This window comes from Rhinoraja longicauda, chromosome 3 (assembly GCF_053455715.1).
Source record: "Rhinoraja longicauda isolate Sanriku21f chromosome 3, sRhiLon1.1, whole genome shotgun sequence".
NCBI lineage: Eukaryota > Metazoa > Chordata > Chondrichthyes > Rajiformes > Arhynchobatidae > Rhinoraja > Rhinoraja longicauda.
In genome coordinates, this window is record NC_135955.1 from 98,933,141 (window position 1) to 99,077,319 (window position 144,179).

The 144,179-nt window shown below is 43.9% G+C and overlaps 2 protein-coding genes across 2 annotated transcripts; one reads left to right on the top strand and one right to left on the bottom strand.

Annotated features, from left to right (window-relative positions):
* Positions 1–52,527: 52,527 nt before the first annotated feature.
* tent2 (terminal nucleotidyltransferase 2) lies at positions 52,528–109,806 on the bottom strand. The gene is given in 17 exon segments (XM_078396739.1): positions 52,528–54,159; positions 58,685–58,764; positions 63,166–63,257; positions 71,634–71,770; positions 73,535–73,578; positions 75,839–75,967; positions 78,693–78,769; positions 80,764–80,830; positions 81,370–81,433; positions 81,540–81,631; positions 86,248–86,362; positions 90,839–91,031; positions 92,576–92,692; positions 94,338–94,395; positions 94,398–94,456; positions 100,114–100,245; positions 109,734–109,806. Coding segments are annotated over 16 exon segments (1,500 nt in total). The 5' UTR covers positions 100,209–100,245; positions 109,734–109,806; the 3' UTR covers positions 52,528–54,078.
* Positions 108,289–111,706, top strand: LOC144592283 (uncharacterized). Its single transcript, XM_078396811.1, has 2 exons — positions 108,289–108,304; positions 109,700–111,706. The coding sequence occupies exons 1-2, from the start codon at positions 108,289–108,291 to the stop codon at positions 110,746–110,748; spliced, it is 1,065 nt and encodes a 354-aa protein (XP_078252937.1). The 3' UTR covers positions 110,749–111,706.
* Positions 111,707–144,179: the final 32,473 nt, after the last annotated feature.

A 144,179-nucleotide genomic window follows, 5' to 3' on the forward strand; every position in this document is an offset into this window, starting at 1 on the left:
AGGGATGACGGTGAGTAAGGTGGGCCTAAAATTGTCACGCTACCGTGTACCGTTTTGGCTGTAGTTCAGGAACAAACAAACAAACAAATAAGAGTTTTAGTACATAGAATGGGCAAAATGCAGCCAGGTGGGACTAGTGTAGTAGGGACATGATGGCCGGTATGGGCAGATTGGGCTGAAGGGCCTGTTTCCATGCTGTATCTCTATGACTCTATGACACTAGGGACAATTTAGAATTTTACCAAAGCCAATTAACCTACACTTTTGTGGAGTGTTGGAGGAAACCGGAGCATCCGGAGAAAACCCACTCGGTCACGGGGAGAACATATAAAATCTGTACAGACAGCACCCGTAGTCAGGATCGAACCCGGGCCTCTGGAGCTGTAAGGCAGCAACTCTACCGCAGCGCCACCGTGCTGTACAGCTCCCTGAGGATTCCACAACTAAAATCAAACCGCAAATGGTTGTATTTAGGGTGGCAGTGTACATACCACCCACCTCAACAGCATTAAATGAATCTTCCAGCTCTGTCAAAAATTCTTCAATCCTGCTCGCCTTTACTTGAGCTGACTTCACAAAGTCGTCCAACTTTTCCTGCAAAAAAAAACATGAAATGAGTTATTACAAAACAATTGTTTGAAGAATCTCTTATGCAATGAAACATGCCACTGGTCACAGTTGTTTAGTTTTAGAGATGCAGGGCTGAAACAGGCGCTTCGGTCCACCGAGTCGGCACCAACCAACTATCACCTGTGCACTTGTTCTATCCTACACGAGAGAGGCAATTAATGGAAGACAATTCACCTACTAACCTGTACGTCTTTGGAGTGTGGGAGGAAACCAGAGAACCCGGGGAAAACTTACATGATTAACATAGACCTAGTATGAACGGATGATTGCTGGTAGGCCGAAGGGCCCGTTTCCACGTTGTATCTCCAAATTAAACTAAACTTTTAGTTTTAGAGATACAGCATGGAAACAGGCCCTTCGGCCCACCGAGTCCGCGCTGACCAGCGATCCCCATACTACACAGGGACAATTTATAATTCTACCAAAGCAAATTAACCTACACACCCGTACTTTTTGGAATATGGGAGGAAACCGGAGCACCCGGAGAAAATCCATGCAGGTCACGGGAAGAACATACAAGCTCCGTACAGACAGCACCCGTAGTCAGGATCGAACCCGGGTCTCTGAAGCTGCAAGGCAGCAATTCTACGCTGCGCCACCGTGCCACCCATTTATTGTTTTGCACGAAGATTTTTCCCTTAAGGGGGTGGAGAGTGGGAAAAAAAAATTTTTCTCTCAAGTTTCATTCCCTTCTGCAAAAGTAAGCCTACATTTTAGATTTTTAGATTTAGAGATACAGCGCAGAAACAGGCCCTTCGGCCCACCGGGTCCGTGCCGCCCAGCGATCCCCTCACATTAACACTATCCTACACCCACTAGGGACAATGTTTATATTTGCCCAGCCAATTAACCTACAAACCTGTACGTCTATGGAGTGTGGGAGGAAACCGAAGCTCTCGGAGAAAACCCCACGCAGGTCACGGGGAGAACGTACAAACTCCGTACAGTACAGCACCCTTAGTCAGGATCAAACCTGAGTCTCCGGCGCTGCATTCGCTGTAAGGCAGCAACTCTACCGCTGCGCCACCGTACAAACATTGAAAGAAACACTGATTGCATCTTTATACAGTTATGTCGATGAGTTACACCAGCTCTTTTTTTTCTGTAAACCTTCATCTGCAGTTCCTTGATTCTACCATGACAACACTGTTTGTAAATCAAGACCTTATCAAACTGCCCCTAGTCCCACCTGAGGTTATCTCTCACCCCTCGAGATTAAATCCCTTGAGGTGGACAATAGGGTGGCACAGTAGTGCACCTGGCAGAGCCACAGCACTAGAGAGATGACTTTGATCTTGGCCTCAGATGCTGTCCGTGTGGACTTCCTCCCTGTGACCCTGTGGGCTTCCTCTGGGTGCTCTGGTTTCCTCCCACATCCCAAAGACCAGTGGGTTTGTAGGTGAATTGTCTTCTGTAAATTGTTCCGTGTGTGCAGGGAGTGGATGAGGTGGTGGGATAACGTAGAACTAGTGTGAACGGGTGAACGGATGGTCGGCGTGGACTCGGTAGGCCGAACGACCTGTTTCCTTGCTGTATCTCTAAACGAAACCTAAACATTGCTCGAATGCCCCGATCTACCGCAGCAAAAAGATTCATCATCGGCTATCAGCTGCCACCAACAAACCAGCAATGTCTCTGGCCCTCCACACAGAACTACGTTCCTTACCTGCGCCTGCCACAACTCTGTACACTTTTATATACTTTAAATGACCAGTGAAAGACCTGGATAGAGTGGATGTGGAGAGGATGTTTCCACTAGTGGGAGAGTTTAGGACCCGAGGTCATAGCCTCAGAATTAAAGGACGTTCCTTCAGGAAGGAGATGAGGAGAAATTTCTTTAGTCAGAGGGTGGTGAATTTGTGGAATTCATTGCCACAGAAGGCCAAGTCAGTGGATATTTTTTAAGGCAGAGATAGATTCTTGATTAGTACGGGTGTCAGGGGTTATGGGGAGAAGGCAGGAGAATGGGGTTAAGAGAGATAGATCAGCCATGATTAAATAGAAACATAGAAACATAGAAAATAGGTGCAGGAGGAGGCCATTCAGCCCTTCGAGCCAGCACCACCATTCATTGTCTACAATCATCTACAATCAATAACCCGTGGCTGCCTTCTCCCCATATCCCTTGATTCCACTAGCCCCTAGAGCTCTAACTAACTCTCTCTTAAATCCATCCAGTGATTTGGCTTCCACTGCCCTCTGTGGCAGAGAATTCCACAAATTCACAATTCTCTGGGTGAAAAAGTTTCTTCTCACCTCAGTTTTAAATGGTCTCCCCTTTATTCTAAGATTGTGGCCCCTGGTTCTGGACTCGCCCAACATTGGGAACATTTTTCCTGCATCTAGCTTGTCCAGTCCTTTTATAATTCTATATGTTTCTATAAGGTCCCCTCTCATCCTTCTAAACTCCAGCGAATACAAGCCTAGTCTTTTCAATCTTTCCTCATATGACAGTCCCGCCATCCCAGGGATCAATCTCGTGAACCTACGCTGCACTGCCTCAATTACAAGGATGTCCTTCCTCAAATTAGGAGACTAAAACTGTACACAATGCTCAATGGCGGAGTAGACATGATGGACCGAATGGTCTAATTCTGCTCCTATCACTGATGAACTTATAAAGTATGTAGCAACACAGAAGTGTATAGCATCAGAGAACTCCTCAACCAACAGAGGTTCTGATGACTAATCATTCTCGAGTAAAAACCGCAACTAAACCTCAACCCTTCTTCCCTGTTCTTCAAAATCATTCCCCCGTTATTAAATCAGGAAGAATTTAACATCCAGCAATAATTTAATCTGCAAAAGGACACAAAGTGCTGGAGTAACCCAGCAGGTCAGGTCAGGCAGGATCTCTGGAAAACATGGACCGGTGATATTTCAGGTCGAGACCCTTATTCACCTTTGTGTATTAACCAGCATCTGCAGTTCTTTATTTCTACAATAATTGAATCTGGATACTTAAAATCACTGTGTCAATATATTATTATTTTTTCTCCAGTGGTCCATTTTCTGTTCTTCATTGAAAGATTATATATTATTGAAAGGAAACTGTAACTGGGTAATACCAGCTGTATCTGTACACTGTGGACTGCCCGATTGTAATCACGTATTGTCTTTCCGCTGACCGGATAGCACGCAATTAAAGCTTTTCACTGTACCTCGGTACACGTGACAGTAAACTAAACTGAACTAAACTAAACCAAACTATCAAACCTTCATCATCACCTCTTCCCCAGATAACCCCTGCTTTCCCTCCTTCCCCACTTTCCCTCCTTCCTCCGCTCTCCCTCCTTCCTCCGCTCCCCCACCCTAGCTCTCCCCCACCCTAGCTCTCCCCCACCCTAGCTCTCCCCCACCCTAGCTCTCCTACTAGTCCCACTGTTCACATTCTTGTACCCCTTTCGTTATCACCTCTTCCAACAATGGGCCATTATGGGCTCCACCCTTCCTTGGTCATTTATCGCCAGGCATAATTTGTTCTGGCCTTTTCCTACCTCCAGTTCCCACTCCCCACTTCTTTCAGTCTGAAGAAGGGTCTCGACCCAAAACGTCATCCATTCCCTCTCTCCACAAATGCTGCCTGTCCTGCTTAGTTACTCCAGCATTTTGTGTCAGTGCAAACCAGCATCTGCAGTTTCTTTCTACACAATACTTTACCCCAACCTTATCTGGTTCCATGTCACAGGTAGAGACTTAACGCAAATAATGCCGTAGGTGGCTCGGTAGTGCAGCAGTAGAGATGTGGCCTTACAACGCCAGAGACCCGGGTTCGATCCTGACTACGGGTGCTGTCCGTACGAATTTTGTACGTTCTCCCCATGACCTGCGTGGGTTTTCTCCGAGATCTTCGGTTTCATCCCACACTACAAAGACGTTCAGGTTTGTAGGTTAACTGGCTTGGGGTAAATGTGAATTGTCCCGAGTGTGTGTAGGACAGTGTTAATGTGTGGGGATCGCTGGGCGGCGCGGACTTGGTGGGCCGAAGAGCCTGGTTCCGTGCTGTATCTCTGAACTAAACTAAAATGCAGAACATATGAGAATTTACGGGCAATGCTTCTCGACAGCTACTGCATTTACAGCTGTTAGCTGGTCTCATTAAATCACATTACTCCCTGAATTAATAAGGCTGACAGATAAAACATGACACAGGCAATAACTAATATTCCAGAAAATAACCAGCTGCTACAAATATGGTCGCAAGCAATCGTCCTTTATCATTTGACATCCGGCAATAACTTACTCTGGATACTTGAAATAATTTTAAGGATAGTTTTTAAGGATAATAACTCTTAAGGATAGTGGAGTCAGGGGGTATGGGGAGAAGGCAGGAACGGGGTACTGATTGAGAATGATCAGCCATGATCACATTGAATGGCGGTGCTGGCTCGAAAGGCCGAATGGCCTCCTCCTGCACCTATTGTCTATTGTCTATTGTCTAATTTACTGTGTCAATATATTGTGAGTTTGTCTCCAGTCAGACATTTTCTGTTCTTTATTGATAGATAACTATATATTTTTAGTTTAGAGATACAGCGTAGAAACAGGCCCTTTGGCCCACCGAATCCACACCATTTGCCGTCCCCTTGAATTAATAAACAATATTCCTAGGATATCTTTGTAAAATTGTTTATTGGAATAATCTACTATACTTACTGTGGACCTATCACCTTGTTAAACAAAAATACTCCACATGTAGTACAAAGAAGTAAGGCACCTCACATTTTATGTGGAGATAACTTTCTTGAAAAACAGCCTGTATCTCAAAACCGCGTAAATTAAATATATTTGTACATATATTCGGCTCGAAGGGCCGAATGGCCTACTCATGCACCTATTGTCTATTGTACGTTAATTGCCTTGGTGTAAATGTAAATTGTCCCTAGTGTGTGTAGGATAGTGTTGGTGTGTAGGGATCGCTGGTTGGCACAGACCTAGTGGGCTGAAGGGCCTGTTTCCGCGCTGTATCTCTAAACTAAACTAAAACAAGTATATAGACACAAAATGCTGGAGTAACTCAGCAGGACAGGCAGCATCTCTAGAGAGAAGGAATGGCCGTTGTTTCGGGTTGAGACCTTTCTCCAGACTCTTATGATCTTATAGAGGATGTGCAAAATCATGAGAGGAATAGATCGGGTAGATGTACAGAGTCTCTTGCCCAGAGTAGGGGAATCGAGGACCAGAGGACATAGGTTCAAGGTGAAGGGGAAAAGTTTTTCACACAAAGGGTGGTGGTATGGAACAAGCTGCCAGAGAAGGTAGTTGAGGCTGGGACCATCCCATCATTTAAGAACCAGTTAGACAGGTACATGGATGGGGCAGTTATGGAGGGATACGGACCAAGCGCAGGCAGGTGGAACTAGTGTAGCTGGGACATGTTGGCTGGTATGGGCATGTTGGGCCGAAGGGCCTGTTTCCACACTGTATCACTCTATGACTCTATGACACAAAACGTCACATATCCATGTTCTCCACAGATGCTACCTGACCCGCTGAGTTAATCCAGCACATTGTGTCATTTTTTTGTAAACCAGCTTCTGCAGTTCTTTGAATCCACCTCTCACAAATTGCGTGGTACAGATTATTATACACTTTTCTGGACTAATCTTACTGCAATAGATTTTGGGCAGAAGGGAGGTGACTTCACGATTGTTTGACCTCATTGATTGTTTGATCCTAAATTATTAGTCACAGAGTCATAGAGTTATACAGAGTGGAAACAGGCCCTTCGGCCCGACTTGCCCACGCCAACAAACATGTCCCATCTACACTCGTCCCACCTAGCAAATTGTGGATGCAGCCCAGACCATCACACAAACCATCCTCCCTTCCGTTGACTCCATTTATACCTCAAGCTGCCTCAGCAAGGCCACTAGCATAATCAAGGATGAGTCGCACCCTGGCCACTCCCTCTTCTCCCCAAGTAAGCATGCAGGTACAGCAGGCAGCGAAGAAAGCTAATGGCATGTTGGCCTTCATTGCGAGAGGATTTGAGTTCAGGAGCAAGGAGGTCCTACTGCAGTTGTACAGGGCCCTGGTGAGACCACATCTGGAGTATTGTGTGGAGTTTTGGTCTCCTAATTTGAGGAAGGACATTATTGCTATTGAGGGAGTGCAGCGTAGGTTCACCAGGTCAATTCCCAGGATGGCGGGACTGACATACGATGAAAGAATGGGTCGACTGGGCTTCTGTTCACTGGAATTTAGAAGGATGAGAGGGGATCTTATAGAAACATATAAAGTTCTTAAAGGATTGGACAGGGTAGATGCAGGAAAAAGGTTCCCGATGTTGGGTGAGTACAGAACCAGGGGTCACAGTTTAAGAATAAGGGGTAGGCCATTTAGGACTGAGATGAGGAAAAACTTTTTCACTTAGAGAGTTGTGAATCTGTGGAATTCTCTGCCACAGAAAGCAGTGGAGGCCAATTCACTAGATGTTTTCAAGAGAGAGTTTGATTTAGGTCTTAGGGCTAAAGGAATCAAGGAATATGGGGAAAAAGCAGGGATGGGGTACTGATATTGGATGATCAGCCATAATATTAAATGGCGGTGCTGGCTCGAATGGCTGAATGGCTTACTCCTGCACCTATTTTCTATGTTTCTATATTTCTATGTTTCTCTCCCATCAGGCAGTGCTGAACTACTATCTATCTTATTGGTGACCCTCAGACTATCCTTGTTCAGGCTTTGCTGGCTTTACCTTGCACTAAACATTATTCCCTTTTTATGTATCTATACACTGTAAATGGCCTTATTGTAATTTTGTGTTTGTCTTTCCGCTGACTGGATAGACAATAGGCAATAGACAATAGACAATAGGTGCAGGAGGAGGCCATTTGGCCCTTCGAGCCAGCACCGCCATTCAATGTGATCATGGCTGATCATTCTCAATCAGTACCCCGTTCCTGCCTTCTCCCCATACCCCCTGACTCCACTATCCTTAAGAGCTCTATCCAGCTCTCTCTTGAATGCATTCAGAGAATTGGCTTCCACTGCCTTTGAGGCAGAGAATTCCACAGATTCACAACTCTCTGACTGAAAAAGTTTTTCCTCATCTCAGTTCTAAATGGCCTACCCCTTATTCTTAAACTGTGGCCCCTTGTTCTGGACTCCCCCAACATTGGGAACATGTTTCCTGCCCCTAACGTGTCCAACCCCTTAATAATCTTATACGTTCCGATAAGATCTCCTCTCATCCTTCTAAATTCCAGTGTATACAAGCCTAGTCGCTCCAGTCTTTCAACATATGACAGTCCCGCCATTCCGGGAATTAACCTAGTAAACCCACGCTGCACGCTGCGTGGGTAGCAGGCAACAAAGGCTTTTCACTGTACCTCGGTATATGTGACAATAAACTAAACTGACCTGAACACATGCCTGCGTTTGGCCCATATCCATTTAACCTGTCCTATCCATGTACCTGTCTAAATGTGTCAAACATTATGACAGTCCCTGCCTCAACTACCTCCTCTGGCACTCGTTTCATACACCCACCCACCCTTTGTGTGAAAAAGGTGCCCTACTCAGGTTCCTTTTAAATCCCCCCCCCCCTCCCACACCTTAAACCTGTATCCTCCACAAGAGGTCTTTTTATTCCTTATTGATCACCATTCAACCACGGTGCTTCCCCTTTTCCATTATAGATGAGGCTCTCACTAGGGTCTCTTCTACATCCCGCAGCTCCGCTCTTGCTCCCCCTCCCCCCACTCGTGACAAGGACAGATTCCCCCTCGTTCTTATCTTCCACCCCACCAGCCAGCATATCCAACAAATCATCCGCCAACATTTCCGTCACCTACAACGGGACCCCACCATTGGCCATATCTTCCCATCCCCTCCCTTTTCTGCGTTCCGCAGAGACCGTTCCCTCCGTAACTCCCTGGTCCACTCATCCCTTCCTACCCAAACCACCCCATCCCCGGGCACTTTCCCCTGCAACCGCACGAGATGCAACACCTGTCCCTTTACCTCCCCCCTCAACTCCATCCAAGGACCCAAACAGTCTTTCCAGGTGAGACAGAGGTTCACCTGCACGAGCAACCTCATCTATTGCATCCACTGCTCCAGATGTCAACTTATTTACATCGGCGAAGCCAAACGCAGGCTCGGCGATCACTTCGCTCAACTCCTGCACTCGGTCCACGTTAACCAATCTGATCTCCCGGTGGCCGAGCACTTCAACTCCCCCTCCCATTCCCAGTCTGACCTTTCTGTCATGGGCCTCCTCCAGTGCCACAGTGAGGCACACCAGACATTGGAGGAACAGCACCTCATATTTCGCCTGGGCAGCTTGCAGCCCAGTGGTATGAACATCGACTTCTCCAACTTTAGATAGTTCCTCTGTCCCTCTCCTCCCCTCCCCCTCCCAGATCTCCCTCTATCTTCCTGTCTCCACCTATATCCTTCCTTTGTCCCGCCCCCCTGACATCAGTCTGAAGAAGGGTCTCAACCCGAAACGTCACCCATTCCATCTCTCCTGAGATGCTGCCTGACCTGCTGAGTTACTCCAGCATTTTGTGAATAAATACCTTCGATTTATACCAGCATCTGCAGTTATTTTCTTATACCATTCAATCAATGCTCCTTCCAACAAGACATTTAAAATATCAATGTGGACATACCTCGAAGTCCTTTGATGGAGTTGAGGGGGGAGGTAAAGGGACAGGTGTTGCATCTCGTGCGGTTGCAAGGGAAAGTGCCCGGGGTTAGGGTGGTTTGGGTAGGAAGGGACGAGTGGACCAGGGAGTTGCGGAGGGAACGGTCTCTGCGGAATGCAGAGAGGGGAGGGGATGGGAAGATATGGCCAGTGGTGGGGTCCTGTTGTAGGTGACGGAAATGTTGGTGGATGATATGTTGGATCCGCTGGCTGGTGGGGTGGAAGGTGACCTTTGATGGAGTTGAGGGGGGAGGTAAAGGGACAATGTTAGGAGCAAGACTATGCGAGGAATTATCTGACATTAAATAATTTTGTTTAGTTTACATCATAGTTATTAAATAATTGCAGAGATTTGTGGACATGGCCCAGATCATCACGCAAACCAACCTACCTTCCGTTGACTCCATCTACACTTCACGCTGCCTCTGCAAGACCGGCAGCATAATCAAGGACCAGTCTCACCCCGGTCACTTCCTCTCCTCCCCTCTCCCATCAGGCAAGAGGTACAAAAGTTTGAAGACGCACACCACCAGATTCAGGGTCAATTTCTTCCCAGCCAGTATCAGGCAACTGAACAGTCCTCTCATCATCTAGAGTGTGGTCTGACCTACCATCTACCTCATTAGAGACCTTTGAACTATCTTTTATCCGACTTTACCAGACTTTATCTTGCACTGAATATGTCAACTGTGGGCAGCTTCACTAAAATAATGTATAGTGCTTTCTTTGACTGGCGAGCATGCAAACAAAAGCTTTTCATTGTATTTAGGTACACGTGACAATAATAAAAAGCATTAAACTAAATGAATGATCTTTTTGTTCATTTGATACGGTGTGGCACAGGTTTGTTTAACCGACCAAAAAGTATTTTTTTGCACCAGAAGGCTGCAATTTGGAACAAATGCTTCAGTGTGAGAAGATGACCTAAAAGTAAGTTTTATTTAACAAATAGAACCAGAGGGCATAGGTTTTAAGGTGAGGAGAGGAAAAGATTTAATAAGAACCTGAGGGGTCATTTTTTCACACAAAGGAAGGTGCGTGTATGGAACATATAGTATAAGAAAATAACTGCAGGTGCTGGTACAAATCGAAGGTATTTATTCACAAAATGCTGGAGTAACTCAGCAGGTCGGGCAGCATCTCAGGAGAGAAGGAATGGGTGATGTTTTGGGTCGAGACCCTTCTTCAGACTGATGTCAGGGGGGCGGGACAAACGAAGGATATAGGTGGAATAAGAAAATAACTGCAGATGCTGGTACAAATCGATTTATTCACAAAATGCTGGAGTAACTCAGCAGGTCGGGCAGCATCTCGGGAGAGAAGGAATGGGTGACGTTTCGGGTCGAGACCCTTCTTCAGTCTGAAGAAGGGTCTCGACCCGAAACGTCACACATTGGGCTGAAGTGCCTGTTCCCGCACCGTAAAACTCTATGACTCATTGACTCTATAAAAGGTGAAGTTACTTACTTTTACTTTCACCACAGCGGTATCTATTGCTATGACATGATGATCCTGATGTTCCCCGAACAGCTTATCGATCGCATATATAGGAAAGCCACAGGTAACGCAGAAAGTGTCTGCTGGTTTTGGTGCTTTCGGTGTGATGAGCTCTTTAACATCTTCTCCCTTTGTCGTTTGGACACTCAGCTCTTCAGTTGCCTTTTGATTAATTTCCTCCACTTCCTTGTCTACAGTTTCCAGATCTTCGAGGCACGTGTGGCCATTCTCACCCTCGATAATTTTCACATCTGCCAGTAAAATAAAATCCGTGGGTTCTTCCTCTGTTTCTTTCGCCGATAAATTCGCCTGGTCTTCATGAAGATGTGCTTCAGTGCTATCATCTGCTTGATCTTGGATGATTTCTTGATGGCGATGGTCTTGTGGAGGCTTCACGCCAAGATCTTCTATTTTGCTGATCGTTCCATGGGAATCCTTTTGCTCAGTTGGAATATCTTCAAAAATCTGCCCTGAATCTTGTTCGTAGGTTAAAACATCAGGAAGCATTTTGTGTGTAGGCATCTCAGTTGTCTCACATTGGCTCTGTGGCAGCTTCACCCAGTCGTCAGCGAGGCATCTTCTCTCCTGCAATTCTCCGGCAAGATCGGGGGTCGTTTGATAATCATTGACTTCTGATGGGGTCACATCGTCCTCTCCTTGGGAATCTCCTTCATCTGCAGGCTTTCCTTGGCTTTCCGTTTGAAGGCCGGCCTTTTCCTTTGACGTGCTTTCAACTGTCCCTAAATCTAGCCTTCCCTTTTCGTCTCTCGCTCCAGTTATTCCAGTCGACTCTGTAAGCAGTTGCTCGCCTTCAAGGCCGACACTTTTATAGACCTCTTCATCCATCCCCACCGTGGGGACAGTGTCCCCGTATCCTTCAGTCAACATTTGTGGAGCTAGATCTTCAGTCTCCAACGTGGCCCCATCTTCACTTATTTGATGGTGTGCCTTATGTTCAATATTTGCGGTCTCTCCAAGCCCTTCCTGGTCAGCTTCCTGCTCCAACTCAGCAGGAGCAAGTCCATCTTCGTCTTCAGTCCTGTCTTCACCTCCTCCTAGTTCCTCCTTCGATATCGCAAGTTCAGTAAGTTCATAGACAGGTGTTTTTCCCTTGGATGTACATTCAGGTGTATCTTTACTTTCTAGCGTGGCCATGGTATTAACATCCTCTAATCCCGGTTCACTGAAGGGGTCTCCATACTCTTCAAATGAATGGTTCGTGTTGGGAAGATGCCCTGAATCTGAACGCTCTTCAACATCTGAGGACATTGACATGATGTCCTCTGCGTGGAAGGGTTTCTCAGGAGGTGAAATGTGACTAGACGGTGCTTCTTCACGTGACATCTCCTTGAAATCCTCTTCCTTAAGCTCAATTGGAGCCTCGGCTTCCTCTGACACTTCCTCACATGGTGTGGACGAAGGCTTGGGCAGAACCTCCTGGGCTCCTCGTTCCTCCTCGGGCTCTTCCTCCTCTGCTTTTTGTACCTCCGCTGCTTTCTCAGAATCTGGAACCCCGGCCTCATCCGTGACCATCGCAGGAAACTGGCCTTCCCATTCGGAAAACAGCGTACGTCCTTGTACGACCTTTGGCGACAGTCCTTCCTGGCGTGCATAGGTCCACTCTGTGGCCACCACCACCCGGCTGGTGGACTCCAGCATGTCGTCCTTCAGCACGTATTTCTCGAAGTACAAGCCGTCGCCCTCGTCTGTGTCGGACGACTGGCAGGGGAAGGACAAGTCCGGGTCGCTGCCGTCCTCGTCCGACTGCCCGTCGTCTTGCCCTCTCTGCCCCTTCGCCTCCTCGTACAGATCTTTGTAATAGAAGGCCAGTGCGGGCGGTTCCTCCAGAAGGGCAATCTCAAGCAGTTTGGTGGAGACCGGGAAGTTGTGGGATCGCGGAAGGATCCCTTCAGTTGTGTCGAACAGCAAAGAGCCAGTCTCCTTCTGATAAAAGGCACCGGCATTATCATTGATGTCTTCTTGCCCACTTTCATTGCATGGCTTGGACGTGCGTGCCCGTACAGACAAGTCCACCCTTCCATGATGTCCCGCTCCATCCAGAAGGCAACTTCCAGGGTCTCCATGCACTTGGAACTCGTCAAAGTCAAAAAGCATCGCGTCCTCGGTGCTCGGCCCGTTATCTCGATCCGCCGAGGACAGACTTTCCAGCCCCGGGTCCATCATCTCCAGCGACCTCTTCTCCTCTGTCGCGACCATCTCGATGGGCACTCGCTCGTCCACCAAGGTGTATTTTTCAAAATAGTCGACGTCCTTGCCTGTGCCCTTGGTGGAGGCCGTGGGGGAGTGCTCAGCCGAGGTGGAATTGGGCGCCGCCTCTGTGGATGGATTGGACGTCTGGGTTGGTGGGGGATTGGACTCCATCCCATGGGAGGGATTGGAGCCACTTGCTTGGGAAGGATCGGATCCAAACTCATGGGAGGTATTCGACCCATTCCCATTCCCATTCCCATCGGAAGGATTTGACCCGACCAAATTGGAAGTAGACCCAGTTGCCTGAAAATGGTCAGAATGTACCGCAGACGGAGGTTTGGATGTCCCGGTGGTGAAAGGATTGGGCTCCCATGAACTATGTTGCAACGCACCCAGTAATCTCAGTGAGTTTCCATCTGTAAAGTCTTGCCTTGTGATAACGGGATTGGTTTGCAAGTATGTCAGGTGGCCCTGCATGGTGCTACGTGCCTCTTGTTCCAATGAACGAAAGCTCACTGGAGCAATGATCTTCAGCATTTCCGGGCCATCCGCCACAAAGTTGAGAGCCGCTCTCTGAATCTCCCTGTCTTTCTCGCGGGGTGATTTCCCCGCTCCATCTTCCTGCCCGACCAAAAACGAGTGGCTGTCTTCCTCCGTGCCGTGAAAGGATCCGTTTAGCTTCACGTCCAGCGCTTCCAAAAGGTCCGGATTTGCCCTCGGGTAAAACAGTTTGTCACTTATCTCAGCTTCTTGCCTTTCTGCATCTACAAATCTCCCAAGACCAGCAGTGAAAGATGAATTTTGCAAATCTACACCTGGATCTCCCACATCCCCATCTTTGATTACTGGAACAAAATCGTCCACGTCTTCACAACTTACTCCCACTTCTGCACTCACCAAAAACTCTGTACGCCCTGAACGGTTGGTGGAAGAAGCCCCTTGGTGTTTGACTTCTGGATGTGCCATTGGATGAGTCTGACCATCTTGTGCCACAACTTCTTGCTCTTGTGGAAAGTGATGTGGTTCTGTTTCCTTCAATGTTAGTCCAGTCGGACTTTCGTTTAAATGAGGTCCATGCCCCAATGCAGCAGAGGATGCCTCGATGCTAGAAGCTGGACCTTTACCTTCTGGGATGGACGTTTCATGACACGAGGATGGAGTGTTATCTGAACCAGTAACGTCGCTCTTTCGCAACTCGCCCTTGCCTGTACAAATGGTCCCATTTGCTGTAACCGCCTTGCTTGGTGACAAAAGGTACTCTGTGCCTTCACAAGTCTCCTTTGAACGTGAAACTCTCATAGGCTTCGGACCGATTTCTGGAGGCAGTCTTGAAGCGTTCCTTTCATGCAATGCTGAACTAGGACCTCTGTCTGAGAAACGTTTCGTAGCTTCGGATTCACCCGGCTTCCTTGAGGGTTTTGCTGGAGGTATATTGAGGTGTTGTTCAGGTGTTGTTGAAAATAAATTGTTGAAACGACTAAGATCAGGACTCTGTTCATTCGGACTCACGGTGTCAAGAAGATAACGTTTCTTTCGACAATGTACTGGAGGAGCATGTGGTGGTACATAATCATCTTCCACAGACACAGGTAGATGAGGCGCCACATTTCCACCCTGGTCGGATTTCCCTGCTACTTTCGATGGTGTCGGTCTATGTTCCAAAGGTGACTGAGACCGTCCTTGTGTTTCCTTCCAATCCTTCAACAGTCTTGAATTTGTCATGTCGTCCATTGCAGCTCCTGATATCACAGCTGGTCCAGCTTTGCCTGCCTGACCCCTTGCAACACACGCATTATTTCTGGGCGTCTTCAGAGCATCTCCGGGCCGCGGGTCTGTTGGCTCAACACGGCGTTTCCCAGACCTACCCTTCCTATTGCTCCGATGTCCATTCGCGGCCGAAGACCGAGGCAAAGCATCCGTCAGAAAGATGACTTTTCCCGGAGGGAAGGCGAGAGAGGTGCTTTCCACGCTGTTGGCATCGGACACGGTGCTCTCTGACGCCCATGGGGTGGAGCACCGACTACTAGAGACAGTCTCCCATATAATCCCACTGTCCTCACCCTGAACCGTCAGCATAGTGAAGGAGGAGCTGGACATGATGCAATTCACTATAGGTTTCACTGACTTGTCTTCAGTGACATCCTTCAGGCTATCGGAGAAGAAGCAAAAAGCAAAGTTGTAAGGCAGACTTGCAATGTACATTCCCAAACCATTTCACATTCAGAAATATCCGTTTAAGACTGGATGGACTCGGCTTGTACTCGCTGGAATTTAGAAGATTGAGGGGGGATCTTATAGAAACTTACAAAATTCTTAAGGGGTTGGACAGGCTAGATGCAGGAAGATTGTTCCCGATGTTGGGGAAGTCCAGAACAAGAGGTCACAGTTTAAGGATAAGGGGGAAGTCCTTTAGGACCGAGATGAGAAAGTTTTTTTTCACACAGAGAGTGGTGAATCTGTAGAATTCTCTGCCACAGAAGGTAGTTGAGGCCAGTTCATTGGCTATATTTAAGAGGGAGTTAGATGTGGCCCTTGTGGCTAAAGGGATCAGGGGGTATGGAGAGAAGGCAGGTACGGGATACTGAGTTGGATGATCAGCCATGGTCATATTGAATGGCGGTGCAGGCTCGAAGGGCCGAATGGCCTACTCCTGCACCTATTTTCTATGTTTCTATGTAAATGGATCAACATTCATTCCTCCATTTGTGATCCTTTGATATATGCATTTTCACAAACATAATTGACCCTTTGGGATCCACGTCTATAGAGAAGACACGGAGAGAGACAACGGAGAGATGGAGAGAGACACACGGAGAGATGGAGAGAGAGAGGGGCAGAGAGAGGGAGAGAGGCAGAGAGAGGAAGAGCGACAGAGGCAGAGAGAGGAAGAGAAAGAGAGGCAGAGAGAGGAACGGAAAGAGAGGCAGAGGAAGAGAGAGGGAGAGAGGCAGAGAGAGGAAGAGCGAGAGAGGCGAAGAGAGAGGGAGAGAGGCAGAGAGAGAGGCAGAGAGGGGAAAAGCGAGAGAGGCGGAGAGAAAGGGAGGCAGAGAGAGGCGAAGAGAGAGGGAGAGAGGCAGAGAGAGAGGCAGAGAGGGGAAAAGCGAGAGAGGCGGAGAGAAAGGGAGGCAGAGAGAGGGAGAGAGGGGAGAGAGGGGAGGGGGAGGGAGAGGGGGAGGGAGAGAGGGGAGAGGGGAAGGGGAGGGGGAGGGAGAGGGGGGAGGGAGAGAGGGGAGAGGGGGGAGGGGGAGGGAGAGAGGGAGAGGGAGGGGGGAGGGAGAGAAGGGGAGGGGGAGGGGGAGGGGGAGGGGGAGGGGGAGGGGGAGGGGGAGGGGGAGGGGGAGGGGGAGGGGGAGGGGGAGGGGGAGGGGGAGGGGGAGGGGGAGGGGGAGGGGGAGGGGGAGGGGGAGGGGGAGGGGGAGGGGGAGGGGGAGGGGGAGGGGGAGGGGGAGGGGGAGGGAGATGGGGAGGGGAAGGGGAGGGGGGAGGGGGAGGGAGGGGGGGAGGGAGAGGGATGAAGAGAGAGGGGGAGAGGGGGGAGGGGAAGGGGAGGTGGAGGGGGAGGGGGAGGGGGAGGGGGGGGAGGGGGGGAGGGAGAAGCATCAGAACCTTTGTCCCCAGGGTGGATATGTCCAACACTGGAAGGCTATAAGGTGAGAGGGGGAAAGTTTAATGGAGATGTGCACAGCATTATCGGGGTGGTGGTGAAGGCAGATACGATAGTGGTGCTGATGAGGCTTTTAACTGGGCACATGGAAATGCAGGAATGGAGGGATATGAATGATGTGCAGGCAGGTGAGATCGGTTTAACTAGGCACCCTGTTTGGCACAAACATGGTGAGATGAAGAACATATTCTTTTGCTGTTCTCTGATCCATGTTAAAACTAGTCACTGCAATAATTGTGCACCATTGTCCGTTTTAAGAACATACAATGCAATGCATTTTTGCCTAGTTATCAGTTTGCAAAATTTTGCTCATTGAAACATTTTCCAAGAATGCATCCCCCTCACAAGTTGAGGAATAGTTGTACAAATTTCCCGCTGTGGCACACTGATATACTGCTTGGCAGCATCCCGGAAGAATAAAATACTTTTACCCAGAGTGGGGAAATCAAGAAGTCCAGAGGACATCGATTTGTCAGAGGGGAACCGTTTAATAAAAATCAGAGTGGCAATTTTTTCACACAGAGGGAGGTGAGTAAATGGAACGAGCTGCCAGAGGAGATAGTTTTTGCAGGTACCAAAACAATAGACAATAGGTGCAGGAGGAGGCCATTCGGCCCTTCGAGCCAGCACCACCATTCAATGTGATCATGGCTGATCATTCTCAATCAGTACCCCGTTCCTGCCTTCTCCCCATACCCCCTGACTCCGCTTTCCTTAAGAGCTCTATCTAGCTCTCTCTTCAATGCATCCAGAGAATTGGCCTCCACTGCCTTCTGAGGCAGTGAATTCCACAGATTTACAACTCTCTGACTGAAAAAGTTTTTCCGTTCTAAATGGCCTACCCCTTATTCTTAAACTGTGACCCCCGGTTCTGGACTCCCCCCAACATTGGGAACATGTTTCCTGCCTCTCACGTGTCCAACCCCTTAATAATTTCATATGTTTCGATAAGATCCTCTCTCATCCTTCTAAATTCCAGTGTATACAAGCCTAGCCGCTCCAGTCTTTCAACATATGACAGTCCCGCCGTTCCGGGAATTAACCTAGTAAACCTACGCTGCACGCCCTCAATAGCAAGAATATCCTTCCTCAAATTTGCAGACCAAAACTGCACACAGTACTCCAGGTGCGGTCTCACTAGGGCCCTGTACAACTGCAGAAGGACCTCTTTGCTCCTATACTCAACTCCTCTTGTTATGAAGGCCAACATGCCATTGGCTTTCTTCACTGCCTGCTGTACCTGCATGCTTCCTTTCAGTGACTGATGCACTAGGACACCCAGGTCTCGTTGCAAAACAACATTTAAAGAAATAGGGACAGGTACATGGATAGGAAAGGTTTAGAGGGATATTTGCCAGGCGCAGGCAGGTGGGTCTAGTGTAGATGGGGCAGCTTGGTCGCCAGGGGCGGCTTGGGCCGAAGGGCCTGTTTCCGTACTGCATGACTCTAGGACTCCATAGTGATTTGGAAACTTAAAGCTATTAGGCCTGTGGGCAGAAGGGCCTGTTCCTGTGCTCTACTGTTCTATGGTCTGAAGGATAGGTAATCAAAAGCCTTTATCTACCCCAGCTAGGTGTTGCAGTGTGTGAACTGCTGGTGGTCTGCTGGAGCAGCAACATCTCGACTGTTGACAGGAAGAGACTGGATAAACTGATCAGGAAGGCCAGCTCTGTCCTGGGTTGCCCCCTCGACTCAGTGCAGGCGGTGGGAGAGAGGAGGATGATGGCAAAGCTAACATCGCTGCTGGACAACGACTCCCACCCCATGCAGGACACTGTCTATAGAAACATATAAAATTCTTAAGGGGTTGGAGAGGCTAGATGCAGGAAGATTGTTCCCGATGTTGGGGGAGTCCAGAACCAGGGGTCACAGCTTAAGGATAAGGGGGAAGTCTTTTAGGACCGAGATGAGAAAACATTTCTTCACACAGAGAGTGGTGAGTCTGTGGAATTCTCTGCCACAGAAGGTAGTTGAGGCCAGTTCATTGGCTATATTTAAGAGGGAGTTAGATGTGGCCCTTTTTGCTAAAGGGATCAGGGGGTATGGAGAGAAGGCAGGTACAGGCTACTGAGCTGGATGATCAGCCATGATCATATTGAATGGCGGTGCAGGCTCGATGGGCCGAATGGCCTACTCCTGCACCTATTTTCTATGTTTCTATGTTTCTATGTCACTGCACTGAGTAGCTCCTTCAGTGACAGACTCCTTCACCCCAAGTGTGTGAAGGAGAGACATCGAAGGTCCTTCCTTCCTGCTGCCGTCAGACTGCACAACCAGCGCTGCTCCCATCAGACCAGTAAATAAAGATAATTACCGTTATTTTTTTTTTAATGAATACTTATTTATTTTTGCTATCCACTTTGCTGCTGTAAATCTGCAAATTTCCCCGTTGTGGGACGAATAAAGGATTATTATTATTATTATTATGATTATGATTATTAATATTTTTATTATGATGATGATGATGATGATGATGATGATGATGATGATGATGATGATGATGATGATGATTATTATTATTATTATTATTATTATTATTATTATTATTATTATTATTATTATTATTATTATTATTATTATAATAATGTCAGCAAATGTTGAAGAAAACCTGAGCATATATCGGCATGTATCGGCGAGACCAAGAGCACACCTGACGATCATTTCGCTGAACACCTCCATTCAGTCTGCCTAGGCCAACGCGATCTCCCGGTTGCCAAACACTTTAACGGCCCCTCCCATTCCCACACTGATCTTTATCTCCTGGGCCTCCTCCATTTAGAAGGATGAGAGGAGATCTTATCGAAACGTACAAGATTATTAAGGGGTTGGACACGTTGGAGGCAGGAAACATGTTCCAATGTTGGGGGAGTCCAGAACAAGGGGCCACAGTTTAAGAATAAGGGGTAGGCCATTTAGAACTGAGATGAGGAAAAACGTTTTCAGTCAGAGAGTTGTGAATCTGTGGAATTCTCTGCCTCAGAAGGCAGTGGAGGCCAATTCTCTGAATGCATTCAAGAGAGAGCTTGATGGAGCTCTTAAGGATAGCGGAGACAGGGGGTATGGGGAGAAGGCAGGAACGGGGTACTGATTGAGAATGATCAGCCATGATCATATTGAATGGCGGTGCTGGCTCGAAGGGCCGAATGGCCTCCTCCTGCACCTATTGTCTATTGTCTATTGTCAGAGTGAGACCACACACAAATTGGAGGAACAGCACCTCATATTTTGCTTTGGCAGCTTATTACAACCCAGTGGTATTAATATTGATTTCCCTAATCTCCAGTAACCCCTGTAGTCCTTTACACCAAAGATAGACTTAAAAAGCTGGAGTAACTCAGCATTGCTGGAAAGAAGGAATGGGTGACTTTTTGGATCGAGACCCTTCTTCAGTCTGAAGAAGGGTCTCGACCCGAAACATCACCCATTCCTACCCAGAGATGCTGCATGTCCCGCTGAGTTACTCCGGCATCTTGTGTCTATTACCATTGAAAAACAAGGAACAAAGAACTGCAGCTGCTGGTGAATGCACAAAAGGGACATGAAATGCTGGAGTAACTCAGCAGGTCAGGCAGCATCACTGGATAGGTGACGTTTCGGGTTCGGACCCTTTTTCAGACTCTGGGTGTGGAACTGGGCCTGGAATCCAGGTGAGGTGACGGCTCTGGCCGGCTGGTGGTCGGGGGAGAGGCGGGGATGGAGTGGGCCCCAGGGCTGTAAGCGGCTTGGGGAGACGAGGGTGGTGTGGGCGGCTGTTTGCAGGCCCGTCCACCATAACAAAATCCATTATAAAGGAGTCCATCAGCACACGGGTTTGCTGCCTCTAACACCACCAGTGGCAGTGCATTCCAGGTACCTGCCACCCACTATGTCAAAAATAATTTTAAAAAAACATATTGCCCCACGCATCACACTGGAATTTAGAAGGATGAGAGGAGATCTTATCGAAACGTATAAGGTTATTAAGGGGTTGGACACGTTAGAGGCACGTTGTCTATTGTCTATCACCTTTAAACTGGCGCAGCGATAGAGTTGCTGCCTAACAGCGAATGCAGCGCCGGAGACCCAGGTTCGATCCCGACTACGGGTGCTGTCTGTACGGAGTTCGTACATTCCCCCCGTGACCTGCGTGGGTTTTCTCTGAGATCTTCGGTTTCCTCCCACACTCCAAAGACGTACAGGTATGTAGGTTAATTGGCTTGGTAAATGTAAAAAAAAAATCCCTAGTGGGTACAGGATAGTTGGTGTTAATGTGCGGGGATCGCTGGTCGGCATGGACCCGGTGGGCCGAAAGGGCCTGTTTCCACACTGTATAAACTAAAAACTACCCTATTTAATCTACTTAGAATTCTTAGTTTAGTTTAGTTTAGAGATGCAGCGCGGAAACAAGCCCTTCGACCCACCGAGTCCGTGCCGACCAGCGATCCCTGCACGTCAACACTATACTGTACGTCCTTGTAGTGTGGAAAAAAACCCGAAGATCTCGGAGTAAACCCACGCGGTCACGGGGAGAACGTACAAACTCCGTGCAGACATCACCGGTAGTCGGGATCGAACCTGCATCTCGGGCGCTGAAAGCGTGGTAAATCAGCAGCTCTACTGCTGCGCCACCGTGCCACACTTTGTGTTTCAATGGGGTCATTCTCATTCTTTAAATTCTAAAGAATAGAGGCTTAGTGTGCCCAATCTCTCCTCAAATGACAGGCCCACCATCCCTGGAACGAGTCAGGTGAATCTTCTCTGCATACCCTCCGTGGCAACTATATTCATCGTGGGTAAGGAGACCAACATTTTATACACTATCTCATGTATGGCCATACAAACAGTGTGCCTGTTCCTTTCAATTTAGTTTCGTTCTGTTTCAGGTTATTTTATTGTCACGTGTACTGAGGTACAGTGAAAAGCTTTTGTTGCATGCAAGCGAATCAGTAGAAAGACAATACATGATTACAGTCCACAGCGTACAGATACATGATAAAGCAATAACATTCAAGAGAGAGCTAGATAGAGCTCTTAAGGATAGCGGAGTCAGGAGGTATGGGGAGAAGGCAGGAACGGGGTACTGATTGAGAATGATCAGCCATGATCACATTGAATGGCTCGAAGGGCTGAATGGCCTACTCCTGCACCTATTGTCTATTGTCGATTGTCTAATAACGTTTAGCGCAAGATAAAGTCAGCAAAGTCCAATCAACGATAAAGTTCGATCAAGGGTCACCAATGATGTAGATAGTTCAGCACTGCCCTCTGGTTGTGGTAGGATGATTCATTTGACTGATAACAGGTGGGATGAAACTGTCCCAGAATCTGGAGGCGTGCGTTTTCACACTTCTGTACCTTTTGCCCGATGGGAGAGGGGGAGAAGAGGGAGCGGCCAGAGTGTGACACATCCTTGATTATGCTGCTGGCCTTGCCGACGCAGCGCGAGGTGTTAATGGAGTCAATAGCAGGGAGGTTGTATGTACTCCCCGTGACGGCGTGGGTTTTCTCCGGGTGCTCCGGTTTCATCCCACACTCCAAAGACGTTCAGGTTTGTAGGTTCATTTGCTTCGACCAAATTCTAAATTGTCCGTAGTGAGTGTACGATAATGCTTGTGTACGGGGTGATCACTGGTCGACGTGGACTCGGTGAGTTGAAGGGCCTGTTTCCACACTGTATCTCTGAAGTCTAAAAGTTTAAATTCACCCTGCCTTTTCTCCTATTTTATCATTTAAGAACTAACCTATTTACCTTAATATCTCCCAACATAGGTAGATATTATAACTTGTTTGGTAACACCCCTGTGAAATGCCTCGGTATATTTTCTGTGTAAATTCAAATTGTTGTTGTTACCTCTTTACTTCAACTTTGCATTTAGTTAACACCTTTGCATCTTTAACACATTCCAGTTCTTGCAAAAGGTCTGTCATAGCCTTGCCTGCGAGATACTTTCTATTTTCCAGATTTCTAGTATCTGCAATATTTTGCCTTTGACCCAGTGTCCTGGTTGCTTTGTAAACTCATACTATTTAAACACAGTAATCCCCTTAGTTCTCAAGAAACTTCCCCTCAGCAAGTTCGAAACCAGCTGTAGAGTGCATGTGCCCTTTCGTCTAATTTCAGATGCTCGTTTAACTCAAGTCAAGTCTAAGTTTATTGTCATATCATAGAGTCACGCAGAGTGGAAACTCTTTAACACAACTTACCCACACCGACCAAAATGCCCCATTTACACTAGTCCCACCTGCCTGCTTTTGGCCCATATCCCTCTAAACATATACTACATTTTCTTAAACTTCTTAAGTTTCTTAGACTTTGCTATAGTAGTCTCAACTACCTCCTCCGGCAGCTCGTTCCACACACCCACCACCCTTTGTGTGAAAAAGTTATCCATCAGGTTCTTATTAAATCTCCCCTCCCCCCTCCCCCCCCTCCCCCCCCTCCCTCTCTCCCCCTCCCCTCTCCCTCCCCCCTTCCTCCTCCCCCCTCCCTCCTCCCCCCTCCCCCCTCCTCCTCCTCCCCCCCGCCCACCCCCTTAAACAGATGTCCTACTCTGGGCAAGAGGCTCTGTGTGTCTATCCAATCTATTCCCCATGATTTCATACTATGATATCACCCCTCATCCTCCTGCGCTCCAAGGAACACAGTTCTAGCCTTCTCAAACTCTCCCTACAGCTCAGGCCCTTTAGCCCTGTGGACACATACAGTGCCCTCCATAATGTTTGGGACAAAGACCCATCATTTATTTATTTTGCAATAGAAAAAATCACGTGATTAAAGTGCACATTGTCAGATTTTAGTAAAGGCCATTTTTATACATTTTGGTTTCACCGTGTAGAAATTACAGCAGTGTTTATACATAGTCCCTCCATTTCAGGGCACCATAATGTTTGGGACACAGCAATGTCATGCAAATAAAAGTAGTCGTGTTTAGTATTCTGTTGCATATCCTTTGCATGCAATGACTGCTTGAAGTCTGTGATTTATGGACATCACCAGTTGCTGGGTGTCTTCTGTGGTGATGCTCTGCCAGGCCTGTATTGCAGTCATCTTTAGCTTATGCTAGTCCCTCTTCAGTTTTCCCTTCAGCATTTAAAGGCATGCTCAATCGGGTTCAGATCGGGTGATTGACTTGGCCACTCAAGAATTGACCATTTTTTAGCTTTGAAAAACTCCTTTGTTGCTTTAGCAATATATTTGGAATCGTTGTCTTGCTGTCAATGAACCGTCAGCCAATGAGTTTTGAGGCATTTGTGTGAACTTGAGCAGTTAGGATGTGTCTCTACACTCCAGAATTCATTATGCTACTACCATCAGCAGTTTATCCACTTTCCGCCTTGGCGAAAGTAAGAAAGATTTTTTGTGCTTTAAATCGATTTGTGTGGTTGTCCATTTGTTACAAGGTCAGAACTTTAAGAGGGTGGTGAACACAGCCTAGTCCATCACAGGCTAGACACTCCCTTCCATCCAGTCCAAGAGTCAAGAGTTATTGTCATATGTCCCGAAACAGAACAATAACATTCTTACTTGCAGCAGTACAACAGACGTATAAACATGTTACTCAGTAGATACCATAATAAACACAAAGTTCAATAAATTATTTTTTTAAACGATATAGTGCAAAAACAAACCCGAAGTCCCGAGTTCAATGAAGGCAGTTCATAGTGTGGAGTTTTGTTAAGAGTTTGTTGTGTTCAATAGTCTGATGGTTGTTTGGAAGAAGCTGTTCCTGAACCTGGGTGTTAGTTCTCAGGTAGTATAAGAAAATAACTGCAGATGCTGGTACAAATCGATTTATTCACAAAATGCTGGAGTAACTCAGCAGGTCAGGCAGCATCTCGGGAGAGAAGGAATGGGTGACGTTTCGGGTCGAGACCCTGCTGAGTAACTCAGCAGGTCAGGCAGCATCTCGGGAGAGAAGGAATGGGTGACGTTTCGGGTCGAGACCCTGCTGAGTAACTCAGCAGGTCAGGCAGCATCTCGGGAGAGAAGGAATGGGTGACATTTCGGGTCGAGACCCTTCTTCAGTCTGAAGAAGGGTCTCGACCCGAAACGTCACCCATTCCTTCTCTCCCGAGATGCTGCCTGACCTGCTGAGTTACTCCAGCATTTTGTGAATAAATGTTAGTTCTCAGGCTCCTGTACCACCTTCCTGATGGCGAGAATGAAATGAGAGTGTGGCCAGGGTGGTGTGGGTGTCTGATGATGCCGGCTGCCTTTTTGAGGCAGCCCCTCCTAAAGATTCCTTCAATGGCGGGAAGATCAGTACCCACGACGGACTGGACAGTGTTCACCACTATTTTGTAATCTTCTTTGTCCCTGGACATTCAAGATGCCAAACCAGGCTGTGATCCAACCAATCAATGCACTCTGTACTGTATACTGCAGAGGTTCAAGAGAGTATTTTTCGGCATACCGAATCTCCCCAATCTTCGAAAGAGGTAGAGGCGTTGATGGGCATTCTTTATCAATGTGCTGGGCGCAGGGCAGATTTTAGATTTTTTTTTTAGATTTAGAGATACAGCGCAGAAACAGGCCCTTCGGCCCACCGGGTCCACGCCGCCCAGCAATCCCTGCACATTAACACTATCCTACACCCACTAGGGACAATTTATATATTTTTACATTTGCCCAGTCAATTAACCTACATACCTGCACATCTTTGGAGTGTGGGAGGAAACCGAAGATCTCGGAGAAAACCCACGCAGGTCTCGGGGAGAACGTACAAACTCCGTACAGACAGCACCCGTAGTTGGGATCGAACCTGAGTCTCCGGCGCTGCATTGGCTGTAAGGCAGCAACTCTACCGCTGCGCCACCGTGCCGCCTCTTCAGTGTATTGTAGCCAGAAGGTTGGAAATATCATTAATGCCATTCTATTTCCTATTTTTTACCCTCTGGGAGGAGATGCAGGAGCTGAACAGTCCAGGCACTCAGATTTGAGGAGGCAAACTTCTCAACGTTACCTATTCTTTTTCTCCAGAGATGCTGCCTGACCCACTGTTATATCAGCATTTTGTGTCAACCAACCTCAACCAATCATCTCTTTTACACCCCCTTCCCAGAGCTGCGTGCACTCTTACTTCTACCGAATTCAATTATCTTTGCACCATTCTGCTGTTTTGCATTCATCATTGTATTTATTGTTGTATTTATCATTATCACATATTCAGTGCATTACGAGCTTCATGCGAACAAGGAATTTCATTGCACCCTGGTGTATATCGTAATGAACTAATCTGACTATATACACATACATACACTGACACAAGAGATGGACACAAAATGCTGGAGTAAAACAATCAGTGGGTCAGGCAGGTGACTTTTCGGGGTGGAAAAGTTCAGTCTGAAGGATAGTTCCGCACGAAATGATCCTCGAGGTGCTGCCTATCCCGCTGAGTTACTCCAGCATTTTGTGTCCATCTTCGGCATCTGCAGTTCCTTCCTAAACTGACACAAGAGACGTTGCTGGCGCTGGATCAAAAATATATATATGCTTCCTTGTACTGTTGTATTTATAACTAACGTAGCCTAAAGCTGAGGATAAAGGGAGGGTATACAAGTATACAATAGACTTTTAAGTTGTTGCTAAACTTAGACTGTGTACTACTGCTGTGTGAAATAGCAAGAGAGAATTCACCAAAAGCATATGTGACCTCGAATGAAAGTTGAGAGGGAGGCAACACGTCAACATTGAAATGTTCAGTGCGCTGATGGGACCTGAATCAAAGCCATAACCATCCACATGAAGCTCTGGCTGAAGAGCGTTATTGTTTTTGACAAGTTTCTCTGACGAATGTTATGTAGGATACCAGATGCAGGATAATTTGCAAAAGGCCGGCACGGGTCAGAGAGCGTTTTCAAGAATAATCAAAATCAAGACAGACAAAAGGCAATTTACCATGAAAACAGAAATCGGGACAGATTTAGTCGTAGATCACACATACAGTGCCCTCCATAATGTTTGGGACAAAGACCCATCATTTATTTACTTGCCTCTGTGCTCCACAATTTGAGATTTGTAATAGGAAAAAATCACGTGTACAATAAAGTGCACATTGTCAGATTTTAGTAAAGGCCATTTTTATACATTTTGGTTTCACCATGTAGAAATTACAGCTGTTTATACATAGTCCCCCCATTTCAATAGACAATAGACAATAAGTGCAGGAGGAGGCCATTCGGCCCTTCGAGCCAGCACCGCCATTCAATGTGATCATGGCTGATCATTCTCAATCAGTACCCCGTTCCTGCCTTCTCCCCATACTCCCTGACTCCGCTATCCTTAAGAGCTCTATCTTGCTCTCTCTTGAATGCATTCAGAGAATTGGCCTCCACTGCCTTCTGAGGCAGAGAATTCCACTTGTGATTCACAACTCTGACTGAAAACGTTTTTCCTCATCTCAGTTCTAAATGGCCTACCCCTTATTCTTAAACTGTGGCCCCTTGTTCTGGACTCCCCCAACATTGGGAACATGTTTCCTGCCTCTAACGTGTCCAACCCCTTAATAATCTTATACATTTCGATAAGATCTCCTCTCATCCTTCTAAATTCCAGTGTATACAAGCCTAGTCGCTCCAGTCTTTCAGGGCACCATTATGTTTGGGACACATGGCTTCACAGGTGTTTGTAATTGCTCAGGTGTGTTTAAATGCATCCTTAATGCAGGTATAAGAGAGCTCTCAGCACCTAGTCTTTCCTCCAGTCTTTCCATCACCTTTGGAAACTTTTATTGATGTTTATCAACATGAGGAACAAAGTTGTGCCAATGAAAGTCAAAGAAGCCATTATGAGACTGAGAAACAAGAATAAAACTGTTAGAGACATCAGCCAAACCTTAGGCTTACCAAAATCAACTGTTTGGAACATCATTGATAAGAAAAAGAGAATGAGTGAGCTTACTAATCGCAAAGGGACTGGCAGGCCAAGACCTCCACAGCTGAATTCTCTCTATAATAAAGAAAAATCCCAAAACACCTGTCCGACAGATCAGAAACACTCTTCAGGAATCAGGTGTGGATTTTCCAATGACCACTGTCTACAGAAGACTTCATGAACCAAAATACAGAGGCTAAACTGCAAAATGCTGCAAAGGTTTGCCAATAAGTACTTAAAAGAGCAACCACAGTTCTGGAAAAAAGGTCTTGTGGACAGATGAGATAAAGATTAACCTATATCAGAGTGATGGCAAGACCAAAGTATGAAGGAGAGAAGGAACTGCCCAAGATCCAAAGCATACCACCTCATCTGTGAAACGCGGTGGTGGGGGTGTTATGGCCTGGGCATGTATGACTGCTGAAGATACTGGCTCACTTATCTTCATTGATGATACAACTGCTGATGGTAGTAGCATAATGAATCCTGAAGTGTATAAACACATCCTATCTGCTCAAGTTCACACAAATGCCTCAAAACTCATTGGCCGGCAGTTCATTCTACAGCAAGACAATGATCCCAAACATACTGCTAAAGCAACACTGGAGTTTTTCAAAGCTAAAAAATGGTCAATTCTTGAATGGCCAAGTCAATCAACCGATCTGAACACAATTGAGCATGCCTTTTATATGCTGAAGGGAAAACTGAAGGGGACTAGCCCCCAAATCAAGCATAAGCTAAAGATGGCTGCAATACTGACCTGGCAGAGCATCACCAGAGAAGACACCCAGTAACTGGTGATGTCCATGAATCGCAGACTGCAAGCATTCATTGCATGCAAAGGATATGCGACAAAATAAACATGACTACTTTCATTTACATGACATTGCTGTGTCCCAAACATTATGGTGCCTGAAATGGGGGAACTATGTATAAACACTGCTGTAATTTCTACATGGTGAAACCAAAATGTATAAAAATGACCTTTATTAAATTTTGACAATGTACACTTTAACCACGTGATTTTTTTCTATTGCAAATCTCAAATTGTGGAGTACACAGGCAAATAAATAAATGAAGGGTCTTTGTCCCAAACATTTTGGAGGGCACTGTATTACAGCCTGGAGATACACTGTGAAACATGTTTTGGAGGAAGCAAAAAAATGTTATGAAGTAGTCATAACGGTGGGTGACACGGTGGCGCAGCGGTAGAGTTACTGCCTTACAGCGCTTGCAACGCCAGAGACCCGGGTTTGATCCCGACTACGGGTGCTGTCTGTACAGAGTTTGTACGTTCTCCCCGTGATCGCGTGGGTTTTCTCTGAGATCTTCGGTTTCCTCCCACACTCCAAAGACGTACATGTTTGGAGGTTAATTGGCTTGGTACAAGTGTGATTTGTCCCTAGTGTGTGTAGGATAGTGTTAATGTGCGGGGATCGCTGGTCAGCGCGGACCCGGTGGGCCTGTTTCTGCACTGTATCTCTAAACTAAACTAGTCAACCAGCAATAATTGGCCAACGGACATCTGAAATATGTAGCCATCAACAGGGCTCTATTTTGTGAAACGTTCTTGAGTATGTGAATTTTGTTATGGCTTCCTATCACATTTACCTTGGTCTTTCCTGGTTTTATCAGCCTTTAAAATGTTATTAAATGAAAAGACACCTGAATGGGACAGAAATGCTAAAATGTCATTCAACAGCTTCAATGTTGATGTACCACCATCTTATTTTTGGCTCCAGACGGGCTGTGGGCCGCTGCAGGCCTGGCTGGCTCGTCGCTGAACTGGGAACGCGCCTGGAGAGGGAAGCCACCAAGACCAGTCCCTGCTCTCGCCCTTGCCCGAGGACCAGAGAACCGTATGGGGGGGGGGGGGGGGGGGGGGGGTGTGGAGGAAGTTGGCGACGGCCGCGGATGCTAGAACAAAAGGCCGGTCAGTCTTTAGTCTAATGAAGGGGCTCGACCCAAAACGTCACCTTTTCCTTTTCTCCAGAGACAATAGACAATAGACAATAAGTGCAGGAGGCGCCCATTTGGCCCTTCGAGCCAGCACCACCATTCAATGTGATCATGGCTGATCATTCTCAATCAGTACCCCGTTCCTGCCTTCTCCCAATTCCCCCTGATTCCGCGATCCTTAAGAGCTCTATCTAGCTCTCTCTTGAATGTATTCAGAGAATTGGCCTCCACTGCCTTCTGAGGCAGAGAATTCCACAGATTCACAACTCTCTGACTGAAAAAGATTTTCCTCATCTCCGTTCTAAATGGCCTACCCCTTATTCTTAAACTGTGGCCCCTGGTTCTGGACTCCCCCAACATTGGGAACATGTTTCCTGCCTCTAACGTGTCCAACCCCTTAATAATCTTATATGTTTCGATAAGATCCCCTCTCATCCTTCTAAATTCTAATGTATACAAGCCTAGTCGCTCCAGTCTTTCAACATACCACAGTCCCGCCATTCCGGGAATTAATCTAGTAAACCTACGCTGCACGCCCTCAATAGCAAGAATATCCTTCCTCAAATTTGGAGACCAAAACTGCACACGGTACTCCAGGTGCGGTCTCACTAGGGCCCTGTACAACTGCAGAAGGACCTCTTTGCTCCTATACTCAACTCCTCTTGTTATGAAGGCCAACATTACATTGGCTTTCTTCACTGCCTGCTGTACCTGCATGCTTCCTTTCAGTGACTGATGCCTGGCCCGCTGAGTTACCCCAGCATTTATTGTTTATATCTGTGGGCGGTAAGGAGATCCAGGGGATCTTACCTTCCGTGCCCTCAAGGTTTGGCTGCGGGAGGTGCTCACGGGGCACAAAGGATGAAGGCTGCCGGGAAGGAGAGGGATGATGGTTCGCTGGACGATTTGGATGGAGCTGACAGCTGCAACGGGCCTTTATGACCATAGAAACATAGAAGCAGAGAAAAAAGGTGCAGGAGGAGGCCACTTGGCCCTTCGAGCCAGCACCGCCATTCATTATGATCATGGCTGATCATCCACAATCAATAACCCGTGCCTGCCTTCTCCCCATATCCCTTGATTCCACTAGCCCCTAGAGATCTATCTAACTCTCTTTTAAATTCATCCAGTGAATTGGCCTCCACTGCCTTCTGTGGCAGAGAATTCCACAAATTTACAACTCTCTGGGTGAAAAAGTTCCTTCTCACCTCTGTTAAAAATGGTCTCCCTTTTATTCTTAGACTGTGGCCCCTGCTTCTGGACTCCCCCAACATTGGGAACATGTTTCCTGCAGCCGGGACTTTGAAAATGGTGCCAAAACCTGGCGACTCTTGCATATGGACTTAGTGGGCTGTTTCTATGCATTCTGTACTTAATCTGGGATTGTACTCATGCACAATAATAATTTTACTGAACTGTATGCAAAAAAAGAATTACACTGTACAATTAATACATGTGATAATAAAAAAACATTGAACATTAGTCAGAGGGTAGTTAATCTGTAGAACTCATTGCCACAGAGGGCTGTGGAGGCCAAGTCAGTGGATATTTTTAAGGCAGAGATAGACAAATTCTTGATTAGGATGGATGTCAAGGGTTATGGGGAGAAGGCAGGAGAATGGGATTAGGAGGCAGAGATCAGCCATGATTGAATGGCGGAGTAGACTCAATGGGCCGAAAGGCCTAATTCTACTTCGATAACTTGTGAATTGAGTGTATGGTGGACATCGGTAGAGGGGAAAGCAGAGATTCAATTATTCTTGATGTGCCTTCTGCAAGAACCACTTGGTACACAGATAGCTTGATATCAAGATTCAATGCAAGGGCTGCTGAGTTTACAGTTCAGACGTTGGCAGGGTCTTGTGGCAGTGAAACGTAAACAGAATATGCCCGACCCAATGAATCCTGACGATGCATCATCACAGTCTTTCTCTTGTTGAATCAAACACTTTCTGTTTTTAGCATACATTTCCAATCTCCATAAGGTCAGAGCTCCAAATACTGTCAACATAGAAAATATAGAAAATAGGTGCAGGAGTAGGCCATTCGGCCCTTCGAGCCTGCACCGCCATTCAATATGATCATGGCTGATCATCCAGCTCAGTATCCTGTACCTGCCTTCTCTCCATACCCCCTGATCCCTTTAGCCACAAGGGCCACATCTAACTCCCTCTTAAATATAGCCAATGAACTGGCCTCAACTTTAACTGTGAAATATAATTTCTCAACCAGGTATATGAATGGAACAGATAAAATGCTGGAGTAACTCAGCAGGTCAGGCAGCATCTCTGGAGAACGTGGACAGGCGATGTTTCAGGTCGGGACCCTTCTTCAGAAGAAGGCTTCCAACCTGAAATGTCACCTATCCATGTTCCCCAGAGATGCCACTGCCTGACCTGCTGAGTTACTCCGGCACTTTCTTGGTATAAACCTGCAGTTTCTTGTCATAGGACATGTGGATGGGTCGGGTTTAGAGAGCTAAGGGCCAAGTACAGATAAATGGGTCTATCTCAATATGCCAACTTGGTCAGCATGGACAAGACCGGCCAGAAAGTTCATTCCCACACTGTACATCTCTGTGATTTTCACTTGTCCACACAAAGGGTGGTGGGTGTATGGAACGAGCTGCCGGAGGACATAGTTGAGGCAGGGACTATCCCAACCTTTAAGAAGCAATTAGACAGGTACATGGATAGGGCAGGTTTAGAGGGATCTGGGCCAAACGCAGGCAGGTGGGACTAGTGTAGATGGGGCATGTTGGCAAGTTGGGCCAAAGGGCCTGTTTCCAAGTTGTATGACTATAACCGTTGGCATTGATCTTATTGTTCTTACGTCCCATTCCCCTCCCCCCACCTCCACTCCTCCCCCCACCTCCACTCCTCCCCCCCCCCCCCCCCCCCCCCCCTCCCCCAAAGCACTTAATTTTAAAGTAAAATCATGAAAAGTAGCTCTGTATTAAAAGTATTCCCTTCCATTGACTCCATTTGTATCTCGTGCTGTCTCAGAAAGGCTACCAGCATAATCTAGGACGAGTCGCACCCTGGCCACTTTCTCTTCTCCCCTCTCCCATCAGGCAAAAGGTACAGGTATGAAAACACACACCTCCAGATTCAGGAACAATTTCTTTTCGGCTGTTAACAGACAACTGATCCATCATACCGCAACCATCCTGAACAACTATTTGCCTCATCGGAGACCCTCGGACTACCTTTGATCGGACTTTACTATCTTGCACTAAACATTATTCATGTTATTCCTATTATCCTGTATCTGTACACTGTGAATGGCACGATTGTAATCATGTATTGTCTTTGTTCACGAGATTGATCCCTGGGATGGCGGGACTGTCAGATGAGGAAAGATTGAAAAGACTAGGCTTGTATTCACTGGAGCTTGGAAGGATGAGAGGGGATCTTATAGAGACATATAAAGTTATAAAAGGACTGGACAAGCTAGATGCAAGACAAATGTTCCCAATGTTGGGCGTGTCCAGAATCAGGGGACACAGTCTTAGAATAAAGGGGGGGCCATTTAAAACTGAGGTGAGAAGGAACTTTTTCACCCAGAGAGTTGTGAATTTGTGGAATTCTCTGCCACAGAGGGCAGTGGAGGCCAAATCACTGGATGAATTGAAGAGAGAGTTAGATAGAGCTCTGGGGGCTAGTGGTATCAAGGGATATGGGGAGAAGTTGGGCATAGGTTACTGATTGTGGATGATCAGCCATGATCACAATGAATGGCGGTGCTGGCTCAAAGGGCCGAATGGCCTCCTCCTGCACCTATTTTCTATGTTTCTATGTTTCCGCTGACTGGTGAGCACACAACAAACGCTTTTCACTGTACAAGTGACAATAAACTAAACTAAACTAGTATATATTACAACTTTGACTCCAAATACAACAAATATCAATTTGAGAGAACCTTCAACAAAGACTTCTAAAGCATCATACGACCAGTTGCTATTCTGATTTAGTCAGCTCGTCACTAAGAGATCCTTATACAGTATTACCTTGTCCTTCAGCTAACTCGACTCCCCACCAGAAAGATAAATTACCGCATGGAACAGGAAGGGGAGAGGGAGGTGGTAATATTTTAAATTATGTTCTTGCCTGGGAAACACAGCCGTGCGACAGACATTCAATTTCATGCAAAATTATTTTGGTTTCAGCAGACAGCGGGTAGGAGGGGCAGAGAGAGACGATGGTATCTGGTGTCCAAGTCACTTTAAATAGCCCGCACTGCAAACACCGCCAGTGCCAAACTGCAGGCGAAACGAAGTCGGAGCTCCCCAGAATCACATTTAGTCAGTGCCCTGTGAATTATTGCACGGGGGCTCGCCACTCTGACAGCTTAGTCTAAACACCCTCCCACGGTTAACATTGTCCGTCCCCCGTCCCCCCACCCTCAGCCTGCCCTCTCCCAATTCCCATTTGTCACCTTTCTCCAAGCTCTTCCTCCTCCTCTGCATCCACCACCCCGCCTTCACACACTTCCTCCTCCAACGAGGACATTTCTGCCCTCAGGGTATCGGCCTCTGCAGGGGTGCAGGCTCCCAGGCTTTCCATGTTCTCCTCCCTCCCCTCTTCTCTCACGCCGCCACTTCAACAGGGAGCGAGTCTCGAAGCCCGGTCATGATGACAGGTCCCAGCTTCCCTGACTCAGGCTAATCTTTAAATAGCAATGTCACTCGCCAATAAGGACTTCCTTTTTCCTCCTGAAACCACCATCCCCTGGGTCCTAAAGCCCACACCAACGCATCTGTCCAAGACAATTGACTGCATCTTATCCACCAGGAGAGAGCATTGTACGTCATTGATGTGAACTAGTTGGTGTGCCCACAATACTAAAGTAAACGAAAAGTATTTAAGATAGTCTCAAAATGCTGCAGTAACTCAGCAGGTCAGGCAGCATCTCTGGAGAAGAGGGCTAGGTGACGTTTCGGGTTGGAAACCTTCTTCAGACTTCATTTAAGTACTTAATTGGCTCTAAAGCACTTTTGGTCCCCTTAAAGTATCCATTTTTTCCACCTTCACTATTTTATCATAGAGTCGTACAGCGTGGAAACAGGCCTTTCAGCACAACTTGCCCACACCAACCACCATATCCCATCTACACTTGTCCCACCTGCCTGCCCGCATTTGGCCCATATCCCTCTAAACCTGTCCTATCCTTTGCACCTGTCCAAATGTTTCTTAAATGGTAACGGTCCTGAAACAAAACATTTCCTATTCATTCCCTCCACAGATGCTGCCTGTCCTGCTGAGTTACTTCAACATTTTGTTTCTTTAAAATCTTATTTGACACGTTAGAATATAGAACTACAGCACAACTGGCCCAACAGCATACAATGTCACCGCCCCGCGCCCCACGTGACCTCACCCAGCCAGAGGCCACTTAGACAATAGACAATAGGTGCAGGAGTAGGCCATTCAGCCCTTCGAGCCAACACCGCCATTCAATGTGATCATGGCTGATCATTCTCAATCAGTACCCCGTTCCTGCTTTCTCCCCATACCCCCTGACTCCGCTATCCTTAAGAGCTCTATCTAGCTCTTTCTTGAATGTATTCAGAGAATTGGCCTCCACTGCCCTCTGAGGCAGAGAATTCCACAGATTCACAACTCTCTGACTGAATTATTTTTTCCTCATCTCTGTTCTAAATGGCCTACCCCTTATTCTTAAACTGTGGCCCCTGGTTCTGGACTCCCCCAACATTGGGAACATGTTTCCTGCCTCTAACGTGTCCAACCCCTTAATAATCTTCTACACTTGCTCCCGCTCCACCAATGGCGGCCGCTCGAGCCGGGAGGCGGGTTGCTACGCAACCTCCTTCAGGCGAACACACTCGGCCCCGTTCCCCGAACACACTCTGTTAGCCTACGAGCCAAGGGCGGTCCCGTACGGGACAAACCAATTTAGCCCAAAATACGGGATATCCCAGCTAATACGGGACAGTTGGCAACCCTAACCCGAAGGGCCAAATGGCCTCCTCCTGCACCTATTGTCTATTGTCTAACCCACACATAATCCATATCCCTCCATTCCCTGCATATCCATATGTGCATCCAAAAGTCTCTTAAATGCCACTATCGTATCTGCCTCAACCACCAACCCCAGCGGTGCGTTCCACTCACTCACTACCCACTGTGTAAAATAGTTGCCCCACACATCGCCTTTAAATTTTGGATTTCCTTGTTTCTGATAATAAACTCAACGACTTTCTTCTTGCAAGGAAGACAAAAAATGCTGGAGTGACTCAAAACACAATAGACAATAGACAATAGGTGCAGGAGGAGGCCATTCGGCCCTTCGAGCCAGCACCGCCATTCAATGTGAGCCTGGCTGATCATTCTCAATCAGTACCCCGTTCCTGCCTTCTCCCCATACCCCCTGACTCCGCTATCCTTAAGAGCTCTATCTAGCTCTCTCTTGAATGCATTCAGGGAATTGGCCTCCACTGCCTTCTGAGGCAGAGAATTCCACAGATTCACAACTCTCTGACTGAAAATACGGGATATCCCGGCGAATACGGGACAGTTGGCAACCCTAACCCACAAATGCTAGAGTAACTCAACGGGTCAGGCAGCATCACTGGAGAACATGGATAGGTGACATTTCAGGTCGGGACCCTTCTTCAGACTGATTGTAGGGAGAGTGGGAAAGAAAGTTGGGGCAGGACAAAGCACGGCCATTAATAGCTGAACACAGATGAGGGTTTTTAAAAAAAACGTTCTTCTTTCTTGGTTACAAGAAATGGATCCAGTATTCAAGGTGTTTGTGCAACTGCGGCATTTGAGAGAGACACAAGAGACTGCCAATGCTGGACCCTCAAGCGGAAAACAAACCGCTGGAGAGGTTCAGCAGGCCAGGCTGCACAAGGTAAGCTCACAGAAGTACATCAGATCTTCTAACGAAGATCGACGCAAAGTGCTGGAGTATTCTAACTAACCTTGTTACAGCCATCGGGACTCAACAATGAATTCAATTTCAGATCACAGTTTGCATCAGAATCTGCCAGTTATGACGAAATGCCAGAAATCTTCAATATTAATTCACTTTTCCACTCTTCACAGAAGTTTTGTGAAGTGATGGCTATATTCAGCATGCTCTTTTATTACAGATTTCCAGCAACTGTGGTATTCAGTATTTCAAAATTCCAAAAAGGACACTAAGTACTCAGTATGCCAGGCAGCATCTCTGGAAAACATGGATAGGTGATGTTTCTGGTCCAGACCCTTCTTCAGACTTCTAGCCTACAAGGGGCCACAGTTTAAGAATAAGGGGTAGGCCATTTAGAACTGAGATGAGGAAAAACTTTTTCAGTCAGAGAGTTGTGAATCTGTGGAATTCTCTGCCTCAGAAGGCAGTGGAGGCCAATTCTCTGAATGCATTCAAGAGAGCGCTAGATAGAGCTCTGAAGGATAGCGGAGTCAGGGGGTATGGGGAGAAGGCAGGAACGGGGTACTGATTGAGAATGATCAGCCATGATCACATTGAAGGGCCGAATGGCCTCCTCCTGCACCTATTGTCTATTGTCTATTGTTTACTTTTTCTCTCATCTGTGCTCATTTCTCTCCTTCTACTTAAATTTCGTCCAGATAGATCAGTGGGTGCAGATAGAAGGAACTGCAAATGCTGGAATCTTGAACAAAACACAAAGTGATGGAGGAACTCAGTGAGTCAGGCAGCAGCGATGGGGGGAATGGACAGGCAACGTTTCGGGTCAGGAGGCATCTTCAAATCATTGGGTGCCTTCACCATTTCAATGGACCCGACAGGACAACTATTTCCTTTACGGTCTAATTTAATCCCATCCTTTTCAAAACCATGTTTTTTGTTCTCTCCACCACTCTACTTTACTTTCGAGACACAGTGCATGAAACAGGCCTTTCGGCCCATCGAGTCCGCACCGACTAGCAATCACCCCAGACACTAACACTATCCTACACACTAAAGACAATTTACAATTTTACTGAAGCCAATTAACCTACAAACCTGTATACCTTTGGAGTGTGGGAGGAAACTAGAGCACCCAGAGAAACCCCACACAGGTCACAGGGAGAACGTGCAACCTCCGTACAGCCAGCACCAGTTGTCTGGATTGAACCTGGATCTCTGGCGCTGTAAGGCAGCAACTCTACCACTGCGCCACCGTGCTGCCCCATCTCTTCCTTCTCTGCAACTTAATACATCATTATTTCCTGACATTCCCTCACTCTGATGAAACATCATACGTCTGATGGTCACGGTGGCGCAGCGGTAGAGTTGCTGCCTTACAGCGAATGCAGCGCCGGAGGCCCGGGTTCGATACCAACTACGGGTGCCGTCTGTACGGAATTTGTACGTTCTCCCCGTGACCTGCATGGGTTTTCTCCGAGATCTTTGGTTTCCTCCCACACTCCAAAGACGTACAGGTTTGTAGGTTAATTGGCTGGGCAAATGTTAAAATTGTCCCTAGTGTGGGAAGGATAGTATTAATGTGCAGAGATCGCTGATCAGCGCAGACCCGGTCGGCCGAAGGGCCTGTTTCCACGCTGTATCTCTAAACTAAAGCCTGATCCACTCGTTGCTTTTAATCCATAGAGTTACTGCCCGAGCTGCTGACGTTTGCATCATTTTCTGATTTTATTATATTTAACTTCCCCTGAAATAATCATAGTTGCTACCTGAATATAAATCCTATGCTAATTATCACCAGTGTTTTAGAATCTGCTATGCATTTTTGATATTTAGTGAACCTACTGCAGTGTGCAATATAGTCCATGGATAAACTACTGAATGGTACTCAATTTATCAACGGCAAAATATGCAACCTTTACATATATATTGGGGAGGGGGGGGGGGGGATGTTTGGTGAAATAGATTGCTCATTTTGAGACAACATTAGTCAATCAATAGTCAATAGTCAATGTCAGATTTTGCCCGTATCATATCCAATGGTAACCCAGCCTCCCTTTCTTACGCAAAATAATGTTTGCATTTATCACTTAGACTGAGACTCCGGCCTTATTTATAAAACAGTGAACTCTTGGTCTAGACTCCCCATTCAAGGGAAAATCCTCTCCACATCCACCTGTAAAGATCCCTAGAGATGTTACATGTTTCAATCAAATTCCATTTCAATCTCCTGAATTGTAAAGCATAGTCTTCAAACCTGTCATCATCAGGAAGCCCACCATTTTAGATTTAGATTTTAGAGATACAGCGCGGAAACAGGCCCTTCGGCCCACCGAGTCCACGCCTCCCAGCGATCCCCGCACAATAACACTATCCTACACACACTAGGAACAATTTTTTTTGAACATATTACCCAGTCAATTAACCTACATACCTGTACGTCTTTGGAGTGTGGGAGGAAACCGAAGATCTCGGAGAAAACCCACGCGGGTCACGGGGAGAACGTACAAACTCCGTACAGACGGCACCCGTAGTCAGGATCGAACCTGAGTCTCCGGCGCTGCATTAGCTGAAAGGCAGCAACTGTACCGCTGCGCCACCGTGCCGCTTTTTAGGTAAACAAATCCAGTAAGCCTTCTATTAACTGCTTTCTTGAGAACTTTAAGACTAGTCCAGTCTATAGATACAGCGACCAGCGATCACCCCATACACTAGCACCATCCTACTCACGAGAGACAATTTAAAATCTTTACCCAAGCCTGTTAACCTACAAAACCTAAACGTCTTTGGAGTGTGGGAGGAAACCGGAGCACCTGGGGAAAACGCATGCTATCACAGAGAGAATGTACAAACTCCATACAGTCTGCACCCATAGTCGGGTTCGAACCCGGTCTCTGGTGCTGTGAGGCAGCAAATTAAACGCTGCGCCACTGTAATATTTAGATTTAGAGATACAGCGCGGAAACAGGCCCTTCGGCCCACCGAGTCCGCGCCGCCCAGCGATCCCCGCACATTAACACTATCCTACACACACTAGGGACAATTTTTACATTTACCCAGTCAATTAACCTACATACCTGTACGTCTTTGGAGTGTGGGAGGAAACCGAAGATCTCGGAGAAAACCCACGCAGGTCACGGGGGGAACGTACAAACTCCGTTTCTTTATTAGTTCCTTGGCATTAATATTACCAATGACTTGTCATGGACCAACTACATTGAAGCGCCAGCCAAGAAGGCACACAATGCCTCTACTTCCTCAGAAATTTGGTGTGTCTCCAATGATTCTTACAAACTCCTGCAGATGCACCATAGAAAGAAAGCACACCATATAACCATATAACCATATAACAACTACAGCATGGAAACAGGCCCGTCCACGCCGACCACTCTCCCTGACCTAGTCTCATCTACCTGCACTCAGACCATAACCCTCTAATCCCCTCTTATCCATATACCTATCCAATTTACTCTTATGTCTTATCTCCCTCCCCAACCTCTTGACCCAAGATGAAATCCTGGTTTGCTGAGCATATTAGCCAGGAAGTTGATGCTGTGCCTCATTTCAATTTGGTTAACATTAAAATAGGCATGTCACAATTATGAATGTCTTTCTCTTGAACTCTGCCTACTATTGTGGAAACTCGTGCAACTGGACAAATATTGCAAAGCTTTCTGAACAGACATTGACATGTCTGTTTTGTAGGAGAACATTATATCTAATGCAATTTTTAATGTAATATTTTCAGGAATAAAGATCTGTTCTTCAGTAAAAAAAAAAAAAAAAAAAAAAAAAAATAAAATAAAATAAAATCGAGCCTGCCTCCACCACTTCCACCGGAAGCCCATTCCATACAGCCACCACCCTCTGAGTAAAGAAGTTACCCCTCATGTTACGCCTAAACTTTTGTCCCTCAATTCTGAAGCTATGTCCCCTTGTTGGAATCTTCCCCACTCTCAAAGGGAAAAGTCAACTCTGTCCGTCCCTCTCAAAATTTTAAAAACCTCTATCAAGTCCCCCCTCAACCTTCTACGCTCCAAAGAATAAAGACCCAACCTGCTCAACCTCTCTCTGTAGCTTAAGTGCTGAAACCCAGGCAACATTCTAGTAAATCTCCTCTGTACCCTCTCCATTTTGTCGACATCCTTCCTATAATTTGGCGACCAGAACTGCACACCATACTCCAGATTCGGCCTCACCAATGCCCTGTACAATTTTAACATTACATCCCAACTTCTATACTCGATGCTCTGATTTATAAAGGCAAGCATACCAAACGCCTTCTTCACCACCCTATCCACATGAGATTCCACCTTCAGGGAACAATGCACAGTTATTCCCAGATCCCTCTGTTCCACTGCATTCCTCAATTCCCTACCATTTACCCTGTACGTCCTATTTTGATTTGTCCTACCAAAATGCAGCACCTCACACTTATCAGCATTAAACTCCATCTGCCATCTTTCAGCCCACCCTTCCAAAAGGCCCAAGTCTCTCTGTAGACTTTGAAACTCTACTTCATTATTAACTACACCACCTATCTTAGTATCATCTGCATATTTACTAATCCAATTTGCCACACCATCATCCAGATCATTAATGTAAATGACAAACAACAGTGGACCCAACACAGATCCTTGGGGTACTCCACTAGACACTGGCCTCCAACCTGACATACAATTGTCAACCATTACCCTCTGGTATCTCCCATTCAGCCATTGTTGAATCCATCTTGCAACCTCACTATTAATACCCAACGATTTAACCTTCTTAATCAACCTTCCATGTGGAACCTTGTCAAATGCCTTACTGAAGTCCATATAGACAACATCCACAGCCTTTCCCTTATCAATTTCCCTGGTAACCTCTTCAAAAAATTCAAGAAGATTAGTCAAACATGACCTTCCAGGCACAAATCCATGTTGACTGTTTCTAATCAGGCCTTGTTTATCCAAATAATTATATATATTGTCCCTAAGTATCTTTTCCATTAATTTTCCCACCACAGACGTCAAACTAACAGGTCTATAATTGCTAGGTTTACTTTTAGAACCTTTTTTAAACAAAGGCACAACATGCGCAATGCGCCAATCTTCCGGCACCATCCCCGTTTCTAATGACGTTTGAAATATTTCCGTCATAGCCCCTGCTATTTCTGCACTAACTTCCCTCAATGTCCTAGGGAATATCCTATCAGGACCTGGAGACTTATCCACTTTTATATTTTTCAAAAGTGTCCGTTCCTCTTCTTCTTTAATCCTCATAATTTTCATCACTACTCTACTTGTTTCGCTTACCTCACATAATTCAATATCCTTCTCCTCGTGAATACCGAAGAAAAGAAATTGTTTAATATCTCCCCCATTTCTTCCGGCTCAGCACATAGCTGTCCACTCTGACTCTCTAATGGACCAATTTTATCCCTTGCTATCCTTTTGCTATTGACATATCTGTAGAACCCCTTGGGGTTTACTTTTACATTACTTGCCAAAGCAGCCTCATATCTTTTTTTCGCTTTTCTAATTTCCTTCTTAAGATTCCTTTTACATTCTTTATATTCCTCAAGAACCTCATTTACTCCCTGCCGCTTATATTTATTGTATATCTCCCTCTTTTTCCGAACCAAGTGTCCAATTTCCCTGGAAAACCACGGCTCTTTCAAATTATTATTCTTTCCTTTCCACCGAACAGGGACATAAAGACTCTGTACTCTCAAAATTTCACCTTTAAATATCCTCCATTTCTCTATTATATCCTTTTCATAAAACAAAAAGTTCCATTTCACTCCTTTTAAATCCTTTCTCATCTCCTCAAAATTAGCCTTTCTCCAATCCAAAATCTCAACTCTTGGTCCAGATTTGACCTTCTCCATAATTATATTGAAACTAATGGCATTGTGATCACTAGACCCAAAGTGCTCCTCAACACATACCTCCGTCACCTGACCCGTCTCATTTCCTAACAGGAGGTCCAACACTGCCCCTTCTCTGGTAGGTACCTCTACGTATTGCTGCAAAAAACTATCCTGCACACATTTTACAAACTCCAAACCATCCAGCCCTTTAACAGAATGTGATTCCCAGTCTATATACGGAAAATTGAAATCACCCACAATCACTACTCTGTGCTTACTACTAATATCTGCTATCTCCTTACATATTTGCTCTTCCAATTCTCGTTCCCTATTTGGCGGTCTATAAACACACTGTTGGTCATAGTTTAGTTTGGGAACAGCTCTGCCCAAAACAGTATGAAATATGCTGAGAGTTGTGAATGTAGCCCAGTCCATCAAACAAACCTAAAACCCCATCATTAACTCCATCTACGCTTTGGAAAAGCAGTCAACATAATCAAAGACGTATCACCCAGGTATTATAAGAAAATAACTGCAGATGCTGATACAAATCGAAGGTATTTATTCACAAAGTGCTGGAGTAACTCAGCAGGTCGGGCAGCATCTCGGGAGAGAAGGAATGGGTGACGTTTCGGGTCGAGACCCTTCTTCAGACTGATGTCAGGGGGGGCGGGACAAAGGAAGGATGTAGGTGGAGACAGGAAGATAGAGGGAGATCTGGGAAGGGGGAGGGGAAGGGAAGGACAGAGGAACTATCTAAAGTTGGAGAAGTCGATGTTCATACCAAGGGGCTGCAAACTGCCCAGGCGAAATATGAGGTGCTGTTCCTCCAATTTCCGGTGGGCCTCACTATGGCACTGGAGGAGGCCCATGACAGAAAGGTCAGACTGGGAATGGGAGGGGGAGTTGAAGTGCTCGGCCACCGGGAGATCAGTTTGGTTAATGCGGACCGAGAGCAGGTGTTCAGCGAAGCGATCGCCGAGCCTGCGCTTGGTTTCGCCGATGTAAATAAGTTGGCATCTAGAGCAGCGGATGCAATAGATGAGGTTGGAGGAGGTGCAGGTGAACCTTTGTCTCACCTGGAAAGACTGTTTGGGTCCTTGGATGGAGTTGAGGGGGGAGGTAAAGGGACAGGTGTTGCATCTCGTGCGGTTGCAGGGGAAAGTGCCCGGGGTTGGGGTGGTTTGGGTAGGAAGGGACGAGTGGATCAGGGAGTTGCGGAGGGAATGGTCTCTGCGGAACGCAGAGAGGGGAGGGGATGGGAAGATATGGCCAGTGGTGGGGTCCCGTTGTAGGTGATGGAAATGTTGGCAGATAATTTGTCGGATCCGCTGGCTGGTGGGGTGGAAGGTGAGAACGAGGGGGATTCTGTCCTTGTTGCTAATGGGGGGAGGGGGAGCAAGAGCGGAGTTGCGAGAAGTGAAAGTGGTTGAGCTGTTTGGCATGTCTGCTGTAGACAGTCCAAGTCTCACTGGCATAGAGAAGAGTGGTGAGTACCACTGCACGGTAGACCTTCAGCTTGGTGGTAAGGCTGAGTCCTCTCCACTCCCAAACATTCCCACGGAGTCGCCCAAAGGCAGCGCTGGCCTTGACAATCCTGTTGTTGACCTCAGCGTCAATGTTCACCACTCGCGAGAGTGTACTACCCAGATAGGTAAAGCTGTCGACTGCCTGTAGATTGTGCCCCTTCACCGTGATGTGTGGTTCCTGGTAGGGCTTTCCAGGCGCGGGCTGGTTCATAACTTCAGTCTTTTTGGTGCTAATGGAGATACCAACGTTGTCACAGGCCTGTGAGAAGCAGTCCATTTCATGCTGCATCTTCTGCTCTGTGCTGGCGTTGAGGACGCAGTCATCAGCAAATAAGAAATCTCTGATGATGGTCTCCTTCACCTTTGTAACAGCTTGCAGGCGCCTGAGGTTGAACAGCCTGCTGTCCGTCCTGTACCTGATGTGTATTCCATCCTGGCAGTCACGGAAGGCATCGGTCAACATGGCAGAGAAGACCATGCTGAAGAGTGTAGGGGCAAGAACACAACCTTGCTTCACACCGTTTGTCACTGGAAAGGCTTCCGACTCGTCTCCATCATCTAGCACTTTCACCATCAGGCCATCATGGAACTGCCGGACAATCGTGATGAACTTGCTGGGACAGCCAAACTTCTGCATTATCTTCCACAAGCCATCTCTGCTGACAGTGTCGAAGGCCTTTGTCAGATCGACGAAGGTCACGAACAGGTCGCTGTGCTGCTCTTGGCATTTTTCCTGGAGTTGGCGTGCAGCAAATATCATGTCGACAGTTCCACGCCCAGCATGGAAACCGCACTGGCTTTCTGGAAGGAGACCCTGCTCAAGGTGTTGGATGAGACGGTTGAGCAGGATGCGAGCCAAGATCTTCCCAGCTATGGACAGGAGGGAGATGCCTCGATGATTGTCGCAAGACTGGCGGTTGCCTTTCCTCTTGTAGATGTGGACTATGCTGGCATCCTTCAGCTGTTGTGGGACCTTCCCTTCATTCCACATGGACTGGAAGAGTTCAGTCAGCTTCTGCATCATGACAGGGCCTCCTGCTTTGTACACTTCAGCAGGAATTCACTATCAGCTTACCAGTAATATGACCACGTTACTCAAGAATAGAGACAACTCAATTAATCTTGAAAATTTGTAGATTATAATTTGCTTTTAAAATATTAGATAAGGATGCTTTTTTGATTAATAGAACCTAATAATATTGTTGCAATTTAGCTTTTACCTTTTAGTATCTTATTTTAACATTTTTCCTGTGCATATCCCAATTACATTCTAGTCACTTAGTCAAAACTGCAGCGTTTGACTCGAATGGATATTTAAAGGCTATCTCCAGGCCAAGAATTAGCTCGCTAGCAGCCTTGAAATAAGATGCAAGAGTTCAAAAAGATTCCAGAATAGCTCGGTTGAGTTTGAGCTGGACCCTCAGTTACTACTTGACCTATGTTTTGCCCCACCATTTTCCCAGAGGTGACGGATCACATTCCTCCCCAAGACTGCAGGGCATTCTTCTCCAGTGAAGTCAGAACCATTCTCCAATTACCAACGCGCTCTGGAAAATTCTCAGACATCAGACCTTGCACTCTCGACGTTGGAACCTCCTCCCTCTCATTCCTGGACCCCGGGACCTATGCACAGAGGTCACTCCCTTTTCCATCAGGCAAGAGGTACAAAAGTGTGAAGACAATAGACAATAGACAATAGGTGCAGGAGTAGGCCATTCAGCCCTTCGAGCCAGCACCGCCATTCAATGCGATCATGGCTGATCACTCTCCATCAGTACCCCGTTCCTGCCTTCTCCCCATACCCCCTCACTCCGCTATCCTTAAGAGCTCTATCCAGCTCTCTCTTGACGCACATACAGTAGTGATACAGTGTGGAAACAGGCCCTTCGGCCCAACCTGCCGACACCGGCCAACATGTCCCAGCTACACTAGTCCCATCTGCCTGTGTTTGGACCATATCCCTCCAAACCTGTCCTATTCATTTACCTGTACAACTACTTCTTAAATGTTGGGATAGTCCCTGCCTCAACTACCTCCACTGGCAGCTTGTTCCATACATCCACCACCCTTTGTGTGAAAAAAGTACCCCTCAGATTCCTATGAAATCTTTTCCCCTTCACATTAAACCTATGTCCTCTGGTCCTCGATTCACCTGCTCTGGGCAAGAGACTCCATGTACCTACCTGATCTATTCCTCTCATGATCTTATACACCTCTATAAGATCACCCTTCATCCATCTGTGCTCCAAGGAATAGAGTCCAAGCTTACCCAACCTCTGCCTATAGCTCAAACCCTCTAGTCCTGCCACATCTCGATGCAGAGACAGTTTCTTCCCAGCTGTTATCGAGCAACTGAACCATCCTATCAACAACTGGAGAGCGGTTCTGAGCTATCTACCTCACTGGAGACACGCGGATTACCTTTGAGGCCGTTTGAGAGCTACCCTTGAGAGCATTTTAGTTGTTTATCTTTTTTAAAATATTTTACCTTGTATGTATCGTTAGCTTTTAGAAATGTTTGAATGGTGCACTGACTGGCTGACATTTTACAATTTCGTTGTACATGGCTCATGTTACAATGACAATAAAGGAACTATTCTATTCTATATTCTGAAGGGGCGCTGTAAACTGTTCATGTATGTGTTGCTAGGTTTGTGTGCTATTGTATGTTCTTTTTTAGTACCTGCAATGATGTACAGGACTTTGGTCAACATGGGTTGTGTTTAAATGTGCTATACAAATAAAATTGACTTGACTTGACTTTAATCGGTCTTTATCTTACACCAAACATTATTCTCTTTATCATGTATCTGTACACGGTTGATGGCTGGATTGTAATCCTGTATGATCTTTCCGCTGACTGGTTAGCACGTAACAAAAACCTTTTCACTATACCTCGGCACGTGACATTAAACCAAACTAGAGGCTGATGTTTATGAAGTTTGGAGCTCCATTTCCAATAGTCTCATATCTCATTGGAGGTCCATATCTATATCCACACCTTGACAATACCTAGCAGCTCCCTCAACTCAATCATTATCAGACCCTTGCATCTATTCTCCGTGTTGTTAGATCTCACCACAGTAATACCCATCCATTTTGAATAGTCAAACCGCAGGGAGCTCTCCAGATTTGATATATACTGTGCTCTATACTCAATCTCTCTCTCTATTGTTATCATCTCCTGCTTCATAGAACAGTACAGCACAAGAGTCCCTTTGGCGCACAATTCACTTTGCTGAACATAACTTTAAAGTAAACTATTCTCTTCCGCTGGCATGTGATCCATATCCCTCCATATCCATGTGCAGTTGTACAGGGCCCTAGTGAGACCGCACCTGGAGTACTGTGTGCAGTTTTGGTCTCCAAATTTGAGGAAGGATATTCTTGCTATTGAGGGCGTGCAGCATAGGTTTACTAGGTTAATTCCCGGAATGGCGGGACTGTCATATGTTGAAAGACTGGAGCGACTAGGCTTGTATACACTGGAATTTAGAAGGATGAGAGGAGATCTTATCGAAACGTATAAGATTATTAAGGGGTTGGACACGTTAGAGGCAGGAAACATGTTCCCAATGTTGGGGGAGTCCAGAACAAGGGGCCACAGTTTAAGAATAAGGGGTAGGCCATTTAGAACTGAGATGAGGAAAAACTTTTTCAGTCAGAGTTGTGAATCTGTGGAATTCTCTGCCTCAGAAGGCAGTGGAGGCCAATTCTCTGAATGCATTCAAGAGAGCTAGATAGAGCTCTTAAGGATAGCAGAGTCAGTGGGTATGGGGAGAAGGCAGGAACGGGGTACTGATTGAGAATGATCAGCCATGATCACATTGAATGGCGGTGCTGGCTCGAAGGGCCGAATGGCCTTCTCCTGCACCTATTGTCTTACCGAACAGGCTCTTGAATGCCACTATTGTGTTTGCCTCCTTCACCACTCCTGGCAGCACATTCCAGACACCCACTATTCTATGCAAAAAACCTGCTCTGCATATCCCCTTTCACCTTGACGTTATGCACTCTAGTCTTTGACATTTCCACCCCAGGAAAAAGGGACCTGTAACATGTCGATGCCTCTCTTAATTTTATATACTTAACGTATATAAAGGTCTCCCCTCAGCCTCCGATGCTCCAGAGAAAAGTTTGTCCAACCTCTCCTTATAGATAACACCCTCTAACCCAGACAGCATTCTGGTAAACCTCCTCTGCATCCTCTTCAAAGCCTTCACATCCTTCCTGTAATGAGATGATCAGAATGCACACTGAACTCCAAATGTCCTATAAAGCTGCAAAGTGACTTCCTAACTCATACTCAATGCCCCAATCGATGAATGCAAGCATACCATCTGCCCTCTTTACCACCCTATCCACCTGTGTTGCGTCTTTTAATCTTGCACTGTAATTTTGTTTCTTTCCTTTGCAGACTCAAAATAGTGTCCGTTTCCAGGGTTTAACATTAGGTGAGTGAACAATGTGACCGACCCAACACAACTGGCAATCACTATTCCATGTATTAAGGATCTCAATACCGGGAATATTAGCTTGGGAGAGGACACCGACATTGGATCACTTATCCTTCTAGTGAATCTGGAGGACTTTGAAGAGATGTCGGTAATGATAGGTTCCCAATGCCTTGAAGAAACGCCACACATTCCTGGGAATTTCTGGCCCATAACCACTCAAAGTGCAAGGGCATCCGGGATATAGTGAGAACATCCGATACATCAATGTAGTATTGACGTATCATTGACACGGTAATGATATCAATGAGTCTGTGCATCAGGAACACACAGATACCCTATGTAGGCAGCAGAAACATCTCACCACCTTAAACAATCCACCTGATCACCCCATCAACCACAACTTATCCCATCTGTGGAATAGGTGAAGTTTTCACATTGGTCTCCCTAGTCACTCAAAACCCATAGAACTGGAATGGAAGCAACTCACCCTTGACATTAAGTGGTTAGTTTAGATATTGGATGGAAACCGACCCATAGAAGCCATATTGACCGTCAATCACCTTCTATGCAGGAAAACACAGAACACCAGTTTGGGGCCGCATAATGGTAGAGTTGCTGCCTAACAGCGCCAGAGACTCGGGTTTGATCCTGACTACGGGTGCAGTCTGTACGGAGTTTGTACATTCTCCCTGTGACCACATGGAGTTGCTCAGGGTGCTCCGGTTTCAACACACATTCCAAAGGCATGCAGGTTTGTAGGTTAATTGGCTTTGCTTAATGAAACTGTGTGCTTTGTTAACAGGATTTAAATGTTCACAATAGATGTAGGTAGCACAATTTTGGTTTTGTTTAGAGAAACATCTTGTACCAGGCCCATGGCTCACTGAGTCAATGCCAATCATTGATCACCCACTCACACTAGTTCTATATAATCCCATTTTTCCATCCATCCCCGACACACTGGAGGCAATACATAAAGGCCAATTAATCTACAAAATTGCATGTCTTCAGGATGTGGGAGGAAACCAGATCATCCGGAGATCTTATTGAAACGTATACGGTTATTAAGGGGTTGGACACGTTAGAGGCAGGAAACATGTTCCCAATGTTGGGGGAGTCCAGAACAAGGGGCCACAGTTTAAGAATAAGGGGTAGGCCATTTAGAACTGAGATGAGGAAAAACTTTTTCAGTCAGAGTTGTGAATCTGTGGAATTCTCTGTCTCAGAAGGCAGTGGAGGCCAATTCTCTGAATGCATTCAAGAGAGAGCTGGATAGAGCTCTTAAGGATAGCGGAGTCAGAGGGTATGGGGAGAATGCAGGAACGGGGTAGTGATTGAGAATGATCAGCCATGATCACATTGAATGGCGGTGCTGGCTCGAAGGGCCGAATGGCCTCCTCCTGCACCTATTGTCTATTGATACCCACACAATCACAGGGAGAACTTGCAAACACGAACCACATGGACATCACCCAAACCCGGGTCTTTGATGCTGCAAGGCAGTAGCCCTACCAGCTGTTCCACTGTGCAATCTAGCTTTTGATCATCTCGTGCAGCTACTGAAGGCAGACCATTTGCATTTGTATTGGAGGTGGTCCCATCCCAATCATTGCAAATTTCCTTGCTCCCCTCCCAACCCCAGCTCCAAGGCCATCCAAAACCTTCTGCTTATAACTAGCTTACTCAAGAACTTCCTTCAAGACAGTACTTGCCCTAGGTTCAACTTGCCAGCCTAATCAGCAGGCAAATTGGCCGATTTCACAGACTCTCAACAGCATACTAATAAGACACAGGATTGAAAATGATCCCAAGAGAATACACAGCTATTCCATTTTTTACCCACAAAGTTTTAGGCTAAAGAATGGAATGATGCAAGCTAAAGTGAGGTGAGGGTTGGTTAAAAGAATTTAGAAGGAAGCAGAGAAAAAGAAACAGTTCAGTCATGGTGCTTTCCCCACCACTCCCCACATTTAAAGTTTTCATAACGTGCTGGTGATGGAATTTATTTGGTCATTTTAAACCTTCATTTCTAAAATGAGTGCAACAATATAATGAAAATGTGAGTGTTGCAATATTTATTCATCTGATGGATTGTACGTGTGCTTTACAATTTGTTTAATCGGCTGTTATAGTATGGGCGCAATATGAAAGGCAAAGATTTAGAATTTTAGATAAAAACATTCAAGTTATGGGGACAAACCTTTGAACTCACTGTCTGCATGCATAATCGAAATAACCAAAACAAGATGGACAGGGAAAATGGACTGCAAATGAGAAGAGTCCCAACCCAAAACACATAGTCACATATCCATATTATCCAGAGATGCTGCCTGACCTGTTGAGTTACACCAACATTTTGTGTCTTTTAAAATGGACAGGCAGTTGAGAGTATCGCTTTCAGACATATGGGGGAAAGGTGTGGGGGAATGGAAATAACAGGTTTGGTCTAGAAAAAGTTTACATCGACCCAATAGGCTGAATTACATTTGGGCCACAACAGCGGTGATCTTATAGTAGTGGTGTATAAAATCATGAGAGGAATAGATTGGGTAGGTGCACAGAGTCTCATGCCCAGAGTAGATGAATCAAGGACCAGAGGACATAGGTTTAAGGTGAAGGGGAAAAGATTAAATAGTAATCTGAGGGATAACATTTTCACACAAAGGGTGATGGGTGTATGGAACGAGCTGCCAGAGGAGGTAGTTGAGGCAGGGACAATCCCAACGTTTAAGAAACATTTAGACAGGTAAATGAATAGGCCAGGTTTAGAGGGATATGGGCAAACGCAGGTAGGTGGGACTAGTGTAGCTGGGACAGGTTGGCCAGTTGGGCTGAAGGGCCTGTTTTCACGCTGTACGACTCTATAACAGTTCTATAATTCTCAAATTACATGGGTCGGATATGTGGAAATAAGGCTTACGTATTTACCAACAGTAACTTTCACAGCCAGTGCAAGGGCCTTGCCGAGACATGCTCTGTGCTAATTATAGGCACCTGAAGTGAAACCATGCTTCAGAAGTTGCCTTCAGAAGGCGTATTTTGTTTTGAGCATTGTAAAAGCATCTGGGAAATAGCCTGCATTGATATAATCCCTAAAAACAAAAAGTGAAACACCCAATTAATAACAGAAACAGTGTAACAAATATTGATTTATTTACAATATAATTCATGCCATTGTATAGACATCACTTGATCCATTCAAGTAAATGAGAGATGTAATGAACCTACTAATTTTTCAACCTTAAATGATATTCACGTGAACGTGTGCAAAATAATTGTGTAAAATATGCTTTGTGAACTAGGTATAATATATTTCCATATAAACAAAGATACAAGACATCTATAAAGATAGGATTTGACAAAATACATTTGTGTACTTGGAATGTTGTGTTTAAAAGTACCTAGGTCAGTGATTTAGGATTCTATTTTTTTAATAAATCTTATTCCATTATACTAATGAATATCAACTGAAAAGGTTAAACTTTTCCTTAAAAAACGTAGGTTATCTTTACATGCTATTTTCATTATCTTCAAAACTATAAGCAACTTTTTAAATAGTATATTAGGCACTGCGTTTGTTGTTCAACTTTCGTTAGCAGACAGCTTTCTTGAAAGGGGGTGGTGAGTGAAGGAAGCACAACCTTGTAAAAATAAATAATCTTATAAATTATGGTCTTGGGTTGAATCAATGTGCAGTTGATTCGGCCTCTCCGTTTACCCGCTTTCCTCTGCAAAAAACAAAAACAATTTAATCAAAATATTTCTTTATTTTAGTAATCCAAAAAAATTGGCAAAATGATCCCGCAGTGACAGAAAACACAAGGTCCATTTAAAAAGCAGTTATTCATTCAGCATTGGATTGATTTATCAATCAATTACTTTAGGCAAGATCGTCTAAAAGACACAAAAGCAACAGTACTGGAGACATTCAGTCGGTCAGATTGCATCTGTGGAAAGAGAAACAGTTATTGTTTCAGGTCTGAGACCCTTCTTCAGCTCTGACGGTTTAGTATAGTTTACTATTGACAATTCTACCAAGGTCCAGTGAAAAGATTTTGTTTGCATGCTATCCAGACTATACATGAATACAGTCAATCCGTCCACAATGCACAGATAAAGGATGAAGGGCACAACTTGGAACCGAAAGCCTAACTATTATTCTTCCCACAGATGCTGCACGACTTACTGAGTGTTTCCTGCATTAACATATAACATATAACAACTACAGCATGGAAACAGGCCTGTCCGGCCCTACCAGTCCACGCCGACCATTCTCCCTGACCTAGTCTCATCTACCTGCACTCAGACCATAACCCTCCAATCCCCTCCTATCCATATACCTATCCAATTTACTCTTAAATAATAAAATCGAGCCAGCCTCCACCACTTCCACCGGAAGCCCATTCCATACAGCCACAACCCTCTGAGTAAAGAAGTTCCCCCTCATGTTACCCCTAAACCTTTGTCCCTCAATTCTGAAGCTATGTCCCCTTGTTGGAATCTTCCCCACTCTCAATTCTCTCTTTTTATTTCGCGTTACAAGCTTCTCCAGTTTTGCTTCTCGTGACTGTTACCCGATCAACTAGTGAGCTAGTAAATGAAGTATATGAAGTCTTCGTATTGTGGCTGTGCAAACACTTAACTAAATTAAGTTACTCCCTGCGGCCCCCGCTACACCTTTTTTTGTTCTATTCATAATATGATGCAAAGTTACACCAAACTGCATGCAAGTACCAAGCTTAAAAATGCATTGACAGCTTCAAATTAGTTGCCAGTAGGCAGTGGCTGAAACCAAAGTGACTTGCAGTAAGTAGTTCTACAGCAGAATGGATGTGGAGTAAACAGTTGTGAAAGAAATACAATATTTCACCGTAAATGCTCAATTCAGTTTTTTTTCCATATGCAAACTTTATTTAAATTTGGACAATATACAAAATACAAAAGGGAATTTCCAAAATAATATAGAACATGGCAAAAAATCATTTTGATACTTTATACAATAAACATATATCAGTAAACATAAAAGTCATCAGTTAATCACTTAAAAAGACAGCACTTTTTTGAATTTGGCCTCTAGAATGGTTTAATAAATAAACTGAAAACATATACCTCACCTTTCACTAATATTTTGCCCAGCATCCTACAAGATGAATTTTCTAATTTTTATTCTTATGAAGGATAACAGATGGTAGTATCATGCTGGAATAAAGGTTTTTGTTTGAGATTCTGGTGGTAAAAGAATGAAACACGACAGAATGTATTCGTTCAGCATATGTTACAAAACTAGGGAAACTGGATTAAATTCATTCTCAATCTGAAAATGGAGGCAGTAATCATAGTTATAATGAAACTGCATGCCTTCTTTCAACTAAATAATTGAAAGCTCACTACAGTTATTACAATGCAAACAATAACCCTGTCCTCATTCAACATTGTGTAACTGTGAAGGTGCATATATGCTAAGTACTCCTACATGTCCATTGAGTTTCCCTACCCCTTACCACATTGCACAGACCAAAGTTTGCAGCAAATCCATTAAAATTATTTCAGTAAATTTTTTACCTTAGAGGATTCAGAAGAATCTTTCAAAAGACTGTTTTATTAATCATCTGTCCTTAATTCTAGGATTCTATTCTTCAGTGTTCTTATTACGAAGGCTCCAGTGCCAGCTTGTGACAAACGCAGGAAAAGAAAAGACAAAAAAAGTTCCATAGTTTTTGTTGCCATGTAGAAGACAAAAAAAATTCGTAATAAGTCAGATAATTTAACTGACATCATTGCCAGACGAATTCCTCTCACTGATGTTCGTTTGCAACAGAGTTTCTATTTCAATTTCCCTTTACCAATTGCATCTACAGGTTGGGCCAGTCCATCATCTTCCTCTGCACTCTGTTGCAGCAGCTTCTGGCAGAATGCTGTATAAGTCCCTCTTCTCTTTAAGTTTGTGCCATGACTAAAGAAAAAATAAATCAGAATTGAATTAGCGATTGAATTTGCTAACATGCACCATCATTTAAAAGATAAACCAGCAACCACAGTTCCTCGTTTCTCCTATTCATCAGTCAGAGTATCGAGTATAGAGGTTGGGAGGTCATGTTGCAGTTGTACAAGATGATGGTGGGGCCGCATTTAGAGTAGTGTGCTCAGATTTGGGCACCATATTATAGGAAATATGGTGTCAAGCTGGAAAGGGTGCAGAGAAGATTTACAAGGATGTTGCCAGGACTCCAGCTGTAGGGAGAGGTTGAGCATGCTAAGACTCTATTCCTCGGAGCACAGGAGGATGAGAGGTGATCTTATCGAGGTGTTAAAAATCAAAGGAATAGAAGGTAGAAGCACAGAGTCTCTTGCCCAGGGTAGGGGAAGAAAGAGGACAATAGACAATAGATACAGGAGGAGGCCATTCGGCCCTTCGAGCCAGCACCGCCATTCAATGTGATCATGGCTTATCATTCTCAATCAGTACCCCGTTCCTGCCTTCTCCCCATACCCCCTGACTCTGCTATCCTTAAGAGCTCTATCTAGCTCTCTCTTGAATGCATTCTGAGAATTGGCCTCCACTGCCTTCTGACATAGATTTAAGGACATAGGTACTTGGATAGGACAAGTTTAGAGGGATTTGGGCCGAATGCAGGCAAATTGGACTAGTGTAGATGGGACATGTTGATCGGTGTGGCAAGTCGGGCTGAAGGTCCAGTTTCCATTCTCTATGAATCTTAAAATCATAGCCTTCTGACCAACTTGGGTGCTGCAATGTAACAAGCTCGAGGTTGGGTTTCCAACATGAAGAGGTTGGGTTTTCGAATCCCAGAATAAATCATGAAATTAAAATTCAATCTTCTAGCGAATTATGTTATGGCACCTGAAAAGTGACTTCACAATTATAGGATTGCCTGAAACTTCATACAAGGAATATATTTGACTAAACAAAAACCCATACGCTTTCACATTTTCATTTGCAAGAGCAGATTTCATTAAATATTTTGGAACAGAACATGGGCAAGAGGAAATCAACCCATCTGCACATTTGATTCAACCAAAGGCCATGATAAGTTATCTTGCGATTGCTTTTGTGTGCCAATGCAATGCCGAGTATACTATTTGCAAATCGTTTTTGGTTGAAGATGATGAAAAAGCATGAAAAAATGGCCTGCTTTTTTTAAGGACACATTACTCTACTCTTAATAGCTGAATTTTGTTGATGGCATAATGAAATAAAAACTAGTTTGAAACATTATATTCACTCACAAGATGTAAAAGTTACTCTTAACTTTAGCATTTATTGCCCATTTCTAATTCCCTATGAACTGAAGGGTTTACTGGAACAACTGAGAGCAATTAAAGATTTGTTGTGAACTTGAAGTCACTTATAGCTCAGACCAGAGTAACAATGGCAATCCTCTCCCTAACAACATTAACAAATAAGATGGATTTTTAAACAACAATCCTGTAGTTTAATGCTACTTATCTCATCGAACTTTGTGCTGATAGTTGGGAAGTTCCACAAACAGGAACCAGGAGTAGGTTAACATATAGACACAAAATGCTGGAGTAATGCCGGAATGGCGGGACTGTCGTATGTTGAAAGGCTGGAGCGATTGGGCTTGTATACACTGGAATTTAGAAGGATGAGGGGGGATCTTATTGAAACATATAAGATAATTAGGGGATTGGACACATTAGAGGCAGATAACATGTTCCCAATGTTGGGGGAGTCCAGAACAAGGGGCCACAGTTTGAGAATAAGGGGTAGGCCATTTAGAACGGAGATGAGGAAGAACTTTTTCAGTCAGAGGGTGGTGAAGGTGTGGAATTCTCTGCCTCAGAAGGCAGTGGAGGCCAGTTCGTTGGATGCTTTCAAGAGAGAGCTGGATAGAGCTCTTAAGGATAGCGGAGTGAGGGGGTATGGGGAGAAGGCAGGAACGGGGTACTGATTGATAGTGATCAGCCATGATCGCATTGAATGGCGGTGCTGGCTCGAAGGGCTGAATGGCCTACTCCTGCACCTATTGTCTATTGTCTATTGTCTATTGTCTATAACTCAGCGGGACACATAGCATCTCTGGAGAGAAGGAATGGGTGACGTTTTGGGTCGAGAGGGGATCTTATCGAAACCTATAAGATTATTAAGGGGTTGGACACGTTAGAGGCAGGAAACATGTTCCCAATGTTGGGGGAGTCCAGAACAAGGGGCCACAGTTTATGAATAAGGGGTAGGCCATTTAGATCAGCCATGATCACATTGAATGGCGGTGCTGGCTCGAAGGGCCGAATGGCCTACTCCTGCACCTATTGTCTATTGAGATCCTTCTTCAGACTGTCAGTAGGTTAACGTATGATGTGCGTTTGACTGCACAGGGCCGTACTCGCTGGCATTTAGAAGGATGAGGAGGGACCTCATTGAAACGTACAGAATAGTGAAAGACTTGGATAGAGTGGATGTTTCCACTGGTGGGAGAGTCCAGGACTAGAGGTCATAGCCTCATAATTAAAGGACATTTGTTTAGGAAGGAGATGGAGGGAATTTCTTTAGTCAGAGGATGGTGAATCTGTGGAATTCTTTGCCACAGAAGGCTGTGAAAGCCAAGTCAGTGGATATATTTAAGGAGAGATAGATAGATTCTTGATTAGTACAGGTGTCAGAGGTTATGGGAAAGAGGCAGGAGAATGGGGTTAGGAGGGAGAGATAGATCAGCCATGATTGAATGGTAGAGTAGACTTGATGGGCTGAATAGCCTAATTCTGCTCCTATCTTTTTTGAACTTAATTCCAGCCGTGAAGCCGCCTAGAGGGCCTGAACAACAGGGAGGGGTTGGGCAGGCTAGGACTTTATTCCTTGGAGCACAAGAGGCTGAGGGGGATCTTATGGAGATGTATAAAATCATGAGGGCAACTGATAGGGTAAATGGAGAATCTTTTACCCAGTGTAAGGGAATCAAAAACCAGAGGATATAGGTTTAAGGTGAGAGGGGAAAGATTTAATAGGAACTCGAAGGGCAACTTTTCCCACACAGAATGTGGTGGGTATGTGGAACGAGCTGCCCAAGGAGGCAGGTACTATAACAAAATTTAAAAGACATTTGGACTGGTGCATGGATAGGACATGTTTAAAGGGATTTGGGCCAAACGCAGGCAGGCGGGACTAGTGTAGATCGGACATGTTGTTTGGCATGGGCAAGTTGGGCCACAGGGAGTGTTATTTCAGTGTTGTATGACTCTCTCACAAACAGAAAGTATTATATTTAGAAATAAAGATGGTCTGTGACCCACGGGTTAACAGAGGTGATGTTGCCAACAGTAATAGAAAACATAGAAAATAAGTGCAGCAGGAGGCAATTTGGCCCTTCGAGCCAGCACCGCAGATAATGAATCTTTTGATACAAAGCATTCTATTGGTAAAAAGGTTAAAAACCGCTGTATCATCTGTCACTTTGATATTTTATCCATACACCATTAATAACAATAGACAATAAGTGCAGGAGGAGGCCATTCGGCCCTTCGAGCCAGCACAGCCATCCAATGTGATCATGGCTGATCATTCTCAATCAGTACCCCGTTCCTGCCTTCTCCCCATACCCCCTGACTCTGCTATCCTTAAGAGCTCTATCCAGCTCTCTCTTGAATGCATTCAGAGAATTGGCCTCCACTGCCTTCTGAGGCAGAGAATTCCACAGATTCACAACTCTCTGACTGAAAAAGTTTTTCCTCATCTCAGTTCTAAATGGCCCACCCCTTATTCTTAAACTGTGGCCCCTTGTTCTGGACTCCCCCAACATTGGGAACATGTTTCCTGTCTCTAACGTGTCCAACCCCTCAATAATCTTATACGTTTCGATAAGATCTCCTCTCATCCTTCTAAATTCCAGTGTATACAAGCCTAGTCGCTCCAGTCTTTCAACATATGATAGTCCCGCCATTCCGGGAATTAACCTAACATGTTAATGATATCATGAGCTTGGGGATTTTAATAATTTCAATCACTTGATCCTCAGAATCCAGATTGTTCCAATAAAGGTCACTAAATAATCGACAGTTTCTGCTTTCTGGACTCAACAGCAAATGCATCAATTTCAGACAATGACTGCTGTCCACACCTCTAGACTTGCCTTTGCATTCTTATCCTCTTTCCACACTGCACCTTCTCTTCCATTTTATTCCTCTGGACTTCATCCTATCACCAACCGCTCCCCTCTGTTTTTGCCTCTCGTCTCCACTTTTTCCTCTACCTTCAAATTTGTTCCCACTTTTCCTAATTGTTATTAATATGAAAGAATAGCGCTACAAATTCACAATGAAATAGCGATCTTGAATATTACATTGTTCCAGAGTTCCTCGCTTTCTGGTGTGGACAAGAATGATTATATCTGGAATGCATATCCTGCTCAGAAGAGTTTCTTTCCAAAAGATTTTTTTCAAATTAAAATATTGTTGAAAACTTAAGGAAATCCTGATATTATTCATTATAATATTGATTTTACCTGTACAAACTCCTTTTTGATCATGTCAAACTTGCATTTTTCATGTACAGCTCGAGCTGTGTTTGTTCTGTCGTAGGGTTCTGCAATGCCAAATAAAATTGTTAATGATATTTATAATTTTACCAACACTGGGTACTTGTTAAACACAGACATTTCCCTTCTCGTTGGAACGTACCCATTCCATGCAAAACAAAACATCTCCGTAAAGGTCTACCACTCCATCTTAACGGACTGCTCGGTTACCTCATTTGCCAGCTCACTTTGCCTAGCTTTAGTTTTCATGCCATCACAGTTATTCTCATCCTCAAAATGCATGTCAAATTCAGTGAAATATTGATCGCCACTAATCTAAGTATTACATGTGTTTTACATGTGGAGTGCCTTCACAATTATATCATTAATTTCGCCTAGACACAAAATGCTGGAGTAACTCAGCGGGACAGGCAGCATCTCTGGAGAGAAGGAATGGGTGACGTTTCGGGTCGAGACCCTTCCTCAGCCTGTCGTCAGGGGAGTGGGCGGTACAGAGATAAGGAAGTGTATAGATAAGGAAGTGTATAGATAAGGAAGTGTAAGGTGTGAAAACAGGGCAAGGGGAATAAAATTCAAGGAAAAAGTAGAATAGATCATTGTTTGTTGGGAGAGGGTAACAAAAGAAACAGATAAAATGTAGTCGGAGAACTGGGAAGGGGAGGGGATGGACAGAGGGGGAAAGTAAGGGCTACTTGAAGTTAGAGAAGTCAATGTCCATACCGCTGGAGTGTAAGCTGCCCTATTTTGATTTAATTTGTCCTATATCATTGCACAAGATCAGGTTCAGTCTGCTCTGTTTGTTGTCCCATAAAACTAACACAAATGCGCATTATGAATCCTTCATCTAGCTTAGTTTTGTCCAGATGATTATACGTTTTGGACCTTTTACTCCAAAGGTATAATACAAATTGCTGAACAATACCAATACTTTTAATTAAACCTTCATTCACACTTACATTGGACTTTGTCTATGGAGCTGTCTATTCTGCACTCTGTATCTTCCCCCTTTGCTCTAACTATTGTACTTGAGCTTGACTGAATTCTATTTTTGCAAGGTATATCTGATGTGTTTGGATAGCATGCACAACAAACTTCCCACTGGACCTCTGTGCACGTGACAATAATAATAAATCTAAACTTCCTTTAAACGCCATCCTTATTAGACCTGGCTTACTTTTTGGTTTAGCTAGCCATAAGGATAAACAGCACTTTTCAGTGTTTTATATATTTTTTTCATCCTCCCAGACTCAAAGACAGAAGACTGAATGAGCTCAATATCCTCCCAGGTTAGCACAGGAATTTTGCTTCAACGATAACAAGTTGCAGCAAATATTTGCTGGATTTTGTTGAATAAACATCTGCAAGTATACAGACTGTATAAATTTGGATCCGAACTAATGCATAAGAAGTTCACATCCCCAACCGGACCTTCTTCAAATGCAGTTGGTTGATGCAAAACACTGTTCTGATCATACACAATAGGTGCAGGAGTAGGCCATTCGGCCCTTCGAGCCAGCACCGGCATTCAATGTGATCATGGCTGATCATTCTCAATCAGTACCCCGTTCCTGCCTTTTCCCCATACCCCCTGACTCCGCTATCCTTAAGAGCTCTATCTAGCTCTCTCTTGAATGCATTCAGAGAGTTGGCCTCCACTGCCTTCTGAGGCAGAGAATTCCACAGATTCACAACTCTCTGACTGAAAAAGTTTTTCCTCATCTCCATTCTAAATGGCCTACCCCTTATTCTTAAACTGTGGCCCCTTGTTCTGGACTCCCCCAACATTGGGAACATGTTTCCTGCCTCTAACGTGTCCAACCCCTTAATAATCTTGTACGTTTCGATAAGATCTCCTCTCATCCTTCTAATTTCCAGTGTATACAAGCCTAGTCGCTCCAGTCTTTCAACATCTTCCATCCTCCCCCCCAACATTCCCGCCTGTCTACAGAGTTACCTCTGTTTAAGCGCTGTGAGATAGTGGGGTAAGGAGTAGGGACACAAGGATAATTTGGAAGAACGAACAGGTAATCCCGAGCAACAGGAAATGAGTGATGAAATACTTAATCTTAAAAGGAATGTCATTTGGTGGCATGAAAATTAAAACCTTGGCAAGATTATGAGCAGAAAGGTACAATGATCAACACTTGAAAAATAATGTGTGATTTGTTACATTTTAAACTTCATTCAAGATAGTACAAACTGCCCCTTTTACAGCATTTTAGATAGGAGCAAAGCATGGTTACAACAATGAACTCCAATAAGAATTTACCATTCCTGTAGTTGATCTATATCCCTCTGTATACTTTGCCAGCCCTCTTCATGGACCACAGTTCCAACAAGCTTGCTGCTGTCTGCAAACTTACTGACCAATACATCTACATTTATGTTCAAGTCAAATCACAAACAGAGGTCCCAGCATTGGTCTCTGCAGATCTCCACTGGTCACAGACTTCCAGCCTGAATAATGCCTTTCCACCACAACCCACTATTTTCTATTGGTAAGCAAGTTCTGAATCCATATGACCAAGTCACTGCGAATCCCATGCATCTTAATCTTCTGGATCAGCCTACAATGGGGGGACTATATCAAATGCTTTTGTGCATTCCATGTAGACAACATTCACCATCCTACCCTCATCAATCACAATGCCACCTACTCAAAAAACTCGATCAAGTTAGTAAGACATGCCTGCTGGGAACAAAGACAGGCTGACTGTCCCTAATTTGCCCATTCTCTTCCAAATGGAAGTAAATCCAATCCCAAATAATCCTCTCCAATAGCTCACCTGTCTCTGACATGAGACTCACCAGCCCATAATTACCTGGATTCTCTCTACTTCTCTTCTTAAACAAAGGAACAACACTGGCTACTCTCTAGTCTTGGCTACTCTCCAGTCTTCTGGGCTGTGGAGACTGGTAATTTCCTTCATGTATTGAATGTACAATGTACCCCACGTTATGGCAGTTCAGATAACAGAAATTCGTCCTGACTCTCAAAAAAAATGGAATTTAGTAAGAAATAAAGTACAAAATAAACCCAAAATGCAAAAGAAACAACAAATTGCGTCAATTTTTGTTAAGGTTTACATTGTGGAAAATCGTGATGGGAAGGTTTCTAGGAAAGCAAGCCACCACAGGAGTGTACTGTATTTCTGATATTGAATGAATTACAGAATAGAGGGACGGGGTAGGAAATTAGTCAGTCATACAGCCCAACTTGCCCATGCCTATAAGATGGTTCATGTACGCTAGCCCCAACTACCTGCATTTGGCCCAGATCCCTCTAAACCTTTCCTAGCCACATACCTGTCCAAATGTTTTTTAAATTTTGTTACAGTACCTGCCTCAATGACCTTCTCTGACAACTCATTCTATATACCCACTACCCACTGTGTGAAAAAAGATCATGATCTAATGGATTGCAGAGCAGACCTCACGGCTTGACTGGCCTACTCCTGCTCCGATTTCTTAAATCTTTAGTTATAACTTTGAGGAAAAAAATAGAATAGATTTCGCTAATTTACATTAGTGAAGCTCAACTGTAGAGTAAAACTTTGATGTTACTAAAAATTCTGAATATTGTATTGGCCAAATCAACAAGGTGTGCAGCGGTAGAGTTGCTGTCTAAAAGCGCTAGAGTTGGGTTCGATCTGGACTGCGGGTGCTGTCTGTACGGAGTTTGTACGTTCTCCCAGTTTGTACGTTCTCGATTTCCTCCCACTCTCCAAAGACATACTTGCTGTAGGTTAATTGACTTGGTAAAATTGTAAATTGTCCCTAGCGTGTGTAGATAGCGTTAATGTGCAGGGATCGCTGGTCGGCGCGGACCTGGTGGGCCGAAGGACATGTTTCTGCACTGTACCTCTAAACTAAACAAAAAAACTACTAACTTTAACAGTCCAGGGTTGCTAATTTGAGGACTCTCCATAAATAAATCTTCAAGGCCACTGGTATTAGTCCTAGTGAAAAGTAGAGCTTGTGCTGCGCACAGGAGTTTGTGGCTGTGTATTTTCTGTACCTACTTGCAACGGTCTCCTGAATACAGAGACTTCTCTAGCTACAGCTGCGACAAGTAGGACAAGAAGATCAACTACAATAGTCACAACAACTCAAAGGTTAATGCAAATTTCAGCGAAGCCTCCAAATTGTCTACCCCCCCCGATACCAACTAATCGTAATAGACATTGGCACGCATGTACTCTAAACAGATCAATAAACCAGCAACTGCAGTTCCTTATATCTCAGTTGTGCACATGCCTCACGTTGAAAGTTAGTGAATTTTGCATTAAATTTAGACAGGCACAGCATTTTATTCTTACATTTTCAACCCTCTAAGGCTGAGATGCTCCTAGCAGTGAGAGGGTACAGAGTTCTGCAACCAGTTTTAAACATTCGCTTTGAGTGGAAAATGTTCAAGGTTATATCTTGCAGGGAGCTTCCATACATACCTTCAACACAAATATATTTATTCTTCCACTCCATTTCATTGGTTTTAGGGATCGCTTTGGCTTCACGAACTGAAATTATTGAATTACTCCAACTGACGGCAGAAATACACGTATATGTATTAATATCCAAGTTTGAACTACTAAAAGTGGCTATGTCAATTAACCGCAAATATATACTGCAAACCTCTTATTTTACAAAAAACAAAAATCCTTTCATTGCATTTGCAATATTTTTAAGTGGGTGTCTAACTTTTTAATTGTTAAATCATTATACATTCTTTAGTCATAACATTAGGTGTTTAAGAAGTGATTATTAATATAACCGCAGAAGACAGATAGAGCAGGTTAACCCAAAAAGAATCTTGTGCACTAGACCGGCGGAGGCAGAGTTGCTGCCTTATAGCGCCACAGACCCGGGTTTGAAACCGACTACGGGCGTTTGTCTGTACGGAGTTTGTACATTCTCCCCGTGACCTGCGTGGGTTTTCACTAGATGCTCCGGTTTCCTTCCCCGAGGAGGGGAGGGGGAGGGGGGTGTGTGTGTGTGTGTGTGTGTGTGTGTGTGCGTGCGTGCGAGCGTGCGTGCGTGCGAGCGTCGCTGGTTGGCATGGACTCTGTGAACCGAAGGGCCTGTTCCCACACCATCTCTAAACTACATTTTTCCAGATTAATTACAAGGTCCAGAATTTGGAGTATTGGACATTTGTTTCAATCTGCCTTCAGTGCATTTAGTTGTTCCTTGAAACGTTTTCTTAAACTCCAAAGCCTTGCCTCTATATCTTTACAAACAGATCATATCCTGCAACAGTACCATCATGCCAGGAAGGTATTAGCGACAAATACTGACTTAAAATGTGTACTGTGCACTCGGTTGAAGGTTCATCAAATCACTAATCCCCACTGGCAAACAGTATGCAAGTAATGCAAGCTGCAACTTTCTCCAGTGATCGACTTCTCCCTCTGGCAAGCGTTTACACACACTGTCCACGTTATAACAGCTGAACATTAAAGCCTGCATTGCTGGCTCCGACATTGATGCCTCCGACATTGATGCGCGTCAACTCCCACCTGCTGCCTTCACTCACTCTCTGAAACACGAACCCAGAAAATTGAAGCAGCAAAAACACTCACCAAGATATTCAGCTTTTATTTTCGGCTAAAAACGACGCTCTTAATTTCGTAATCCAGTTGGCAGTACAACTCAATTACAGTTTTTCTTTATTCATTTATGGTACATGGATATTGCTGTCAGGTCAACACTCGCTGCACGTGACCCAAAAACTGCGATGCCGAGCCACTTTCTTAAACCACAACAACCCCATTTAGTGAAGGCAATTCCAGAATAATGTTGAGTTGAAATACGCGTTTACTGCAACTCAACAGGGCTTAAAGAAGTCAGATGAATATTTCCAAGTGAGAATGGTGATTGACCTGGAAAGAACCTGCTGGTGATGGTTTGCTGTGATTGCCGTTTGCTGATAAAGGTCATGGGGTTGCAAAGAGTGCTGTGAAGACAGCGTGGGATGTAGTAGATCATACAGTCTGCAGCCAAAGGTGGATACTGTGGTTGAATGGGGTATCAATCACGTTGGCCAAACAACCAAGATTGTTGTTGTAGCTTTATTTATCAAGGTAAATAGACAAGATTTCATTATGCTCTTGATTGGCCGAGTAAATGGTGGAATTGCTTTGGATACAGGCACTCCATGGGTTATGAAAGGTTTCCGTTCCCGAGAATGATTAATAACCAGGTTTTTGCAAAAGTTAGATATGAACAGTAACAGTGTTTAGGAAAGGATCGCAGAATTTGTCCTGACTCTATCAAAAAAATTGAGATAAAAATTCACCCTTATGGAATTTATGTAAGAAATAAAGTACAAAATAAACTCAAAATCCAAAATAAACAACAAATTGTGTCAATTTTTGTCAAGGTTTACATTACGGAAACTCGTGATAGGGAGGTTTCTAGGAAAGCAACCCACCTATAACAGGAGTGTACTGTATTTCTGATATTGAATGAATTACAGAATAGAGGGACGGGGTAGGAAATTAGTCAGTCATACAGTCCGACTTGCCCATGCCTATCTGTGAAGGAAGGGAGAGCAGGCGCAGGGAGAGAGGCCTTCAGCCAGCCTCACTGACTTGGTAAGTGACCAGCAAGTGTGCTCAGCGCATCCAGTTCTGCTCAACCCAACTGTGTATTGTTGTGCTTGTTTCTGCATGGGTGGCCATTCTCTCGCAGCTCACAGCTCATATGGATGCTTTTGGATAGTCCCAAAAGCTATCGACCTGAATACCACACAGCTATCTCAGTACAGGAATTATCATGGCATTGACAACACTGCTCTGACAGAGTATAGGCAGGAAACGTAGAAAATAGGTGCAGGAGTAGGCCATCCAGCTACTTCGAGCCACCGCTGACATTCAATATGATCATGACTGATCATCCAAAATCAGTACCACGTTCCTACCTTTCCCCCCCCCTATCCCTTGATTCTGTTAGCCCCAACTATCTCTTGAATACATCCAGTGGATTGGCCTCCACTGCCTTCCGTGGCAGAAAATTCCACAGATTCACAGCTTTCTGGGTGAAAAAGATTTTCGTCATCTCAGTCCTAAATGGCCTACGACTTATTCTTAAACTGTGACCCCTGGTTCTGGACTCCCCCAACATGGGGAACATTTTTCCTGCATCTAGCCTGTCCAATGCCTTAAGAATTTTATATGTTTCTATAAGATCCCCTCTCATCCTTCTAAATTCCAGTGAATACAAGCCCAGTCGACCCATTCTTTCCTCATATGTAAGACCTGCCATCCTTGGAATTAACCTGGTGAACCTATGCTGCAATCCCTCAATATCAAGAATGTCCTCCCTCAAATTAGGATACCAAAACTGCACACAATACTCCAGGTGTGGACTCACCAGAGCCCTGTACAACTGCAGTCGGACCTCCTTGCTCCTAAACTCAAATTCCCTTGCAATGAAGGCCAACATGCCATTAGCTTTCTTCACTGCCTGCTGTACCTGCATGCTTACTTTCATTGACTGATGTACAAGGACACCCAGGTCTCGTTGAACCTCCCCTTTTCCTAACCTAACACTGTTCAGATAATAATCTGCCTTCCTGTTCTTGCCACCAAAGTGAATAACCTCACATTTATCTACATTATACTGCATCTGCCAAGCATCTGCCCACTCACCCAACCTATCCAAGTCACCCTGCAGCCTCATAGAATCCACCTCACAGCTCACAATGCCACCCAGCTTTGTGTCATCCGCAAACTTGGAGATGTCACATTTAATTCCCTCACCTAAATCGTTAATATATATTGTAAATAACTGGGGTCGCAGCACCGAGCCTTGCGGCACCCCATGAGTTACTGCCTGCCATTCTGAAGACCTGTTAATTCCTACACTTTGCTTCCTGTCTGCCAACCAGTTCTCTATCCATGTCAAACCCTACTCCCAATACCATGTGCTCTAATTTTGCACACCAATCTCTTGTGGGACCTTGTCAAAGGCTTTTTGAAAATCCAGATACACCACATCCACTGGCTCTCCCTTATCCAATCCACTTGTTACATCCTCAAAAAATTCCAGAAGATTAGTCAAGCATGATTTCCCCATCATAAATCCATGCTGACTTTGACCTATCCTGCCACTGCTTTCCAAATGCGCTGCTATTGCATCTTTAATAATCAACTCAAGCATCTTCCCCACTACCGATGTAAGGCTAACTGGTCTATAATTCCTCGTTTTCTCTCTCCTTCCTTTCTTAAAAAGTGGGGTTACATTGGCTACCCTCCAGTCCACAGGAACTGATCCGGAGTCGAGAGAACATTGGAAAATGATCATCAATGCACCCAAGATTTCTAGGGCCATCTCCTCGAGTACTCTGGGATGCAGACCATCAGGCACTGGGGATTTATCTGCCTTCAGTCCCAATAGTTTACCCAACACCATTTCCTGACTAATGTGGATTCCCTTCAGTTCCTCCCTCCCACTAGATCCTCGGTCCCCTCGTCTTTCCGGGAGATTGGTTTTGTCTTCACTAAGGAAGACACAAACAAAGTACTTGTTTAACTGGTCTGCCATTTACCTTGTTTCCCCTTTATAAATCCACCTGTTTCTGACTATAAGGGACCTACATTTGTCTTCCCTAATCTTTTCCTCTTCACATATCTAAAGAAGCTTTTCCAGTCAGTTTTTATATTCCCTGCAAGCTTTCTTTCGTGCTCTATTTTCCCCCTCTTAATTAACCCCTTTGTCCTCCTCTGTTAAAACAGCCAACTCAAGGAACAAAGCAGGTAGATAATCTTCTGGAAGTGCAAACCGGAATAGGAGAGACATCTCAATAGGATAGGCCTCTGCTATCAAGAATGATTTCAGTGATTTAATGGGGAAAGTGAATGTCTCATGATCTTTTGATTCACTGCAGCACAAAACTGCCACACAATGGCCATCGGAACATGTGCTGGAAGCTGTAAATGTGGCCAAGTAGGACTTCTATTACACCTTGAACAAAATAGCAGGCTCAGAGGGAAATAAAACTTATCTTCCCGGATGGCTTCAGTGTCAGTCCTTTCAAAAAGCACGAATGGCAAAGAGTTCTTCCTGGAGCACATTCATAGTCAGTATGTTTGTATCGACAGGCAAGCACAAGACTGCATTGAAACTTGCCAATACAAGCACCAACGCCAATTGATTATGCAACATCTGAGCAAAGGATTGCAAGGACATCTACAGTCACTCGCACCACCATAGGAACCAAAGACTGACCATATCCTAATCCACTGTTATCTCCATTAATTAGGCCAAAATCAAGAATGACAATAGAAACAACCACTGCAAGGGCGGCACAGTGGCCCATCAGTAGAGTTGCTGCTTATAGCGCCAGGTCTAGCAGTGCTCTGACAGCTATAACATAGATTCTTCAGCACCGAGAACCAAATAACCAACAGCCCGCCTTTCCGAAAATCAAGAGGCGAGGATACAGAAGCAGTCAATGCCAGCCGGAAGGAACACTTTAAAGAACTCATCCATGACCGTGCCCTTGACTCCATCCTGCAGCAAGCTTTCCTGTACTCGCATCAACCCAAACCAACAAGTCACACAGGTCACATGGCATTTGCAAAAGAACTCTGCTCCAGGAGCAGATGGTAACCTTGCCGAAGCTAAAACTTGAGTGAAAAACGAGTCACAAATTTACATCCCCGTCTCTCAAAACTGGGAAGAGCGAGGACATGCCAGAAGATCGTGGACCCAGCCCAGACCATCAAACAAACCAACCTCCCTTCCATTGACTCCATTCCAACAACATAATCAAGGACCATTTGCACCTTGGCTACTCCCTCTTCTCCCCTCTCCCATCGGGCAAAAGGTATAGAAGTGTGAAAACACACACCTCCAGATTCAGCGACAGTTTCTTCCCAGCTGTAATCAGGCAACTGAATTATCCTCCCATAACCAGAGAGCAGTCCTGAACTATGACCCACCTCATTAGAGACCCTCAAACTGTCTTTGATCAGACTTTACTGGTTTATTCTTGCAGTAAACGTTATTCCCATATCATGTATCTGTACACTGTGAATGGCGCGATTGTAATCCTGTATTGTCTTTCCGCTGACTGGTTAGCCCGCAACAAAAGCTTCTCACTGCACCTCGGTACCACGTGACAATAAACTAAATGAAACTAAAATTAGATCTCAGACATCACAATTATAACCACCTTCAAGAACAGTGACAAACCTTAAATTGCCTGGCACCTCCTCAACTCTCCCCTCCCAATGGCCACTGAGCTACTCCCAAATCATAGTGTAGATCCCATCCATCTAGTAAGACAAAAACAATGATCTTCATCATGTGCTTACACTGAGCAGCATCAACCATTATGATGGCCCTTTTCTGACCTCAGTAATTCGACAGAGATTGTGGAGCATCATTATCAAATTTGTCTGACCACAGAAATTCATCACCTTGTACCTGCTGTATGGTGGCCTAATAGCAGTGATAATAAACATTTCATGAAACATAATACTATTATCGTTATGATATGGATTTACAAAATTTCATTGTCATTGACAAGATTACTGTTAGACATGGATCCATGCATAACTTGCAAAGATGGGTAAATGTAGCTGAGGTGCAGGCCAGCCATGATATAACAGACAGAACATGCTCTAGGGGCTCACGCAGCGTCTTGTCCGACATTCAATGTTCATCTTTCCGTACTTGTTGGGAAGCTAGTTGAAACTAGCAATTCTTCATGATGTTGTTTTCGCCTTTCAGTCTCACAACCACATTCACGAGATGCCAATTACAAATTAAAGAATATAATTTACCATCAAGTTAATTATGAACCAAGCTCTATATCAGTGAGCTTATAAAAACATAAAGTACGACCAGGCCCCTCTCCCCCTTAAACGTCTCCTCCATTCAATACGATTAAGGCTGACCTGTCCCAGGCCTCAGCTCCTCTTTTGTGAGATAGCCTTCAATTCTCAATCTTTCAAAAATGTATCTACTTCCACTTTAAATATCTTCAGTGATCTAGTCTCCACAACCACACGCCCAGGCAGGACTATTCCAGAGACTTACCACTTCTGGCAAGAGGTTCCTACAGACCTCAGTTTTGAATGATCACCACTAATTTGACAACTATAACTAGATGGCCCCAACGCCAGGCATAGAAACATAGAAAATAGGTGCAGGAGGAGGCCATTTGGCCCTTCGAGCCAGCACCGCCATTCATTGTGATCATGGCTGATCATCCACAATCAGTAACCCGTGCCTGCCTTCTCCCCATATCCATTGATTCCACTAGCCCCCAGAGCTCTACCTAACTCTCTCTTAAATTCATCCAGTGATTTGGCCTCCACTGCCCTCTGTGGCAGAGAATTCCACAAATTCACAAACTCTCTGGGTGAAAAAGACTCTACATTATTACAATCAAGGCATCCATAGTATACAGATAGATTCTTTGCGTACTGGCTCCAGAGGTGGATCCACTATCATACATTACAATCACTCCATTCTTTTAAATCTATATTTCAATAGCAGCACTCCTTACACTAAATATGAACTTCATATTCTATCTGTACACCGTGGATGGCTTGATTGTAATAATGTATAGTCTTTTTGCTGACTGGATAGCTTGCAACAAAAAGCTTTTCACTGTACCTCGGTACCCGTGATAATAATAAACTAAACTGAACTAAATCTCCTCATTGAAATACTACAAATGAATACATCTCGACATCTGCCCTGCCACGTTTCAAAGACATCACCGTTCATTCATCTACATTCCAAAGAATATCGATCTTTGGAAGAGATTAAAATTCCAAAGAAATTTACAATGAGAAAGCTGTTGTAAAAGACACAATGGAAAGTATGGAAGTGGCCCTATCAATCTTATAAAACGATCACATTACTTTGAGCACTGCTCCATTTCCAGAGAGTATCAATTTCCCTTTAGATACAAGGAACGGCAGATGTTGGTTTACGGATAAAGATACAAAGTGCTGGAATAACTCAGTGAGTCAGGCAGCATCTCTGGAGAACATGGATAGGTGATCAGGACCAGGCCGGGACGGATCGGGACCTTTCTTCAGACCTCAGTGTCTGAAGTCTGAAGTAGTTCCTTGCAACAGCATCTCTGGAGAACATGGATGGGTTACATTTCAGGTTGGGACCTAGGTGGAAGGGGCAGGACCCCAAGAAAATCTGAAGCACAGAATTTGCCCCCCAGTTATGATCCTCCAAGCAGAACTGTTTTTTTCCCCCCTTACAGAGAATCTCCGCACTACACAGGCTTTTGAAGGCACCAAAGCAGAAAAAACTTGCTGGAGTTTAGAAGGATGAGGAGGGACCTCATTGAAACTTACCAAATCGTGAAAGGCCTGGACCGAGTGAATGTGGTCAGGATGTTTCTACTAGTGGGAGAGTCTAGGACCAGAGGCCATACCTCAGAATAAAAGGACATGCCTTTAGAAAGGAGATGAGGAGGAATTTCTTTAGTTAGAGAATGGGGTATCTATGGAATTCCTTGCCAGACAGACCGTCAATGGCTATTGTTAAGGTGGACAAGGACAGATTCTTGATTAGCAAGGCTGACAGGGATTATGGGGAGAATGAGGTTGAGAGGGAATGATAGATCAGTCATGATTGAATGGCGGAGTAGATGATGGGCCAAATGGCCTAATTCTGCTCCTCGAACTTATGAACATGATATTAATCAGAAAGGATAGAAGCTCACAAGGTGTGGAGTGAGGAGGCTGACCAGGGAATTTGAGAATTGTCTAGTCTAGAGGACTTGACATAGTTACAGCAAAGTAACAGAAAGAATGTTACTGAGGAAATAGCATGAGAATGTTGGGAGAAATAAAAAATGATGACTAATTTCAGTAACATTAGTTTCCTTGGAAAATAATAGGGGCCGATATAACGCTACCTTAAAAACACTACTTACTCAAATTCTGTAGCGTAGTATCTCAGAAACCCCACGAGCAGGTCTCCCAGATTCGAGTTATTTAGTGAGCTGTATGGGCTTATGTTGCTTCCTCTTCTGTGCACAAGTTGCAGCTGCATAGTGGGCTCAAAGCACTCCTAAAGACATTGAATTAAAAAAAACAATGCATTTTAAAAAGGTCATAGAGTCATACAGCATGGAAACAGGTCCTTTGGCCCAACTTGCCCATACTGACCAACATGTCCCATCTGTACCAGTCCCACCTGCGCGCATTTGGTCCATATCCCTCCAAACTTGTCCTATCCATGTACCTGTCTAAATGTTTCTTCAACGTTGCGATAGTCCCTGCCTCAACTACCTCCGCTGGCAGCTCGCTCCATACACCCACCACCCTTTGTGAGGAAAAGTAACCCCTCGGATTACGATTTTATTCTTTCCCCTTTACCTTAAATGTATGTCCTCTGGTTCTCAATTCCTCTACTCTGGCCAAGAGACTCTGTGCATCTACCCGATCTATTGCTCTCATGATTTTAGACACCTCTATACGATAACCCCTCGACCTCCAGCGCTCCCAGGAATAGAGACCCAGCCTGCTCTACTCTCCCTATAGCTCAGACCCTCAAATCCTGGCAACATCCTCGTAAATCTTCACCAACTTGACATCTTTCCTTTAACATGGTGCGCAGAACCGAACACAGTACTCTGAATGCGACCTCACCAACGTCTTATATAACTGCAACATGACCTCCCAACTTCTATACTCAAAAACATAATTTATCCACCAAGAAAGATGCAGATGCAAGAATTCATAATGTAAAGATTTCACCGTGACACATTACACAGTAGCATTATACAAGTTACAACTTATAAGTTAGCGTTACCACGTCCACTTGCTGCAAAATGTTTTCTTTCTGCATACATTTTAATTTTTCTAAGTCAGCTGCAACTTTTTATTTTTCTGAACACCAAAGCAGAAAGAAAACGAGCAAGTACCCTTTACTCCCATTGAAATAAAGAAATTGAAGCTAACGTGATATTCAACCCATTTTCTCCTCTGGGTGTTGAATTAAATTTAATTGCATTATACAGTGAGCATAGTAAATTAACTTAGTTATGCCTCGAGGCTGTAGGTTCATTTCTGGAATCTTGAATTAAGTAATTATCTCCCATGACAGTTTCATTTTCAGACAGTCTGGATCTGGAGTGCGATGGTGACGTTTAAACTGCTAAAGCAACCGGGTGCTTTTGTTGCTATTGCTTGGATATTCCCTACGAGAAAGTATTTACATAAACAATACTGGGCAGAGATCTTAAGTAGTTACTCTGGTTACTCATAATTTAGTAGTTACTCATAATTTTTTCTGGAGCTCAGCTATTGCCTGATCAACCTACTCCTTGCAGAGTTCAGGCTATTATACATCCAGGGGACCAGGAAAATGATATGCCTTCTTTTGACTTTTGCATAGCATTTAAAAAAAATAAAATGTCCATTATAGTTCAAGACATAAAAATCGATGGGATACATCTCAAAACAATCATATATTCTGTTATCCTAATCAAAGACCACATTCAAATCGTCATGGAGGGTCATAATATTTCTTTTAAATATAATTTTTATTATTGTGCAATAGTGGGACTTGCTCTCAATTTGGATTCAATCCCCATCACCTAGCTCATGACCCTCGTATAGTCTTGGCTCAAATATGGTCAAGGCCCAAATTCTAGAGGGAAGATTAAAGTAAATGTTCTGGATAATGTACCAGTGCACTGATGATTTGTGTGAGCATGCATATCGGAATCACTATGCATTATAGGAGATAAAACGACTTTTGGATCAATATACAGTGATCAAAGATTTGAGTGTAAATATCATCCTAATCAGAAAGAAGAATGCTACTTACTGGGTGCTCCTTCTGGAGAGACGGAATGACAGGTTCAGGTAAAGCTTAAAAGCAAACAAGAAATAAACAAAAATGGAAAACCAGGTTACAACCAAAATATTATTTCATTATAGCAGAGCACCAAAACATGCAAAATATATTGAGATCACCACAGAAAATATAAAAACTAATTGGTTATGTATGAATATATTTTTCATAAATGGCATTTGCGCAAAGATAGAGATATTTGTTATTGTTCAAAGTAAGTCAGTTTTGGCAGCTAACTTTTGCGCAAAATAGCCAGAAAACAGAGTGGTGTTCAGATCGGACAGTATTGGAATAATGACCAGCAAAACATTCTCGTAGCCTCCCTGGGATTTATAAAAATATATAATGACTATGAATTTACTAAATATGTACATTTACACTAGTAGGAGGCAGAATGGACTTTCAAACCAAGAATTTTGTTAACTAAAGAAAAGCAGCTGTCCTGATTAAGAAACCAAAACCTTGCGGTATTCACAATATTATTTTTCTACTAACAGGTGTTAATATTGGCACGTTTTTAATATTTTCTGATAATCACCAAAAAAAAAGTAAATCCGAGGGGACAGAAGGCTCATATAAAGGACAGAATATCCACAGTAAAACATTTCCTCAGTATATTGCTGAAGAGTCAAATTAAATGCTCAGATCTCTCCAGTGGGCTTCACTCCAGAGCCGTGTGACTCAGGTCAAATTGCTACCATCGAGCCAAGATCGACAATAAATTTATTCCAGATGCTGTTTTCAGCTGAGGTTTTGTGCATACCTTTCATCATATTTCCAATAACCAATATTTAGTGCATTAATATAATTTTTATTATCTGTACAAACTTCCTTACAATTTCCAGACCACGAAAGAAATGATCAAATAATCCGGGAGTTAAATTACTACGGAAAATCACACTGAGGTACAATTAAAATCAAGAATTCGACACATCAGGCTGATTCAAGGAATACATCAAGAGTAATACATTCTCAAAGTTCATTTGCAGAATCAGTCATAGAACCATATAGTATGTAGGAAAATAACTGCAGATGCTGGTACAAATCAACGGTATTTATTCACAAAATGCTAGTAACTCAGCAGGTCAGGCAGCATCTCAGGAGAGAAGGAATGGGTGATGTTTCGGGTCGAGACCCTTCTTCAGATTGAACCATATAGTATGGTAACAGGCTCTTCAGCCCACCCAGCCTATGCTTAACAGGTTAACATTCGGGGTTAATCCCATTTGCCTGCATTGGCCCATACCCATACCTTTCTGGTGAATCTGTGGAATTCTCTGCCACAGAAGGTAGTTGAGGCCAGTTCATTGGCTATATTTAAGAGGGAGTTAGATGTGGCCTTTGTGCTAAAGGGATCAGGGGGTATGGAGAGAAGGCAGGTACGGGATACTGAGTTGGATGATCAGCCATGATCATATTGAATGGCGGTGCAGGCTCGAAGGGCCGAATGGTCTACTCCTGCACCTATTTTCTATGTTTCTATGTTTAACTGTTCCAACGTCATCTACAAATTTGCCAGACACCACAGTAGTTGGTCGAATTATGGGTGTTGAGAGAGTGGACAGGAGAGCGCGAGAGCGAACACTGTTTAAATTGTGCCACAACAACAACTAGGCCATGCCCTCCTCTTGTTACTACCATCGGGCAGAGGTGCAGAAGCCTGAAGTCCCACACCACCAGGTCGAGGAACAGCTACTTTTCTACAACAATTAGTTTCTTGAACCAACTCACACAACCCAAATTTGATCTCAGCACAGAACACCTCTTGCACTGGCATGATCTTGATTATTTTTCCCCATTTGATTTGCACTAACGTCTTGTTTATTGCAGTTTTTTTCTTTTCACTGCCTTAGCTAAAGTTTACGTATATTTTGTGTACAATTTGTTTTTTTGTGTTTGCCGGTGTCTCTGCGCCTGTGATGCTGCTGCTACAAGCAAGAATTTTGCTGTGTCTGTACCTTACTGTACTTGAGCATGTCAGTGAACTCTACTTCCATCCACCGACTATCTCAAGGTGCTTAGTAAAGAAGTTTTTTTTTTGAAAACTGAAAATATTAGCACTGTCCCACAAAGCAGATGGCGAAGCGCAATGAAAGGCTATTATGTTGCCAAGGAAACTGAAGAAGTCCTTTCTGATGAAGCTTCAAACAAAATATTATTGTCAATTAATGCCAACTAGGACTGGCCAATGAAGATAAGACAAAATCCCCAAATGCAGAGATTTATGAATTGTAAAAGGATTATAATGTTAAATAAACACCGTAGAGACAGACTTACTTTGTAGATAGTGCAAAACCATCAGTACTAAGGAGTAACTATTCAACGTGCCACGACTAGCATCATTTATTCCATGGTAATGTGCCCATTTTTTCACAACCAGCGCAAGAGGACGAACACGACTCTCAGCTGAATAAAAAGAAAGTATATTATAATTTAAGAAAACTTGCAAGAATAATGGTATTTTAAAACAACTTTTTTTTAAATTCTGCATTTGTAGAGTTTTTATAAATGGCCCTTTCTCTTAATCCAGAAAGAATGAAAAAAATTGCTGAATGAGGAGTTAAAACTTCATTTGATTAGCTTCTACTATTGTTGGTTTTTGACTAACCATAACAATGGATTTCTGATGAATAGAAAAATTATAAATTCATTTGATTACGTTTTCAACCAATTAGAGGGAAATAAAAGGGTAGTTAAAAAGAAATTATATTTTATGTTAATGTTCATCCAAACAAAAGTGCATCAGCAGCAAATCGAACCTTTCTGGTGGTTCTCACTTTTAGGGACATTCTTGCTGTTGATTTTACAAAAGATTTCATCCATATGCAAAAGGAGAATCTACGTAGATTTTTAAAAAAAGATGTTAATATTAGATGGTTTCATTTTTAGTTTCTGAAGAAAGGAAAACTACTAACGTAGATTGGTAAAATGGATGTGGCGGGAATGAAGGATGCATCATGTGCTGGCAGATGAGATGATCTTGGCGTTATGTTCGGCACAGACATTGTTGGTTGAAGGGCCTGTTCCTGTGCTGTACTTTTCTATGTTAAAGCAACTACATTCCTCTACCACTAAAGTCATAGAAACATAGAAAATAGATGCAGGAGGAGGCCATTCGGCCCTTCGAGCCAGCACCGCCATTCATTGTGATCATGGCTGATCATTCCCTATCAATAACCCGTGCCTGCTTTCTTCCCTATCCCTTGATTCCACTAGCCCCTACAGCTCTAACTCTAAGTCTGTTCAAGAAATCAACACTGACCTCTGGTGGGCAGTAGTACTAAAAAAAACATGCAGTTTTGAAGAAACATGACAGCGTGAAAGTCTACAGCACAGGCGAAAATAATTTAGACCATTCTGTCCAGATCAGGTCCATGGTACGTCAATTCAAAAGTAACATGCAAATCTGCACAAAAATCATTAAGTGCTTGCTGAGTGCCAAGCATGCAACCATGCAAAGAGCTAGATAGAGCTCTTAAGGATAGCGGCGTCAGGGGGTACGGGGAGAAGGCAGGAACGGGGTACTGATTGAGAATGATCAGCCATGATCACATTGAATCTATTGTCTTTCATTTAATATTTTAAATATGCACTCAGGTAAAGAAAGGATGTAAATTATGGAGCTCTACTCCATGAGAGATTCCATTCATGAAATCAAGTCCTCAAAGATAAACGGTTAGTTTTTATACTCAACTTTACTTTAAAATACAAGCATTGTCATTGTGACCTTGCAAGATATCGATGTAATAAAAAAGGTGACGACTAAAGAATTCTCAATACATTTTTGCAAATTTAGAGAAATTAGTGAACTTGGGTCGATTTCCTGTGGCAAACTCTAGAATCATCTCTAATACTTACCTTCAATATTGCGATCATTTTATGAAAGAATACAGGAATCACCAATCTGAATTTTGTCGATTTTAATGGAGAGTGGCACAGGAACTCTTCCAAGGCATGGAACATAGCTTCCAAATTTGTACAAGTTGTAAGAATGTGATCAATAGTGTAAAATGCATTGTGTTTGTGCATTTAAGGTTTTTTTAAAAGTCCTAAATTAACCTCCTCCGTGACTGAATATATCACATTATGTAGCTCCTAGTGTTTAAATCACAATTGTTTAAACTTAATTATGTTGTTTAACGTCCCATTAGCTCTGATGAATGTTGCTATACAGGAAGAACAGACAGGATTGGTGTCTTTAAACTTCATAATATGTACAAGGGTGGTTTGGCTGACAAGTGTGCCCCACCTTACTCTCCAGCCCAAATGTTTATACATTAATTATAAAGCTCTGCTCGTTTATGAGCAGCTACCACAAATTATTTTATTCTTTATTTTCTTTTCGTGGATATTAAATGTAACCACTGCATTTTTATTTGAGAGCTTTTTTTAATGTCCAGTTAACTTTTGTAAAAAAAAGTTCTATGGTGGTTGAAACACTCCAGGGACATTTCATTCATCTTTCCAATAATTTCCTGAAGCATCTAGTTTGATGTCTGACTAATAACATTTGAGGTGGAATCGGTCAAATAAACCCAACAGCTATCTGTCCAAGATCGCTCATGTGAAAAAGTCTTCAATTGAAAAACTTTTTAAAGGAACGCACACGCACACACCCAAAAAACCTAGGACAACCCAACGTTTGATTGGAGGTGATCATATTAACCCGTCAATCAGTGACAGGAGCTACTTTAACTTTGAAACATTAACAAGCCGATACAATTGTCAGTTGGCATTTAAATTTTTTAGCAATAACAGAATGTGACAAGCTCTCTATTTTTTTTATCATCTTCCAAAAGGGAACTACTGAGGCTCTGATACAAGAATACTTGGCCTAATTTTTTTTAAGAAGAAAATATCACTGCAAAACCAAGTAATGATTATTGCTGCAGGATTCAGACCCAAGATTCAGGATACGTTCACACATAAAAACCTAGTAACAACTAATTTTAGTCCTTGAATTCAGTTGACACTATGAATATAGGAAAGAGCAATACCTTAGCTGCAAATTTGGTTGGACACACAAGATTTAAGGGCGTTTTATGGCACACAATATAAATGAAGGAATGTTTGTTGCCCAGATGGCAAGGCAATAACATGACATATATATACAAACAGGTAAAGTACTTACTAGATGCATAGCTCCTCAGCAGGAAAGTATTTCTTATTCCTACAACATTGTTTACATTCAAGTCAAATTCCACACCACTAAAAATTAAAATAAAAACAAATTAGTTTTAATATTGAAAAATGCCACAATCAGGAGATTTCCAAGAATTGGAATTCACAGCTTTAAATCTGACAAATCAAATTCAATATAGAACTATACAGCAAGTCCAAAGCTGTAGCTTTTTTTTTTTAAAAAGGTCCACCATTAACTTTTCATAAAGACCTGTTTAAATACGTTTAAATACAAGTTGCCAGCAAAGAGAAGAGGTTGGCCTGGTACTTTTCCCTTTAGCACAAATCATTAAAAAAATCATTAATAATTTCCAGGTCAAATCACAAATGTGAAAATTTTATCAGGCAGTCCAGAAGTGAATCATGTTTGCACTGATGTAAATAACCACTCAGTAACTCATGAAATAAAGTAATTCCCATGCACCCCTTCTTTATATCGTTACTCGGGTATTTCAGTCATACCTTTCTGAGGAGCAACTATCACTGGGAACACTCTGAACAACAATGATATACTAACACTGTTTCCTGTGCAGGTCACAGTCTGTGGATCGGTGGATAAGTGAGTAGGTGTGTTTTACATCATCCTTTCCTTCGGGAGACCACCCACACAGCACGGCTTTGTCAGCCTGCATCACCCGTTCTCCCTTCCCCTGCCACCCCCAAATGATTTCACCCCAATCCCATGTCTTAGCACTAATCCCTACTGTGGACGGCTTGATTGGAATCATGTATAGTCTTTCTGATGACTGAATAGCACGCAACAAAAAAGGCTTTCACGTGACAATAAACCAAACCAAACCTCACTCCTGGATTGTCTCCAATCTTACTCCCCAGTCCCTTCTTTGATTCACAAACTCCCAACATTGTTCCTGGTTCTCTGATCCAAATACCCAATGTGACTCTGACCTCCTCCCCCCCCCCCCCTTCATGAACTAGCCCATCACTCCCACCCAACCCAGAACAGGTCATTCAAGATTTTCCTTTACAAACTTTATAATGCTTTTCTTTTACATATGGCGTCCACTGTTCCCCGAATTCTTCTGCAACAGGCTCATACCCGAGTAGCTGGTTCATGCTATGCAATGACTTCATTGGTGACCTTGGCCGTTGTATTTAACTATTCACTTGATGGTTGAGTTTTAAATACAACAGTTTGTGTGTATTTTCAGAAAACTTTGAAAGGAGTAAGGAATCTTGGTATAGGGAAGAGTTAGAGCCACGAGGTTTAATGCTGATATTGAAAGCCGCGGATTTTAAATATTATGCTTTAACCCATACTAGGTTTATAATTAAGATTCTTTCCTATAAACAGTCTTAGACCAATGCAACATCTTTGTTATAATGTTATGCAAAGTATAAATCTACATCCGGTTCCAGTGATCAAAAGTAGTACATAGATTATTAGATAGTGATTACTAATTAAGAGTAAAAGCTATATGTTTTCAAGAAAGAGTTAGATATAGTTCTTAGGGCTAACAAAATCAAAGGATATGGGGAAAAAGCAGGAGCGGGGTACTGGTTTTGGATAATCAGCCATAATCATATTGAATGGCGGTGCTGGTTTAAAGGTCCGAATGGCCTACTCCTGCACCTATTTTCTATTGTTGAGTAATATGGCATATTCACAGGCCCTTCAGCCCAACTCAAAGGCTGACCACAAAGCCTAACTATCTAGGCTAGTTTCATTTATCTGCGTTTGGCTCACATCCCTGTAAATTTATCCATGAACCCATCCAAATGTCTTTTAAATTTTGCTATTGCATCTGCCTGAACTACTTCCTCAGGCAGCTCGTCCCTTGTACCAACCACCCTGCGTGAAAAAGTTGCCCCTTTGGTTCCTATTTAATCTTTCCTCTTTTGCTATGTTTACAATTCTTACCTATAAGCAGCATTGCAAGATGAGATCAATTGAACTTCGAGTCATGTTAGTCACAAAACGTATGGGCCAAAGACCCATATGTGCGCTGTGCTGTACTATGTTCTATGTTCTATGTTAAAAAAAAATCACTCAAATCACCCACCTGACTTTATCCCTGAATTTTACTATTGGCACTTTTGCTCGGATCAGTTGAGGTCTGTCGATGTAAGCTGGAAGAAAAAAGATTGGATGAAAGTTGAGAATATTTAAAATTACTGTCTGGTTTTACTTTCCAAATATTGATTTCACGTTTCTTTTCAGGTTAAGCACTTCATTCACCAAATTCTTTGGTAATTGATGCAAAATAAAGGGGAAGGAGGTGGCTATTGCTTGACCCAGACATTGGTGGTTTTGGACCAAGCAAGGGTATGTCAATTTTAACCTCCATACAACTAAGCACATAACATCGATTGCCCTTTATCATGTTCCTGCCATCATTAACTAAGATTAAGACAATGACAATGCAATTAAATTACTATGCAATTTCATATTGTATGCCCTTGTGAAATGCCGCAGAAGTAAACACAATACTAGTACAAAGCAAAATGATTCAGTAAGATTAATATTACTTGAAATCATAACACTGAAACAGGTCATTCAGCCCAAGCAATCCATTTTGGTAAACAGCTTTAAAAAAACGGTTAATGAGGTTGTAATGTTCTGTACTTTACAACAATAAGAGAGTAACATCTTCAATAAAGTGACTTACAGAGTCTATAGAAAAGTTGTAGGATTAAACCGAGTACGCGACATGCTTCACTCCTTTGGTTCATCTACAAGAATACAAAAAACAGCCTTTCAATATGGCAAGTGGCATTGTGGCATCAATCTGCTAAAGAAAAATTGTCTGGCTAATACCAAAACATTGAACAAACATACCGGCATTTCCTTCAACACGAGGCACAGATCTGCATCACTGTATCGAGTACCAAAGCCATTCAGTGATGAACCAACCAAGTACAATCTTGTCTCTAAGGTGAGGAATGGAGAGATATAACTGGCAAAGCTTATATGAAGAAAGGCCTGCACACATTATTTTTCAGTTTGACGTATATTTCAGTCTTTCTTTGCTTTCCATTTGCAGCAATTCCCATTAAGTTAAAAAGGTAAAGAACAATAGTCATTCATAATAACTGTCAAAAGATGATATAATCAATATTAAAACATATATAACCTAGTTATGGACATCAGCAGTTTATACTAGCAATTAAAAACATAGAACATAATACAAGACCAAAACACTGTAGTGGCAGAAAAATTGTTCAGCAGGTCAGGCAGAACACTGGAATGAAACCCGCTTAAACATCTGGGTAGGTGACCTTACACCAGAACAGTTAGAACATAGAACTGCACAGTACAGGAACGTCTGTGCTGGACATGATACCAAGATAAACTAATCTTGCCTACCTGCACATGATTCATATCTTTCCATTGTTCATATCTCCAAAACAAAAACGTGCTCTGCACCATTCCTTTAAACGTTGACGCTCACCCTAAAGTTATGCTCTTTAGTCTTTGACCTTATACCTTGTTTTATTGCTTATATGTTTTGATGCAGCCTTTACTTTGTTTTATAGCACATCTTAATTTAAATAGAGTCATACAGTGTGGAAACAGGCCCTTCTGCCCAACTTGCCCATGCCTACCAATATGCCCTGATCTACACTAGTCCCAGCTGTCCGTGTACGGCCCCTCCGAGGACTCCACCAAATTTATTAGGACAACATGAATGATGCTGCCAGATGTTCTTCACTAATTCACCAAATGAAAGATATCCCTTCTTAAAATTACAGTTGCTACAGAAGTAGCACTGTAACATAACCCAACCTTTCATAACATTCAGCTAAAAAAGTGGAGGTTCTAGTATACCTGCACCTATGGATAAATGCGAGGTTATCCACTTTGGTGGCAAGAACAGGAAGGCAGATTATTATCTGAATGATATCAGATTAAGAGAAGGGGAGGTGCAACAAAACCTGGGTGTGCTTTTGCTGTTCCCGATGTTGGGGGAGTCCAAAACCAGGGGGTCACAGTTTACGAATAAGGGGTAGGCCATTTAGGACGAGATGAGGAAAAGCTTTTTCACCCAAAGAGTTGTGAATCTGTGGAATTCTCTGCCACAGAAGGCAGTGGAGGCCAATTCACTGGATGTTTTCAAGAGAGTTAGATTTAGCTCTTAGGGCCAAGGGAATCAAGGGAAATGGGGAAAAAGCCAGAATGGGGTACTGATTGTGAATGATCAGCCATGGTCATATTGAATGGCGGTGCTGGCTCGAAGGGCCGAATGGCCTAACTGCTGCACCTATTTTCTATGTTTCTACAATGGGGCATGTAATAGTGTAAAGCAATTATCCAGCCTACAGAGTTAAAGGTCAAGGAGACAAATGCAACAGTATTACACAATTTACATGACATCAGTAATGTCCCATTATAAATCCTTCACATGTTCTGAAACATGACATGCCAAATGTGGATTAATAATTCTGAAGAAGGGTCTCGACCTGAAAAATCACCCATTCCTTCTCTCCAGTGATGCTGCCTGTCCTTTTGAGTTACTCCAGCATTTTGTGTCTACCTTGGATTAATAATTGATGTCTAAAAGAAAAATTGTTTAAAAAAATTAAAGCAGTACTTTAATTAAGGTAAAGAGGGTTCCCACTCCCTCATGGTCAGTATGATTTCCATGGTTTCAGCATTCTGGTTCCTGGCAGAAAATCAAAGTCTAAATACACATGGATAAATGGTGCATTTTCAGCTGCAACTTCCTGATTAAGACATCAATTATTCAAGGCATAAATCTCACAAAGAGAAAAAAATAAATAAACTAGCTTTATTTTGTTTTTAAAGAGAAAATTAAACTTTATGTAATCAGTATTTATGACATTAATATGAACATCACAAGTTTGAACCTAGGCATTCTGGGTTACTAATATCTACTATCATTAAGGCAATTCCTTCAGCACTTAGGTCTAAGTGAGAGCCTTGATGCAATGGGTCACAAATCTTTCAGACAAGATGTTAAACCAAGATTATGCAAGTGCAAAAGTTGGGAGGTAATGCTACAGTTATACAAGATGTTGGCGAAGCCGCATTTAGAATATTGTGTTCCGTTCTGGGCACCATGTTATAGGAAGGATGTTGTCTGGCTGGAAAGGGTGCAGAGATGATTTATGAGGATGTTGCCAGGACTCGTGGGCCTGAGCTAGAGGGAGAGGTTGAGCAGGTTAGAATTCTATTCCTTGGAGTGCAGGAGGATGAGGTGTGATCTCACAGAGGAATACAAAATCACGAGAGGAATAGATCAGGTCGACACCTTTATATTTTAAAACAGTTTAAATTCCCTATCTGCCACAAATAGATTTAAACCCATGTTGCTGGAAGAACAGTTGGAGTTCTGCCTGTTTATCCTGCAATTTCGACATTATGCTGCCAAACAGTTATACGCAGATGATGAAGCACTTTTATTTGACTTGGAGGTTTGCAGGGGACACTGTTCTCAAGATTCTCCTTTAATGGGGAAAAGTGTCTTGATTAAAGGATGGATATGCATTTACCGATTAATGTCAAACCAAAATGTGGGGTGCACCTGAAATCCCCAAACCAGTGTTCTGATTAGAAGTTAAATGATGAAAATCTGAAGAAGGGTCTCGACCCGAAACGTCACCCATTCCTTCTCTCCTGAGATGCCGCCTGACCTGCTGAGTTACTCCAGCATTTTGTGAATAAATACCTTCAATGATGAATGAATAGTCTGTCATCTGTGATGAGTCACAGTGAAATTCTTTGTTTTGCATACCCAAGTATCCAGAGACACCGCATAAATGGCGGGGGACAAAGTTACAAAGTATTCCAGTATCCCACGCCAGGTCCTTTGTTCTGCACCCCGCCCCCTCCCTCCCCCTCCCTCCACTGGGTCTTCCTTTGCTCTTTCCGCCGCCCACCTCCCATGCCAGGTAATTAGTAAAATTAGATTAAATTAATTAGTTAAAAATCTAAAAGGAACACAGTACACATATTTCTAGTTTTAACAGCTGTAGGGTGAGGTATTTGACCAAATTGATCGCAGCAGATGTGCCAGTCATTTATATTGGGACCCAATTGTCTTGGAATCATATATTTTTTAACTAGTTTTTAGTGTCTCGGGAATCCTTCAGGTGAAAGGAGGCGAGAAGAGCCAAATCTCTGAGGTAATTAATCGCTTTTAAAGCACTGATCTGCCAAGAGGAGTGGAAACATGTCTTCCAGACCAGTGCTTCTTAAACTCATTCACCCTTGAGTCTTTATCACAAAATTCCATTCACCCCCCGGCTAAACTTTATGTTTTTAGGTAATTTTTGTCTTATTCTCCCTCGTGCATAATTTTATATATATCAAGTCATTCACCCTTGGGTGAACCATTCACCAGTTTAAGAAGCACTGTTCCAGACTACCAAGTTACTCACTAAGAGCAGTGCCTGTGTTCATCTGCTACCAGATAACCAAGTACTCTGCCAATGGACCCTCAATGGAACACAACCCAGACAAGTTGTGAGGTCATGTTGCTGTTGTATAAAACGTTGGTGAGACAGCATTTAGAATATTGTATTCAATTCTGGGCACCATGTTATAGGAAAGATATTGTCAAGCTTGAAAGGGTTCAGAAAAGATTTACGAGGATGTTGCCAGGACGAGAGGGTGTGAGGTATAGAGAGGAGTTGAGTAGGCTGGGTCTCTATTCCATGGAGCGCAGGAGGATGAGTGGGGATCTTATAGAGGTGTACAAAATTATGAGAGGAATAGATCAGGTAGATGTACCAGAGTCTCTTGCCCAGAGTAGCAAATCGAGGACCAGAGGGTATAGGTTCAAGGTGAAGGGGAAAAGATTTAACAGGAATCCGAGGGGTAGGTTTTTCACACAAAGGGTGGTGGGTGTATGGAATAAGCTGCCCGAGGAGGTAGTAGAGGCTGGGACTATCCCATTGTTTAAGAGACAGTTGGACAGGTACATGGATAGGACGGGTTTGGAGGGATATGGACCAAGCGCAGGCATGTGGGACGAGTGTAGCTGGGACTTTGTTGGCCGGAGTGGGCAAGTTAGGCCGAAGGGCCTGTTTCCACACTGTATCACTATGACTAACCAACACCTGCTACCTCCATTCTCATGATCACATATTCCGACTCCACCCCAACCTCTATAGTCTGAGGAGGGATCCCGACCCGGAACGTCACCTATCATGTTCTCCAGAGACGTTGCCAGACCCGCAGTTACTCGAGCACTTAGTGTCTTCCTTATTCTTAGAGAGTTAGTTTGTCCGCACAATTGGACTTTCTTCCCAAAAAGCCCTCAACCCTTCAATCAGACCGACCACAGTTTAGTTAGTTTATTATCACGTGTACCGAGGTACAGTGAAAAGCTTCTATTGTGTGCTAACCAGTCAGCGGAAGGACAATACATGATTATAATTGATCCATGTGGGAAAGAAGAAATTACAGAATGTATTATCATATGTTAAACTCATATCTTGGCTTCCTAATAACAAAATAGCACTCCCTGTACTTCAGATTGAAAATACAGGTCAATGAACCAACAGCCAGTAGTTTAACTTACGCGGAAATAGTCGCTGAATTTCTCTCTGGATCTGTGTGCGGCATAGATCCTTTTTCTCGAGATCAATCGTCTGTTGTTGACAGTTACAGAAGAGGTCCAAAATTTGTTGGCTCAGCTGCAATCAAACCTTTAAATGTTGAATTGTACATCCACATAACCACAAGACATTTAATCTTAAAATGCAATTATTGCAAGTATTTTATTTTAAACTGCCTACGTTCTATCACAGTGATTAAAGAACTGGCATAACGATCCTTGCAAATAATTTCTAGAACTTTTCAAATACACTTTACCATAATGTAGTAAACTTTAAAAATCCTATGCACATTTCTATTGGACTGTAAGGCTCAGAACAAAAGGATCCAGTTCAAAAACAAAGATTATTGGATGTAATTGTGATAATGCAAAGATATCTAATACAAATATGGCATTCTGATTTTTTTTAAAGTGAACTTTTACTGGCAAAGGACATCACAATTATACAACCATATTATTTCTTTACAGATGTCAATCCAAAATGCTGTTTCTTCCCATGTACATCTTTGACCCTTACATATCACTGCCCAAATGTTCCAATCAGAATTCCAACTTTCCCACTGCACCAAGGTAACCCTAACCAAAGTTACTCATCATATTATCTGCCTACAACCATGACGTATTCCTTGTCCTCCTGATTATAATTGTATTTCCCGACTTTTCTAATAACTTTCCTCCAGTTGCTGTTTCAAACCGAATTAATCGATTGCCACCCGTGTCCTTCTTAAACCCAATTTGATATTTCAACTCTACAACAGAACAAAGATTGTTTAGTTCAATCTTCAGTTTTAACTGTCCCAGCTCTACCTCATGCTACTTATTGCAAATTGTGGGCCTTTTATAAAACATACATAGTTTAGTTTACTTAGAGACCACGTGGAAATGAAGACAGAAACAGGTGAATTTATTATGGGGGAGCAAGGAAATGGCAGAGTCGTCGAACAGGTACTTTGTTTCTGTCTTCACTAAGGAAGACACAAACAATCTCCCAGAGGTACTAGGGGACAGAGGATCTAGGGTGACGGAGGAACTGAAGAAAATTCACATTAGTCAGGAAATGGTGTTGGGTAGACTGATGGGACTGAAGGCTGATAAATCCCCAGGGCCTGGTGGTCTGCATCCCAGGGTACTCAAAGAGGTGGCTCTAGAAATCGTGGATGCATTGGTGATCATTTTCAAATGTTCTATAGATTCTGGATCAGTTCCTGTGGATTGGAGGATAGCTAATGTTATTCCACTTTTTAAGAAAGGAGGGGGAGAGAAAACAGGGAATTTTAGACCAGTTAGCCTGACTGGTGGGGAAGATGCTGGAGTCATCTTCCAGATGCAATAGTGGCACATTTGGATAGCAGTAACAGGATCGGTTCAAGTCAGCATGGATTTATGAAGGAGAAATCTTGCTTGACTAATCTTATGGAATTTTGAGGATGTAACAAGTAAAATGGATAAGGGAGAGCCAGTAGATGTAGTGTATCTGGACTTTCAGAAAGCCTCAGATGAGCTCCACTCTGGAGATTAGTGGGAAAAATTAGAGCACATGATATTGGGGGTAGGGTACTGCTGACATGAATAGAAAATTGGTTGGCAGACAGGAAACCAGAATGGCAGGCAGTGACAAGTGGGGTGCAGCAAGGCTCGGTGCTGGGACCACAGCTATTTACCATATATATTAATAATTTAGATGAAGGAATTAAAAGTAACATTAGTAAATTTATAGTTGACACAAACTTGGGTGGCAGTGTGAACTGCGAAGAGGATGCTATGAGGATGCAGGGTGACTTGGATGGTTGGTTGAGTGGGCAGGTGCAGTAAAATGTGGATAAATGTGAGGTTATCCACTTTGGTGGCAAGAACAGGAAGGCAGATTATCTGAATGGTGTCAGATTAGGAAAAGGGGACGTGCAACAAGACCTGGCTGTCCTTGTGCATCAGTCACTGAAAGCAAGCATGCAGGTACAGCAGGCAGTGAAGAAAGCCAATGGCATGTTGGCCTTCAAAATGAGAGGATTTGAGTAAAGGTGCAAAAAGGTCCTTCTGCAGTTGTACAGGGCACTGGTGAGACCACACCTGGAGTGTTGTGTGCAGTTTTGGTCTCCTAATTTGGGGATTCTTGCTCTTGAGGGAGTGCAGCGTAAGTTCACGAGGTTAATTCCTGGGATGGCGGGACTGTCATATGATGAAAGAATGGAGCGAATGGGCTTGCATTCACTGGAATTTAGAAGGATGAGAGGGGATCTTATAGAAACATATTAAATTATTAAGGGATTGAACACGCTAGATGCAGGAAACATGTTCCCGATGTTGGGAGAGTCCAGAACCACAGTTTAAGAATAAGGGGTAGGCCATTTAGAACTGAGATGAGGAAAAACGTTTTCATTCAGTGAGTTGTGAATTTATGGAATTCTCTGCCTCAGAAGGCAGTGGAGGCCGATTCACCGGATGCATTCAAAAGACAGTTAGATAGAGCTCTTAGGGCTAGCGGAATCAAGGGATAGGGAGAGAAGGCAGGAACGGGGTACTGATTGTGGATGATCAGCCATGATCACATTGAATGGCGGTGCTGGCTTGAAGGGCCAAATGGCCTACTCCTGCACCTACTTTCTATGTTTCTATGAAATAGGCTCTTCTGCGCACCGTCCTTACTGATAATCAATCACCCATTCAAACACTCTATGTTCTATGTAAACGTTCTATGTAGCTCACTTTCGCATTCAATCTCTATACACTTGGGCATTTTTCCAGAGGCCAATTAACCTATAAACCCGCACGTCTTTGGGAGGATATGGGAGGAAGCCAGGAGTACCCAGAGGAAACGCACGCATTAACAGGGAGAACGTGCAAATTCCACACAGTACCCAAGGTCAGGATTGAACCTGGGTCTCTGGCAAGACAGCAGCTCTATCAGCTGTGCTACTGTGCTGCCCCACAAGTCTAATTTTATAAGACAGTCTTAATTAGGATTAAATAAATTTAGCATGTTGAGCCTGGAAGGGAGCTTGGGAAGTCTTCAATTAAAAGACCTTTCAGTAATGGATGTCATAAAAATTCAGTGTTAGGAAAGGTAGTGGCAAATGAGAGACACTTTTTAAGATATTTTAACAAAAGCAAGAGGTAGTCCAGGTTTTGGTGAAGGGTATCAACCCCTTTCTCCTTCCTACTCTCCGTAATCTTTGCACCCTCCCTAATTAAGAACCTATCAATGTCTGTTTTAAAAATACATAATGACTTGGTCTTTACCACTGTCTGTGGCAATGAATTCCAGATTCACCGCCCTCTGGCTAAAGAATAGATATTTTCTTCTCAATTTTAAAACAAGGATGGTAGTGAAACAAATCAAATATCCTTTAGTCACAATAAGTGTGGGCATTTTAAAATATTAAAATCAATAACTGTATTTTCCCCAATCTTGCACCTGCAACTTGAAGTATCATCGCTCATATCAGCTTTTCAGTCAGAGGGCAGTGAATCTGTAGAATTCTTTGCCACAGAAGGCTGTGGAGGCCAAGTCAGTGGATATATTTAAGGCAGAGATAGACAGATTCTTGATTAATACAGGTGTCAGAGGTTATGGGGAGTAGGCAGGAGGATGGGGTTAGGAGAGATAGATCGGCCATGATTGAATGGCGGAGTAGACTTGAAGGACCGAATGGCCTAATTCTGCTCCTATCACTTATGATCTTATGTTATAGCATCAATTTGTTTTAATCTCCAACAGCTTCTTGGTTTATTGCCACTTCTGCAAACTCCCACTCTAATTTCTGTTATCACTCCCCTACATCAATCTAATAAAACTCAATGTCAGTTTGAGGGACAAAGCCTCCCAGTTAGTCCTTCTGAACTTATCAACTCCGGTTTTAATTCTGCTTTTCCCACTGACACCTCCTGCCCTTTCTTATTTTATTACCCAAGTCATTTAATATCTGTTTTCATTTAATGTCTTTCACATTCTTTCATAGAATTTCTTTACCCTTTCTCTGCACATCAAAATGTGATTTATATCTAATATTTCCTCGTAGTGCCTATGAAGGAACAATAATTTCAAACATTACAACTAATCTTCTCTCTCCACAAACAGTATTTCCTGACTTGAATACTTCCAGAATTTTTTTAATTACCTTTAAGGTAAAATTAATAGATTAGAATAAGCCTGGTTTTAATCTAAACTACACTAATTGAAAATAGAATTTTGTTTACCAAAGACACATTGCAAAACGTTACGATCATTCGTACATCAAAGGTTCCATTTACATCAAACTGTAGAATGCAATGTTCCAAAATATGTCAATACCTCCCAGTCAATTCTAGTACAACGCTGATGTAAGAAACTGCAGATGCTGGAATCCGGAGCAAAACACAAAGTGCTGGAGGAACTCAGCGCATCAGGCAGTATTTGGAGAGGGAATGGACACGCGATGTTTCAGGTTGGGACCCTTCTTCATTCTGATGCTGCCTGACACGCCTAGTAGTTCTTCCAGCACTTTAGTTTTTTGCTCAGGTACAATCTTGCTCGATATTGAGTAACATGTCATTAAAATGTTTATTAGTCAATCAATACCTTATCTCCAGTCCCTTTGAGAGAGTTTTGTGGATAATCTGTGAGTGGAAGCAGAGATGAAATTCCAGGTGAAGGTACCGAATTCCTGTGGTCAACTAGAAAAGGCACTGATCTGCCAGATGGTTGAGTAGGTGGAGACTGAAACCGCTGGCGCTTAACTTCATAAGGACTACTCTGGTCATCACTTCTTCGTCTGTAATTGAAGTCATAGAGTTAACAACATGGAAAAAGTCCCTCGTCCCAACTTGCCAACCTAGTTCCTGACGAGCTAGTCCCATTTGCTTCCGTTGACCTGATATCAGACCATGCCTTTTCTATCAAGTACCTGTCCAAATATCTGTTCAACATTATAATTATATCCACCATTATCACTTCCTCCGGCACCTTGTCCCACATACCCTCCACCCACTAAATGAAAAAGTTGCCCCTCAGGACTCCTTTATATCTTTCGCCTCTCACCTTGGATATGCCCTCTAGTTTCAGGCTCCCTTAAAATCTAATTAGATTTCTTGCGCATCAAATTATTAAAACTGACATTTAAAACTAAACCTATGCCAATGAAGTTCAAAAGTCTCCTCATATTAATGGAAGGCCTGAAAATGCACTTCAGATGTAATGAGATTTAACTTGAAAACAATGACTAATGCTATGGCATTTATCATCATCTTGAACATTCCATGTGCAACAAGGTGAATGACAAGAACACCAGGAAAGTATTCAATGAGAATCATATTTTAATCTCCAAGTCTTTAATCTCTACACAGAGATCATCTTTTTTGGATCTCCATCGGACCATCCCCTTTCCTTAGTTATCTTGCTCCCTTTCACTTTTGTGGGTTTTCCTTGATTTTATTTACCAACATTTATTTCAAGCCTTTTCCCTGCCATCCTAACGTGCTTTGCACCACAATGCTCTCTGCAATAATGAACTCTCCAAATTCAGCATGTGTTTTTGTTTGCTTGACGGGACTTCAGATTTGAACGGGGCACTCTTTCTTTGTGGAAGATATTAGTCCTGGACTCTAACCATCTTTTACCGCAAATGCTGAACTAACGAAAATGCTCTCCCATTGTTGACCACTTCCAGCTGCCTAGGTTCAACCCCCAGAACAAAATTAGAGAACTGCCTTAGCTGGGTTTGCTGGCTACTTTCTAAACGTTTCACTGGAAAACATTATGATTTTCTGTGCTCTTTTACGAATTTTAAGATCTTTGAAAACCACCCTTACTGCCGTATTGCTTTTATACTTATCAGAAATAGCCTAAGTGTATACTCTTTGGTCTCCCTTTGGTCATCCACAGCACACCTGCAGCAGCACAATTGCTATTTTCTATTCTTCACTTCAACTCAATTGATGCTCCAAGTACCTCTTCCCTTCTCAATGCCACAAAGATTTCTTTATTCAATATTTAAACATAGAGCTCAGACTCCTCCAGCAGATGAGATTTCATGAACAATAAGAATCCTGGAGTTATCAAATGATACACTGTGTGCATTCAATAGAACGTCTCAGTTTTGTCTCGTGTGATATTACTGTTGGATTCACTTTTAATCTCCTTCCCTGATGCTTCAGCCCCCTTACTTCCAGACTCAGAGACATATTCTCAGGCATTTGCCATAACTCTCCCAGATCCACAATCCCGTATCTTCAGAGTCATCATCAGTGAAAAGCACAGTTTATTTGCAATAAATGCTTTTAAAAAAAATCTGTTTTATACAGACTGAACAAGACTTACTTCCTGCCAAGATTACTGGCCAGAACCGGTGAAAAAACAGGACACAGATTGCTGAAGGGCCACAGGTGTGGTGATTGCGGAGTAACTACTCCTGTCACGATGGTACCAGAAGAAAGGCTGCAAATAAGTCATTAAAAAAATTTATTGGCATTTACTTACAGACTTAAAGAATGTTTTGAAATTAAAGAAATAACCAAAGGGCATATGTCTCCTCTGTTTTACACAAACCCAGCTGTTCTGAGAGAAGGTGCATGCATTACATCCAATTGTTCTAACAATTACATCTCATTGATCTATCAATCATATAGATATTAATGCAAAAATTATTATTAAACAAATTCGTGCTTCAAGAATACAGTAGAAATTCAGAGACAGAACTCATTGTTCTAATCAGAAAGGTTGAACGCCTAGCCAGACCTTAACAAATAAATTACATTTTAAAAAATGTAGAGAATAAAGCCTAGGCAAGGCAGCTATAAGCATAAGATTCTTAAGGGATGGATGCTGTGTGGTTGCTCTCATGGCCAGTGGCCTGAGTACTTCGGGGCAAAATCCCAAGAAAACAGCGTTGGGTGTTTAGGACAATTAGGGTCACTAAGATTTCGTTTTTCATTTAGAGGGTTCTGAATCTTAAGAAATTTCTAGCCCGGAGAGCTGTGGATGTTCATTCATGTACATTTAATCAATTTACTTCATTCAAGGTCAAGATCCACACAAAAAGGTACTTCCCCGGGTTACGATGGTTCGACTTGCGATAGTTCGACTTTGCGAAGGTACAAATGGCAGTGACCCGTAGCGAACCGCCGTTCACTTCCGGGCACATGATCGCGGATTTTCAATGCATTTCGACTTACAATTCTTTCAGTTTCCGATGGGTTTCTCGGAACGGAACCCCACCGGAAGCTGAGGAGCACCTGTATTTGGAATTAAAGGCATACAGAAAATTGGCCAGGAAAATGGTGTTGAGATAGTCTGAGGAAGGGTCTCGGCCTGGCAAGACACCTATTCTTTTTCTCCAGAGATTCTGCCTGACCCGCCGAGTTACTCCCACCTTTTGTGTCTATTTTAGATAAAGTTATCCTTCAGATGTCTAATTTCAGAGCCATCTCTGGAGGTTATGTAGACCTTTTATTTCTTATCTTGATGCACTGCAGTTACAGTGCAACATGGTAAATGGAATGAATACTTAGGATGGTACACGAGGTACCAATCAGGCAGAATGTTTTCCTTGTCAGGCGTCTTTTATATAATTTGAGCCTCTCCTATCCAATCAAGATTATTCCAGTGTTCCTGATTTGAGCCTTGTGTACAGTGTGAAAACTTTGGGGTGGTAGGTGTGTTACCCATCAAATAACACCCAGTCTGCTTGTTCAGCTTTATGAGTATTTATGAGTCTAGACCACTTGAGATTCTGGTCCATTGTAACCTTCAGATAATGGGAAGGTTTGCAACGCTACTGCCATTAAACATCAACAGTTACACTTTCGTCTTGGAGATGGTTACTGCCAAGCACTTTTGTGGTATGTATATCACTTGAGACTTATCAACCCAAGTTGCTGTGGTATCTGGATTTTGCAACATGCAGGCATGGACTGTTGTATTTCCTGAGAAGTTGCACTGGAATGAAACATTGTGCAATTGTCAGCAAATGTTCCCAATTCTGACCAGATGGAAGGTTAATGAAGCAGTGGATGATGAATAGGCATAGGATATTGCCTTGTGAAATTCGTACAGACCATGTCTTGTCATTGGGATGACTGACCTCCAACAGCCATCATCTTTTTGTTGCAGCCTCATCAGATTGGCATCCCATTTTTCAATCTGCCTGACATTGCTCTCAGTATGTCCTTCATTATTCCACATTGAACCAGAGGCGATCTACTGGTTTGAATGAAATGCCAGTAAGGAAAGTGTCAGACTATCAGATTTCAGACTATGGTGGGCATTTCTACTGCTAATGGTCCACAATGTTTCATGGATGCATGGATAAATCAGACTTTATCCCAGTTAGAACATTAGTGGTGCCGTAGAACACAGCAGTGGGTGTCCGCTGTCTGGAGATAGGAATTTATCTCCACAAAAATTGTATAGTGATCACTCCTACCAATGCTTTCACAGACAATGCATCTGCAGCAGGAAGATTAGTAAGTAAGGCAACAAAAACATCAAGTAGGTTTATCTGTTATGTTTGCTAACAACGATGGGTTGCAAATCGCAAAGCTGCTTCTATCAGGAAAAAAATGAACGTCTAGCTGCCCTGCTCTTGAAAAGAGAAGGCTAAAAGACATACAAAACTTAAAATCATGAGATTTTTATAGCACATACACGAAAACATTTCCATTTGCTCCAAAGGGCAGCAAAGCCAAAAGGAAATTCAGGAGAAAAATTCTGCACCTGGAAAGTGGTGGGAATTAACAGCACGTTGCTGTTCTTCTGAGGAAGGCTATATATGCGTATGGAGAAGGGAACACACTGGCAGCTCACATATCAAATGATTAAAGACAGTGGCTAAAACTCCTGCATGGAACTATTTAACTGAATGGCTTGTTTCTGTCTTTGGACATTCTAATTCTATGCAAGCTATATTGAGAATTGTGGGGGGGAGGGGTTGACAAACTGGGAATATGAAGATGGAGTTAAAGGGGAAGCGAATACAGGAGAAATTGCAAAGGACTCTCGAATGAATGGGGAGGGAAGTTCTAGAAGGGATAAGAGAGTAAGGTCAGGGCCAATTGTGACCGGTGTGAGAGGGGAGGTGAATACCGAAATTAAAGTGTTGTATTTAAATGCGCGAAGTATAAGAAATAAAGTGGTTGAGCTTGAGGCTCAGTTAGACATTGGCAAGTATGATGTGGGAATCACTGAGACATGGCTACAAGAGGACCAGGGCTGGGAACTGAATATTCAGGGGTACACAACATATAGAAAAGACAGACAGGTGGGCAGAGGGGGTGGGGTCGCTCTGTTGGTGAGGAATGATATTCACTCCCTTGCAAGGGGTGACATAGAATCAGGAGATGTAGAATCAGTATGGATAGAAATGAGGAATTGTAAGGGTAAAAAGACCCTAATGGGAGTTATCTACAGGCCCCCAAACAGTAGCCTCGACATAGGGTGCAAGTTGAATCAGGAGCTAAAATTGGCATGTCGCAAATGTAATGCCACGGAGGTTATGGGAGATTTCAACATGCAGGTAGACTGGGAAAATCAGGTTGGTAATGGACCCCAGGAATGAGAGTTTGTGGAGTGTCTACGAGATAGATTCTTAGAACAGCTTGTACAGGAGCCTACTAGGGAGAAGGCAATTCTGGGTTTAGTGTTGTGTAATGAACCTGATCTGATAAGGGGACTCGAGGTAAAAGAGCCATTAGGATGCAGTGATCACAATATGATAAGTTTTACTCTACAAATTGAGAGGGAGAAGGGTAAATCGAAAGTGTTAGTATTACAGTATAGCAAAGGGGATTACAGAGGCATGAGGCAGGTATTCCTGGGAATAATGCAGAAGTTGCAGGATCAATTTATCCCAAAGAGGAGGAAAGATTCCAAGGGGAGTAAGAGGCACCCATGGCTGACAAGGGACGTCAAGGACAGCATAAAAATAAAAGAGAAGAAGTACAACAAAGCAAAGAAGAGTGGGAAGCCAGAGGATTGGGACTCTTTTAAAGAGCAACAGAAGATGACTAAGAAAGCAATATGGGGAGAAAAGATGAGGTACGAGGGTAAAATAGCCAATAATATAAAGGAGGATAGTAAAAGCTTTTTTAGGTGTGTAAAGAGGAAAAGAATAGTCAAGGCAAATGAGGGTCCCTTCACCAGAAGCGGGGGAATTTATTATGGGGAACAAGGAAATGGCAGACGAGTTGAACCGGTACTTTGGATCTGTCTTCACTAAGGAAGATACAAGCAATCTCCCAGATGTTCTAGTGGCCAGAGATCCTAGGGTGAAAGAGGAATTGAAGGAAATCCACATTAGGCAGGAAATGGTGTTGAGTAGACTGATGAGACTGAAGGCTGATAAATCCCCAGGGCCTGATGGTCTGCATCCCAGAGTACTTAAGGAGGTGGCGCTAGAAATTGTGGACGCATTGGTGATCATTTTCCAATGTTCTATAGATTCAGGATCAGTTCCTATGGATTGGAGGGTAGCTAATGTTGTCCCACTTTTTAAGAAAGGAGGGAGAGAGAAAACGGGAAATTATAGACCAGTTAGTCTGACATCAGTGGTGGGGAAGATGCTGGAGTAAATAATAAAAGACAAAATGGCGGAGCATTTGGATATTAGTAACAGGATTGTTCCGAGTCAGCATGGATTTACGAAGAGGAAATAATGCTCGACTAATCTTCTGGAACTCTTTGAGGATGTAACTAGGAAAATTGACAGGGGAGAGCCGGTGGATGTGGTGTACCTTGACTTTCAGAAAGCCTTTGACAAGGTTCCACATAGGAGATTAGTGGGCAAAATTAGAGCACATGGTATTGGATGTAGGGTACTGTCATGTATAGAAAATTGGTTGACAGACAGAAAGCAAAGAGTGGGGATAAATGGGTCCCTTTCAGAATGGCAGGCAGTAACTAGTGGGGTATCGCAAGGCTCGGTGCTGGGACCGCAGCTATTTACAATATACATTAATGACTTGGATGAAGGGATTAAAAGTACCATTAGCAAATTTGCAGATGATACAAAGCTGGGTGGTAGTGTGAACTGTGAGGAAGATGCTATGAGGTTGCAGGGTGACTTGGACAGGATGTGTGAGTGGGCGGATGCATGGCAGATGCAGTTTAATGTGGATAAGTGTGAGGTTATCCACTTTGGTGGTAAGAATAGGAAGGCAGGGTATTATCTGAATGGTGTCAAGTTAGGAAAAGGGGACGTACAACGAGATCTGAGTATCCTAGTGCATCAGTCACTGAAAGGTAAATCACGTCTGACGAATCTTATAGAATTTTTCGAGGATGTAACTAGTAGAGAGGATAAGGGAGAACCAGTGGATGTGTTATATCTGGACTTCCAGAAGGCTTTCGACAAGATCCCACATAAGAGATTAGTATGCAAACGTAAAGCACACAGTATTGTGGGCTCAGTATTGATGTGGATAGAGAACTGGCTGGCAGACAGGAAGCAAATAGTAGGAATAAACGGGTCCTTTTCAGAATGGCAGGCAGTGACTAGTGAGGCAGCAAGGCTCAGTGCTGGGACCCCAGCTATTTACAATATATATTAATGATTTGGACGAGGGAATTGAATGCAACATCTCCAAGTTTGCAGATGACACGAAGCTGGGGGGCAGTGTTAGCTGTGAGTAGGATGCTAGGAGGCTGCAATGTGGCTTGGATAGGTTAGGTGAGTGGGCAAATGCATGGCAGATGCAGTATAATGTGGATAAATGTGAGGTTATCCACTTTGGTGGCAAGAACAGGAAAGCAGACTATTATCTAAATGGTGGCCGATTAGGAGAAGGGGAGATGCAACAAGACCTGGATGTCGTGGTACACCAGTCATTGAAAGTAGGCATGCAGGTGCAGCAGGCAGTGAAGAAAGCGAATGGTATGTTGGCATTCATAGCGAGGGGATTTGAGTATAGGAGCAGGGAGGTTCTGCTGCAGTTGTACAGGGCATTGGTGAGACCACACCTGGAGTATTGCGTACAGTTTTGGTCTCCTAATCTGAGGAAATACATTGTTGCCATAAGAGGGAGTACAGAGAAGGTACACCAGATTGATTCCTGGGATGGCATATGAAGAAAGACTGGATGGACTCGGCTTGTACTCGCTGGAATTTAGAAGATTAAGGGGGGATCTTATAGAAACGTACAAAATTCTTAAGGGGTTGGACAGGCTAGATGCTGGAAGATTGTTCCCGATGTTGGGGAAGTCCAGAACAAGGGGTCACAGTTTAAGGATAAGGGGGAAGTCTTTTAGGACCGAGATGAGAACGTTTTTTTTCACACAGAGAGTGGTGAATCTGTGGAATTCTCTGCCACAGAAGGTAGTTGAGGCCAGTTCATTGACTATATTTAAGCGGGAGTTAGATGTGGCCCTTGTGGCTAAAGGGATCAGGGGGTATGGAGAGAAGGCAGGTACGGGATACTGAGTTGGATGATCAGCCATGATCATATTGAATGGCAGTGCAGGCTCGAAGGGCCAAATGGCCTACTCCTGCACCTATTTTCTATGTTTCTATGCAGGTACAGCAGGCAGTGAAGAAAGCCAATGGAATGTTGGCCTTCATACCAAGAGGAGTTGAGTATAGGAGCAAAGAGGCCCTTCTGCAGTTGTACACGGCCCTAGTGAGACCGCACCTGGAGTACTGTGTGCAGTTTTGGTCTCCAAATTTGAAGAAGGATATTCTTGCTATTGAGGGCGTGCAGCGTAGGTTTACTAGGTTAATTCCCAGAATGGCGGGACTGTCATATGTTGAAATACTGGAGCGACTAGGCTTGTATACACTGGAATTTAGAAGGATGAGAGGAGATCTTCTCGAAACGTATAAGATTATGAAGGGGTTGGACACGTCAGAGGCAGGAAACATGTTCCCAATGTTGGGGGAGTTCAGAACAAGGGGCCACAATTTAAGAATAAGGGGTAAGCCATTTAGAACTGAGATGAGGAAAAACTTTTTCAGTCAGAGAGTTGTGAATCTGTGGAATTCTCTGCCTCAGAAGGCAGTGGAGGCCAATTCTCTGAATGCATTCAAGAGAGAGCTAGATAGAGCTCTTAAGGATAGCGGAGTCAGGGGGTATGGGGAGAAGGCAGGAACGGGGTACTGATTGAGAATGATCAGCCATGATCACATTGAATGGCGGTGCTGGTTCAAAGGGCCGAATGGTCTCCTCCTGCACCTATTGTCTATAATATTAAAATCTAACTGCTTTAACCAGAAACCAGCAGAGAATCACATTAGCTACCCTCTCTTTCGTAAATTAGAATATTGCTAATCCGTATATGACAGGAAAAAGCTTAGTAAATGGCAAAAGGTGATCATTTAATCATTTCAATCAACACTGGAGCTTTTTCCAACAGTGATAGGAGCAGAATCAAGCCATTTGGCCCATCAAGTCCACTCCACCATTTGATCATGGCTGATCTATCTTCCCCTCTCAACCCCATTTTCCTGCCTTCTCCCCATAACCCCTGACACCTGCACTAATCAAGAATCTGTCTATCTCTGTCTCAAAAATATCAATTGACTTGACCTCGTCTTTCTACAGGACATTTGCATAACCAAACAAAATGAGTCATTATTTTTCAAAATTGTAGAGTTTATAGATGCACTCTCAAAAATCTGAATGAGTCAAGCTTCAATTAAAATAAATAATTATTGTCCAAATGACTAAACAATATTTTGAGCATTTTGGTCACCAAAAGAATTTGCAATTTCTAATATCATCTGTTGTCACTGTTTTAAAGATTTTAAGCTCTGATGCTTATCAAACTACAACACATACAAAATGACATAATACAATAAGTGAATTAAAATGTGTGCACCGGCTATTAAAATATGAGAAGATCCATCAGTGAAATCCTGCTGCACTCACGTTGCATTCCTGAAGTTGTGAGCATTAATAAACTGTTGCTGTGTAAGGAGGGCAGGAGAGAAGGGTGGACGACCCAGAATGGAATTAGGGAACATGCTCTCCTTTATCTGAAGTGAACATTTAATCTTTGGCCTGGAAAAAAAAAAGTACACATTGTGAAAACAATTGCCGAATTCACAATTAATGAAATATCATGCCAAATAAAGTATTATGTCGCACAGTGGAGATTTTCAAAAAGGGGGAAGAAAGAAAAGGGGAAACAAAAAAACTATAGAAAATAGGTGCTATCGTCCCTTTGAGCCAGCACCGCCATTCAATATGATCATGGCTGATCATCCAAAATCAGTACCCCGTCCTGGCATTTCCCCCATATCCCTTGATTCCCTTAGCCCCAAGAGCTAAATCTAAAAAAAGATAAATCACAAGGCAGAGTGACTCAAGTTTAAATAGATTCGTTATGTCACTGAATATTCTAGCAAATTTCTACAGGTGCACTGTAGAAAGTATCCTGACTGACTGCAACATGTCCTGGTACGGAAATTCTAACATATCGGAACACAAGATGCTGCAGAGAGCAGCAGTAGGCTTAGCCTTGCCAATCTCGAGCACAGGCCTCCCCACCATTCAAGGCATCTACATGAACGCGGCATCTATCATCAAGGATCCCCACGATACGGGCCATGGCCTCTCACTGTTACCATCAGGCAGAATGTACAGAAGCCTGAAGTCCCACATCAGAGCTACTTTTCTACAACAATCAGGTTCTTGAACTGCCCTTCACTACACTAACTATACCTCAGCAACCGAACACAATGAACCATCACGACCATGGACTTATTTTCTAATTGTGTTCTAGACTAACCACATTTTTGCTCAGCCTTTATCATTGCTTCTAGAATTTATGCATAACTAATATTTTGTGAATTGTCTGAATCACTGTGCCCGCGATGCAGCTGCAGGCAAGATGTTCATTGTACCTGGACCTCAACACTTTGCATATAACAATAACTCGACTTGCTTAATTAGGCAAGCATAAATGATTCACCTCTCAATAAAAGACACAAGCTACTCCTGAGTTACTCCAGCACTCTGTGTCTTCTTTTGTAAACTGCAGTTCCTAGTTTCTGCAAGCCATCTTTGGTTTAAAGATTGTTTAAAATAAAGTAGCAAGCAAAATCATGATCAAAAGAATGATCAGCCATGATCACATTGAATGGCGGTGCTGGCTCGAAGGGCCGAATGGCCTACTCCTGCACCTATTGTCTATTGTCTAAAATCTGGCAATACCTGGAAACAGATTCTGTTATTAAAAACGTAGACACAAAATGCTGGAGTAACTCAGCGGGCTAGGCAGCATCTCTGGAGAGAAGGAATGCTAATTGAATGCGAATAAAATAATAAGAATCCAGCATTTTGTGATGCTGCCTGATCCGCTGAGTTACTCCAGCATTTTGTGTCTACGTTCGATTTAAATCAGCATCTGTAGTTTTTTTTCCTACTGTTATTAAAAATTATATGCTGAGGCACGGAAAAAAATTGAAACTTTGTTTATTTTCATGTGTACTGAGGTACATTGAAAGGCTTTTGTTGCATGCTAACCAGTCAGTGGAAAGACAATACATGATTACAATCGAGCCATTTACAGTGTACAGATACATAAGGGAATAGCATTTCATGCAAGATAAAGCCAGTAAAGTCATTTCAAAGAATGTCCGAGGGTCACCAATGAGATAGATAGCAGTTCAGGGCTGCTCTCTAGTTGTGGTAGGATGATTCAGTTCCCTTATCATGTATTTGTACACTGTAAATGGCTCGATTGTAATCATGTATTGTCTTTCTGCTGACTGGTCAGCATGCAACAAAAGCTTTTCACTGTACCTGGATAAGCGTGACAATAAACTGAACTGAACAAAGTTTCAATTTCTTTTTGTGCCTTGGCATTCCATTTTTAATATCAGAATCTGTTTCCGGGTGTTACCAGATTTCACTTGCTACTTTATTTTTCAAAAAATAGGTATTTCGAGAAGTTTCAAACAACTGAATAAGGCAGACTTGGTCAGGAATGTAAAAGCATTTGTGAATTAAACCCCATATAATAATAATAAAAGATTTCTGCTGCACAAGGAAAAGGTTATAATCTGGGAACGAAGAGAACATTATTTCCCATGGAAGGCAAAGACCTAAGTAACAGATCGGATGCACGATTAAGAATACAAAAAATACTAACACAATTAATCTGTCTGCATCTGGTCCTTCATTACATTAGATTGTGGCTAATCTTTTATTTCACCAACACCTTCCTGTACAAATGCCATATCTTTTGTTCCCCATCCTAATTCTTTAAATCAAAACTTGAAATTAGGCCCAATTTACACGATTACACACCACCAATTTAAGCTTGAACTTGGAGCTACAGGCAACAATCTATTGGTGCTGACAAAAGCCAAACAGAGGCACTATCAACTTTGATTCATGAAACATTCAGATCAATAAAAGGAAAAGCATCAATTTTTAAGCTAAAACTTGCAAAAGCTGGAAATCTGATTCAAAATAAGTAAATGCTGCAAATACTAACCTAAAACTTTATATGGAAGACATGGCTGATGTCCTCCTTTATAAAACAAACATTGAACCCAGAGCTTGCCGGTCTAGTTCCAGTACCTGGGGGTCAATGCACACAAATCAATGAAAATGGCAGGTAGGTTAATTAAAGGAATCTGGACAACATGTGGAGCCATAAAGTCCAAGAACAATGACATCAAGATGAACCTTGACTAAATGCTGAACAGGTTGGAGCACTGTATCCAGATCTGAGCATTACATTACGAGAAATATGAAGGTCTTAAAGAAAGCGCAGAAGGAATTTACCAGAATGATTCCTGGATTCCTGGGAGATTTTACATACATCTATTAATTCAAGAAGCTGGGATAGTTGGTTGAGAAGTGATCAGATTTTAAATCATGAAGTTGTAAGAGAGAGTGGGTGGTAGAGGTAGATTAATTCCAAAGGTAACAAAATACACAAAAAATAAATATATGGGTAGGAGGAACTTCCTATATATAATAAATATATTGGGCTATGGGCAAAGAACAAGCAAATGGAACCGATTGATTTAATGGGTGAAATTTCCTGCCATGGTAACCTTAGCCTTTCTGGGATACAACTCTTTGCAGTAAATTTCATTGAAATGAGTACCACGGTTAACATCGGAGGTATCACAAAAAGCTGGAGTAACTCAGCGGGTCAGGCAGCATCTCAGGAGAGAAGGAATGGGTGACGATTCGGGTCCAGCCCCTTCTTCAGACTGAAGGGTCTCGTCCCTAAACATCACCCATTCCTTCTCTCCTGAGATGCTGCCTGACCCGCTGAGTTACTCCAGCTTTTTGTGATACCTTTGATTTGTACCAGCATCTGCAGTTATTTTCCTATACAACCAGGGTTAACATAACCCTCTCCCCCTCCCCAATCACCACTTTACACCTACTCACAGCCTGACTCCAGTCTGCAAAGACTGGACCCTTCCCCACCCACTCTTCCCCAATCACCACTTCACACCTACTTATAGCCTGACTCCAGTCTGCAAAGACTAGGCCCTTCCCCACCCACCCCTCCTCAATCACCACTTCAATAGACAACAGGTGCAGGAGTAGGCCATTCGGCCCCTCGAGCCAGCACCGCCATTCAATGTGATCATGGCTGATCATTCTCAATCAGTACCCCATTCCTGCCTTCTCCCCATACCCCCGACTCTGCTATCCTTAAGAGCTCTATCTAGCTGTCTCTTGAATGCATTCACACCCATTTACAGCCTGACTTCAGACTGCAAAGACTGGGCCTTCGTTAGGGTTGCCAACTTTCTCACTCCCAAATACGGGACAAGGTGACGTCACCCCCCCGCGCCCCATGTGACCTCACCCAGCCAGCAGCCACGTGCTCCCGCTCCATCAATGGTAGCCACCCAGGCCGGCAGGCGGGTTGCTACGCAACCTCCGTTAGGCGGCCCCCGGACCTAGACTGTCCGGAGCTAATATGTCAGAAACCTAGAGTGTCAGGGCCTACAGCACCCCCCCCCCCCCCGGGCCTAATATCGTATTTGGCCCGGGGGGCCACTGTAGGCCCAAACACTGTGGGCCCCGACTGCCCTTGTCCCCTATTAGTAGGGTTGCCAACTTCCTCACTCACAAATAAGGAACACAGAGTGACATCACCGCCCTGCGCCCCACATGATCTCTATAATCATGAAGACCCTCGAAAGACATGCTGGCCCAGCTGAAAAATATCACAAACCCCCTGCTGAACACCTGCAGGTTGCATACCGGGCCAATAGATCAGTGGATAACGCAGTCAACCTAGGCCTGCACTTCATCCTCCAGCACCTAGACCGACAGGGGACCCATGCAAGGATTTTGTTTGTGAATTTTAGCTCTGCATTTGTGCCAGAGCTACTACACTCCAAACTCTCCCAGTTGACTGCCTGAACCCCTCTTGTCAGTGGATCACCAACTTCCTGACAGACAGGAAGCAGCATGTGAAGCACATCTCGGACCCACTGACCCTCAGCATAGGAGCACCGCAAGGCTGCGTACTCTCTCCTCTCCTTTACTCTCTCTACACTAACGACTGCACCTCCTCAGACTCGTCTGTCAAGCTCCTCAAGTTTGCGGATGACACAACCCTGATTGGACTGATCCAGGATGCGGAGGAATCTGCCTACAGACGGGAAGCGACGCAGCTGGCGTCCTGGTGCCATCACAACAACCTGGAGCTCAATGCTCTTAAGACAGTGGAATTGATTGTAGACTTTAGGAGAGCTCCCCCTCCCCTATTCCCACTCACCATCAACAACACCACCACAGTCACATCTGTGGAGCCATTTAAGTTCCTTGGAACCATCATCTCAACTCAACACAGGCACACCACAGGGCTGTGTGCACGCCTCTCCTGTACTCCCTGTTCACGCATTACTGCTAAACATAGCTCAAACATCAGCCTCATCACAGACAACAATGAGATGGCCTCCAGAGAGGAGGTAAAGGCACTAAACAGCTGGTGCCAGGAAAATAACCTCTCTCTTAATGTCAGCAAAACTAAAGAGATGATCGTGGACTACAGGAGGCAGCGGGGGAGTGGACCCATCCACATCGGTTATGCTGAGGTTGAAAGGGTTAGCAGCTTTAAGGTCCTCGGTGTGCACATCACGGAGGACCTTTCCTGGACACTGCACACGGACACAATAACAAAGAAGGCCTGCCAGCGGCTCTTTTTCCTGAGAAGACTGAGGAAGTTTGGCATGAACGGCAGCATCCTCACAAACGTCCACAGGTGCACCATCGAGAGCCTGCTGACGGGCTGCATTAGTCTGGTACGGGAACTGTTCTGCCCACAGCCACAAATCATTACTGAGAGTGGTGAAGACAGCACAGCACATCACTGGCAACTGTCTCCCGGCCATTCAGGACATTTTCTACCGGCGGTGCCTGCGGAAGGCACACAGCATCATCAAGGACCATAGCGACCCAGCACGCAGGCTGTTCTCCTTGTTACCGTCAGGCAGATGATATAGGAGTATGGCTGCGCGTACCACCAGACTTAAGAACAGTTTCTACCATCAGGCCACTGAACTCATAAACACATTTCACATCATATATGTTGATTATTTTAATATTGTCTTTTTATCTTACTAATGTCATTTTTATCTCATTTATCCTTGGAATATTACTGCTGAGGTGACCCGTTGTCTTGTCAAATACATTTCATTGTACCGTTGACCCTGTGCCAACCTACATATGACAAATTTAAAAAAATTAAATTAAATTAAATTTAAAAATCTCCATGGACCTTAAATGGGAGGCCATCATCAATTCCACAGTCAAAAAGGCCCAACAGAAGATGTACTTCCTGCGGCTGCTGAGAAAACACAATCTGCCACAGGCAATGATGGTCCAATTCGATATGGCCATCATAGAGTCTGTCCTCACCTTCTCCATCATGGTCTGGTTTGGCTCAGCCACCAAGCATGACATCGGGAGGTTGCAGCGCATCGTTCGATCAGCCGAGAAGGCTGTTGGCTGCAACCTTCCCCCCATTGACAAACTGTACACTGCAAGGGCCAGGAAGCGAGCAGGTAAGATCATCTCTGACCCCTCTCACCCTGGCCACAAACTCTTTGAAGCACTTCCCTCTGGAAGGCGATTCTGGACTGTCAAAGCCGTTTTGCACCATCTGCAAATTTTGAAAATCAGAAAGTCTCCAGACACGAGATTGTCCAAGGACCCATTTTGCAGGCCAAAGTCCTTATAGTGCACACAAGTCTATGTAAAAAAAAAACGTCTAGTACTGACCCTGAAAAACACTGTTGGAAACCATCCTCTGACCCAGAGGAGCATTCATCACAAATCTGAATCCTATCTGAAAGACAACTGCACATCCCTTTACAACATAAAGAACCCCTACACAAAACAAAAATTCTCAGACAGGCCGTGACTTATGGGGTGCAGCAAGACTCGGTGCTGGGACCACAGCTATTTACAATATACATTAATGATTTAGATGAAGGAATTAAAAATAACATTAGCAAATTTGCAGATGACACAAACCTGGGTGGCAGTGTGAACTGTGAAGAGGATGCTATGAGGATGCAGAGTGACTTGGACAGGTTGGGTGAGTGGGCAGATGCAGTGTAATGTGGATAAATGTGAGGTTATCCACTTTGGAGGCAGGAATGGGAAGGCAGATTATTACCTGAATGGTGTCAGGTTAGGAAAAGGGGAAGTACAACAAGACCTGGGTGTCCCAGTACATCAGTGATTGAAAGTGAGCATACAGGTATACAAAAGGCAGTGAAGAAAGCTAATGACATGTTGGCCTTCATAAAGAGAGGAGTTTAGGAGCAAAGAGGTCCTTCTGCAGTAGTACAGGGCCCTGGTGAGACCACACCTGGAGTATTGTGTGCAGTTTGGGTCTCCGAATTTGAGGAAGGACATTCTTGCTATTGAGGAAGTGCAGCATAGTCAAGTCAAGTCAAGTCAAGTCAATTTTATTTGTATAGCACATTTAAAAACAACCCACGTTGACCAAAGTGCTGTACATCTGATTAGGTTCCAATGGAAAAAAAAATGAAACATACACGCAAACAGTTCACAGCGCCTCCTCAATGAGCCTCAAACGCTAGGGATAGGTTCACGAGCTTAATTCCCGGGATGGCGGAACTGTCATATGATGAAAGAAAGGAGCGACTGGGCTTGTATTCACTGGAATTTAGAAGGATGAGAGGGGATCTTATAGAAACATATAAAATTATTAAGGGATTGGACACGCTAGATGCAGGAAACATGTTCCCGATGTTGGGGGAGTCTAGAACCAGGGGGCCACAGTTTAAGAATATGGGATAGGCCATTTCAAACTGAGATGAGGAAAAATATTTTCTCAGAGAGATGTGAATTTGTGGAATTCTCTGCCTCAGAAGGCAGTGGAGGCCGATTCACTGGATGTATTCAAAAGAGAATTAGATAGAGCTCTTAGGGCTATGGGGACAAGGGAGGAAGGGGGTACTGATTGTGGATGATCAGCCATGATCACATTGAATGGCGGTGCTGGCTCGAAGGGCCGAATGGCCTATTGCTGCAGCAATTGTCTATGTATCTATGTATCAACTCCAAAGTGCTCAAGCGGAACACCGAGGCACATTCCTTGTATGTGTACATACTTGGCCAATAAACTTATTCATTCATTCCAATTAGTCATCCAAAGTTTCAACAAATCATCAAATCTCCTGGACATTATTTAGTTGACAACAGCACATCTCTTACAATGCCGTCATTTAAAACTAGCAAGAAAGGTCCCGACCCAAAACGTCACCCATCCTTTTTCTCCAGACATGTTGCCCGACTCGTTGAGTTACTCCAGCACTTTGTGCCTATCTTTAGTATAAATCAGCATTTGTTTCTAGACGTCACAATTGTCTTACAGGAACATTGTGACCACCCTGAAATTTTAAATTGGAATAGTTATTTTTGACAATGAGAACATTCCCTCTTGTCATCTACCCACACTGTTTGGACTTCAGCCTGAAAAATGGGTACATGGAACGGTCTCCTGCCTGGAGATTTTCTGACACCTTGTTGGCATCCAGGTGAAGAGTGTCACTCAACATTTTCAGTAACCAGTGGGCACCAATGATAGCAGAACCAAGTGAGTCATTGAAATAAAATCTCCATTGTTACACCCACCCTCCTTAATTTGAGCAAAAGTAATACCTTTGTTTAATTATGGAGGAGCATCAGCGTCAGTTAATGCCAAAGGTCATGGATTTAAAGGTTTACTCTATTTCTGAGATACCCGATCTGCCAAATATTTGTTTTAAAATCAGACATTCCCACCATCCGTGTTATTCTGTTTCCCCCTCTCTCTTTCTCTCTTCCAGAACATAACAAAGTACAGCGCAGGAAAAAGCACTTCAGCCCACAACGTCTGTGCCGAAGATGATGCCGAGACTAACTCATCTCACCTGCCTGCACGTGATCCGTATCCCTCCATGTCCCTATCTGAAATCTTCTTAAATGCCATTATCATATCTGCCTCAGCCACCAACACTGGAGCACACTCCTGCCAGCCACCATTCTGTGTAAAAAAAATTGTCCCACACATCTCCTTTAACTTTACCCCACACATCCCCTCACCTTAAAGCTAAGCCTTCTAGTCTTTGACATTTCCACCCTACGAAAAAACTTCTGTCTGCCTGAGAATTTTACATACTTCGATCAAGTCTCCCTGTCAACCCAGAGAAAACAATCCAAGCCTGTCTAACCTCTCCTCCTCATTTAGTTTTACGGAGCATCTGCTATGTTGTACAAATACCAGCCACTGGCACTTTGCGGGAACACAGTGGGTATAGAAGAGAAGGTGGGTTTAATCTTGGTAAACTAACGACTTTGACTAAATACAAAGTGCTGGAGTAACCCAGCGGGTCTGGCAACATATGTATAGGCGATTGATTGATTAAAAGACACAGCATCCCTTCGATCCATAGAATTGACGCCGAACACGTAGTTCTCCATGTTATCCTACTTTCACATCCACTCCCCACACATTAGGGGTGAGGTCTTACACAGGTCTGAAGAGCGATTCTGACCCGAAATTGTTCAGTCCCCTTCACGGATGCAGCCTGACCCGCTGTGTTCCTCCAGCACTATGTGTTTTGTTCAGGACTCCCAGCACCTGCAGTTAGTTCCTCGTCTCTCTCTAACGCGTTTAACAACTTTTTAATCACAGTGCAGTGGCCGGGGAAACCCTCCTCCTCCTCCTCCTCCTCCTCCTCCTCCTCCATCCACCAGCTGTCAAAACACCTGTGACGTCGCCCTTTGTGTGTGTGTTTATTCTGTCGTTGTTTCGCGGACCTGGAGATGGAACCTTGCCCTTGATTAAAAGACGTTCCCATTTCCCCGACAGCCCGCAGACAGTGAGCGGTGGCGGGGGACGAGGCCGCCCGCGCATCGATCGTCCAACTCCCAGCCTCAGCTCAGAGGGGGGGGGGGGGGGGGGCGGGGGAAAGGAGACGCTTCTCTCTCTTCTCATTTCACACATCAGCCCACACTTCTCCCCCTCTTCCTCACTCACTCACCGAGCCCCTCGACGGCTTCATCTTGTTTCCCTCACGTCAGGGCCATCGGGGCCGTCTCCTTCCGTGTCGGAGGTTAAATGGCCGCGCTTCCGGCGCGGTGAAGGTGAAGGCGGCGACCGGCGACAATGACGACACCAGCGACAACGACACCAGCAGCAACGACACCAGCGACGACAGCAGCAACAACGACACCAGTGACAATGACGACAGCAACAGCAACGACAGCAGCAACAACGACACCAGTGACAATGACGACAGCAGCAACAGCAACGACAGCAGCAACAACGACAGCAGCAACGACAGCAACAACGACAGCAGCAACGACAGCAGCAACAACGGCACCAGTGACAATGACGACAGCAGCAACAGCAACGACAGCAGCAACGACAACGACAGCAGCAACGACAACGACAGCAGCAACAACGACAGCAGCAACGACAGCGACGACAACAACAACGACAGCAGCAACGACAACGACAGCAGCAACGACGACACCAGTGACAATGACGACAGCAACAGCAACGACAGCAACAGCAACGACAGCAACAGCAACGACAGCAACAGCAACGACAGCAACAGCAACGACAGCAACAGCAACGACAGCAACAGCAACGACAGCAGCAACAACGACAGCAGCAACAACGACGACAGCAGCAACAACGACGACACCAGCGACAACGACGACGACAGCGACAGCAACGACGACAGCGACAGCAACGACGACAGCGACAGCAACGACGACAGCGACGACAACAGCAACGACACCAGCGACAACGACAGCAACAACAACGACAGCAACGACACCCGCGACAACGACAGGAACGATGACAGCAACGACACCAGCGACAACGACGACGACGACAGCAACGACACCCGCGACAACGACACCAGCGACAACGACGACAACGACAGGAACGATGACAGCAACGACAACAGCAACGACACCAGCGACAACGACAGCGACAACAACGACAGCAGCAACAACGACAACAACGATAGCAACAGCAACGAGTAAAGTTACCTCACAAAGCGGCGTTAATGCCGGCTTACTTCACCTTAGTGCAGGAAGGAACTGCAGATGCTGGTTTACGCCGAACATAGACACAAAACGCTGTTCAGTTCAGGTTTATAGTTTATAGTTTATAGATACAGCGCTGAAAAGCGACCTTCGATCCCCGCACACTAATACTATTCTCTATACGTACACACACACAAGTGATTTATACCAAGCCAATTAACCTGCAAACCTGTGCGTATTTGGAGAGTGGAAGGAAACTAGAGATCCTGGAGAAAACCCACGTAGGTCACGGACACCACCCGTAGTCAGGATCGAACCCGGGTCTCTAGCATTATGAGGCAGCAACTCTACCGCTGCGCCACTGTTGTATCTCGGAGGCTGCTTTTACATCTTGGACATGGACATAAAACACTTTAATTCCCCCTCCCATTCCCACACTTACCTTTCTGTCCTGAGCCTCCTCCATTGTCAGAGTTATGCCCAGCCCAAATATGAAGAACAGCACCTCATATTTCACTTTGGCAGCTGACATCTCAGTGGTATGAACATTGACTTCTCTAACTTAACTTCAAGTAACACTTGCTTTCCCTCTCTCTCCATCCCTCCCCCACCCGAATTCTACTAGTCTCACTGTCCTCCTGATTAGTATTCGTATTCGTGTGCATCCTTGTCATCTTCCACTCAGCCAACATGAACCATTCTACATTTTCCTGGATCATCGTCGGCTTTGATCTGTCGTTTTTACACTTTACCCTTCCATGTCACTTGTTTCCCTCTCCCCTGATTCTCAGGCTGAAGAAGGGTCTCAACCCGAACCTTCTCTCCAGAGATGCTGCCTGTCTCGCTGAGTTACTCCAGCATTTGGTGTCTACCTTTGATGTTAACCAGCATCTGCAGTTCCCTCCTACATTTTACATTTCATAGCCTGGATTTACATCTCAGAGGAAGGTTAACCACTGTGGTCTGTTGAGTATTTCCAATTTTTTTAAAAAGAATAAAAATTACACCTTTTATTTCAACTTTTACACAGTTTTATTTACATGGTTAAACCTTTCAAATAAACAGTCCTAGTTTTGAACTGGAATGTCTGCAATCTCCCGTGTCTCTTGTTTTGAGGTAATCAGCTTCTGTTTTAATACGATTTATTCACAAAATGCTGGAGTAACTCAGCAGGTCAGGCAGCATCTCGGGAGAGAAGGAATGGGTGACGTTTCGGGTCGAAACCCTTCTTCAGACAATAGGTGACGTTTCAATATTTTAAGACAATAGGTGACGTTTCATAGTTTAGGAATAATGAGAACCTTATAACTTTGTGAAATTATTATTATTTTATTTTTAGATTGTGGTGGTCTTAGAGCTGCTTGTGATTGATCATAGAACACTACAGCACAAGAACAGGCCCTCTGGTCCACAGTGTCTGTGCCGAACATGATGCCAAGACCATCTCTTACCTGCCTACTCATGATCCATATCCCTTCATTCCCTGCATATCCATGTGCCTATCCCAAAATCCCCTAAAAGCCACTGTCGTGTCTGGCGCAAACACCAACCCCAGCAGCTTGTTCCAGTTACCACCGTCTATGTAACAAAAAGTTGCCCAGCGCAACTTTGCCCCTCTCACCTTAAAACCGTGCTCTCTACTATTTGATTTTTCATCCCGAGAAAAATGATCTGACTGTCTATGCCTCCCATAATTTTATATATTTCTACCAGGTCTCACTGCAACCTCCGGAGATCAGGGGCGATTGCTGTCTAAAACCACACACTCCTGATCTAGAGGTCCTTTGCACTTCTTTCATCTTTGAATTTGTCATATGAGGAAAGATTGAAAAGACTAGGCTTGTATTCACTGGAGTTTAGAAGGATGAGAGGGGATCTTATAGAAACATATAAATTCATAAAAGGACTGGACAAGCTAGATGCAGGAAAAATGTTCCCAATGTTGGGCGAGTCCAGAACCAGGGGCCACAGTTTTAGAATAAAAGGGAGGCCATTTAAAACTGAGATGAGAAGAAACTTTTTCACCCAGAGAATTGTGAATTTGTGGAATTCTCTGCCACAGAGGGCAGTGGAAGCCAAATCACTGGATGGATTTAAGAGAGAGTTAGATAGAGCTCTAGGGGCTAGTGGAATCAAGGGATATGGGGAGAAGGCAGGCACAGGTTATTGATTGTGGACGATCAGCCATGATCACAATGAATGGCGGTGCTGACTCGAAGGGCCGAATGGCCTCCTCCTGCACCTATTTTCTATGTTTCTATAAGTTAGAATAAATTACAAGTTCGTCATCTCTTTTAGAACCACAAGAAGACTTTTTGATAGGTTGTGGCATCAACCACATCAATTACTTTGCCATCAGTGAGTGATGTTTGACGAGACCACATACTTTGCTAAACAGGACTCTAGAGAAAGACATAAGATGTTGCCCTTCCTTCCTTTCCCTCGCCCTCCATAACCACACTTCTTCTTGCCTAAATGCTGCATTGTATTTGAATGTTTCTCTACTTCAGTGCAGTCTTCATTTATGCTTTCGCTTAGACCATGAAGGGTCTCATCTGAAGAACCAACTCCGACTGCTAGTAAATTGTTGACAACACAACTTTCTCAATAGGGTGGGTGGAACCAGGCATTATTTAAGTAAGAAACTGACTGTCCTAACTGAAAATGAATATTTTTCTTTCCTTGCATTTTTCCCCATTGGACATCTGACTAACAAAGATTGATTCCTGGGCTGTGATTCTGTGGTAAGTGGGGAATGCTGCTTTTCCCCCATAGATTGCAATACTAAATAACTTACATTGCATATATTCTCCCAGGAGCCACAGAGAGGAATTATTAAGGGCTAGCTTACTAGTTGCTCTGTTATGAGCAATAGCTAGCTGTGGGGCATTTGTCACGAATCTTTGATGGTACAGCACAACATCCCCTTGTTTGCCAGATTATCAGTGAACCCACCACCACTTCCATCATGCCTGTAAGCATGCATTGCAAGCTCTTGGGCACGTAGAAACATAGAAAATAGGTGCATGAGGAAGCAATTTGGCCCTTTGAGCCAGCACCGACATTCATTGTGATCATGGCTGAACCTCCACAATCAGTAACCCGTAGGTAGATACAAAAAGCTGAAGTAACTCAGCGGGTCAGGCAGCGTCTCTGGAGAGAAGGAATGTGTGTCGTGCCTGCCTTCTCCCCACATCCCTTGATTCCGCTAGCCCCCAGAGCTCTATCTAACTCTCATTTAAATTCATCCAGTGAATTGGCCTCCACTGCCTTCTGTGGCAGAGAATTCCACAAATTCACAATTCTCTGGGTGAAAAAGTTTTTTCTTACCTCAGTTTTAAATGGCCTCCCCTTTATTCTACACACACAATGACATTTCCTAGATCTCTGTCACCGTCAGGACCACCTTGGACAAATCCACCAAGGATTCAGCTCCCCACCCGTCACTGGATCCTTGACTTTCTGACGCACAGACCACAAACAATGAGATAGGTGACAAGACCTTCGCCACAATAATTTTCAACACCAATGCCCTGCCAAAATGCATTTTCAGTCCCCTCCTGTGTTCCCTGTACCCTGAGGACTTTACGGCCAAATTTGTCTTTAACTACATCTACAAGTATGCAGACGACACCAATGTGGTGTCAAGCAATGATGAGATGGAATAGAGGAAGGGGACAGAGCACTTAGTGACATGGTGTCAGGACAATAACCTCTCCCTCAATGTCACCATCACCAAAGCCAATCTTCAGCCAATTTGACCCCACATGATATTAAGAGAGGGCGAGACTTTTAGATACTGCAATATCTGTGAGCGCAGCCGACATACCAGCCATCAATAAACAAAATTAATCAGATGCTGGAAATCTGAAATTAAAACAGAAAATATTTGAAAGTATTCAGCCAGTCAATAGTAACTGGTGAAAAAAAAGTTTCTCAGAAGCAAACTGCATTTTTAAATTTTTAACATGCTGATGTTTTAATTTAACATCACTCCCATGGTATTGAAACGTGTGCTCCAAAACTGCCCATATATTGACCCAAGCAAATACAACTACAACACAGTGGATAATTGCGTCATTTTTCCATCGTATATACAATAAATACTTCAGTTAAAAAAATATTTCCATGCTCTTTCCAACAAATGTTTGATTGAATTGATTAAAAAATAACAACATTGAAACTGGCCCTTAGGCCCATCGAATCCATGCCGGCCCTCGATCATCCGTTCACACCAGTTCTATGTCATCCCACTCTTGCATTCATTCCCTACATGAGAGGGGTCATTTTGAGGCCAATGAACCTACAAACTCGCAAGTTTTGAGGATGTGGAAGGAAATCGGAGCACTTGAAGCAAACCCACCTGGTCACAGGAAGAACATGCAAACTCCATGTAGACAGCACCCGAGGTCAGGATCGAACCCGGTTCTCTGGCGCTGCGAGGCAGTGGCGCTACCTCCTGCGTCACTGTGACGCCCTTTTCCTAGTTTACAGTCATTGGCAAATGTTACTAATATCTCTGTTAATTTCCTGAATGTATAAAAACATGTAGGCACTGAAGATGGAATGTCGAAAATTTTCTGAATAGGTTTCTAATCAATTCTAACATTTTGATAGTAAAATCTGATGACATATTTTGATCTCTTGTACATGTGATTGAAAGGCAAATTTAGGCTCCAAAACTGGAAGTCAGGTTGGAAGACAGAAGCAGGATTGAAGAATGGAGCAGAGGCAAGAGTTTGCAGAGAAAGATTGCAGAATAGAAACCAGGTCAGAATCCAAGGCACACTGGTCAAACTAAAGAGCACCTTCAGCAACAGACTGGTTCCACCAAGATGCAGTACAGAACGCTACTGTGGCTATCAAACTGTACAACTCCTCCTCCTTCTGTCGTGGGGTAGACTGACTCCCCTTCCCCCTCAATCTTTGCACATCTCCAATCCTTTCCACTCGTCACTTTAATTTAATGTTTCATGAATTTTGTGTTTTTATGACTATTGGCAGATCAATTTCCCTCCTGGGATAAATAATGTCCTATCATATCATAAGGGCAGATGATAGTTGTAGGAACCATTTATGCTTAATTCAATTACTGTCGTTGTGTTGTGGCTATGTTTTAATGTTTCTAGTTTATGTCCTTGCCTGCTTGTGGGTGTGACTTAATGCGAGGGGATTTGAGTATAGGAGCAGGGAGGTTCTGCTGCAGTTGTACAGGGCATTGGTGAGACCACACCTGGAGTATTGCGTACAGTTTTGGTCTCCTAATCTGAGGAAAGACATTCTTGCCATAGAGGGAGTACAGAGAAGGTTCACCAGATTGATTCCTGGGATGGCAGGACTTTCATATGAAGAAAGACTGGATAGACTCGGCTTGTACTCGCTTGAATTTAGAAGATTGAGGGGGGATCTTATAGAAACTTACAAACTTCTTAAGGGGTTGGACAGGCTAGATGCAGGAAGATTGTTCCCGATGTTGGGGAAGTCCAGAACAAGGGATGACAGTTTAAGGATAAGGGGGAAGTCTTTTAGGACCGAGATGAGAACGTTTTTTTTCACACAGAGAGTGGTGAATCTGTGGAATTCTCTGCCACAGAAGGTAGTTGAGGCCAGTTCATTGGCTATATTTAAGAGGGAGTTAGATGTGGCCCTTGTGGCTAAAGGGATCAGGGGATATGGAGAGAAGGCAGGTACGGGATACTGAGTTGGATGATCAGCCATGATCATATTGAATGGCAGTGCAGGCTCGAAGGGCCGAATGGCCTGCACCTATTTTCTATGTTTCTATGTTTCTATAATGGGGAGTGTCTAGATGGGAGGAGGCTAGCGTGTGTCGACAGAGGTTGTGGGTCAGTTTAGACTCGGAGGATGGTGAGCATACAGTTCTTTACCATCCGCTCGTACCATGCGCTCGCACCGGTTATATTTGTAAGAACCATACAGTAATAACTGCAAGAATTCTAGATATTGTTAGAAGAAGAAACAGTTGATAAAGTACGGAAACTGATGAATTACTCTATGATTTGTGCTACTTTAATAAAAAGCAATTAATGAAGAAAATAAGTTTGGAAGATTCGTTTTGTCATATCAGGGTGAGACGTGTGCGTAAGCTATAACTACATTTCATCCCCGAGAAGTAATGGCTATCGAAGTGGGATTTCGAGATGGTATAGAAACTGCCATTACAACAGTCTTCAAGAGGTGATCAGAAGAGTCATCAAATGATCGGACATTTTATGGTAAAGATCAGGATCGTTGGGGGGCGAGATCAAGAGGGAAGATAAATAGAGTTGGGGATGGGGGAATGAAGATTGGCAGAATCAGAGGGTTTCCAACTGTGGGAGAGCAGATGGCAAAGCAGGCTAACTTCATCCAACAGTCATGCAAAAACGCAGTGACCCCAGAAATATATTCTGCTCTGTGTACCTTTCCCTTGGCTCTTCCTATTGCACTTGAGTGTGGCTTGATCGTACTTATGTATAGTATCATCCAATATGCCTGCATGCCATGCAAAACCAAACTTTTCACTGTACCTCGGTACTTGTGACAGTAATCAACCTAAATCTAAGATTCAGCTATGCTACCTTTCATTTTTTTCCCCTTCAGCCCAGCATGTTCATCTGACAGGTTAAATTTAAATTGGCAGTGAAATATGAAAAAACAGCCCCATCACAATATTCCAATTACCAACCCATGTGCCCAGTTTTGCCCTTTTAATGCTAAAGGTGTACCAACAACCAATTTAGGATTCTTAATTGCCTATCCAAATGCTCTGGTTGTCATTTTATGTGTAGAAAGGATACTTCTCCCAGCATAGGATGCTTTTGTGAAATTAATTTTCCCCCACACCTGACATTTGGCTCTGACAGACTGTGTATTGCACCTGCACTGTAGGCTACAGCGGATTTTCCTTTTCTCGCACAGCTAATTATATCTTTGCTGAAAATGGTTGGATTCATACTTGTTTAGCAACTGTTGATGTTGATGCAATCAAAAAGAAATCATCCCCTTTATACAAATTAATTGCTGGGTGCCTCATTGGGTAGCTGGTTAATCTGTGGACCTTTTTATATGGCACGGTTAGAATTGATTGATCAATGATCATGGATGGCACGGTGGCACAGCAGTAGAGTTGCTGCCTTACAGCGCCAGAGACCCATCTTCAATCCTGACTACGGGTGCTGTCCGTATGGAGTTTGTACGTTCTCCCCATGAACTGTGTGGGTTTTCTCCAGGAGTTTCCTCAAGGCACTCCAAGGACGTACAGGTTTGTAGGCTAATTAGCTTGGTAAAATTGTAAATCATCCCTCGTGTGTGCAGGATAGTGTTAGCGTGCGGGAATCCCTGGTCGGCGCGGAATCGGTGGGCCACAGGGCTTGTTTCCGCGCTGTATCTCGAAACTAAAAAACAATATTTTCTGCATTCCACGAGTGAATTCGGATTGCTGGGATCAACTTTATGCTGGTACTGAATTACTTTTATGTCCTTCAGAAGGTATTTATTTAATTTTAATGGTTTCTGAGAGAAATGCTCAATGCTGCCCCCCTACTCCCCCCCCCCCCCCCCCCCCCCCATGCTGCCAAAAGTTGAAGAGGTGTGCTGTCAATTAATGTGGATAAGGTTGGACGGATGACTGACCACCAGCAGTACTGCTACCAATTCCATCTCCAATGCTTTTTACAGCTGTAATCAGATTTATAGGTTGTCGTTTCAGTGTTCTCCGAAGGTCAGATTTACAGTTTCTAGAGGAGATTATTCACATTTATAAATACATCCAACTTTCACATATTGGTTAAAGCAGGTATGATTTTGCGCCGCTCACATTGATTCATAATCAGCAATATCTGATGGAAGTTGACCTCACTGCATCATATTGTTTGTTGCAGAACGGGTCAAATGTGCAGGTCCCATCTGATGGATAACCTGGATACCAGGTCCCGCCCTTTGTGCTCCTTCCTGATAATTATAATTTATTAGTTCTCGACATCATCTTTTAGATACAATACAATACAATACAATATACAATACAATATATCTTTATTGTCATTGTACAGGGGTACAACGAGATTGGGAATGTGCCTCCAATACGATGCAATAAATTAATTAGCTAGTCAGTATTAATTTAAACAACCCAATGAAACAAATTACAACAGTTTTAAAACAGAATAAAGTGCAAGTAGATCTGTGCCGGTTCGCTGTGCGATGTGACCATCCGGCTCAGCAGGACCGGTTCATAGCAGCTATGGCCCTGGGGGTCACTACATCATGCCTGTTACTTTGTGTAGGAAGGAACTGCAGATGCTGGGTTATAGGCACAAAAAGCTGGAATAACTCTGGGACAGGCAGCATCTCTGGAGAGAAGGAATGGGTGACAGGGTCTGAAGATGGGTCTCGACCCGAAACGTCACCCATTCCTTCTCTCCAGGGATGCTGCCTGTCCCGCTGAATTACTCCAGCTTTTTGTGAATGTGCCTGTTACCTTTCCCTGTTGGAACCCCGTTGGTTAGGGTTATATTGGGCGTAGAAAAATAATGTGCAAGTAAAAGTAGTACTAATATTCCTCTGTTATTCAATAAGATTTTGGCTTTTCCTCAGCACCATTTCCGACACTAACACAGTGAACTTAATTTTCCTTCATGTCTAAAATGTAGAGGTCTCGGGCTTAAATATACTCAGCACCAGAGGTACCACAATTTTCTTGGGTAGTGAATTCTAAAGTCGTAGTGAAGAATTATCATCTCATTATCCTATTTGATCCCGTCCTTATGTTGGGATCATAACCTTTGGTTCTCAATACCCCACTCAGGCATGTACCCCATCAAGCCCCTAAGAATCATGCATATATTGCTATAAAATCACCTCCGTTTCTTGTAAACTCAAGGGAGTATGGGTCAGGTTAATCCCTCCTCATATAATATGTCCACCATTCCAGGAATCAATCTGGTAAACATTTGGCAACTCAAGGGCTTCCAAAAGTGAGACGGAAAGAGCTCAAAGCCAACAATCTCCTGATAAAGTAAAGGGCAAGACTGGTAACATCAGGGCACCTTAATTGATGGGATATTGAGGGTCTGGTCATGAAATAGAAAGAGGCACATATCTCGTGGAGGCAGTAGGGATGAAGTGAGTTCCTTTAAGAGTGTAAGGGGTATAGCAGTACAGTCCGGAAGGAAATTAGAAGACCAAAAAGGGGCCGTGAGGTAACCCCGGAAAACAAGATAAAGACTGGACTGTTGAAAGACTGGAGCGACTAGGCTTGTATACACTGGAATTTAGAAGGATGAGGGGGGATCTTATCAAAACGTATAAGATTATTAAGGGGTTGGACACGTTAGAGGCAGGAAACATGTTCCCAATGTTGGGGGAGTCCAGAACCAGGGGCCACAGTTTAAGAATAAGGGGTAGGCCATTTAGAACGGAGATGAGGAAAAAGGTTTTCAGTCAGAGAGTTGTGAAGCTGTGGAATTCTCTGCCTCAGAAGGCAGTGGAGGCCAATTCTCTGAATGCATTCAAGAGAGAGCTAGATAGAGCTCTTAAGGATAGCGGAGTCAAGGGTATGGGGAGAAGGCAGGAACGAGGTACTGATTGGGAATGATCAGCCATGATCACATTGAATGGCGGTGCTGGCTCGAAGGTCCTGCACCTGTTGTCTATTGTCTATTGTCTATTGTCTATAAAGAAAAATCCTTGAGGATGCGATCATCCTATAGGATTCCATCTATACCTCATGCTGCCTCAGGAAAGCAACCAACACAATTTAGGACCACTTTCATCTCTGGCAACATTCCAAAGGAGGGGGTGTTGGAGGTCTTGAAATGCATAAATACGGATAAATTCCCAGAGCCTGATTAAGTGTATCCCAGGAAATCATAGGAAGAAAGTGATGAGATTTTTGTATCTTCATTAGCCAATAATAAGTGAGGTACCAGAAGACTGGAAGAGAGTTTATGTTGTACCTTTATTTCAGTAGGACAACAGGGATAAACCGGGGAACTACAAGCTGGCGAGCCTTACGTCAGTGGTGGGGAAGATTCTGGAAAACAGGATTGATTTGCATTTGGAGAGAAAGGGACTGTTCAGGGATTGGCCGCATGCTTTGTGCATGAGAAATGATGTCTCACGAATTTGATTGGGTTTTTTGAAGAGATGACCAAGTGGGTGGAGGACAGGGTGATAGACATTATCTACATGGACTTTAGCAAGGCCATTGGCGTTAGGCTGCTCTGGAAAGTTTGAACATATTGGATCAATATGTTCTGCAAGGATATTTTTAGTTTAAAGATACAGCGCGGAAACAGGCCCTTCGGCCCACTGGGTCCGCGCCGACCAGCGATCCCCACATATTAACACTATCCTACACACACTAAGGACAATTTTTTACATTTACCAAGCCAATTAACCTACATACTTGTACGTCTTTGGAGTGTGGGAGGAAACTGATGAACTCGGAGAAAACCCACCAGGTCACGGGTGTAAGATTTGAGAAGTTTTCCCTCATTCTGCAAGCAACACCAAAGCAAAGAGCTGCAGTTTGGACATTTTAAACGGGAGACTGGGGCTGATAGCGGAGAAAGGCTGCGGTCAGTTTACCAAGGGATGTCACAATCCGTGGGTCCTAAGATGGCCGCAGGACCTCGTGACCAGCCACAAAAGCAAAAACCTTACAGCCCAGACTCTAGGTTTCTGCAAAGCCACGGCCAGAACAATGGATGGGTATTGGCCATGCAGAAACCTGCGAAACCAGGTCGAAGTCCAGACACTGGGGCGCTGACATCAGCATACTCACAATGCCCCAAGCCGACCTACACAGTTAATCTCGTTAAGGGGGCACAATAGCCCATAGAAAACTACCTGGTAGGTGATGGGAAACCAGTTAAACCCATTACCTCGCAACGAAAAACCAATTAACATACCGTCTGGCCATCCCCGGTACCCCCGGACATAACGCAGGACAAAGGGAAAACTCAATACATATCTTTTAAACAAAGAGATCCCGAGATCTGGCGGGAGATAGGACGGGCCAGAATTAGTATAACTGGCCACGATTTTTGGGTTTTAAACTCATGCAAGGCAGAAGTCGGAAACTGGGAAATTCATGCAAGAAGAAACCTGCAACTGCATGCAAGAAAACCTGCAAGGAACGCAAGCCAGGAGGAAGACGAAAAGACAGGCTAGAAAGACACGCTCGCAGCAGGGACAGCAACGCTCGCAACGACTGGCCAGGAACGCAAGAAACGGAAGGAAGAAACAGGTGACAAGCACGACCCTCATGGAAAGCAGCGGAGAAGCAGCACGAACAGCCAGTAACCCCAGTAATAGCCCCATGGTGAGCATGTACCCCGATCCTGCACATCCTGAACATAGTTTTAGTGTAGAGGGGAGGGTGGTTTGAATAAACGTGGGTGTGTATATGAATATGTGTTGGTCAAGTTTGCGATGTGTCGTACGTTCCCCATCTTACAGTCAAGAATATGTCTAATAGAACTGTGTCTAAGTATTCGTGTAGTTATGCATATGTCTGATAGAAATGTGTATAAGTATTCATTGGCAATAGTCCCAAGCGCTCAATAAAAGCCTTTTCCATTTAAACCCTGGTCTTCAAATCTGGTCTGGTTGAATTTTTCTGCACTATAAACGCTCCTGCATCTAAGTCCAGTGTCTAGAACCGTAGGGGGTGAGTGGGTCGAACCACTCACGGGGAACCAGTGTGCGCGGCCTGGTCAAGGGATCAGAGCAAGGCACGGGGACCTTAGGTCAGGCGAAAGCTCGGCGCAGAAACCCCTTACACGGGGAGAATGTACAAGCTCCGTACTGGCAGTACCCGTAGTCAGGATCGAACCCAAGTCCCCGGCGCTGCATTCGCTGTAAGGCAGCAACTCTACCGTTGCACCACCGTGCCGCCCGGATATGTGCTGGTTTCTTTCTGAAACATAGATATGTAATTAGTTCAAGTTGGGACCCTTTTTCAGATTGAAACATGGATAGATGACCTTTTAAGTTGGGCCCTTCTTTAGACTGCCGACGTTTCGGGAGGGTTTGAGTTATCAGGAGAGATAGGATAGGCAGGGTCTTTTTTCCTTGGATCGAAGAAGGCTGAGAGATGACAAGATGGAGGTGCATAAAATTACAAGAGACATAGATGGGTAGATAGCCGGATGTGTTTCTCACAGTAGGGATGTCTTAAACTAGAGGGAATAAGTTAAAGGTGGGAGTGAGGAGGTTTAAAGAGGATTTAAGAGATAAACGTTTCACATCAAGCGTAGTTGGTATTTGGAATCCGTTGCCAGAGGAGGTGGAGGAGGCAGGAACAGCAACTATATTAACAGGCATCTGGACTGATAGTTGAATGAGCAAGACATGTAGGGAATATGAAATGATTGCAGGCAAGAGCGATTAATGAAGATAGCCATGATGGTGGGCATTGACGTGGTGAACAACTCTATGACACAACTTGCCTTCACATTTGCTCACTGAATCTGCATATTAATTTCCAATCATTAATGTACAAAAATATCTAGATCTCTCTAAATTCCCACAAAACAAATAGATATGGATAAAGTAACAAAATAAAACAAAAATTATTGCACATAATTAATAAATTCTAATAGATATCTTTGTAAGGTGTGGGTGGAACATCAAATATGCAAGATTGCTCTGGTATGATAGAAATAGTAACTAATGACATAGCCTTCTGTAAATGCTACGTTTTATAAATATGGAATAGTTCTCCCTTGTTTTGATTTTGTTCCAGTGTCTGGAAAACTGCCACAAAATGTAAGAGTTTAACTAGATATTTGCACTGTTTCAATCTATATTAGAGCATATGTTGAGAAGTTTCTCATTATTATCTCCCTGGTAACAGGCTTGAGAGGAAGTCGAACAAAAAATGTCAAATAACGGCAGAATTTATAATTGGTTATGAATCTGAAATACTGCTGTTTATTAAATGAAATTGGCAATTATGAATTTTTAACATCCTCTGGCAGCTGATCAAAATGGAAACCAAAAGAAGTGCTTCAGCGGAGAGGAGTAAACAGCTTGGTCTCCAAAGGATGACGGTTTGCTTTCCTTAACTCCCACAGACTATGAAGAGGGCCAGAAACAAGATTATTTTAACAGCGATCACAAGCTTATATAATTTTCCTTTGTGAGGAACAAGCCAACATAATTTCAGCTGTAAATATAATTACATATTGACATTTCCTATATGTTTGCTTGTTCAAGGTATAATAAATGCGCTTAAATAGTTTGGAATGAGTTCTCATAGGGGGACACAAGAGCTGACAGATGCTGGAATCTGGAGCAACAAACAATCGGCTGGAGGAACTCAGCGGGTCGAGCAGCATATTTGAAGGGAAATGGACAATCGACGTTTTGGATGATGCTGCTTTCCTCCAGCAGATTGCTTATTGCTCATTTTCATGCCTAGTTTTCAACCTTTCACAGTGGTGCAGCGGTGGAGTTGCTGCCCTACAGCGCCAGAGACCAGGGTTCAATCTCGACTACGGGTGCTTGTCTGTGCGGCATTTATACGTTCTCCCCGTGACCTGCGTGGGTTTCCTCTGAGATCTTCGGTTTCCTCCCACACTCCAAAGACGTACAGGTTTGTAGGTTAACCGGCTTGGTATAAATGTAAATTGTCCCTAGTGTGTGTAGGATAGTGTTAACGTTCGAGGATCGCTGGTCGGCGCGGATTCAGTGGACCGAAGGGCATGTTTCGCACTCTAAACTAAACTAAACACTGTAGATTGGACAGCAAATCTGTGGAAACACAGGAATAATGTATGTGGTTTAACAGTTCTTAAAAACAGTTCTTTTTCACAAGCATAGTACCAATTTCTTTTTAACAGATGGTAAGACCAATGAGACACAAAACAACTGGGACTCATCTCTTGTTTTGAGAACCTTAAACTTGTCTACTTTGCACACATGCAATGCAGTCAACTATTTATGAGCTTAACTGTCCATTTTAATACTGTCCATTATTTTAGCCTTTTACTGACACTCGCTTTGTTCCACCCATTGCCATACCCCCATCTTCTCTGTTACATACACTAACTTGCATTCCTCTTTCTCAGTTATCACATAGTGGTTTTGTCCAAAAACATTAACTGGTTTCTCTTTCAAAAGCTGCTACTTGACTGGCTGAGATCTTCCAGCACTTTTGCTTTTGGTTCAGATTTCAGCATCTGCAGTTTTATTTGTTTTCTGGGCAATCTGGACATACCCAGTGCTACAATGATGTAAACTAATCAGATATGTCCATAAGACATAGGAGCAGAATCAGGCCATCAAGTCTACTCTGCCATTCAGCCCATCATCTACTCCTTTCAGTCGTGGCTGATCTATTTTTCTCTCTCAACCCCATTCTCCTGCCTTCTTTCTATAACCTTTGATGCCCTTCCTAATCAAGAATCTATCAATCTCTGCTTTAAAAAAATACCCAATGTCTCCATTGCCTCCATTGCTGTCTGCGGCAATTAATTCCACTGATTTGCCAGCCTCTGACTAATGAAATTCCTCCTCATCTCTTCTTAAAGTACGTCCTTTTATTCTGAGTGTGCCCTCTGGTTCAAGACTATGCCATTACTTGAAACATCCTTTCCACGTCCACTCTAGGACTTTCATTATCCAGTAAGTTTCAATGAGATTCCCCCTCATTAGATTTCCATCTGCTTCTGTCTTACAAAATCTCTCACAGTGGCAGTATATTTTTGTTTTGTATTTTCTGTCTAATTGCTCTTGTTCATCCACACTAAATGACTCAAAAGGTATTTTGTGACCTGAATAATTTTGGCCTCCACCCTGTGATAAATATTCCCTTTGTTCATTTCACTCCACCTCCTCCCTGCATTTCTCACCTCTCTGGTTCCGGTGAAACATTCACTCAATCTCTCGCTTCATGTGTGCTGCCTGACATTTTGTGTGTTTTCCAGCACCTATTTTTATTTCAGAATTCGGAGGTCTGTAAATTTTTTGATCGTCAACACGTCATACAGTGCTGGATCACCGTAAAAACAATAAAGATTTTACAGTCCCAGGATAAATTATTCAATGTTGTAATCTTCTGTTGCATACTCTATATCTCTCGACTTTTTGCATTGATCTTTGAAGTTCAGTTTAGTTTATTGTCACGTTTACTGAGGTACCGTGAAAAGCTTTTTGTTGCCTGCTACCCAGTCCACGGAAAGGCTGCGGGCGGCACGGTAGCGCAGCGGTAGAGTTGCTGCCTTACAGCGAATGCAGCGCCGGAGACTCAGGTTCAATAGACAATAGACAATAGGTGCAGGAGTAGGCCATTCGGCCCTTCGAGCCAGCACCGCCATTCAATGTGATCATGGCTGATCATTCTCAATCAGTACCCCGTTCCTGCTTTCTCCACATACCCCCTGACTCTGCTATCCTTAAGAGCTCTATCGAGCTCTCTCTTGAATGTATTCAGAGAATTGGCCTCCACTGCCCTCTGAGGCAGAGAATTCCACAGATTCACAACTCTCTGACTAAAAAAGTTTTTCCTCATCTCTGTTCTAAATGGCCTACCCCTTATTCTTAAACTGTGGCCCCTGGTTCTGGACTCCCCCAACATTGGGAACATGTTTCCTGCCTCTAACGTGTCCAACCCCTTAATAATCTTATACTTTTCGATAAGATCCCCTCTCATCCTTCTAAATTCCAGTGTATACAAACCTAGTCGCTCCAGTCTTTCAACATATGACAGTCCCGCCATTCCGGGAATTAACCTAGTAAACCTACGCTGCACGCCCTCAATTGCAAGAATATCCTTCCTCAAATTTGGAGACCAAAACTGCACACAGTACTCCAGGTGCGGTCTCACTAGGGCCCTGTACAACTGGTTCGATCCTGACGACGGGCGCCGTCTGTACGTTCTCCCCGTGACCTGCGTGGGTTTCCCCCGAGATCTTCGGTTTCCTCCCACACTCCAAAGACGTACAGTTTTGTAGGTTAATTGGCTGGGCAAATGTAAAAAATTGTCCCTAGTGTGTGTAGGATAGTGTTAATGTGCGGGGATCGCTGGGCGGCGCGGACCCGGTGGGCCGAAGGGCCTGTTTCCTCGCTGTATCTCGAAATCTAAATCTCTAAATCTAAAGTCTATACATGATTACAATCGAGCCGTCCACAGTTGTATTCTGCTTTTAAGTCTTATGCTGGAAATGAATGTTTGTAGGATAGTGTTAGTGTGCGGGGATTGATGGTCGGTGCGGACTCGGTGGGCCTAGGGCCCTGTTTCTGCGCCATATCCCTAAATAAATCACTGCGGGAGGGAAGCCACATTTTAAAGTGCTTCTTAATTAAAAGATGATATTTTTGATAAAAAGAACGTGTTCACTTTCAGCCTGGTTATCCATTGGTGGCATCAAACAAAAATGTTTATTCCCCTGAGAATAAATAAAAGAGCATTGGTTTAGAAGTTACCTCTTAATGAATGTATTATTGACTAGATATTAGGAGGCCATGCCATGATTCTGTTTGCAAATATTCTGCTGAGTGATGCTTTATATATCTTCTGCTGAATTGCTGAAAGGCATGCACTTCATCGGTATGTCATTATAGTCTTCAAGTGAGATGATGATAACATGCTAATGGACATCACTCGCCTGCAGAATTACTAAAATATTTCCGGCTTTGCTGGCTCTGAGAAGTTGATAAAACCAAATTAGATTTTTTAAAAAATCATTTAACACGATCATGAAATCATGGATATTAATGCCTGGCCATCACGTTTTATAATAATAATAATAATAATATATTTATTTTATATAGCGCCTTATCACATGCTCAAAGCGCTTTATAAATACAATTAACATAGAAACAAACAGACAAACTATCCTGACGGAAAAGCGGCGAATACTCAACGCCAGCGTCCTCTCACGTCAGGGTCAGGCAGCAGACATCAAAAAGCACAAGACACACAGATACAATTTTTTACACAAAACAGCCATCACAGTGATTGCTCTAGGCATACCCTCACTGTGATGGAAGGCAAAGTCTTATCTCCTCCTCATTCTTCTCCCGTGGCGCCACGAGGCTATCGAGGCTCCCAACCCCTTGAAGCCCCCACCGGGCGATGGAAAGTCCCAGGGCCGAGCCGAGCAGGCCGATGAAAGTCCTGAGCCCCCACCGGGCGATGGAAAGTGCTGCGGCCGAGCCACGCAGGGCGATGAAGGGCCTGCGGGCGGGTTGATCGTACCTTGCGCTTCGGGGCGGTCGAAGCTGCTACGGCTGGAGCTCCCAAAAGCCGGTCGCCAGCCAGGGACCTGCGAACTCCCGATGTTGCGGTCTGCAGGGCCCACGGCCGAAGCCTCCGAGATGGTAAGTCCAGGCCCTGCGACCGGAGTCTTCGAGGTCGATCCCAGCTGGAGGCCGCCGACTCCACAATGCTAGGCCGTAGCGCGAACGGAGATACGACACGGTAAAGGTCGCATCTCCGTTGAGGAGGAGATTGAAAAAAAGGTTTCCCCCACCCCCCCCCCACCACCCCCCTACATACACAGAATTAAAAATAAAACAAAACGTACATTTAACGACAATGACAAAACGTCATTGTTATTGAGCTGCCAAATACTTTCAATAGTAGTGCCTGATGATAGCAATGAAAAACAACATTTCCCTGCATTCCTCAGCACTTTCACATGATTAAGATAATTTTTTCCTTCCAAATCGCCTAAAATTACCAGTGAGTTATGTCATAATGCTATATTCTGTCCTACTGCCATCACCTGAAAAGGGAAGAAAAAAAACGTTATAGTGTTTTTCATACCCTGAGCATAACGGCGGCACGGTGGCGTAGCGGTAGAGTTGCTGCCTTACAGCGAATGCAGCGCCTGAGACTCAGGTTCGATCCTGACCACGAGCGCCGTCTGTACGGAGATTGTACGTTCTCCCCGTGACCTGCTTGGGTTTTCTCCGAGATCTTCGGTTTCGTCCCACACTCCAAAGACGTACAGGTTTGTAGGTTAATTGACTGGATAAAATGTAAAAATTGTCCCTAGTGGGTGTAGGGTAGCTAATGTGCGGGGATCGCTAGGCCGCGCAGACCCGGTGGGCCGAAGGGCCTGTTTCCGCACTATATCTCTGTATCTGTATCTGTATCCAACAGAATTCAGGGGCTACTTTTGAAGTATACCATGTAAAGAAATGATACTACCAATTTCCATGCAGCAGAATCACAAAACTCCGTGTTGAAATAAATGATCAACTGAGCTGTTTTAATGAATGTTGGTGAGGGATAACAGTTGTCAAGAACACTTAGGGAAGTCTTTTGATCATTTTCAAATAGTTCCAAAGTCTGACCACTGGAGAGGTTAGAGGGCCTGGATAGAGAGGATGTGGAGAGGATGTTTCCATTATTGGGAGAGTAGAGGTCATAGCCTCAGAATTAAAGGACTTTCCTTGAGGAGGGAGATGAGGAGGAATTTCTTCAGTCAGAAGGTGGTGAATCTGTGGAATTATTTGCCACAGACAGTTGTGGAGGACAAGTCAATGGATATTTTTAAGGCAGAGATGGATAGATTCTTGATTAGTACGGGTGTCAGGGTTTATGGGGAGAAGGCAGGAGAATGGGGTTCGGAGGGAGAGATAGATCAGCTATGATTGAATGTCGGAGTAGCCTTGATGGGCCAAATGGCCTAATTCAGCTCCTATCATTTATGAACAATGACCTTGACTTAATAACATCCAAAACAGAGAAGTTGAATACCAGCCAAGAATGTAAGAAGACAAAAAGAGAAGAACAATGGAAATATAAGTAGGAATGGATTATGTGGATACTTGAGTCTTCATTGTCTTTCAAAAGGACCATGGCTAATTATCTTCCTCGGCTTAACATTCCATGATTATCCTCCTAAAGGTTACTCCACTCGGTATCCAGAGATGTGTCAATTGTTGAATATATTTCAATGTCTCCTTTGACAGTCCTAAAATGCCTTCTTTTGAAGCTCTAATAGTACTGGAATTCCCCAGTTGAACATTTACCTTGTCAGTCACCTCAAGAATGTAATAAGAACAAAACAAAAAATTCAAGACACAGGAGTGTTCTGCAGAGCCTCTCAAACCTGTTCTGTCATTTAATAAGATTGTTATGTATTTGAAGTTGGGCTGTGGACAGGCCGAGGGGGCCTTCAAATTTCTAACTTATCCTAATAAATGTAGAACACCAGGAACGACAGAAGAGGGCTGTATCATTTATTCTGGTCGAAGATCAGTTCGGGGAGAACAAATAGTTCCCGGTTGAATCAGTCTGAAGAAGGGTTTCAGCCATTCCCTCCACAGAAGCGGTGCGGTGGCGCAGCGGTAGAGTTGCACCCTCACAGCGCCAGAGTCCCCGGTTCGATCCTGACTCCGGTTGCTCTCTGTACAGAGTTTGTACTTTCTCCCTGTGACTGAGTGGGTCTTGTCCAAGTGCTCTGGCTTCTTTAGAAGGAATTTAGAAGGATGAGGGGGGATCTTATTGAAACATATAAGATAATTAGGGGATTGGACACATTAGAGGCAGGAAACATGTTCCCAATGTTGGGGGAGTCCAGAACAAGGGGCCACAGTTTAAGAATAAGGGGTAGGCCATTTAGAACGGAGATGAGGAAGAACCTTTTCAGTCAGAGAGTGGTGAAGGTGTGGAATTCTCTGCCTCAGAAGGCAGTGGAGGCCAGTTCGTTGGATGCTTTCAAGAGAGAGCTGGATAGAGCTCTTAAGGATAGCGGAGTGAGGGGGTATGGGGAGAAGGCAGGAACGGGGTACTGATTGAGAGTGATCAGCCATGATCGCATTGAATGGCGGTGCTGGCTCGAAGGGCTGAATGGCCTACTCCTGCACCTATTGTCTATTGTCTATTGTCTATTGAATCAGTCTGAAGAAGGGTTTCAGCCATTCCCTCCACAGATGCGGTGCGGTGGCGCAGCGGTAGAATTGCACCCTCACAGCGCCAGAGTCCCCGGTTCGATCCTGACTCCGGTTGCTCTCTGTACAGAGTTTGTACTTTCTCCCTGTGACTGAGTGGGTCTTGCCCAAGTGTTCTGGCTTCTTCCCACATTCCAAAGACGTGCAGGTTTGTAGGTTAATTGGCTTCTGTTAATTGTTGCTAGTGTGGAGGATAGAACACGGGTTGGTCGGTGCGGACTCGGTGGGCCTGTTTTCACTTTGTATCTCGAAACTAAACTAAACTAAGATGCTGCCTGACCCGTTGAATTCCCCTGGTACTTTGTGTTTTGCTCAAGATTCTCGCATCTGCAGTTCCATGTGTGTCCATTTAGGTGCTTTCCTGATTTGTACACATGATGATGTTAAATATATCCCATGCCAACGAGTCTAATTTACCCCACCCCCTTCTCTGCAACTAAAAGCTTGTAGGACCTGTAAATGCTCCTTGTATTTCTCATTTATACTTACAACATCGAAGTCCATGCAGCGTATCACCCACTTATTTCCGTATAACATATCCCCTCTCACATGACTATCAACTATCCAACTGCTTCTTCTGCCACTTACTGACACAAGGGATAGAAACATAGAAAACAGGTGCAGGACTAGGCCATTCGGCACTTTGAGCCAGTACCGCCATTCAATATGATCATGGCTGTTCAACAGAAAGTACCCCATTCCTGCTTTCCCCCCATATCCCTTGATTCCGTTAGCCCTCAGAGCTATATCTAACTCTCTCTTGAATGCAGAGGCCAATTAACCTAGAAGGACACAGAGGGACCCAGGGTAAACCCTTGCAGTCAGCAGCTAAGGTCAGGACTGAACCCAGGTCACAGGAGTTATGAGATAGCAACACTAATCGCTGTGTCACTTTGCTGCCTTAGGAATGTGAACTATTGGAATGTGAACTATTTCAACATCCACTGCAATCTGACCTACGTATTTCTAGCCTTTTTCTGTATTTTGAGTCATTCAGACATTTTTTCTTTTGAACTCAGCTCAAAATATCTTCTCTCCTTGAAAACAAGTGTGCAAACACTCTTTGTCCACAGGTACATACAACGACTAAAGTTTTGATATGTTAAACTGGTTCCGTACATGTTCTGACCCCTTTACATGTGTTCCAGTCTCTGGGATTGTATTAGCTCCTTGACAAAGAGAACATAGAAACGTAGAAAATAGGTGCAGGTGCAGGTGTTTGGTATGCTGGTCCCCATCACTCAGGGGACTGTTTATTTGTTATGAAGTCAGAAGAACCTGAAACATTTGCCACTTCAAAACATCATTTAATGCACGTACAGTAACCCCTGCTGTGTAGGAAGGAACTGCAGATGCCGGTTTAAACCGAAGGTAGACACAAAATGCTGGAGTAAAACTTAGCAGGTCAGGCAGCATCTCCGGGAAAAAAGAAATAGGTGACGTTTCTGGTCGGGACCCAAAATGGCGCCTATTCCTTTTCTCCAATTACTCCTACTGCTCCATTGGGAGCATGGAAGACCATAGAGGGATCATTGAATGTTTGATGTCATTACATCACTGGGACCTCAGATGGCGCCACCAGCACTGGCTGCCTCGCCACAAGTCTGTCTGTCCTCTCTATTGTTTTATTATTTTAAGTATGTGTTAAAAATAAGTTTTCGTGTTTCTCGGTTTGTTTTATGTGGGGGGTGGGGTGGGGGATGGGGTGGGAATTGGGGGAAACTTTTTTTTTCAATCTCTTACCTCGACGGAGATGTGATTTTTTCTCCGCGTCGTATCTCCGTCCCCTCTGCGGCCTAACATCGAGGAGTGGTGAGGCCTTTCCTGGAGACCGGCCAGGCGCTTCAAGCCGCGGGCGCGGCGCAGCGCAGACTTACCATCGGGTGCTGTGATCCTCTGCCGAGGATCGTGAAGAGCTCCAACCGCAGGGCCTGTGGACTTTAGCATCGTGAAGCCTGCGTCTCTGGTAAGAAGAGGCCGACTCGGGAGCTCCGTGCAGCGGAGAGATTGGCAACCGTCCCAATGCGGGGAGTTTCAATCATCCCTGCGCGAGGGCTCGGACATCGGACCGTCGGCAGCGGCGACTGCAGATGGTTCAATAGCCCCGACCGCGGGTGAAAAAAGAGGAAGAAGGTTGAACTTTATTACCTTCCATCACAGTGAGAAATGTGAATTCCGCTGTGGTGGATGTTTATGTTAAATTTTACTTTATGTGGGTGTGTGTCTTGTTGCCTTTCACTTAGTATGGCTGTATGGTAACTCAAATTTCACTGCACCTTAATTGGTACATGTGACAATAAATTGATCTTGAAATCTTGAAATCTTGAAATAAATGCAAAGTGAGTGCTTCCCATTCTAAGACAATAACCCTTCCACTATTTCATACACTGCAAAGATCAATCTCAACTCTTCAGTGGCACAAGCCACTGCCGTACAAGTATCTTCACATCATATATGAGTCCAGTTCAGGTGTAGACTAATGAGAATGAGAAAATGATTGCATCTTATTTGACAAAAGTCTTTGTGCATTCATTGGAATGGCTAAGTCAGCAGTTTCCATGGTTGCAGACAAAAAAAGCAAAAAAAAACCTGCAGGATCTGAAATCTAAAATGAAAATAGAAAATGCTACAAATCGGCTAGGTAAGTGGGCCGAGAAATGGCAAAAGGCATTCAATTCAGATAAATGCAAGGTGTTGCCTTTTGTTGAAGTCAAACCAGGGTAGGACATTCACAGTGAACAGTCGGGACCTGCGAAGTGTTACCGAACAGAGGCACCTGGGAGTAGAAATACGTACTTCCCTGACAGTGGTGTCACAGGTAGAGAGGATTGGCCAAAGGTGTTTGGTACGCTGGTCTCCATCACTCATGGGACTGAGTATTGGAGTTGGATATTACCTTCCAGTTGTACTAGTCGTTGGTGAGACTGCTTCTGGAGTATTGTATTCAGTTTTTGGTTATCCTGCTTTTGGAAAGATGTCATGAAGTTGGAAAGAGTGCAAAGAAGATCTAACCTTCCAGAGCAGCCTACCTTGTCAAATGCCTTGCTGAAATCCGTAGAAAAACGTGTTCGTCTCTGCCCTCATCAACCATTTTTGGTCATATCTTCAAAAACTCAAAAAACTGCAGAGTCAAATGACAGTTTACAGGAAACCTTCTGAATAACTCCTAACAAAGCTGATGGTGTAGGAAAAAAAAACCCTGCAGATTCTGGTTTAAGCCCAAGGTAGACACAAAATGCTGGAGTAACTCAGCGGGTCAGGCAGCCTCTCGGGAGAGAAGGAATGAGTGACATTTCGGGTCGAGACCCTTCTTCAGACTGATGTCAGGGGAGGGGGCGGGACAAAGATAGGATGTAGTCGGAGACAGGAAGACTAGTTGGAGAACTGGGAAGGGGGAGGGGATAGAGAGAGGAAGCAGGGACTACCTGAAGTGGGAGATATCTATGTTCATACCGCTGGGGTGTAAACTGCCCAAGCGAAATATGCCTGAGAAAGTTCTGCAAAATCTAGATCATTTGGAAAGGTAGGTTTTTGGCTAATTGGCTTGGCAAAATTGTGAATTGTTCCCAGTGTGTGTAGGAGAGTGGGGGATTGCTGGTCGGCACGGACCCGTTGGGCCGAAGGACCTGTTTCCGCGATGTATCTCTAAATTAAACGAAACTAAACTGAGACATATATATATATATATATTTCAAAATCATGGCATAATAGATATTTACAGTGTAGGTGGCTATTTCTTCCATCGTGAACTCACCGGCCAAAATTGGAGCAAATTACTCTCACTTCTCAAGTCTTGGTCTGCTGCCTTGTACCTGATCTAGGTGAATGATGGCAGTTTATGCTACTAGCCTTGCAGAACCTTTTCCTCTTCAGGTGCCAACAAAAATCACTCTCAGTCTTCTACCAATAACTTAAACTTATGTTTCTATTTATTGATTCCCTGCCAAGGGAATAGGCAATTTCTGTTTACATCAGCTTAGTCATCTGTTCTCATAATTATGTTTGTCCAATCCTTGTAGCAATGTTGTAGGCAAAGACACTAGAGGAACAAGATGGACCACTGCGTTGAAATCGCCTACACAGGTGTAGTACGCAAAGGAACCATTTTAGTAGGCAACACCTGCCGTTCGCTATGCCTCTCGCAGTGTAATCATTGTTTTGGGGGAACTGTAAGTGTGATGATACCATTAAAATGCAGAAAATATCTCATCTATATCAACTCACAGATTTTTGTTAGTTTTCGTTTTAAATGTAAGCACTGTAAGGCAGCAACTCTACCGCTGCGCCTGTTTTGTTATTTTTGTTTCCCATTCAAGGAAGCATAAAAAAAATCTTAGCCTCTTCTTTGATTTTACATGCCACCATTACTTCTCAGACTCTATTGTTTAAAAAAGATCGCTCTTGTCCTTCTATATTCCCTAACGCTTTCTGCAATATTCTGCAATTAAGGGATTGGACACGCTGGAGGCAGGAAATATGTTCCCGATTTTGGGGGAGTCCCGAACCAGGGGCCACAGTTTAAGAATAAGGGGTAGGCCATTTAGAACGGAGATGAGGAAAAACTTTTTCACTCAGAGAGTTGTGAAGCTGTGGAATTCTCTGCCTCAGAAGGCAGTGGAGGCCGATTCTCTGGATGCTTTCAAGGGAGAGTTAGATAGAGCTCTTAATGATAGCGGAGTAGAGGGATATGGGGAGAAGGCAGGAACGGGGTACTGATTGTGCATGATTAGCCATGATCACGGTGAATGGCGGTGCTGGCTCGAAGGGCAGAATGGCCTACTCCTGCACCTATTGTCTATTATCTATTGTCCATGGTATACGTCATAGAAGATAGACACAAAATGCTGGAGTAACTCAGCGGGTCAGGCAGCATCTCTGGAGAAAGGGATAGGTGAAGTTTTGTGTCGAGACCCTTCTTCAGACGAGAGTCAGGGGGATGGGAGACTAGATGGTCCATTGTTGGCTGTGGAAGATGTGAAGAGTGGGACTGGCAGCACGACTAGGGTGGTGGAGGGGCAGAAAGAGAGGGGATGCAAGGGTTATTTGAAATTAGAGAAATCAATATTCATACCGCTGTCCAAACGAAATATGAGGTGCTGTTCCTCCAGTTGCGTGTGGCATCACTCTGACAGTAGAGGAGACCCAGGACAGAAAGGTTCCTGTCCTTCATATTCCTTGACCTTCCTGGGGTCTAGGACTTCTCCCTGTTAGATAGAGCTCTGGGGGCTCACGAAATCAAGGGATATGGGGAGAAGGCAAGCACGGGTTACTGATTGTGGATGATCAGCCATGATCACAATGAATGGCGGTGCTGGCTCGAAGGGCCTCCTCCTGGTGTTGTACTTCGTGGTCCGGTACCTGTTGTACCTTTGTTGAGACTCTGGACGGACCACAAGTACACGTGTGTAAAAGGTTACAATGCTGGAGCTTAACTCCAGGCTGTTTATTCCGTGGCCACCTGGAACCAGAGTGACCACCTAATCACACCAATCTCTTATATACACATTATTACACAGGCAAACAAAGTAGTCCTTGGGATACAACAAAGTAGTCCCAGCAATATCACAACATCCCCCTTGTCTTATAAAAGAAATATATTGAACAACAAACTCTAAACACAACACCTGGCACCTATTTTCTATGTTTCTGTGCAACATATTTGGTCTGAACCTTCCTCACATGCTCCTTGAGTGCCTTTAGCGACACTGAATTACCTACGACACCAACAACAACCTTTTTAAAACATACATCTGCTGGAGTATTTACTTTCAGAATCAGGAAAAGAGTATGAGTAGGAATCAGGCTTATGAAACGTTTTTCACTGTACCTCGCTCGGTACACGAGACAATAAACTAAACTCAGTGGCAAGGCCTTGGAGATGGTGCAGACATTTACTGGAATTTATTGAGGAGTTTGGACCAGTTATGACAAGATTTGAAACACTGGAGTCGTTCTCGTGGAGCAGAAAAGGAAATGAGGAGATTTGATTGAGGTGCACATGTATTGTGACAATAAGAATGAATTGCTTTGGTAGTGGGGAGAGGATTGTAAAGCAGAGGACAGAAATGTAAGGTGATTGGCAAGAAAGCCTGAGGCATTTTTTACTTCAATTATTCATAATACGTGGACATCGTTGAAAAGTCAGTAATTATTGGGCATCCTCAATTGCTCCTGACAAGCTGTGGGTGACCTTCCTCATTACACATTTGCAGTTTTCTGCATGTATAAGAAGTGTTGACTTCTATTCTGCAGTTGTACAGGGGCCCAAGTGAGACCACACCTGGAGTATTGTGTGCAGTTTTGGTCTACAAATTTGAGGAAGGACATTCTTGCTATGGAGGGAGTGTTCCCAATGTTGGGGGGAGTCCAGAACCAGGAGCCACTGTTTAAGAATAAGGGGTAGGCCATTTAGAATTGAGATGAGGAAAAAAAAAATCACTCAGAGAGTTGTGAATTTTTGTCTTCTCTGTATTAACTTTATTTATATAATTCTTTTTTGTGCACAATCCGCAGGCATTGCCACTTTCATTTCACTGCACATCGTGTATGTGCATGTGACAAATAAACTTGACTTGACTTGATCTGTGGAATTCTCTGGCTCAGAAGGCAGTGGAGGCCAATTCTCTGGATGCTTTCAAGAGAGAGTTAGGTAGAGCTCTTAAAGATAGCGGAGTCAAGGGGTATGGGGAGAATGCAGGAACGGGGTAGTGATTGTGGATGATCAGCCATGAGCACAGTGAATGGCGGTGCTGGCTCGAAGTGCCGAATGGCCTACTCCTGCATCTATTGTCTATTGTCAATAGCTGAGATTTTGCCCGAAAAATTTAAAAGGGTCAGTAATATATCTCCAACTCAGGTTGGCGCTTGACAAGATGGAGAGGTGTGGTTGAAGACTGTGGCATTCGCATCTGGAGATAGATAGATTCTCAATTAGTACATGCGTTAAGGAGTAGTGGGGAGAAGGCAGGAGAATGGGGTTGAGAGCGAAAAATAATTAGCAATGATTGAATGGCGGAGTAGACTTGATGTGTTGAATGGCCTAATTCTTCTATCGCTGATGAAGATTTATGTACTGGTGTCCTTTTCCTACCAGGTGACAAAAGTTGTGGCTTTAGAGATACCTTGATGAGTTACTCCAGGGTATCTTACTGTTTGCAGAAAGTGATGGACTAGTTGTTGAGGGAGTGAATGTTTGTGGTGGAAAATGGAGTGCCATCCAGCTGCAGAAACCCTCATCCATGCCTTCATCACCTCCCGTCTGGACTACTGCAACAGCCTCCTTCCTCTATGGCGCACCCTCAAAAATCATCAATAAACTTCAATACATTCAAAACTCCGCTGCCCGTCTACTCACACACACCTCGATCCGTGACCATATCACCCCCGTCCTTTATAAACTCCACTGGCTCCCCATCCCCCAGAGAATCCAGTACAAAATCCTCCTCATAACCTACAAAGCCCTCCATAACCTGGCCCCATCCTACCTGACCGACCTCCTCCACAGGCACACTCCCACCTGCACCCTCCGCTCTGCCGCTGCCAATCTCCTATCCCCCCACATCCGGACTAAACTCATATCCTGGGGGGACAGGGCTTTCTCCATCGCTGCTCCCACCCTATGGAACTCACTACCCCAAACCGTTAGAGACTCCTCCACACTCACCACATTCAAAACATCGCTGAAATCTCACCTGTTCAGTACTGCCTTCAACCACTGAAGGTCACCTCACCTTCTGTCTGCTTTCTCTGTTCATTTATTTATTTACTTATTTATCTATTTATTCATTTCCCTATGTTCTCAAAACCTCTGTAAAGCGTCTTTGAGTATATGAAAAGCGCTATATAAATAAAATGCATTATTATTATTATTATTATTATTCAGGACATTAATTTTTTTATTATCCAGAATGGTGTGGAACCTCTTAATTATCTCTGGAGCTGTGTTCACCCTGCACAATGGAGAATATTACTTCCTACAGACACAAAATGCTGGAGTAACTCAGCGGGACAGACGAGAAGGCCTCCGTCTGAAGAACGTCTCCTCCTCTCTCCGATGAGAGTTCTGCAGAGCCTGAAGAAGGGTCTTGACCCAAAACGTCACCCATTCCTCCTATCCCCCTGAGTTACTCCAGCATTTTGTGTCTATCTTTGGTTCAAACCAGCATCTGCAGTTCCTTCCTACAATATTACATCCTATTATTGGCTTAGGCTTTGCAAAGGCCTAGAGAGAGTGGATGTGGAGAGGATGTTTTTCAGTGGTGAGAGTCTAAGACCAGAGAACACAGACTCGGAATAAAAGGCTATTTAGTTTAGTTTAGTTTAGTTTAGTTTTTGTTGCGTGTTATCCAGTCAGCAGAAAGACAATGCATCGAACCATTTACATACCATTAGAATAAAGATGAGGAGGATTTTTTTGCCAGATTTCATTGCCACAGATGGCTGTGGAGGTCAAGACATTGGGTACTTTTTAAAGCGGAGATTAATAGGTTCCGGATTAGTAAGGGCATCAAAGGTTATGGCCAGAAGGCTGGAGAATGGAGTTGAGAGGGAAAAATAGGTCAGCCTTGATCGAATGGCAGAACAGACCCGATGGGCCGAATGGCCTAATCCTGCTCCTCCAGTGTGTCTTATGGTCCCAATGGTGGAAATGTTCTGGGAAACAGGACAAGCAGACTATTTAGTGGCTGCAGAAAGACACAAAATGCAAGAGTAACTCAGCGGGTCAGGCAGCATCTCGGAAGAAAAATAATAGGTGACGTTTTGGGTCGGACCTTCCATCAGATCCAGAACGTCACCCATTCATTTTCTCCCAAGATGCTGCCTGACCTGCTGAGTTACTGCAGCATTTTGTGTCTATCTTCGGCGTAAACCATCATTTGCAGTTCCTTCCTACATATTTAGTGGCTGGCCTCTTCGTGCTATATAAGTTCTATCAACAATGACTCCAAGGTGTTTATGGTGTCACATTCAGTGATGATAATGCTGTTGTTGTTGCATGCCAAGTGAAGGTGTTTAGATTTCCTCTTGTTAAAGGTTGTCATCATTTGGCACTTCAAGGCACAAACAAAAAACTTTCATTCATCCATTTATTTCCCTTGTCTTGGTGCACGTGGATGCACCGGGATTCGTTTTCCAAGGGGTTGTAAAAGAACTGAGCATTACAAAATCATCACCAGACATCCTCTCCGAGGCCTGATTAGTTTAGTTCAGTTTAGAGATGCAGAACGGAAACAGGCCCTTCAGCCCACTGAGTCTGCGCCAACCCGCGATCCCCTTACACTAACACTGTCCTACACACATTACGGACAATTTACAACTTTACCAAGCCAATTGTTAGGAGGTTGCAGGGTGACTTGGACAATAGACAATAGGTGCAGGAGTAGGCCATTGGGCCCTTCAAGCCAGCACCGCCATTCAATGTGATCATGGCTGATCATTCACAATCAGTACCCCGTTCCTGCCTTCTCCCAACACCCCCTGACTCCGCTATCTTGAAGAGCTCTATCTAGCTCTCTCTTGAAAGCATCCAGAGAATTGGCCTCCACTGCCTTCTGATGCAGAGAATTCCACAGATTTACAACTCTCTGACTGAAAACGTTTTTCCTCATCTCCGTTCTAAATAGCCTACCCCTTATTCTTAAACTGTGGCCCCTGGTTCTGGACTCCCCCAACATTGGGAACATGTTTCCTGCCTCTAATGTGTCCAATCCCTTAATAATCTTATATGTTTCAATAAGATCCCCTCTCATCCTACTAAATTCCAGCGTCTACAAGCCTAGTCGCTCCAGTCTTTAAACATACGACAGTCCCGCCATTCCGGGAATTAACCTAGTGAACCTACGCTGCACGTAGTGAGTGGGCAGATGCATGGCAGATGCAGTACAATGCAGATAAATGTGAGGTTATCCTTGTACACCAGTCACTGAAAGTAAGCGTGCAGATACAGCAGGCAGTGAAGAAAGCTAATGGCATGTTGGCCTTCATAACGAGAGGATTTGAGTACAGGAGCAAAGAAGTCCTTCTGCAGTTGTATGGGGCCCTGGTGAGACCACATCTGGTATCGTGTGCAGTTTTGGCCTTCTAATTTGAGGAAGGACGTCCTTGCTATTGAGGCAGTGCAGCGTGGGTTCACAAAGTTAATCCCTGGGATGGAGGGACTGTCATATGAGGAAAGATTGGAAAGAATAGGCTTGTATTCACTGGAGTTTAGAAGGGGATCTTATAGAGACATATAAAATTATAAAAGGACTAGACAGCTAGATGCAGGAAAAAAGTTCCCAATGGTGGGGGAGTCCAGAACCAGGGACACAGTCTAAGAATAAAGTGGAAGCCACTTAGAACTGATAGTGTATAGTTTAGCTTAGGTTAGATTAGTTTTGTTTAGTTTCATTTAGTTTCATTTAGTTTAATGTAGAGATACCGTGCAGAAACAAGCGCTTTGGCCCCACACACTAACGCTATCTTATACGCTAGGGTCAATTTACAATTATACCAAGCCAATTAACCTACAAACCTGCATGTCTTTGGAGTGTGGGAGGAAACCGGAGATCCCTGGGAAGTGGAGCAGCGGTAGAGTTGCTGCCTTACCGAGCCAGAGACGGAGTTTGTACGTTCTCTCTGTGACCACGTGGGTTTTCCTTGGGCGCTCCGGTTTCCTTCCACATTCCAAAGACATGCAGGTTTGTAGGTTAATTGAGCCTCTGTTAATTGTACCTAGTGTATGGGTGATTGCCGGTCGGTGCGGGCTTGGTGGGCCGAAGGGCCTGCTTCCAAGCAGTATCTCTAAACTAAAGCTGAACTGAGCTAAAGTGCCAGGGTCATGAGGTTATACATTGCAGTGGAATGTAATTCAACTGTTTCTGAAGAGTTTCAACACTTACAGGTGGTACATCATTTCGATCTAATAGATCTATTGTGAATCAACATCATTGAACGCAGAGGACTGTTTCTCCTGCTATGGTGGATCAAAGAGGATGAGGTCAAGTTGGGTTCCCCGCCATTTTAAGCTGGAAAGGGTGCAGAGAAAATTGACGAGGATGTTCCCAGGACTCAAGGGCTTGAGCTACAGGGAAAGGTTGAGCAGACTAGGACTTTATTCCTTGGAGAGCATGAGGATGAGGGGGGGGATCTCACAGAGGTGTATGACCATGAGAGGAATAGATAGGGTAAATGCACAATCTTTTGGACTTACCATCTCGGAGGCTTCGGCCGTGGGCCCTGCAGACCGCAACATCGGGAGTTCGCAGGTCCCTGGCTGGCGACCGGCTTTCGGGAGCTCCAGTCGTAGCAGCTTCGACCGCCCTGGAGCGCGAGGTACGATCGACCCGCTCGCAGGCCCCTCATCGCCCTGCGTGGCTCGGCCGCGGCACCTTCATCGCCCGGTGGGGGCTCAGGACCTTCATTGGCCTGCTCGGCTCGGCCCTGGGACTTTCCATCGCCCGGTGGGGGCTTCAAAAGTCGGGAGCCTCGATCGCCTCGTAGCACCACGGAAGAAGAATGAGGAGGAGATAAGACTTTTCTTTGCCTTCCATCACAGTGAGGGTGTGCCTGGAGCAATCACTGTGATGGCTGTTTGTGTTAAATTGTAATTGTGTGTCTTGTGTTTTTTATTGTCTACTGCCGGACCCTGACGTGAGAGGACGCTGGCGCTATTTGTTCGCCGCTTCTCCGTCAGTTTGTCAGTTTGTTTGTTTTTATGTTTTGACTGTTTTGTAAAGCGTCTTTGAGCATTTGGAACAGCGCTATATAAAATAAATGTTTATTATTATTATATTATTATTTTACTCAGAGTTGGGGATAAGAGAACAGAGACATAGGTACTGTTAAAGCATCCCCATTCAAAGTATGAAGAGAAACAGTTAACCTCTCACCGAGCAGGAAAAATGTTCCCAATGTTGGGGGAGTCCAGAACCAGGGGCCACAGTCTAAGAATAAAGGGGAGGCCATTTAAAACTGAGGTGAGAAAAAACTTTTTCACCCAGAGAGTTGTGAATCTGTGGAATTCTCTGCCACAGAAGGCAGTGGAGGCCAATTCACTGGATGAATTTAAAAGAGGGTTAAACAGAGCTCTAGGGGCTATTAGAATCAAGGAATATGGGGAGAAGGCAGGCACAGATTACTGATTGTAGATGATCAGCCATGATCACAATGAATGGCGGTGCTGGCTCGAAGGGCCAAATGGCCTCCACCTGCATCTATTTTCTGTCTCTGTGTTTCTGTCCATGTTCTCCAGGGATGCTGCCTGTCCTGTGGAGTTACTCCCGCACTTTGTGTCTTTCCTTGGTAAACCAGCATCTGCAGTTCCTTGGTTCTACACTCTAACCTTTCTTGTGCATTTTAAAGTTCCACAATTCAATATGGAAATCATTGCAATCATATTCTTCTCCTGAAGTAATACATTATTTATGTGCATAATACCGTTTAAAAAAAAGTACGTTTGTGAATTTCCACTTCACTGTGAACCAATGGAATTTTGCAGCAATTTAGTAATCTTGTGGTTACCTCCACTGATAATGAGAATTGTTTTGCATTATTTAATTAACTGAATTTAAAAACTCAATTAGTTTGTGATGATATTGGAATTAATATTGTGGTGCAGCGGTAGAGTTGCTGCCTTGCAGCGCCAGAGACCTGGGTTCGATCCTTACTACAGGTGCTGTTTGTACAGAGTTTGTACGTTCTCCCTGCGACTTGCATGGGTTTTTCTCCGGGATCTCCGGTTTCCTCCCATACTCCAAAGACGTGGTTCGTAGGTTAATCCATGTATTGCCGCTAGCGTGTAGGATGTGAAAGTGGGGTAACATCAAACTAGTGTACGAGTGATCATTGGTCGGTGCGGACTCGATGGGCCGAATTACACCCTGTATCTTTTTTAAAAAATATTATTTTTATTGCTTTTTCAAATAACATACAAAAACATTTAACATAACATAAAATAACATAACATAACATAACAAGGCACATCAACAGCAAGGTCACTTTTAGGCACCTAAAGGCACTTTAAATATAATGGAAGTAAGGCACATTTCTGCTATAGTACATGTTTATATATATAGATATAAACTGCTCCCACCTTTAATAACCTAACCAGACAATAAAGACAGTCAGCAGTTCACTACAAGGCAGTAAATTCTTTCCCCTCCAGAAATTTCATAAACGAGCCCCAAATCTTTTCAAAAGTGTCGTATTTCCCCTTAACTATATATGTACGTTTCTCCAAAGCAAGACACCCCAGTAATCCATCAACCCAACTTTGCTTGTTTGGTCTATAAACTGATTTCCATGACAAGGCAATTTTATGTTTAGCTTCAAGCAGACAAAATATAACCATCTTCTTATCTGTATTGTTAAGTTTACAGCTTGCTGGAAAACACCCGAAAATACAAAGTTTAGGACAGAGTGGAAGCTTCTCTTTTGTGGCAATAGATAAAGTTGTTATTATCTCCTTCCAGTACTCTTGGATGCTGGGGCATTCCCAAAGGCAATGAAACAAGCTACCCTCATGTACACCACATTTG